At 51.9% G+C, this 142526-nt stretch overlaps 1 protein-coding gene, 1 long non-coding RNA gene and 1 other non-coding gene across 11 annotated transcripts; all 3 read right to left on the bottom strand.

Moving 5' to 3' along the window:
* Positions 1-7649: 7649 nt before the first annotated feature.
* LOC109449453 (uncharacterized) lies at positions 7650-12966 on the bottom strand. 6 transcript variants are annotated; one of them, XR_012492070.1, is made up of 6 exons: positions 12857-12966; positions 10852-11506; positions 10595-10714; positions 10153-10267; positions 9389-9526; positions 7650-8552 (listed from the first exon to the last, which is right to left on the bottom strand). It is a non-coding gene; the product is annotated as an uncharacterized LOC109449453 (long non-coding RNA). The 6 variants fall into 6 exon arrangements; XR_012492071.1 differs by having other exon boundaries at positions 9393-9526; positions 12857-12965; XR_012492072.1 differs by lacking the exon at positions 9389-9526 and having other exon boundaries at positions 10988-11506; positions 12857-12962.
* LOC141569051 (small Cajal body-specific RNA 16) lies at positions 10365-10550 on the bottom strand. Its single transcript, XR_012492445.1, has one exon.
* Positions 12967-67039: 54073 nt separating the features above from the next.
* MGAT5B (alpha-1,6-mannosylglycoprotein 6-beta-N-acetylglucosaminyltransferase B) lies at positions 67040-133092 on the bottom strand. Of its 4 annotated transcripts, none has more exons than XM_074319630.1 (17): positions 132474-133092; positions 128650-128762; positions 121360-121507; positions 106006-106121; positions 105377-105450; positions 104723-104893; positions 103771-103935; positions 102691-102860; positions 89940-90071; positions 88473-88606; positions 84094-84224; positions 76372-76527; positions 75328-75474; positions 75034-75150; positions 70603-70677; positions 69070-69326; positions 67040-68558 (listed from the first exon to the last, which is right to left on the bottom strand). In XM_074319630.1, exons 1-17 carry the CDS (start codon positions 132539-132541, stop codon positions 68360-68362), a joined length of 2373 nt encoding a protein of 790 aa, XP_074175731.1. In that variant the 5' UTR covers positions 132542-133092; the 3' UTR covers positions 67040-68359. The 4 variants fall into 4 exon arrangements, with proteins under 4 accessions (XP_074175731.1, XP_074175732.1, XP_074175730.1 ...); XM_074319631.1 differs by lacking the exon at positions 132474-133092 and adding an exon at positions 130774-131118 and having other exon boundaries at positions 75328-75396; XM_074319629.1 differs by lacking the exon at positions 132474-133092 and adding an exon at positions 130774-131113.
* Positions 133093-142526: the final 9434 nt, after the last annotated feature.

Below are 142526 nucleotides of genomic sequence, written 5' to 3'. Positions count from 1 at the left end.
TCTCGCTCATGAACTTTACAAACGAAATCACACAATATGTACACAATGTCTTCTTTTTTATTGAGGTATAATTTTCATACAGTGACAAGCACACATTTCAGGTGTTTTTACATATGTAGACACCCAATGACCCCCCTGTGGATCAAGGTTAAGGAGCTGCCCCAAAAGCTTCCTTACCCCTGCCCCGCCCATGTCCCAGCCCCCAAACCACCAGTTTTCTGACCTGTCACCACAGAATTACTTTTGCCTGATTTTGGAAATCATACAGTATGCTGACACCTGTTTGTCCCGTCATTCATCAAAATATCATAAGCTCCTTTCCCCTGTCCAGCTGTTACCATAATTTAACTAATTTCCCCTTTTTATCTCTGGTTGCTTCCAGTTTTGAGCTCATTTTGAGAATGAAATATCAAAGACACACGAGGCTTCTTTCACTCGTGGAGGGGGTGGGTCTGCGGAGGTGAGATCCATGCACAGCCTCCTGGTGGGCCCTTCACTCACTGTCATCACCTGGGCTATTCCCAGAGCCACTTCTGTAACTGATGGCTGCAAGACCAAGGCTCTCTGAAGGGAGGCCGAGGACTGTCCCCCATTGAAACAACTGTTTTCTTACAGTCCCACGATACAGGCCACTTCCTCTCCCTGCAATCTGCCAACCAAAGGGCATTTCCTCCCAGGGCTCAGTCAGCCGGTCAGCAGACCAGTCACTGCTCAGAGCTTCATGTTCTAATACAAGAGCTCTTCTCATGTATTCCTTGGAAGACAAAGAATGTTCCTCAATGAAAACCAAGTAAACAAGTCCACTCCTCCGCGATTCTGGGTAACATGACAGAAGTAAAAGCCGAAGCAGTCTGCCTGCAGTCGGTTCCAACTATTGTGCTGTTTGCACAGGAAGTACAGAATTGAGAGCACAGGGTTTTCCAAGAAAAACATTTTCAAGCCGACAAATCACGATGAATTATGACACCGCTTTCCAAAAATGCACATATTTAACTATTAGCATTTTGTACCTTTAGTTAACTTAGTGGCTAACAGGCTGCTGAACTGAGGTGAAATCAGGGACTATGACGCTTGGAAATTAGTGTTAAAAAAAAACCCAGGCCAAAATGGAGTCACTTTTGCTGAGCCAAGTCACCAAACCCAAACTAAATCAACTGCAGTTGCAGCCTCTCCCAGGAGCGGAATTTTAAACAAATCAGTCTGAAATGTCCTGATCAATACCTAGTGAGGTCATCTGCCTGAAGACACCCCGTCATTCCCTTCCCCTCAAAAGATAACCTGGCCTAACAAGAATCTTATCCTTTCTTGTCTTTTGCTAATACCTCCCCTGCCCCCGCCCTTCTGTGTATAAAACCCATTCGCTTTGCACAACCCCTCAGAGCTCCTTCCTTCCAGTTGCCGGCTGGGTCTGATTCATGAAACACTTGAAAAGCCCATCTTCAAATGTTGTTCTTTACGGTAGGTGCTAAGTACTTGTGGATTATTTTGTTCCTTTGAGAGTATGTAGAACTCTATATACTTCCAACGTCAAGTATAAAAAAAATAAATGCTCCAGAAAGTAAACAGCAAATATAACTTTGAATAGTTAGCTTCATCTAATTCTCTTTCAGATGAGGTGTCAAAAAAACCTTATTACACATCCCTGGGGCGGCCGGTTAGCTCAGGTGGTTAGAGTGTGGTGCTGATAACACCAAGGTTGCTGGTTCGATCCCCGCATGGGCCACTGTGAGCTGCGCCCTCCTTAATAAAAAAAAAAAAAATCCTTTACTTGTATGTCATCAGAACTTTCTTTTTGGGATGACCACAGTTTGAACAGAACGGAGATGAAAAATCATTTGAAATATGAAATGACATGGACATACAGTATTATGAAACGGGCCCCATCCCTCTGGCCCTCTGTTTTATTTCATTCACCTGTGTGTGCATGAGTGCACGTGGGCGTGCGTGGGGCAGAGGAGACTGAAAACAGTGACATAAATGTCAACTCCAAATTGTGACATTTAGGGAGCGGGGAATGAAACTGAACAGCACAGGCCCCTTGTCAAAGGGACTTCCCGGGGTCGCAGACTGAGCTGCAATGCTCCAAAGGAAAGCTTGAAAACCAACTCAAACGCTCGTACGTGTAAAACCTTTAGAAACACTGTAAAAGAAGCCTGTGTGTGGTTAGCAAGAAAGTCAAAACAGCACCTTTACGTCACTGAGAATCGCCCAGAGAATCACCCAAAACCCTCAGGACCTGAGGTCAGGATCGTCCACATCCCCTGGGCATGTTGAGGGGAGGGTTTTCCGTCTGGTGGCAGAACTGTTTCTCTTCTCTCTCTGCTCTCTTGAACTTTGTCAGTCTCCCTCTTTCTCTCTGTCTTCTTAACCGGGCATAACAGATAACGGAGTCACATACTTTGCATTTAAAATACTTTACCAAACCCCAGCACTCACTAGCTGCGGGACCCTGGCCTGACTGCCCCTGTGCCCTGGCCCTCTATCTATAAAAAGGGGAGAAAAACAACGTTCTAGGGCCCAGACCCTGTTCTGAGTAAATGAGATAAAAGCCAAGCGCCAGGCAGCAACCACGCTGGCCTTAGGGATGGTGACTTTTTTTGCACTGCTGTTCCTCCCCCGTGTTCACAGTGTGGGTGGGTGAATAGTAAGGTTTCATCCCCAGAATCTGAAGTCATGAAAACTCCACCCAGAGCAGCTGTTTTTCTCCAATACACAAGCGATTGATTCCTTGATGGTAAATTACATGCCTGGGGGATAAACAAACTCTTGCAGGTGACGCACAAACCACTGCTCCTGTGCACACAGTGGAACAGGGCAGGGCGGAAGCTGTATACACAGGGGAAGTCAGCTGGAGGCCAGGTGACCCCGGTGGGGGAAGCTCAGGCCGGAGCTGAGCCTGTTTCTCTCCTGACTCCAGAGGGGATCTGACTCACTTCAATTTCCCCTTCCTTAGGAGGAGGCAGGCAGAGGGTGATTTCCTTGATTCTGAGCAAAATTAGGCTTAAAAACAGGCCGGGGAAGGGTTCCAGAATAAGGTGCTTTTTTCCCCCTGAACTCCCCCTATCTGCCTAGAAGCAGAACCTCCCCCGAGAATTCCACTGTCCTAAGTCCCCTCAAGAGGCTGGGTCCACGATCTGGGAAGACCGACTCCTGTCCCTGAGAAGTCCACACCCGGACAGGACACAGGCCTGCACCTTGAGAAATGTACAAAGCAACTGACAGGCCACCCCCCCACACACACACTCATGAGTGTGGTCCCCAGAGCAGCAGCACCAGGCCAGCTGGGAGCTGGGGAGAAAGGCAGAGACCCAGGCCCCACGCCAGACCTGCTGCCCCAGAACCGGCATTTGACAAACCCAGGGGATTTTGTGCGCACGGTGTTTGGGAAGCAACAAACTAGGCGACACTTTAATCACTTACGTTCTTAGAACCCAAAGCAACTGGATGGGCCTTCTAGACAGAGTCAGTATTTAATCAAGACAGATACGACGCGTAGGTCAAAAAGAGGGACTATGAAATAAAATCTGGTCTCAGCCAGACTTGGAACAGAGTCTATTTTGCCTGATATAATTCCTAACCTCCTTCTGGGACGAAATTGGCATCCCTGATCTAATTCTTAAGTTTTCTGGGGAATCAGTTACTTATCTCCCCACCCACTCTGCTGTCAGGACCCTTAGCCAGCGGTTCTTTTTCTATTTAGCTAAACAACGATAATCCAATCTTTCTACGTATTTTCCTATGAAACACCCCTACCTAACAATGAGCTTCTGAATTGACCTACGGTGCCTCTCCCATTGCATACAAGATTGGAACAGAACTTGAACACATCGCTGTAGGTATTGCCAGAAAAGTCTTCTTTCACTCATCTAAGAAAACATGAGGATGGATGGATGACTCAGTGCGGCTGACCTTGTGTAACGTTACGCTGAGGCCACCAGGACATGTGGGAAGAATTAGCAAGCGGTTCAAAGGAAGCTCAGCCAAAGAAATGGCAAGACAACTAAGGGGAGAACAAAAAGGAAACGCAGAGACGAGCTGCACACTAGGTGTTGGGTAATCCGGGTGTATGCACAACACAAACACCGCATGCTGACTGAGACAAGAGATGACAGGGGATGACTGCCCTGAGAGGACGGGGAAGAGGAAGCAGAGGGGCAAAGATTAGGACGATGAGTCAAAAGGAGCAGCACATACCTGCTATTCGGAAACAGGGAAGTGAGGGCCCTTGGAAGGAAGGGAGCGCTGAGCAAACCGACTGCCTGTGAGAAGGTCTATGTGAAGTGGGGGGGAGGGGGGAAACAGGGAACTGCTTCTGTCAGCCTCTTCATCCATTGAACTTTTCAAACTAGTGCATTATTACTTTAGGGAAAAAATTAAAAACAAATACCAAGTAGTGTTTACACACAGTTAAAATGACCAGAGGAAGTGAAGCCTTGATTTCATTTTGACTTAATTGTCTTTTTATCATCCCCGTTAACTTTCTAAGGGGTGAAGTAGTTGGGAACAAAGATGGCACATCAGAGAAGGGAGCTTTGCCGTAACCCAGAAGGCTGCCGTTAAGAAATGTACTCCCTGAGCACAGGTGGAACGTACTGCCAGAGCCTCTAGTGAAAGGCTGTATTGAAAACCCAAGGCTTGGTTTTGTGAACGAGCAGTTTATTGTTCAAAGAAAGTACGGGTCTTATTTGAAATTCCATACAGTATTCTAAACGTTTTGCTGACGGTGGCTGTGGTTCTAAGGCAGCGTTGCATAACCATTACACAGCTGCACAGCTGACAGGCCTAAGCTACACGTGACCTTCCAACAACTGATCCGGTTCCACTTTCATTAAATTTGCAATAAAAGAACTAGTTTTCTGCTGTAGCTGCATAATTGATCTGAAGAAAAATATCAGAACGAATCATCGTTTTAGACACATTCATTATGTAACCCCGTAACACGAAAACAGGCTTCTACCTTGTAAAGATTGCAGGAGAATGTACTTTTTGTCAGTCCTCCTGACAGTGATTTAAATAATGATTTAAATAAAACATGTGTACAAAAAAGTAAGTACAGTTCCTACGAGGTGAAATCAGGCAGGAATACAAACAGTGCGTGAGTTTATGATGGAGGGGAGGCACGGCTGGGCACGAAGGGGCCAAGTCCTTGCCACTCTGAAGCAGGCAGACATTCGGGCAGGCTCTGGCTTCACCTGTAAGGTGAAGGGCACAGGTCAGTTGTCCCAGGAACTTCACTTGTCACATCCAAACGTGTTTTTCCATATCACTCATCTCGGGACACCACAGTCAGGGTTCAACAGAGCCAGCTTCCGACAGCTGCCAAGGGAAAGAACACACTCCCTGTGCACAGGTCTGGGATCTCTGTTAGCACAGGACAGGAGATACTTCTATGTAAACTACTGTTGGGAGAAAAAATGATCCCTAAGAGATGAGAAGAAAATGTGAGCTACTGACACTTCACACTATAAAAGTCAAACTTTCCTGCAAGGCCATGTGCGACCTGGCCCCCAGTCCCCTCCAACCCTCCTCATAAATCCTCTTGTTCATGCCCCATCGTACTGGCTGGACTGGCTGCCTTTGCAATGGCTGTTCCCTTGGCCTTGGATGCGCTTCCAGGCTGTCACATGATTAACTCCCTTACCTTAGGATTTGGGGCCTTTCCTGATGACCTTATCTAAAATTGCAAGCTCCACCCTCCTCTCCCAGCTAGCCCGTTTCCCAGAGCACTTGCCATGCTATCGCACTGCTCTGATCTCTTTCCGGCCTCCCATGCACTGGGACGGAAGCCCGTCGTGGGCAGCAGTGAGCGCTCCATTCAACATCTGTTTAGTCCATAGGAAAGCTGTCCACCAGGTTCATAAACCAGAGAACATTTAGTACTCTGCGAAAATTACACTTCCAGAGTTGTAATTCTTTTTCCAAGTCAACAGCACTTTTCTATTGGACAATTAGCAATCTAGACCACACTGGCTTTGCACAAGCTTGGTTTGGTCTTGACAGGTACCTTTCAGTTTCTAGTATGAGCAGTTCTGGGCATGAAGGCCTCTCAGCCTGGACGCACTGTCCGGGCTGCAAACACTGGTATGTGTTACACCGGATTCCTGAGCAAAGAAAACCTTTCGCATTGAGGAAAACCACCTGCTGTAACCAGGAGTGAATGTGGACGGAAAGCTGCTTTAGAACGTGCTCCTGTCCCCAAGAGCCGCGTACCCAGCCATGTCCTGTGACCACACATGGTTCAGCTGGTCCCTGACATAATAAACACTTCCCAGGAACTGTATGCCACTGGGGCACCCTGGCCGATCCCTAAGAGCCCAAGCCTGCGGATTAACCTACTGCATAACATTCTAGTGAAATAAGGCCTTGGCAAAATTATTTTTTTTAAAAAATCCAAAAAACAAAAAACTGTACCAAGTGACAAAAGAGAACAGTCTGGTGTAAGACTGCACCCTCTAGTGGACAAAGAGAGAAGTTAAAAATCTCGACTTGCTCTGACCATCCTTTAGTTCAACTTTTCACTTTTCTGCTACAGGCCTTTTGTGTCCCGTAGCAATTTTTAATATTGAAAAATTACTTCTTAAAGACCATACGTTTCATTGTCCATTGTTACCACTGAAAGTAGCACCTCTTTCAAAGACTAGACTCCTGTCTGCCCCAACCCTCTTACACCATCCAGAGGAACAAAAGTCATAAACGATGTCGCAGCCCATTTTAAATCTGGGGTCTTTGGGGAAAACTAGTACGCCATCGCCACACCTGGGCCAGTTGGGGCGATTCCACGAAGGAGCTGGAACTGAATGACAGGGCAGGATACAGCTGAGGAACATTCCGGGAGCCACACTTCGTCTCCTCCCCTGGGTTCTAGGCTTCTCTCCCATCACTCAGGAAGCCGCCTGACACACTGCAGTAACATGCAGCAGAATCAGTGAAGACTGCTGTCTTGGGGTGCGGTCACGGAAATCAGGGGAGGCGGCTGGACGTTAAGAACCCACAGCAGGGCAGCATTTCAGCAGACTGGACCAGGCCAGGAGTGAAAAGACAAGCAGGCAGCGTGGGGGATGGAGGGTTCCCAGGGAAGGTTCCAGGTCTCAGCCAGTCACCCCACCTTAGGATACTCGCTCTTCTCACTTCCCTGTTCCCGGCTCCCGTTTCAGGCTCTTTCGCCTGAGAAAGTCCCAAACCACCCACTGGAGACACTCAGGCACCCTCCTTGGTCGATGTCGGAGCAAATGGGAAAGCAGAGGAAGGCACTTCCTGGGAGGAATACCTCTGTATGACACACGCCCACGCGGTCATTTTCCACACTACGGTAGTGTTTGCCTGAAAATAAGACCTAACCAGAAAACAAGCCCTAGCATGATTTTTCAGGATGACATCCCCTGAACATAAGCTCTAATGTGTCTTTTGGAGCAAAAATTAATATAAGGCGCAGTCTTATTTTCAGGGAAACAAGGTAATAACTGCTGAAGAGCCTGGAATCTAACGCTTCTGATTAACCTACCAAACTGAAGGCTGACCTGACTCCCCCACCAAGTCAGCAGACAGCTGCTCGACCAGACCGACACCAAGGATGGACAGACAGACAAGGCCCTGCCCGGAGCCAGTGAACATCTGCACTCAAGAAAAACACCACAGAAGAACGAGGCAGCAACGGGGCATCCAAATTTATTCCAGAAATACCAATATATACTGTTTTCCACAGGATACGTCACATCTTCACGTTAACCTCGGCGATTATTACACCTTCTCCCTCTGAAGACAAGCACGTGGAAGAACACGACGCTACCTGTACTGAGCTGCGTGCTCTGGGATCCGGGAGTGGCCCAAAGGGGAAAACTACAAGGGTCAAAAGACCAAGAGCCGACAGCAAACCCCACTGAGGCTCTGAGGCTGCTTTGTGGGCCCAGGGTGTTGCCAACAGCACCCTGGGGACTAAGATATGGGTACAGGTGGCCCAAAGGGTATGTGAGTGCCAGGCAGCCCCGTGCTGAGACCCTGAGGCATGGATCGGCTCACCCCTGCAGAAGGCTGGCAGTGCCCTCGGTGAAGTGTGGGCCTGGTTTCAGGCTGAACCAAGAGGCCAGACAGGATGAGCAATGCAGGTGAGGAAGCCGAAATGGGCGGAGATGGGCAGTGCTGGCAGCTCCCGGTGACCACTCCTGAGGTCAGCAGTCGGGTCTGGCAAACTCCACCCAAAGTGAAGCGCTCCTTCTCAACACGGTGGCACCCCACTTCCGGCTGGATTATCGACAACGACCACCTCCCTCCACGTGTCCCCATTCCTTGACAGTCCAGGCTCCTCAAGGCTGAGGCACGCCCCAGGCGCTCCCACTTCCTGAGAGAAGGGCGAGTGGCTCTGGCAGACCGTCCTCCGTTCCCACAGCACGGCAGCAGGCGACATGCTCAGACACACCGTCACTGGGCACAGAAACCACAAAGTGCACGAGAAGTCTCCTCGGGGTCTGACTCCTTTTATTTACACCCGTTCCAAACAGGGTCTTACGCGGGTCCTCATTCAAAAATCACGTGGTTAAGGATTAAACCAAACAAACCTGGAAGGTCCAAAAACAAAACAATTATGTTTCAGGCACAGAAAATCAGGCAGAAATGAGATGAGATGCTCATCCAGCACACACGTCCCAGTAAGCTCACCCGCAAAGAAAGCACACCTTGTCAGTTTTCATTCGACTTCTGCCAAATCAGAACATTTAGAGAATGGGAAACTGCTAGTGTCCTAAATTAGCCTCCAAAATCTCAAGCCTACCTTCCACCCAGAATGCGGTGTGCCCCTACTTCTGTGAGCCCCTCCCTCTCCCAAGTCTATGGGGCAGGCCCCTCCTACTTCAAGGCCATCGCTGGTTTCCTAACCCCGCCGTCTGCCGGCCATCTGCCCATCACCACTGGTGCCTGCCTCAGAAACCAGCCCGTAACAAGCCACAATCAACCGGAACTGACAAAGAGCCCGATGACCCAACACCAACCTATTTATCCCTATACTGTTCTTGCCTTCCTCTAGCTATGTGTTTTCCCCAGTTGGTCCCCAACGCTTGAGGTCCCCACATCCTCTCAAGCACTGTCATGCTTCCTGCCTTTTGTCACACGTGTCATCAGCTGGAAACAGCCTTTATGGGGTCGCATCCTGATGGGTCCCACTGAAAATGCTTCTTCCCGTTGCCCCACAGCACTCCCTGCCAGTCTACCTCTCTCGCTTCTACGCCCCGTAACACCACGGGCCACTCTTCTTCACATCCCTCCAGAGCGCAGGCGTCGTGCTTTGACCACCGTAGGTACTCAAACGTGCCAAAGACATCACTCCTCAGTCTACATGCTGACAACAAAACAGGCAAAGGCAGAAAGAAGAATGCTGCTTCGCGAGGAGCAGGCTAACCTACAGCCACGGAAATACAAATGCCAGGTTCCACAAGCAGCCACTGTACGTGTGGAAGCTCCTCAGGAGACATCAGCACAGGGTTCTCCCAAGAGTGAAGTCCATCCCGGGTTTTTCCGAGAAAGGGAGGGACAGGAGCTATAAAAAGGCACCTGTGTGTCATGATGGCAGGAAAGGTGTCACAGCTCCCTCCATACATTCTAGGCCTGCGCTGCCCAACATGGCAGCCACTACATTGAAATTTAATTTAAAAAGCCAGTTCCTCAGTTGCATCAGCCACACTGCAGGTGCTCAACTGCCACCTGTGGCTTGTGGCTGCTCCACTGGACATTGCAGGTAGAGACCATTTCCATCCCTGCAAAGGGTTCTACTGGACAGCACTGGTCTGGACTTAATGTTCTTTTGAAATTACAAATGTTTGCAGGGCATCATCTTGTGGAAGACCCATACTGACCTCCCATATTCTCAGAAAACACCAAATGCTCCCACGAGCCACAGGCCCTGTGTGATCTGGCCCTTCACCACCTCGTCTGCTTCGTTCCGCACTGCTCTCCACCTTGCTTCCTGGGCCACAGTGGCCTTCTTTCAGTTCCTCCACTAGCCACACTTACTAGGCCACTGTGCCTTTGCATGTGCGGCCCAGCAAACTCCTACTCATCCTGCAGAGTCCAGCTCAAGGATCCCATCTGCCGGAATGCCTTCCGGGTTCCACCAGGCTCCATGTGACACATTCTTATAGAACTGTGCTCCCCCAGGGCACTCACCTCACCCTCTGTAGTGTGATCACTTAATCTGTCTCCCCAGCTGGGCTGTAGCTCCCTGAGAACAAGGGCCATGGCTGTCTGGTTCACCTCTGTATCCCTCACACTTAGTACGGTGCTTGGGGTGAAAACAACAAGAAATACTTATTAAATGAACACTCTTTACAGATTTTTGAAAATGACTTGCTCAGTGGTTCTCGTCTTTCAGTGCTAGGTCTTGTTTGCAGTATCATACATGATCATCAAACTACTGCTAGAATGCTCACACCTGTTACTGCAAATTCAAAACCCAGGAGATCTCCTCCTGGGAAGTTACTGTAGGTCAGGGTAGGGCTGTCTGGTACAAGGCTGCACCCACCACGGGGCAGGTTCAACGACACAGGAGCCTTTCCCCAGACCGTCGGCCTTAGGACACTTATCTCCACGCGTGGAGAGTTGGACCTACCTGGATCCGCCAAACTGAGGTCACTCGGAGAGTCCGCCCCCGCGAGGAGCAGGAGGAAATAACCGTTGGAGGCCTTCACTCACTCGCCGGCGGCTGGAGTTCTCCTTTTCTGAGAAAACCCTGGGGGAGAAAGAGTCGTACAACGCGCTCAGGAAGGCAAGTCTCCTTCCACCTTCACACTCCCGGGAACCCGCGCTGCCACCCGGCCGGGGACCCCAGGCTTCTCTGCGGCGGCAGCGCCTCCTACAACCGCTCACCCAGCTTTGCTGCCCACGTCGGACCAAGCTCCCTGGGCCTCCTCGGGCCTCCAAGCCCCAGCGGCTATGCGGGGAGCGGTTCCCGAAGTCCCAGGCCCCAGGGAGGGGCCTCCCTCCCCCGGCGGAGCTTTGTTACCATCCCGGGGCGGGGACGGAAGCCGCAAGCCAGCGCTGGTGGCAGCAAAGGGCCCGCGTCACCCTCCGGGCCGGGGTCCGGCGACCAGCCAGAGCCGAAGGGGCACCCACTGCCGGACACGACAGAGGTCGCATCTCCACGCACCTCTCACCCCCAGGCCGAAACCGAAGAGCACACGCACTTCCGCCCGGAAGTGACGGCTTCCCATCGAGATGATAGCTAGAGAGTCGCCCTCGGCTTTGCAACTTGGTCCTCCAAGGCCGTCTTAAAGGGGCCGCAGCCGGCGAGTCGTTGATGAGACGATGAAAAAAAAATTATTCGTTGTGGATCTGAAATTCAAACTAAATTGGGCAACCTGTTTTGTTTTGTTTTATTAAATCCAGCAGCCCTGCTTGGAATCCTCTGGAGAGGGGCTCGGCTGGTGTCATGTAGCGTTGAGCACATCCATTCCGGGTTCTGATTCTGGTTCTGCCACCTGCCAGCTCTGTGTCCCTAACTTCTGGGTCTCAGTTATCTCACCTGCAAAAATGGAAATGAGAATAACCATCCCTGCTTAATACGATTGTGGTAGGGATGAAATAAGAGTGCGTATAGAGCACTTGGCACGTTCACCTGCCCCACAGAAAATGTTCCCGCCTGGGGGCTGACTCTGCCTCCTTCCCATGGACGCACATCTCAGGACACACTCAGGTGTGTAATTGCTCAACCGGCCTCAGCTTCTGTTTACATTCTCTCTGGTGAGAATTAAGTGAGGATTAATGTGTAAAGCATCTAGCGGAAGTGCCAGCTCACAGGGAGGTGACTTGGTAAGCCAGTCACTGCTTTTCACAGCTGAGAACAGTTCTCAACACGATGGGCTCATGGGACCCCATCAGCCGTCCCTTCACCCTGCAGGAGCTTGCCTATGGCTTCTGGCCAGAAGCCCTGTCCAGGAGACATATAATCTAGAACAGCCGTGTCCAATAGGGATATAACAATGCAAGCTGCCTATGTAAATTCAGGTGTCCTAGTAACCACATTTAAAAAATGTGAAAAGAAGCAGGTGACATGAATTTTAATAGTATATTTTATTTAATTCAATATATCAAAAATGTTATTTCAATGTATAATCACATACAAATTATAAATGGGAGATTTAACTTTATTTTTTGTAATGCATCTTTGAAATCCAGTGTGTATTTCACATTTAAAGGACAGCCCTATTCAAGTGCTCAGTGGTCACACGGGGCTTGTGGCTGCCACCGTGGAAAAGTGCAGTCTAGGACCCGGAAGCTAGCCAAGCCCAATGCCCTGACTCTTTGGGGGAGGGTGGAAGTGGGGAGATGAACAATGACGCCTGGCCGGCCAGGTGCCTGGCTCTGCGCTGCTTGTTTTCCTGTACGTGTCATTTAACCTTCAAAGCAACCCCAGGAATGAGGTATCATTGTGCTTATTTTTTAGGGGCTCAGACTTACCTAAAGTGACTCAACAACCCTGGTCATCTGCCCTTAACACCCAGACTGCCCCCATGGTCTTAGGGGATCAGTGATGTCCTCAAGGTCATCCAAACTGGCCATTGCAATCCCTCAGCCTTCTGCTCAGCTTGCTCAGGGTTTTGGCTGCCAAGAAAGCTGGCCATTTCCCATTATGGCCAGCCCTGTCCTCCCAGCCCATCTCCTCAGCCTGCTCCCCAAGGTAGGACGTGGCCGGGGGGTTGGGGGGACTGGCGGGACTGGGTGGCTTCGGCTCTCCCCAGGCTGAAAACTGGCTGGAGGCTGAAAGCAGACCCGCTCCATTCGGCTTCCTGTGAAAGGAGCCACATGAGTTGGTCCCCTGCCCCGCCCCAATGTGCCTTTGCAGGAGGATAGAGCAACCCCACAGCCCACCTACCTCATTGTTACAAGCATCCCAGCGGCAGCTGCTGCATTACTATTCATTCAGCCGGCCACTTGAAGGGCCTCTGTGATTACTGTCACTCAGTGGGATGGCCGGGAGCCAATTTCCTGAGGATAATAGATTTTTTCTCATTTGCTGGTCTCTAGCTGTGGGTTTCTTCTGTCCAGAGGTAGCAGAGAGATGGCAGTCAAGAGCGAGCCTGGTCTAAGTTGCCTTCTGAGGCATTACATTAGCTCCCTGGTACTTGCGGGTTGTTGGCAGGTGCGATGGCCAGCTCCAAGGTGGCCCAGGTGATTCTTGCACCTGGTGCTCACAGCCCTGTGTAGTGTCCCAGTGTACTCTAGCCCTTGTGGACATCGCACCACGTGTCAGCCATCCTAGAGGACAGCACACCTATACCACAGGGTGTCACCCCTCATCAGGTACCTTCGATGAGCCTTTGATGAGCCTTTCTACTGTCCGCTTAGTCTAGATGTCTCCAGATGATGGACTACATGGTAAGACCAATGGATCTCAAGGTCATGTGCATGTTATCATAGCTCATTTGCCTCTGGGGGTTGGGATTGATTGGGACAGGAGGGTACTTTCTGGGGTGACAGTAATCCTCTATATAGCGACAGAGGTCTGGGATGCACCATGTATGATTTTGTCGAAACCCAGCAAATGTACACTTAAGATCTGGGAATTCCACTGTGTATAACCTCAAAAGAAAAAAGGTGACTAAATATAGAGCTCTAGCTAATGACAGACATGCTGGATTATTTAGGTGAAGTGTACCGATGACAGCATTTTATTCTGAAATGCATCCAAAATAAGAAGCGTGGATAGACAGATGGATGGAGGGATACGTAGATGGACAGAGGAAAACAGAGTAAATGCTGATGGTAGAATCCAGGTGGTAGAGAGAGGTGTTCACTGTACATTTTTCTCGACTTTGCTGTATATTTGAGAACGTTCATAACAAAATGTTGAGGGCCAGGGAAGAGTGGGAAATAGCTGGGGGGGAGGGGACCAGTGGGTGTGAGCCCTGAGGGCCCAGTCCCATCCAGAAGCCTCATCACAGTAACAAAGGAAGCAGGACAAAGTGAGCTGATTTGGGCTGGTTCTGAGCTCCTCAAGGGTTTGATATGTAGGTGTGTCCGGGCAGCAGGGAACTCATAACTGGGAGGACATTTTAATCTTGCAAAAAACATCTGCAGCCACATAAATTGCCTACATGATGTCCACTTGGAGGTAACCCACTCTTTTGGGGAGGCTGTGTAATGAATGAATAACACTGGTCTGGACTCAGACAAATCCACTTTTCAGCCTCAGCTCTGTGACGTAGGAGCTGGGCTCCTTAAGGCAACTCACAGAACCTTTCTGTTTCAGTCTCAGTTTCCTCATGTGTAGTTTACGGACATGGAATCCTGTCCGTAAAACATTTTGTGCCTGGTACAGATGAGTTCTCGGTAAAATGGTAGTTTTTATTCCTCTACCTCTGTAAGTAAAATACACTTGCCCAGAAGCATTTGATTTTATCTGGAACACCCACTCAAAAGGCCAAGAACCGTAGGGAGTTGAATCCAGAAGACACCTCATCAAAAACAGTACTTCTGGCATGTGCTATTCAAAGACTCCATGTCCACTGTTTTGTAGATTCTCTGATTGTCAGTGGAGCTTGAAAGGAAAATCTACGGCATCTCAGCATGTTCTACAACATATCAGTGTCACTATATGATTTGCTACATTTCTGTTCTTCTCACATCTTCCTTTCAAAACAGAAGTTACAGAATGAGTAGTGTGTACGTTTTATGAATTCTTTCTCCCCCCATGGATTTCTTGGCAAGTGTCCGATTCCATTATGACACAGAGACTCAACCTGGGGCCACGGGAGGCTCATTGAGCCACTGTGATGCCTGAGCGTGTATTCACCACCCTCTCCCACGCGGCTCCTGGCGCAGCAAACACCCAGTGGCCGCACATTTCACCACTGGCAGGCTCTGCACTGGGTCTGCGCCTTCCTGCGCTCATGCAAAACTGGCAGAGAGGTAATCGTGAAGTTTTATTCTCCCATCTCCTTCCTCCTCTTTGTAAGGGCTTCCAGACGCACGTGACTTATTTATATGCTAACTCTGAAAAAAGCTGGCTGCGAGAATGCCTGCTGGGTAATTGAAATGACGGTCTTTGGAATTTTTCAGCATCCAGTCAGCGTGCATTCATTACGGACAATGGCATTCCTGAAGAATGCTGCTCTTAGATGCGCTGGCTGAAGCTTTCCAGGGTCTTCAGGAGCCATTTTGATATTGTTTGCAGTTCGCTGGTGCTTTTGGTTACTAGAGATGGTAATGTACTGAATGGTGCCCAGTGTGCTCAGGAATAGCCCTTGTGAGTAGAGAAGGGTGGAAAAATCTGTCTGCATGTCCCATTTCTTTCTTCTTTATTGTGCCTATGACTGTTTGCCCAGGACAGGTCAGTGCAGCAAACGACCAAGCACACAGAGAGCCCTGACTTCAAATCCTGGACTCCTGACTGTGGTCAAGGAGACCTCGGCTTGCAATTCTTTACTCACTCACTGTATCAGAATTAGAAATTGGTGCCCTTTGGCGTGTGACTCTGCGGGCCCTCCCACGAGAATGGGCAGTTATATGTGAAGTGGGAGGAAGTGACCAGGCTTTCAGAAGTGTCATCTGTTTCTGCCCGCTCTTCCTCCATCTCCCGTAAGAAGGACATGCCCCAGGTGACTGCTGGTCCCTGAGCGATGCAGGTGGAGGCCGCCAGCCCCAGCCTGTGGCCTGAAGATGATGTCTGCAGGCCAGAGACCTGTGAGGGAGAAAAATAATTGTCAGCGTTTGGCAAATCTTTTCTTTAAAGGACCAGATAGTAAATATTTTGGGCTTCGCAGGCTCTGTTGAGACTCCCCGCCTCTGCCTCTGTACTACAAAAGCAGCCATAGATGACCCATCGACAAATGAGCTCGGCTGTGCCAATAAAACTTTCTTTGTGGACACTGAAATTTAAATTGCACATCATTTGCTCATGTCACAAAATCATCACCTTTTGAATGATTTGTTTTTGACCATTTTTTAAAAATTTATTGGGGTGACAATTGTTAGTAAAATTACGCAGTTGTTTTTGATCATTTAAAAATGTGAAAAACGTTCTTAGTTGTAGGCCATAGAAAAGCAGGTGGTGGGTTAGATTTGGCCCTTTGGCTGTCATTTGATTGCCCCTAAATCTCAATTTTGTCATCATAGGATGGAGGTAACAATAGAGTATTTCTCTCAGGGTAGATGAAACGGTGTATAGGAATTGCTTCAAGTATATGTGTTCACCTACTATGATTTTATTCTACAGTAGCATCATTCTGGTAGAGGGAGGGAGGAGGTGCTCTTCCCATCGACCCCAGCCAAGTGAGGGGGTGTTTCCCTCCCAAAAAAATCAAACAAGTGGGGCTCCAAGAGGAGAACTCGCAGAGACTGGGGTGCCTGCAAGGGGAGGTCGCAGGCACGCTCCCAGCTGGGTCCTTGCCCAGTTGCAGTCTGTAGTCTTCTCTGATCCCGCTGTCAGGACAGACTGGGGCACGGAGAATGTGGACCCAGGAGAGCTCAACCCTGTCGTCTGTAGTATGGTGTATGCAACAAAGAAACTGATGTTTGCTGCCCACCTGGAACATTCTGAGGGCAGGAATGTGGCCGGAGCAGCTGTGATGGCTGAGCAAATAGAGATTAGTGCCATTGCCCAGGAAGCAAGAATAGGGGTCCCCCAACTCATACCTTCACAGCACTTAGAAGCCATTGCAGAGGTCTTCATGGATTCCTGCAGTTCCATGTTAATGGCCATGACATCGAAAAGAGGCAGGAGTCATGGACCGTGTAGGCTGCCCTCAAGTGACAGGACCCTCCACAGTGTTAAGGGCTTGGGCCACTGGCAGGGCCTGATGGGAGACAGGGCATACCTTTCAGAGGGGGTGCGCAGCAGTAGAGGTGTCCGGCGTGAGTCTGAACACCAGTGCAGGAAACTTGGGGAGGGAAGTGATGGGCACGCTATCTCCATGGAAACCACCTGGAGAGCAGGAGCTACCCAGGGTGGATGGAACCAGACCAAATCAGAGAGAGATGGCAGCGGGCCCTTCCCACCTATCTCAGAGCAGCAGCTGGGCTGGTTTGGGAGACTGGGACCAGAGAGCTTTGAACCGGACATGAGGCAATGGTTTAAAAGGAAAAGGATTTCTAATAACTAAAAGTGATCAGAACGCAGTGAGATGTCAGTAGGAGACGAAAGCGGAATTTGACAGAGTGCAGCTGAAGGCATCAGTTAGGGAAAATACAAAACCATTTTATGTCTGTACCCCCGAGTCTGAGACTGCTCAATAAACCAGTTAAACGTTTGGTTGCAATCCTCATGTGTTCCCCCCGCGCCATCTGCCTAGCTCCCCTGCCAGTGGGGAAATGTTACAATCTGGTTGCACCTTTTTACTGAAGGAAAAGGAAAGAAGGGAGAGAGAGCAAGGAAGAAAAGCACGGGAATGGCCATTTGCAAGGACACACTTAGGCAAGTGAGTCGGCACCATTTACTCCTGAAACTCCCCTGAGTTAGGACAATCGCGTGACCTTCCTGCTAATAAGGTGATTTTACTCCACGTGGTTATAACACCATGGAAACACAGCTAAAATGAGAGTTTACACTGTTGAGCTCAAATGAACCAAATGTTTGCTTCCTTTCTGAGTCCCTTCCCTGCTTTTCACCTTAAAAATCCCCAGGTATCATTTGAGGCCCTGTTTGAACTTCACCTTCTCCTCCAGCACGTTTAATGAGGCGCCCTCCTAACTAATGGAGTTGAGGCCCTATCAGCCTGCACACGAAGTTACAAAAAATACACATTCTTACATTCCTACATTTGTTGACTTGGATTTCTACCCACCACACTTAGAAAGCTTTCTCAACTTCAAGAACCTAAAAGTATCTATCCATGTTATCATTTTCACATCTCTATGATCCAGCTCGGATTAATTTTGGTGTAAGGAGGGAGGTGGGAGGCATGGTTTTGAAACAAACCTGGTTTCTCTGAATCACATCATACAGCAGTTGTCAGCTTCCCCCTGGCCCCATTTCGCACACGACCGCACCTTCACGTGGTGATATGCCCATGCCAGCCTGTGCAGGGCTGGAGACCCAGGAGACAGCTCGGAACTCAGACCCGAGGGAGGTTGGTCCTCACGCAGCAATGGCGCAGGGGGGAGGGGCAGCATTTCCCAAGGAAGCTGCAGGGAGAAGAGCAAGTGTGAAGCTGGGAAATAGGGGGGAGCGCCCTCAAGATCACAGGCTGGGTGCAGAGCTAAGAGAATCGGAAGAGTGGTGTAGTGGGCATTCTGGCCCAAATACCACACAGGACAGCCCGACAGCTGGAATTGCCTCTGCTGTAGCAGGCTCTCCCCAGTGTTTGGTGAGAAGCAAGGGAGGGAGCTTTGCGGTCCTACCTGCGTCCTGCCTAGTTGAGTAATGTCCCTCCTCAAAGCCTGCATTTCCTCCTTTCTAAACGAGAAACTATTCCTGTTTCCTGGGGTTGTTCTGAGGAAGAGGTGGATCATTCAGGAAGCGCCCAGCACCATGCCCAGTGCCTGGGAGCAGCTAATATGTCAGTTAATTTTTCTTCCTCTTCTTCTCCTTTTGTCTCCACAAGAGGGAAGCCATGGCTGAGGACCCAAGGGCACACACCTCTCGAAAGGTTAAAGGCATTGTGAGTGGGTTGCTTTTGGGGTTGGAGATAGCACGGTGCGATGGGTGGGTGTGTTGCTTTGGGCCATAGAGCAGGAATGTTCTGTAATGCCCACCCCGGAGGGGAACGGAGCCCAACGGTCCAGCGGCATCTCCTTTCCCAGGTACCATGCGTCTTAGCTGGTATGCACTTGTCTGCCGGCATCCAGATGGCCTGTGACCGGAGAAAAGAATGAGGGGGTCTGAAACCCTTCCTGCAAGACCGTGGGGACTTTGGGAACTGACTTGGCACCAGCGGCTTGGAGCAAAATAATTCCCATGTGGACGCATCCCCCGACTGTAAACTAGAAACAGGTGAGCAAAGCCGACTTGTGAAGGGCTGTGAGTGAGCCAGGTTTGCGGGCGCGTTCTCAGCGCGGAGGAATGTCCCTTTGTAGTAAATGCCAACCTGAAGCTCCACTACAGACGTTAGTGTCATAGGTGTCCAAGGCGGGTCTTGAAATCACCCTGGTGCCCAACAAGGCCACGTATCATGACACTAATGTAGAGACAGAGATGGCCAGAAAAAGAAAGAGACTGCCAGATGGGAGAGTGAGAGGGGGGAGAGAGAAAGCGTGCGCACTGAGGAAGGACTCTCAAAATAATAAAATAAAATAATTTGAAGTCCAATTTTGGTCTCTCTGAGGGTCTCACTTTTCAAGGTGCCAGGGGGACGCCAGCGCTCAGGTGCTGGGCCAGGGCCGCATAATCCTGCCACGCCTGTGCCCAGGGCAGCTGAGTGTGGTGACACATCACCCATTTGCTCCTCTGACCAGGTTCCTGCCACACATCATCCATCAATCACAGTTGGAAGGAGCAGAATGTTGAACCCCCACACTCCCGTACATTACGTGCCATCTCTCTCCTATCTGCTGAGGGCAGCGGGACTGAGAGACGGGAACCAGTGAATCCAGACAGGTACTGTCCCTGTGCATCAAGGAGTTGATTAGAGGTACCTTTCAATGTGGGCTACTGCTAGCCCTCCTGGAGACTGTCACATGTCAGCCGCTGTGATACTGATATTCTGGCTCTAACCAAGAGTTCCTAGAGTAACAAGGCAGGATGACCGTGTGACACCAGGTGGAGTGAGGTCCAACCTACCGGACTTTGAGGGAAGGGGAGGGACGTGGTGTGCCATGAGCCCCAGCGTTTCCTTGGCTCGGCAGTGGCCGGCAGGACACACTTCCAGTCCGTTGGCCACACCCTGCTGATGGGTCTCGTGTAATCAGTATAAATGTTTTTGGCTACTGCCTATTCACCCCCGAAGCATTTTGGTTCCATGAGGGTAGGGAAGGCTTCTTTTTTTTTTTTAAGGTTTTATTGGGGAAGGGGAACAGGACTTTATTGGGAAACAGTGTGTATGTACTTCTAGGACTTTTCTCCAGTCAAGTTGTCCTTTCAGTCTTAGTTGTGGAGGGCACAGCTCAGCTCCAGGTCCAGTTGCTGTTGCTAGTTGCAGGGGGCACAGCCCACCATCCCTTGCGGGAGTTGAACCGGCAACTTTGTGGTTGAGAGGACACGCTCCAACCAACTGAGCCATCTGGGAGCTCAGCAGCAGCTCAGCTCAAGGTGCTGTGTTCAATTCAGGGGGCGCTGCCCACCATCCCTTGCGGGACTCGAGGAATTGAACTGGCAACCTTGTGGTTGAGAGCCCACTGGCCCATGTGGGAATCGAACCGGCAGCCTTCGGAGTTAGGAGCACAGAGCTCTAACCGCCTGAGCCACCGGGCCGGCCAGGGAAGGCATTTTTTTTTTTTCTTTTTTTTTTAAAAACATCATTCTATCCTCAGTAGTTAGAACAGCGCCTGGCACAGAGTGGTACCAAAGATATTTTTTCTGAATGAAGAAAGGACTGCGTAAGGATGGCAGTGATGCTAAGAAGACCTTGTTATGCCATCACGTTTACTCCATGTTACTATACAGATGCCAGAGTCTGAGTTCTCCACAGACCGTGGCCCCACTGGGGCCCATTTTCGTCATCTGCCCGACAGCGGGGTGCTCTCTGAGCTCTCAGGGCGCACACCTGAGGCTCACTGCCTCCGAACAACCTCCCTCCGCTGTCCATCCAGTTGTTCAGGAAATCTCCTGTATTCAGGGGAGAGGCCCCAGGGGGAACCAACCCTGCCAACGCCTTGATTTCACACCTCTAACCTCCAGAATGGTGAGAGAATCCATTTCCATCGTTTAAGTCACCTAGTTGGTGGTACTTTGTTACAGCAGCCACAGAAAACTCATACATTGTTGTTGAAAAAGCCCTTGTGTGGTCTAAGAGAGTACAGGAGGCTGCCTCAGTTTCCCCAGCATTTGAGCACAGACTGGGTTAAAGAGTCAGGGCTAGCTTTACGGGGCCCTTGTTCTCAGGCCTCTCCTCACTCGCCCTTACCCACCCGACTCACAGCGGGGCCACCCATCAAGACACCAGGTAGGGGTGAGAGCAGTCTGCTGTCCGCACTGCTCGCTGTGTACCAGCCCGTCCTCCAGACCGCTGGGCCCTGGTCTGACCATCCTAGCGGAACTGGACATCTCAAACATCTTCCGCTGGTCAGCACATTCCCGACGACCAGGCTTTCATCTTCCCCAACGCTCGGGTAAAGCACTTCTTTAACATAGTAAAAGGCTGACTGTTCGATCCCGTAAAGGCTGACTTTCCAAAATACTCCTTGACACTCAGAACGACTGTCTGGACACTTGTCCCTCAGAGGCCTGCCTGGACCCATCAGGCAGTGACAGCATCTTCTGAGCCAACCTCTGACCAGGAGGACCTTCCGCTCAGCTGAGGGGCTGGAGCTCATCTGTGCCGACCCCAAAACACGCTGGCCATGGCCGCCCGCCTGCCTGCCCTGCCACTTGACTCCTCAGACAGCCAGCTTGTGGCAGAGACACCTCCATGCCCCACCGTTCCCGCCAGAACGCAAACCCACTCAAACGTCCCCTCCTCTGTAACACCTCTCTTCCCCGTCAGGCTCACCCTCTCCCTTCCACATCCCTCTCTCCTTGGGCCATACACTAGTGGGCAGAGGGGTGCAGCTGGATGCCGCGGGGACGGCGGAGCCCACCACCCGAGGTTGGCAAACCTTCTCCCGTAGACAGGATGGCAAGTGCCCACGAGTCCAGGTCCTCAGCAGGATGTCCAGTCAGAGCCACTAGCTCCTCGTACAGGTCACCTCAGGGTCACGCCAAGCCTATTGCTGGCCCCTGGGTTTGCCCATTGGAGATTCTGAGGCCTGACCACCCTAAACTCTACAGTCAGGTGGGTAGAATCCTCAAGGTCTCTGTGGTGAGTCAGGGAGCCACTAGATGGCAGTAAAGACTAAGCCTGGATCAGTCTCACCGCCAGGGGATGGGCAGGGGAGCTAGGGGAGACCCAGAAGACCCACGGCGGGAGGTGGGAGGGCACGTGTGTTCACGAGGAGCCCGGGAAGGAGGACCAAAGGGCCAACATGAGGTGAGGATGGACTGGGAGGTCGATGGTTTCATGCACAGGGGCCTCTTGGGAGAAGGTCCCTTAGGGAGTCGGCCTGGGCCCTCCATTTTGAAGTAGATGGCTTTCCAGCGCCCAGGTGGTCCTCATGGGCATTATAGGGTCAGAGGCTGCTTGCCCAGATGGTACCCACCTGCATGTAAAGCCAGGAGACTCAGGGAGCTAGGTGGAGGGTGGGGTGCACAGCATGGGGCGAAGCACATGGGCCTGGGGGAGATGCCTGGTGCCACGACCCACCAGCTGGTGGCTCCAAACCTGTACTAACCTCTCCTCACCTGTGAATCGTTGATAAGGACGGTACCTACCTGGTAGGGTTATGAGACAGTGCGAGGAAAGGGTGCCTGGCGCCCAGTCCAGCCCAGCACACGTGCCATCAGCAGTATCACTACTTCAGCCTCCTCCTCATTCTTCACGGTACAGGGCGATCTCAGAAAGGGGGGTCAGGTGTATTTTAAAGAACAAAATACTTCTTGCCGCTCTTCCTCAGGATCGAAGCATGTGCCTGTGAACGGGCTGGGGTGGGGTGGGGAGGGGGTTGTCCGGCAGAGCCTGAGAGGACAGGGGCTGGCCCCCCAATGCAGGAATGATGCAGTGAGAAAGGCAGCACTTCCTGTCCTGGGAGATTGTCTCAGGAGAGGCTGAGAATTCCCCAGCCCCACTACTGAGATCCCCATCTACTCTAGAAACTCTCCAAAGAGAGCTTCAAAGTGCTCTCAGCAGATTGGTGCTGTGAAAGGTATAAAATAGCATCTGGCTGGAGTCCACGGTGACACCTGAGGACGGCTTTAATCCCAGGGGAGGTATTGTTTCCAGGCACCCAAGGGGCTCTGACCGGTGAAAAGCACCCACATACAGGTTTCTTCCCCAACACCCAGGACTCTTGGGGGAGGAGGGGGGCCAGCAGGGGACAGGTGGGGGTGGAGTTGCTGCTTGTACCCCCTGCGTCCCCCTCCCCTAGCAGGTGTCAGGAAGGCACCTGGAACCTAGGTGTGCAGACGCTGTGCCTGCGAGGCTTTGCCACAAGGGGGAGCTCTGGACACCTCTCGGAGCTCCGATGTGCCTGCCGCCTGTAAAAGAAGGAAAATCATTTTCTTCCAATGGCGAGGGGTGATGTTTTAGTCACAGCATATCATTCCTAACCCGAGTGGTGCAAACGGGGCTGAGAAGCAGGTTTGAAATCATCGCTCTGCCTGGCCTCGGGCAGGGCTTGAGGTTGTAGGCCTGGCTTTCTGCGGAGGGCTCTGAAGCCAGTGCAAGGTGCGAGAGGCTGGGAGGCAGGGGCTTCGATGCCCAAACAGATGCCAGTGAACCCAGAGGTTCAGAGCTGAGCCCTACCGGCCTCGCAGCCGCCTGGGGTCTCCCTGAGGGCAGCAGCTTCTGGGGGCTAACAGGCGGGTTTGGGCCCAAATGTCTGCTCAGTTGAGGCCTGTCTGCTGGGGCTCTTCATAGCCTCCTGCTCACAGCGAGCAGCTGAATACGTGTGTGTATGTGTCGCAATTCGTGTGCGGTGTAAGTTCCAACTATCCACCGAATGCCTGGCCAGTAGCCAGAGTGGAATGTTTCTACCCTGGACTTTCTGAGGTGAAACTTGAGCTCATCCCTGCTATCAGACCCCTGGGCCTACAGCCCAGAACTTGTACACACACACCACACACACCACACACACCACACACACCACACAGCACACACGCACACACACACCACACACACACACCACACTCACACACACACACACCACACACACCACACACCACACTCACACACACCACACTCACACACACACACACCTCTACCAGTTGGAGATAATGTGACAAACACAAATATGCAGAGGCTGCCACAGCCAAACCTCCAGGCTCCTGGTTACCTGTAATCAGCTCCACCGAGTCGTGACTGAAGCAGAAACCTGCTGATTTGCCTGCTGACATTCTGCGGAAGTGCCTCTGATGTCAATTGCTCCTAAATGGGGCTGGCTGCGCTTTTCTGGTGACTGAGCCAAGGTGGAAAGGGGGGTGGTCTCTGGAAGGAAAGGGGGGACCTGGGCTTGGCCAGGCTCAATGTGCTAGAGATTCTGGCACAGCTGGGTGAAATGCAGGCCATCACTCAGGGAGGTGACATTACCCTCCTGCTGGCCAGCAGAGCTGTGACCTCTGCCTGGCTCTGCTGCATGACCTTTTGCCCTTGAAAACAAAGCTGGGAGTGTCCTGTTTCCCCCCTGGGTATCGTGGGGCCACCACCACCACCACCACCTGGGGAAGCTGCTGCATTCCCCAGCTTCGTGGCTGGTGGGTTTTGGAGAACAGCCTCCAGCTTTGGCTGAAGCACTTCCCAACCTGGCTGCCTCCACTGCCCCCTCAGATTCTGCTCTCCAACCCCATAAACATACCCTTCACTGCCCCTCTCTAAGACTTTTCTGCCCCTTTCCATCCCAAAGCCTTCCCCTCGCCCCTCTAATCCCTCAAAGTCTTGCCCCCTCCTTGTACATTTCTTAAAAGAGACCTTCATTATTAGTTTTTTTAATTCTTTCCTTGGAGACCTCTCTTTTTGCTCTGATCTGGGGCCATCCTTTCCATCATCCTCCCCTTCTCCATCATTCTAGGGCTTCCTCTCACTATTTTCCTGTGGTTGGAGCTCCTGTTACTTGGATCCTATGTTTTTGTCTAATTTGGTTTATGCCATCGTTTTGCTGGAGCACATCCTCCAGTAGCTTCCACAGAAGGGGCAAGTGGGAGGTGAAGTCCTGGTGACTCTGAAATCCTTCTCCATAAAGGGTCCTACTCTGTTCAGTCCTCATATTGGCTTCATCCATGATCCAAAGAGACAAAATTATCCAGGACCAAATCCCAGGCCAGGGCCAGGTGCATTCCAGGTGTCACAGGAGTAGGACAAGCTGTGGTTCATCACCCTCCAGAGGAGCCAACCTCCTGCATTTGCTCACTCACCCCAGGTCTGGCCTTGCAGGTAAACCACTGCCTTTCCATCCAGCTCAAGCGCTAAAGCCTGATCTCATGATCTGTAACTTCTGCAGGACCATCTGGAAGGGGCTCCTACCTTGGGTAACAGCCTGTGGGTCCAGCCTTGGGTGAGCCTCACATACTCAGTGGCCCCATGTTTTCCTCAAATCCTGAGGCTCTTTTTCTGCAGAAAAGAACACCACCTTCTGCCCCCATGCAGCATACTTCCCTTCCCAGACCTGTTTCTAGTGTGTGTCATAAGGCAGTTCAGGTGGAAAGGCCCTGAGCTCAGAGTCAGAGATCTGAACCCCAAATCCAGCAACCACAAGCAAGTCTCTGGGCTCCATCAGACAACGAGATAGAAATTCAGAGGTCTATAACTACGTCCCCAGTCAGGTTCAAATGAGAAGCTATACAAATGTGTTCATATGATGTTTAAATACACTACAGAGTTTGGGATTATTATTACTCTTGAAGGAAATAAAGTCATTCCTGGGGGTCCAGTCTATCGGTTAATTTACCGAGTTGCTGAGATTGTCAGGGTCAGTTTTACCTGTGTGCAGATGCCACGCAGAACTGACTTTCTTAAAGCCAGAGAGACCAAGAGTTTCCAGGGGCTTCTTTTAAAGCCACAGGATAAAAGTGTTTAGAGCAATGGCTAAACCTTGGCTGAACATTAGCCACACCAGGGGAGCTTATAAAATCCTGCTGCCCAGGCTGTACCCAGGCCCATTCGATTGGGATCTCTGGAGCGGGGTCCTGGCATCAGTATTTAAAGCTCCCAGGGAATTCCCATGGCAACCAGAGTTGAGACACCCCTGCATCAAACGCTCCCTTAAGAGGGTGATTCTTAACTCTGGCTGGGCATTCAAATCCCCCTTGTGGGGGGTGGTGGTGTTAAAAACACGGATGCTAGAACCTCACCCCAGAGAGTTGACTTGTTTGGGGACAAAAGCAGCCCAGGTGATTCGAAAGCAGGTAGAGGAACTTTGCTCTAAGGCCATCATCACCCTTCTCCGAGGCCCCCAGGAATTAGAGGGCAGAGGTTGAGAGTGGGTATCTTGTGCTCACAAAGCTTTAGGGTGTAAAACCTGCCTTGCCTGGAGGAGCCAAGAGGAGCTGGTGTTGCTTCTCGATGCTGGTTCTGCTTCCACAGCTGCTGCTGGCATTTCTTTCCAAAGCATTTCCTCCGTCGCTGTCCCTGCCAGTGCAGCAGACATTGCAAACCCCGGGTGAGTCCAGCCTGCCAGCTCAGCGGGAAAACTCTCCATTGGCAAAGTAGCAGGGGCTGGGGCTGCAGGGTGCACTTCCCAAATGTGTGCCTGCGAAAGAAACTTGGGGTAGTTATTTTGCCCTCTGTAGTCGAGATATCAGCCTGGAATATGGGGACACTCAGAGATCAAACACACAACATCTCATCCCTATGAATATACCATGATGGGGTGATGGTTACTGAGAGTGTAAGGCCCTTTTTCCCCTAGAGAGAGACTAAGGAATCTGGCTTTGTCCTCTGGGAAAGAACTAGCTCACTGAGATGTGACCTCTATTGCCTCCAGGTCTACGAGCGCCCTCACGGAGGGGTATAAATCCAGTCTGTCTGGTCCACAGAGGACCTAGGCTGGCTGCAAACAGCAGGATTTGGGCTTCACTTCCTGACCATCACGAGGACACTATCGTGGGGTGGATTTGCTCTCCCTGAATTAACCACAGAGTGCCAGGCACTGTGGAGTTGCCTGAATTCCTGGATGAAGACCCCAGGCCCCCAACAGGGCCAGGCTGGCTGGAGCTGGGACCAGGCAGAGCGTGGGGACACGTGGGTTCTGCGTTGGTGTCTTCACTCACTCACTGTTGACCTCAGATTTCGGATGGCGGTTTTCACACCTGTCAAATGGGGTAATCACTGTTTTACTTCACAGGATTCTGTGAGGCCCAAACATGATAATGCAAGTGAATTAGCTTTGAAAAGCATTTCCAAGGCATGCAAACACAAAGGATTACAGGACGAGGTCCCTCTGGCTGGGTGGTGCTGTGAAGCTGTGTGCACCGCCCAAGATCCCACACAGATTGGAGACTGTGGAATTCATTGCATGTGGAGGCTCAATTTGCTGCGTGTGCCCAATGACGAGGAGGCGGGGTGGGGCTGGCCTTTTCCTTTTATGGCAGTCTGGGAACTTGAAACACTCAAACCCATCATTCCCAAAAAGCTTTTTAGAGTCCTTCAGAAGCTTCTGTCTCCGCTGATCTACGCATCACAGGTACACAGCTAGACGGGGCTGATTAAAGCATGAGCTGATGGAGGTCCTAATTAAATGCTTCTGACACTCGTCACCACCTGCTGAGGCTGGAGTGAAGTCTGGAAGTTCTGTGTGCTTTATCAAGGCCCTTCGAGTCCCCACCACCCTGTGGGGTTGAGTTCTCACGGGCTGAGCCCCAGGGAAATACTATCAGAAGATGAATTCGATCTTAACTGATTTCCATTTTAAGACACAAGCTGTGGGGATTATTACAAAATTACTCCAGTTAATTAGAAGAGAGAAAAGCTTTGAAGTAATTTACTAGTGTTTATGCAGTTTGTCCCAGAGTGGTCTCTGCAGATAGGCTAAATTCCAGCACTGCATGGCTTGCCCTTATCACTGCCTGCAACAAGGAGAGTCGGTGAGACTAATTCTTGACATTGATTTTCTTTGTCATCAGATGAATCCCTCAGTAACTCAAGAATCTTGGTGAAGTCCGTCTTGGAAAATTGATCAACTGGTTTCTTCAAAATAGCCCTTCTCCCCCTCCAGTAACATGTGACACGTTCATGTCCAACGTTGAAGGGAATTAGATGACTTGTCAGTATGTTCTTCCTATGTCCTCTCTCTCTCCAGATGCAGTCTAAGCCTTTTCTGTTCACTGATTCTCATGTCTAGATTTGGTTCTAGGAGAAAGGAATCAGAAAACCTTTTATTCAGAAAGAGGTGTGTCACCCTAGCGGGGTGCCTATTTTTTCCTTAATAATTCGTAAGGGCTGTTGATACAGTCTAGATACGACTCCTTTGTCACATATATGTATTGCACATAACTTCTTCTGCTTGGTGGGTTGCCAGTCCCTAACAAGCAATCAGCAGCTGCCAACCTTCCAAAAGAGAGAGAGACCAAACATTACAGACTACTGATAAAAACCACTTACCAACACACCGAACCTCAATCTGACTAAGCTGCGTGATTTGGCTACTAATCCACAGGAAATATGGAGGATGGAGGAACGTGGTAAACTGCACCATGGGTGTAAGATTCAGCTCATGGGAATCTCTACAGCACAGTCTTTCAGCAAGGAAACTCGGTAGATTAAAAGTAACTTAAGAACCATACCAACCAAGGATGATGTTTGAAACTTAGTTAGAGCCTGATTAAAATAAAACTGTAAAAAAAGTGAAGACATTTGGGGATACACACATTGACTAGATACTCAATGTTTTGAAGAAATTAAGGTTAATTTCTTTAAAGTGTCATCATAACGTTGTGGGGTTTTGTTTCTGCGTTTTAAGAGTCCTTCCCTTGCAGAGGTGCCTACTGAAATACCTATGCATGATGGTGAGGATTTGTTTAAATATAATCTGATGGTGGGGGTGGGGCAGCGAGTGGAGGAGAAAATGAAAATTAATTCACCAAGCGTTGGTTTATTATTGACGTTGAGCGATGGGTCCATGGATATTCACTATAGTATCTCTTTGTGTCAATATTTGAAATGTTCTACAGTACAAAATATTTTAAGTGAGTGGTTTGCTTCCAGCTAGGGTGTAGGCTGAAATGTCACTAGTCTTGAAAGCAGCAAGTCCCTCTTTACTCTGATTTGATTCCCTAGCTTTACTACGTGCTGCCTCCGAAGCGGCCCCATGGTGCTGCCCCCTTCACAACCCCCTTCATTGCACAAGGATGGTGTGAAAGCTTCTGGTTGCCTAGCAATGGCTGGCAGCAAATCGATCCCCTGCTCTATAGCACAGTAGTCAAAAATTGATTATCTGGGTGATTTGGAGATTTGACTCTGGATGAACAATTTTTTCCTCTGGGTAATTGATCAGGGCCATGATAGAGGGTGAGCAAGAGATAGTGAAGAGAAGGGCTGGGGTCAGGAGAAGACACTGCCAAGGAAAGAGAAGAGTGATGAGGGCAGGGGGTGAAGAGCAGCCAAGTACTGAACCCTTGAGCTCCGCTGTGCAAGACCTTCCAGAAGGGCTGGCTTTCGATTCAGCACCTCTGCAGCTGGACAGCCCCTTGGGAGGCCAGGTCTCTACAAGTCTGCACATTCCCTGAAGGGGCTGGCGTGGACCGTTGCACGGGCTAGTTCAGTTGGTGACATGAAAGAGGGCAAGACGCCAGCTTGGAGCCTGGCATTGGCCACTTGGCCCAAGCAGCTGAGCTGGCTTTGTTCTATTCATAACCATATCGATAAGTAACAGGGTGGGTCCTGGGGCTGTTTGCTGACAGTCCTGTGCAAGATAATGGGGTCTGACTCCATGTAATGAGACCCTCACTCTTGGCAAAGTGACTTCACGTTTACGCTCTTCTTTGGGGGGTGATCAGCAATGCCAAGTGCTGCCAATTTTATATGCAAAGGAACAGCTAGAGAGAATGTGGGAGGAAAGCAGGCCTGTCCCTTTGCATTAGTCAACTATTCTTGCTTAACAACCAATTGCAAAACTTGATGGCATACAACAATAAGCATTTCTTTCACACTCATTTGTCGGTCAGTGGGGATTTGGCTGATCTTGTTTTTGTTTAGATGGAATTTGGCTCCAAGATGCAAGTGGGGTCCAGACTTGCTTGGTGTGTTCTCATGCTCACGGGACCTGGGGTCACTCAGGGACAGTCTAGTCATAGGGAAAGGCAGGTGGGAAAGAGGGCAAGCCCACTCACACAGTATATTTCAACCCACGGCTCGTATCATGTTGGCTAACATTTCATTGGTCAAAGCAAGTCCCAAGGTCCAGCTCAGTATCAGTGGGGCAAGGAAGTATGCTCTTCCCATAGTAATTTATCTTGCCCCACACCTGAAAGGTGATCTGTATGTATTCTAGCTGGAATCGTTCTGAGAGAGACATTGATGGGAGGGAAAAACTCAACCACACATATTCCAGTTAGCGACTGCATAGGCAGGGTCTGGCTCTGGTCCTCCTGACCTCCATGGGTTCCTGAAGGGGGTAGGAAGCAGGTAACTGACACAGGAACCCAGCAGCTGCTGGCTGCCATCATGATGGCCAAGGAAACCCTGGAGGCTGACAAAACGTGTCTGCAGTTTTTTTGAGGTGAGCAGTTTTGCAGCATTAAAAGTTTTCCTTGGTGTATGTGTATGTGCATCTCTCCCTCTGCTTATAGGCTCCTGAGTGGGGCAGGGATAAGGCCTCCACCACCACCACCAGGCAAAGGGATTGCCACGCCTGCCAAGCATGTAGCAAAGATGTAGTTATGTTTGCACTGAAATCTCTGGCGCATAATAAAGGCTGGGAAGAGCAGAGAGACTGAAATTAAAACACAGGCCACCTAGTTACTAAATACAATGTTTTCTGGGAGGTGTTAGCAGCTGTTTAAATTCCAGAGCATGAACTAACGTGATTCTTTCTTACTTAAGTAGTAACTACACAGAGCTCTGACTGGGAACTGACACAGAGTAACTGGAAAGGCAAACGCATTGGCATCTCACAGATTCCTACGTTGGTGTAAATAGCTAGCCGGCCCAGAGAGCCCCTGGCTGGTTCCCATGGTTGAACTTCAGAGAGTGGGAGATGTTCTCCTTCCTCTTTCCTGGAAGAAAGTGAGGATAAATGACCTCAGCCCTGGCACACAGAGGAATCACGGACCCTTCTCTGCCTTTGACCTGCCATGATGCTTTTTCTCCAAATGCAGGATCAGAGACAAGATGGCATCAATTCTGGAAATGGTGAAGCAGACTCCCTGCAGAATGCAACCATGAACTGAGACTTGAAATATACCTCGGTGCTAAAAACACGTACACACGTGGACACTTTGGTCAGCGTTGCTCAAGCAGTAGTTCGCTGTAATCAGAAGTGTCTGGATGCTGATGGTAACCACTTTGAGCACCTCTTGTAACTGCAAAAGTCAAACGTGACTTGTATTCATCTTTTGTTATCGGTATGTATTGAGTATTACAATTTTAATACAGTTTTCCTTTCTTAAAATGTGTACACATTTATTTGGCACCCTCTATATTTAGGCCAAGAGAAATGTATAATGGCCTTCGAGGCTAAGGACAAAGCAAGAGGAGGCAAGAAGTCAAAAAACAGAAACAACAGTATAGTGTCTGTATCAGTCAACTATTGCCATAATAACGCTGTGTAACAAACACCCTAAAACTTAGTGGCTCATAACAACCCCATTTATTCTTGCTCAGGTCAGCGAGTGGCTGCAGTGACTGTATGCCATGTGTATTCATTGGGTGACCCTGGCAGCTACCAATAGGAAGCCCTTCTTCCAGCAATGGCGCTTCGAAGTGCAAGAGGTAAGTGCAAATGCACATTGCATTTTGCACCTCTGCTTGTGTCACGCCTACTCACATCCCATTGGCCAAAGCAAGTCACATGGCCAAGGCTAAAGTTGAGGGGCAGGGAGGTACACCATACATTTTGGTGGGAAGAACTTCAAATGCACATCACAAAAGACATACAGGGAGGGATGATTAATTGGGACCAATCCCTCCATCTTCCCACCTGAGGGACATCCGCAAGCAACTGCACAATTTTCTGGATGATTACATGCAAGATGGGGTGGTTAGGAGAACAGACAGGCAGTGTGACAACTGGAGCTTCTGTGTGCTGTGCAAGGAGCTTGGGCTTTTCGTATCGGCAATAGGGGACCTGTATTAGTCAGCTTGGGCCGCTATAACAAAATACCATAGACTGGGTGGCTTCAACAACAGACATCTATTTTTCACAGTCTGAAGGCTGGGGAGTCTGAGATAAAGGTGCTGGCTGATTTGGTTCGTGGTGAGAGACCTGTTTCTGGCTTGCAGACAGCCAACTTCTCACTGTGTCCTCAGGTGGTAAAGAGAGAGTGAGAGCTCTCTGATGTCACTTTTTTAAGGGCCTTAATTTCATCATGAGAGCCCCACTTTCATGACCTCACTTAAACCCAGTTACATCTCCAAATCCCATCACATTGGGACTTAGGACTGCAACACACAAATTTGGAGCGGGGAAGGGGGATACAATTCTGTTCACAGAAGAGCCTGTGAAGGATTTTGAGCTGCAGTGTGACATGACCAGGACGGTGTTTTGAAAAGTTGTCCTAATGACTGTGCAGGAGGGACTTGAGGTGGTTACACTCGTTGTGAGTGAGTATGTGTGTGTGTGTGTGTGTGTGTGTGTGTGTGTGTGTACGTGCATCTTCCCCTCTATAGGAACAGGTTTGAACCAGCCTATGGTCATAAGAAAGGATAGGAAGGCAGAAGACACAGTTTTGAGAAATATTTTGGCAGTCAAAGCAGGAAACAGCAAATGGTGGGGCGTGGTGAATCAGGTGACGTAAGCAGCCAGGACAGATCTCCTGGGTTTCCAGCTTGGGGACCACGGGCCCCAAATGCCACCTGATACTTCAGAAGGAGATGCTGATTTTAGGAGAAAGAACAAGAATGTTCATGTTCGTGTGAACAAACCCAAGCATCACAAACATCAGCCCCAGGAGCGAAACAATTGGAAAAGGAGCCCCATTGGGGCAGGACCTTCTCTGATTTTCCACCACTGGACTCTCAGTGCCTTGTACTGTGCCTGGTACCCCACAGGCACTCAGGAAATGAATGATGGGTGGAGAGCTGCCTGGGCATCCGAGTCTGGAATTCAGGGAGAACCCCGGCCTGGAATCACAATGTGGGGGTCATCCACATCCAGGTGAGTACTCAGCATCCAGGGACCAACTCTTCTGTGACATTCCTTCCTCGTGTGGCAGACCATTGCTGTTGGTTGTAAGCCATTTCTTCCCCATGTTGAAGAATTGCCTTTCCTCCAGCAAGGCCCTCCTGGCCCTCTACAATCTGCTCCCTCCCACCTTTCCACCCCCTCTGCATATTTTGTGTGCTCTTCTCACTGTGGGCCCCCCATCCCTCTTTCAAGCCTTGCATTGCCCTGCCTGCTCCACGCCTGCTCGCACGCAGCTCCCACAGCCTTGCACGCCCTTTCTCTCGTTTTTCATGCGCCGAAATGCTGCCCATCCTTCACCGCCAACCTTGAATGCCCTCAGCCCCGTGACGCCTGTAGCGCCTCACCACGCAGAGGAAGCCCTCCCTCCTCACGGTTCCCACCTCACTTGCACCTTCTGTGGTGTGAGGCCTGAAATGAACTTGCATTATTCAACGCTGCCTTGACCTTGGAGCCTCCCAAGACCCCAAAGGCCTACCTGAGCTCAGCTTCTCTCACCAGATGTCCCCTCACCCAGCAGGAAAAGTTCCCCACCTGGCTAGTTTCCCTGTCAGCCAGGCCAGCTGCAGCCTAGCCCCCCCCCCAGTCCCAACCTCATGGGTTTCTCCTCCCTGCTGCCCGCAGAATCATTCAATTACACCCCCCAATGGGAACCAAGGGTCACCTCACCCTCTTGTTACTACAAAGCCACCTCCCACAGATCCTGTTTCTCACTCTGCTCCTGAGTGCAAAGCGGTCTGTGATGTCCTCCTCCCCCAAATAAACTGCCGACGAGCCCATTCGTCCTGTGTCAGGTGTCATGTGCTCGGCCACCTGAGAGTACTCAGTGTGAGGCTCCCTCGCCACCAGTGGGGTGAAAAGGAAAGAACACCTTCCCTCCTGCTCTTGTCAGGTCTCAGGTTGGTTGGGTGCATTCGTGCCCCTGCTCCTCTTTCCCTCAAGGTCATGGACAGTGTGGGCCCGTCTTTGTGGCCCCAGCACCTCGCTTGGCCCATGGAATCGGCGCAGGAAATGCGTGTGGACTAGATGGTTCCTTCACCCTTCCTGCCCTTCCCCCACCCTCACCCCCAGCTCTCCCAACGCCCCTTGTCCAAGTTCCCATCCCTTGGTACCAAATAAACGCTTTTAATTGAGGGCTTTATCTTGCTTTCTAAGGCTTCTTAGTCCGCACCTGTGCCAAGACTGGGAATTCTGGATAAACATTCATAGACCACCGTGAGTCTCTGCAAAGATTTCCTCCAGAATCAAGGCCATTTAAATACTGTCTGAAACCAAGCCATCCCCTGCTCGTCTCCCTGCCCAGTTCCAAAAGATGTTTAATTTTTCTATAAATTAACTTGCACCGTGTCACATCACATTAACGCACCTTGGAACATTCCTGTTCTGATGTGTGAGCAGCTGACACGCCAAACGATGCCACGATTCTCTCCAGGGACATTTTCCGTAATGTAGCTGATTAAAATATAGCTGACTGCAGGAGAAGCAGCGGACTCCAGCCAGCCGTGGGTGAGGCTGCGAAACCCAGGGATAATGAATAATGGTTTGTGGCAAAACTGATAATGCACCTGCTATTATGTTGACTGGGGCTGTGGCTGCAGTTAATTGCTCGGCTGAGCTGTGTTCCGCTGCGGGCTTGGCTGCTACCTTCCTCTTTAGAAAATGTCCATTTGTCGGAAGCTGGGTCCTTGTTTCTTCTTCTTGGAACTCCATTCAAATGAGACGGCTATTTTTGCTGGCGGCCGCCGTGGGAGTGGGAGTTAGGAAGGCATTAGAGCGACGGGCTCCATCTGTTGGCATGTGTGCACACCTTCCCATCGGAGTCTCTACCACACGCACCGGGTGCCGGGCAGAACAAAGAACTGCACTATCCCCCTCCCTGACCCCGAACCGTGTTGTTCCAAACAAGAGGCAGACACCCCACCCACAATTTGGGTGCAGCCTGTGTGTGGAGTCCGTCTAGGAGCTGGTCCGAATCCTGCCTCCTCAACTTCCTAGCCATAAGATGTTGAACCTCAGCCCCTGGTCTAGAAAGTGGTAACACTCCTGCATCCTCTTCAGAGTGTCCTAGCAGTCAATGGGCCACGTAAGTAGACTGTGTAGCACTGTGCTTGGCACAACGTGAGCTCCTGTTGTCCTAACAGGGCGCAGAAAACGGAGTGACCGGCTACCTCGCAGGTAAGGGCAGCCTCGCAGAGGAGGTGAGTGGGGTAGGTTTTGTAGGGGAGAGCAGGCTATGGGGCAAGTCCCCACCCATGGCCAGGGGCCACCCTGACCTGTCTCCTCTATCAGCTCACACTCAGAGCAGCCCCAAAATGCAGAGGCGTCAACACCCCCGGAGACAACCCTTCAAGCCCGGGGCTGGAGTCCCAGCCTCCTGCCCTGCAGTGGGTGAGTTTGGGGCACAGTCCACGGGGCTCTTAGGGCCCCTTCAGCAGGCTCCAGCCCAGCCTCCCAACACGTCCTTCACGGGCTGTCTTTTACTCCTTCTTCCTGGGGTCACCCCAAATAAACAGTCCACACTCACGTCCTTGCCTCGGCTTTTGTTTTTGGGGAACCCGACTGAGGAAGGGGAACACACTCCTAGCCATCCGACCCCCACCAGGTCCACCCTTCCCCCGGCCAAATCTTGAAAAGCAGCAGCACAGACACCAGGCCCTCCCAGGGACACCCATGGTGGGTGGCTTGATGCACAGGAAGCTGTGCCCACCCTCCCACTCCCCCCACCAAGGAGAAGCTGCCTGACGAGTAACTGGGATTTCTCCCCAATACCTAACGCAACCCAGCCTCTATCTCCCCATGGACCTCAGCATCAGGGGGCGTGAGAGGCTGGTGCTGGCCCTTGGGGCCCAGGGCCCTTCCTCAGCTCCACACCCACCCGAAAGTGGCGCTTGTGCCAGAGCCATCCACATGCAGTTACACCCGCTGGCTCGCCAAATATAAATTCTGGTTCAAATCCATATCAGTTATCTATTGCCACATTGACGCTGCATAACAACTCAGCCCTCAGTGGCAGTTAACACACAACAACTACATTTGCTCACAGGGAGTCTACGGGTTGGCAGGACGGCTCTGCTCCCCGGGGCTGGGCCCTCCCACGTGCCTACTGTCAGCTGCCAGCTTGGCGGGGGGCTGCCTGGTCTAGGACAGACTCCACACCACTGACATGAGGTACCTGGAAGGTGAGGTGACTGCAGCACAGGCACTGAGGCTCGCGGACCCGGTTCTAGTCCCACCTCCACCACTTACTAGCTGTGTGGCCTTGGACAAGTCTCTGCCTTCTCTGTGCCTCTTTGTAAAATTAGGGACTAATAATGACGTCTTTCTCACAGGGTGCCGTGAGGACAAAAGAAGCTAACGTCTGAATGTTCAAGACATGATCCTGGAGTCAGGACACAGACGACGCTGGGACACGTGGCACTGAGGCCCCCCGTGGGGTGCTGACTGACCCCTCTGCTGGCACAGGAGGCAGGAGCCCTGTACCGGGTCACCCGACGGCCTCTGCAGCCCGCTCCCCATCAGTCTTTGCCCAGCTCTGCCGCGGGTCATGGCTTGGCGTGAAAGCCCAGCTGCTGAGCTGTGGAGATTTCCCCCGAGTCCTTGGTGATTATTTATCACCTTCACAGCCCGAGTGATTGATTCTTCACATCCAGGCCTGCTTGCCACGTGGCACAGTGCAGTCCCCACCCCAGGGCTGGGGGGCACGCCTGCAGGGAGCTGGCGCCTCCGAACGGCCCTCTCAGAATTCCCCCCCTTCCTGCCCCCCACTCCCCCATCCAGGCCAGAGAGCGACTCCAATGGTCCAGGCTTAATCCTGCTCAGAAAGGCGATTCATGAAATGAACAATCAAGTGCAAATTGGCACGCGCACTTTGGACGAGCCTTTTTATGGAAGTAAATGGCCAAGTCAGGAAGACATTGGTGGGCTCACCATCTGTCTCAATTTGAGTTTGGAAAAATATGGTCGCCCAGCAATGTTCCCATGTCAGACTTGAACAACAAAAAGCTGGGCAGGCAAGGGACCATCACTCATGCTCTGAAAGTAGACTGTCTCACTGAAGACCTGCTCCGGGCCACACAGGCTGGGTGTGGGGCTGCCTGGAGGAGGGGCTGGGCCCTTGTGGGGTGGGGGTGGGGAAGCAGCCACACCTGCCTCTGGGGACTCAATCTGTCCACAGCTGGCTACACGGACTGGGGCTCAGACACTTTCCTCATTTCTCCGTGATTTCATATTGTCCACATCCCTGCGGGCCTCACTGGGGCCAAACAGGGCTGGCCTTTGGGGCACGTGGTGGGCCACCAAGGGGCACCTACCTCCCCACCCTGCCTGGCCCAAGGGATGCAGAGATGGATGCAGCAGCTGGGCAGCCTCTAGAGAAGATGGAGTCCCCTCGGCCCTGGAGGATACTGGGGACCTAGGGGAAGTGGCGTGGGTGGCAAGTGAGTTGACCCAGAGGCACAAGCTGATAGCTGGTCATGGGAGGCGACAGTGAGTAACTGGCTCTGAGCTCCACTCCTGGGAGAGAGCCTGAAAACTAGGTTGACAATGAAATGTCCTAAAATTGCTACTATGAGCTTGGTCTGGGGTAGATTTTCACGGATGCAAATAGATGTTACTTTGCTCATGGAGAGAACTTGGCAGAAAACCATTTGGGGAGCAAACTGGGCTGGGTGTGTGAGGCGAGTTCAAGCTGATCTAACAGAGCCGCCTGTCCCAGGCAGGGTAGCTGTGTGTCCCCTCCTTCAGCAGATTCGGAGGGGCCTTTTCCTTCCATCAGATAAAGCAGCGAAGGTAATAAACCTGCTCGGCTAAGCCTTGTGTTCCTGGTGCCAAAAATAAGGCACAGAAGAATAAATTCTTGGTTTTGGCACTAATCTCCTTCTTTTCTCCTGAAGCTCCAGACCGAGCAGCTGTTTACCAGGAAAGGAAATTCAGAGCAGGGTAATAAAAAACATTGGGGGGTGGGAGCGGTTACTGGTGTGTAACGTATTAACCACGGTTCTGGTTTCTGCAAACTTGATTGTATTAACCTCTGCCCTACATGTGTGACACGCTGGCCACGCCTTGTCACCCTGCCGTGGCCTCCGGCTCCTCTCCAGCTTCCACCCCCTTTCCCTGCCCCACCCCCACTGAGAGGGGAGTCCTCCTCCCAGGGGCTGGCTTTTCAAATACAAACCAACCAATCCAGAGTCCACTCCCTAATGAGGCTCTCACACTCCGGTCCACCCACTATATTACCTGCCCTAATCATCCCAGGCCCAGGTATCAGCTGACTAGGGACAGCCCCTATGCCCCAGAGCCCCCTGCAGTTATTTGAAGTAGCCAATCGCAAGGCTGCTTACCACTTTCAGTGGAAACCATTATAAAGTCACTTGCCCACAGTTCCCTCTTCGCCCTCTGCGTCCTGACCTACCCTGGTGCTTCTCCATGTGCCCCCCTCACCCCCACCCCACAGGAAGGTGTGTACTGCCTGTCTGGGGAACTGTAATTAACTACGTTTTCAATTGCAGTCATTTCCCGATCTGTTGTCCTTACCATGCCTCAGATTTTTTACTAATACATTATATTTTAAAACAGTAACAAACACCAGGCTTTCTGCCCATTGCCAGGATAGGCAGAAGAAGTAAATAAATGCCTCTGTTTTCACCCACTCAGCCTTCTATCATCCATCCAATATTTATTGAGCAATATGGTGGTTCTGAAACATCTCCCAGAGTGAAGCTTGTCTTTTTACTTTATTACATTGTCTTCTTATTTTGGGAGCTTTAAATTTTCCTGTTGCCAGATATACTTATTCTGTATAATTTGTGCTTCTCTTAACATCATAAAGATGTTCTTATATCTCCTAAAGATACAAAGTTTTGCTTTTTCACACTTAGGCCTTTAATTCATCTGGAGCTTATTTTCCTATATCATACAGGTAAATACGAATTTTATGTTTTCCTTTGTGAACAGCCAGGTATCCTGACACCATTTGTTGTCTGGCTTCCTCTTTCGCCCAATTGACCTGTATTGATACCGCTGTCATTTGCCAGGTTTCCACAAACTGACCACCTGCTTCTGGTTTCCCTATTCTATCCCATTGGTTTATCTGTCTTAGATCTAAACCACACTTTTTATTGCTACAAATTCCTCTATAGTCAGGATTTACACCTGGAGGGGCAAAGCTCCCATCTGTCTCCTTCAAACTTGTTAATTCTTTCTTTTTTATGTTTTCTGTTTCACTAATGTTTGTACTTACTATTTCCTTCCTCTCATTCTTTTTCATTTCTCTGGTATTTTATTCTATTTTGTGTGTGTGTGTGTGTTAAATGCTTACTTTATTAATTTGCACTATTACTTATTAACAAGTGGTTTTAATTACTTACCACTGCTTTAGCGATCTCCCGAGTTTAGAAATGCAGTCTTTTCACTGCCATTCAGATCATTTTATTACTTAGTGTCAGGAGGTGATCTGCATGATGTCAATTCTCTGGTATTTGTTGAAATTTCCTTCGTAGCCTAATATCTGATTGAGTTTTGTTAAGTGTCAGATGCGGGTTTGGAAGAACAGTTCCTATGTGTGTCTAGATCAAGCTTGTTAAATATGTGGCCCAAAGCTTCTATAATCTTACTAATTAAGCTATGATTTTCTGACAGATATACCAGGGGTGCCAAAAAAAAATGTACACACACGATTTCTATTCATCTTTTGTTATTGGTATATATTGAAAAAATGAATTTTAATAGTTTTTTCCTTTCTTACAATGTGTATACATTTTTTTGGCACCCTCTGTATTAAAACTTTCCAGTGTGATTGTGAGTTAGTTTTTCCTACAGTTTCACTTTCTATATTGGAGACCAATAGTTAGATGCATAATGGCTCAGGATTGGTATATTTTCTTGAAGCATAATTTCTTTCATTGTTAATAAAAACTTGTTTTGTCTTAATGATTCCTTTGTCTAGTAGTAATATTGCTACACCACCTTGCTTTTGTATACATATTTTGTCAACCTTTATTTATTTTCAGTCTTTCTGTGTTGTTTGGGCTCAGTTGTATCTTAAAACTTTTTGTGTAAGTGGCAAGTATAATATATCTATTATTGTTGTAATTACTGACATATTTAGACTTACATCTATCATCCTACTGTCTTTTCTCTAATTTTTATCTCCCATGTTGCACGTTATTGTTAGCTAGCATTTTAGTTTCATTGTTTTTAACCCCCTTGATTCATCAACATTATCTTATTAATATTACTATTAATTAGATAGTCAATGCTTATTAGGTTGACTATCATTTAAATCCTTCTGGGATTTAACTTCTACTTGAACTGAAGCAAACCTTAGTAGCTCTTTCAGTGAGGACCCACGAGTGGTAAGCTCTCTTTGTCTCTGTCTGAAAGTGTTTCTATTATAACCTTCACTTTTGGATGATAGTTTAGCTGGGCATATAATTCTAGATTAGCAGATACATCCCCTCATTATAGCAAAGTCTTCTGGCGTCCGTTGGTGAATTCTGTCCATCTAACTGTCATTTGTTCTAGGTAGGTAGTCTTATCTCTTTCATTGCTTTTAAGATCTCTGTGTCTTTGATGCTCTCTAGTTTCTCCACAATGTATCTAGATGCGTATTTGTTTTTATTTGCCCTATTTGGATCATGTGATACTTCACTCTGATGACTAATCTCCTCAATTATGGAAAAATCCTGTCACTTTTTTCATTTTGAATTTGCTTCTCTCCCATTGTCTTTATTTCTTTTTCTGGATCATCTATAAAAATATTATTCAAACTACTGCTTTATTCTATCTTCCATATGTCTTAATTGTGCTTTCATACTTTCATATTTTTCATCTCTTTACATATCTGTGTTGCATTTTGGATGATTTCCTTCTATTTATTTAACTCTCTCTTTGGTATTGTCAATTCTGCTATTCATCTCATAAATTTAATTTATAGCTTCAGTGGAGATATTTTTTACTTCTAGGTCTAGTTGATTGTTTTTATGTCTGCTTATTCTTTTCTCAAAATGTCTTATTCTTTCTTTATGGCTCCAATTTCTTCTTATGCTTCCCATATCATTTTAAATACTTTAAAGTCACATTCAGCTGTTCTATTAATTTCAGTTATTGGAGAGCTAATTCTCCTTTTGCTACTTCTAATGTCTCTTTTTTGTAGTGGTTTATGTACATTTTTTGTAATTTTTCTATGGTGGGTTCATATCAAGAGTGTTTGCCCCTGTCCTGTGGGAGTCCGATACCCTCTAGATTGTCAAATTGTCCCTGTGGAGTGTTTTCCTATTTGTTTCTGCCAGAGGGCTCTGGTGTTTAAATGGTTCTGGGCCAATTTTTACGTTGCTCTCATGACTTAGGCTTCCTCCACCTTTTGGGTAGTATAAATTCTCACCCTGCCCCCATTTTTGGCATAGGCCTGGGGTTTTGATTTCTGACAGGTGGATTTTTTTCCTACCCTAAGTCGCTAACCCAACAGGTGGTTTTTCTAGCTCCCTTTGCACCATCTTCAGGGCACCAGTGGGCAGCCCTTGAAGACTCCAGGCTTTAAGCTGAGGTTCCATTCCAACTATATCCCCTCAAGTGAGCTCCAAACGTCACCCCCTGTCCCCACATTAGAAGCTCAGACCCATCCCAAAACCTTGAGCATGTCAGGGTCAGCCTCTGTTTTCCTGCCCCAGCCTTTAGCTATTTCCCATCCTGAGGATGTTACTTTCTTTTGAGTGTGGTATTGTATTCTGTTCTGCTTAACCTTGTCCACTTTCCTGGTCTGCCATGTTCGCTGGAAGCCCTTCTCTCCTTCCAGTCACCTGCCCTTCACCTGGTTTTAACAGATACAATGTTCAAAGGCTCTTAGATAGAGGAGGTAGGAGGGTGGGACAAAGACCAGCAAGGGAGAGCGAGGGTAAATAATGATGGAGGGACGCAAGGCCTGGGTGACCACAGGGGCAGTCTCTGTAGGGATGAATTTGGGGAGCCCTGGTTTGGAGTCAGAGAAGGGCCTAATGAAATAAGCTATTCAGGTGGGGTGATCTGAGAGACCCCTCCAAAGAGTACCTGCCCTGTGTCTGACCGTGTTACCCCTTTTTAACTGTAGCATGACCTCATAGGAATCAACACTGTGGTGCCATAGGTCAGCACCGCGGTCCGGCCAGGTGAGCCACCTCTCTCAGGCAGAGGTCCAGCCTGCAGACCATCGCTGCCCTTGGGGAGCACACTGACACCCACGGCGCTAGAATTCAGGATGGAAGGAGGGCACTGGAAGGAGAACATCAGAGAGAGCCAAGAAAGCATCAATCTCTTGTAAAATGGAAGCCTGCCACTTCCAATCTCCAATCAAGCAGAGGAGACAGAGGAGGTGGCTGTCACCAAGCTGCCACAGCCTCAGAATCACTGCTGAGTAATTGCTCACTACTTCATGTCTGGGATGGGGGCGCTTCATGCAATATTTCATGGGAGAGATAGCGAGCCCTCATCGGGAGGAAGAAATATGATTGTTAAACAGGTAGCTAATGGTGCCCCATCCATCTGGTGGTAAATCAGTGAGGTTCATTAACTGACCAGCCCAGCCTCAGGGGAGGGAGGCAAAATTAGCCAGAGGAGGGAAGAGGTTAGAAAGAAAGTGGAGGAAGTTAGAGTAGAGGGAGCTTGTCTTCCAGGCGGTGATTCTGAAACATGGACAGGAAGGAACTGGAAGTTTGTTTTCTTCCCTGCTCCTGACAAAGAATATTCTGCCTGTGAGGCACAGATTTCCCAATGGAGTCCCCAGTCAGTGACTCTGATCAGCTCCCTACCCCCAAGATCATGAACTTCCATTGCTAAATTCCCACCCTGCACCACCCCCAAAACTCAGAAGGCTGCTCTGCAAAAAACGTGCACCATCAACCCAACCTCTGGGTCATCAGGAAATCAAGAACAAACCCTCCTCAGGAGGAAGCTGGGAAGCCGCCTGCCCTGGGAAACCTGCATGGAAATGCAAACGGATGTGTGGTCTTGCTGGTTCATCTTCTTTGGTCTCCAGCCGGGTCCCAAGCTAAGATCAGTCAGACTGTGGTTCAGAGCAGGAAATGTGTGGGGGTGAGGGTGGGAGTGGGGGAGAGGGGGGTGGTCCAGGTTGTTTCCCAAAGCAACATCAAATGCTCTCTGCTTTGTCCTAGCAAGCCCAACCTACAGCTCACTTTTCGATTCTAATATTGTAATTGACACACTTGAAAACAAAAGCACACCAGTAGAAGAAAATCAGATCACTTCGGAATATTACAAAGCAATGCACTTACAGCCACAGCACACCTCAGAGGCATGCTTTGTTCTCCTGTAGCTGTCCAAGTGGACCTGGTCACTGGCCACGCCTGCCTTACATGCTCCGAGGCACACAGCCCACAGCTCTCTCCTTGCTTCACTTAACATTTAGCATCACTCAGCAAGGCTCTGCCACACATGGCCTTACATCTCAGTGGCTTGCTGGCAACACTGTATTTTCTCATAACAGCCCTGCCCCATGAGAGAAAGACAAAGGTTGCAGGGATGCAGCCACAAGTGAAGGAATACTTGAGGCCCCCAGAAACTGCAGGGACACCTTGATTTCTGACTTCTGGCCTCCAGAACTGGGAGATAATCAATTTCTGTTGTTGTAAGTTCCTGGTACTTTATTACAGCAGCCACAAGAAGCTAATACAAATATTATCTTCACTCCGGGACCCAGGCTGTCTCTACTCACAGCACTGGGGTTTTCCTCAAAGGAAAAGAAAGCAAGGCACAAAGTGTGAGCTGGTTCTCAAAGCTTCCACTTGAAAGGGATCCAATAGCTGCTCACATTTCATACGTCGGAGCAAGTCACCTGGTCGCCCGAGTTCAAAGAGCAGGGAAATCTCATCCTCTACTGCAGAGGTTGGCAACTCCTTCTGTAAAGGGACATAGAGTAAATAGTCTAGACTCTGTGCTGCATGGTCTCGGTCACAGTTACTCAACTCTGCCATCTTCATGAGAAAGCAGCCATAGACAAACCAGGCAGTGGGCCAATTTGGCCCATGGGGTGTATTTTGCTGACCCTTGATCTACAGGAAGGGGCAGTGGATATTGGTGGGTAGAGGGCAGTCTAGCATGCATTCCTTGGTGCTCCTTACCTCCTCTTCTGGTTATCTATCGCTGCATAGCAAGTCACCCCAAAACTTAGCGGCTTAAAACAACTATCTGTAGCATTGTCTCTCACAGTCCTGGGGGTTGACTGGGCCCAGCTAGGCAGCTCTTACTGGGATCTTTCTTACGGTTGCATCTGGGGCTGGAAGCCTCTGAGGGCTCCCTCATCTTGCATGTCTGGAGCCTGGGCTGCCAGCACCCAAAAGCTGGGGGTGGATGCTGGGCTCCTGGCGTCCTCATCTCTGTCTCTCCACCTGGTTTCTACAGCATGACTTCTACTCGGAGGCTCAGGGCTCCAAAGGCCGAGAGGGAGAGAGAAGGAGAGAGACAGAGACAGAGAGAGACCGAGTGGAAGACATAGAGCCTTTTCCGGCCGAGTCTCCGAAGTCACACGGCATCACTTTGGACTCCTTCTGCTCACAAGCCCACCCAAGTTCAAGGGGAGGGGAAATGGACCTCACTCCTAGTGGGGAGCGTGAAGGTTCTGGAAGAGAACGCGGGACTGGAAATACTGCTGCGGCCATTTTTGGATAAAAGCCCATCAGGCAGGACATTGCAAGGGCCTGGGGGCTCCTCCCCGTCGCCGAGGGCAGAGGCCAGGCCTCTTTGGGTGATGTTGACTCTCTACACACCATCTAATTCCCGCGGCGCTGCTCTGCTGTCCCACCTGCCCCTCTGTTGCTGGAAGGGTAGGAGTGGATCTTTCCAACCCTAAGAATCACGGGAAGCCATGGGACCCCTAAGAGAGCCTTGAAAGGTGTCCCCTACCGCTGAGAGAGGCATAGGATGGACTCCTGGCCAAGCCTAAAGAAAGCTTGAGTGAATGGGGGTGGGGGTCTGTCTCCCTCCAGAGACATCATAGAGGGAGACTGGGCTTCGGTTGTTAGGATGGCAGAGCCAGGAGAGGGCTTGGGGGATGGGAGGACGGCCCACAGGTCCTGGTTATGGGTCCAAGCAAGAAGATGGAAGTTCCTTGTGGACCAAAGACAGAACCTGTGAGGGGCCACCCAGGGACCTGTCTAATGGGGCCAGCTGATAGGGGGCAGAGCCCAGCAGGATGCCGGAGGGACTCCTGATGGCTGTCCAGCCTGAAGAAGGAGTCACATGGGACCACTCAGAATTTGAGGAGCACCTCAGGGGTCATGGGAACCCCAGAGTTGGGCAGGGAACCTTTAAGGAACCCATGGAAGCCAGGAGAGGAAGCCATCCAGGTGAGTGAGAACCATCTTGCTGCTTACAACCTCCTTCCTCCCCCTCCTGCGTGGTCTCCCTTCCCATTACAGTCCTCTGGACCGGAGCAGGCTGAACTGGGGGAGGGAGAAGATTTCACCCCAAGTCCAGTCGGGGATGTGATTAATACCACGGGCTTAATACTCTAAGGACTCAATGAAGACTGTGTTTGCGACCTAAAGGGGCCATGGAGCTAAAAGAAGTTGGTAACAAGCAAGATGAGGAAGACAAAACAAGGATCGCTTCCTTAATGTCACAAGGCTGTTATGCAAAACTGAGGAGAGCCTCCCCCTACGGCTAATGGTGGTTATTTGGGTGGAGGTGGGGCTTTATCACTTGTGTTTCTATTTTTATAATTTTTCTACTGGGGATCTGAAATACTTATGTAATTGGAAATTTTTTTTTTTTTTTTAAACAAGACGGGATACACGCAGAATAGGGAACATTTCTTTGCAGCCAGGCTTGGATGTTGTTATGATCCGGTAAAGCTTGTTTACCATCCTGCCTACTTGACCCTTTCAAGGTGGACAACAGTTTGGGGCCCCTGGACTTTCTGTTTTTGAGCTGCCTTTGTTCCGTGCGTGGCATCTGTTGGGAAGCAAAATTTGCCACCTCAAAACATGTCTCTCTGGCATGAGGATTATTTTACTTTTAGGCAACAAAGGACTCAGGAATAACCCCTGACCGTCCCTCAAACCTCAGAAAAGAATTGACGATAGAGGCCTATTAGCAGAACTATTACCACAGATAACCTAGTGTAAGCTGGTTACACTCTGTGTGGCCACGGGGAGGAGGCCAGCAAGGCCTGTTTGATCTAAGTCCTCTCTGTGACCCACTGTCTCTAATGGCCCAGCAAATGTCTGTTCACGAAACACGAACTCTTTTCATCGCCCTGTGAAAGGGAAGCAATTCTCTTTGAAGTTCCAGACCCCTAGTCCTGCTCCTTAGTCCAGAATGACGTAGATACCTCATTTGGCCTTCCTGCCTTTAGAGTTTTCATGCTTATATGAATTCTCCTTGCTTAGGTATTAAAACTTGGTTTTCTCCTGTTCATCTGCCTGTGTCACTTTAATTCTTCCACCAGTTATAAGAATCAGGAGGGGAGGGGGGACTGTCCCCTGCGCCCCACAGCCTTCAGAGAGACAGGAACCGGTAAGGGCAATTTGAGGTGGGAAATATTGAAGTCAAGCCCAGGCTAGTGGGAAAGAAAAATAAAACCTCATCGCCTTTGAAATGGCTGGAGGGTTCGGGTTAACTGCAGAGCCAGGAACTGTGCATGGGGTCCACGAAGTGCAACTTCCGGAACAGGCGTAATTAATAGCCGTCCTTTCCTGCAGTGGTTTCTGGGTCTCTTGTCAGTTGAAGTGTTCTGGAAACAAAGACCCTTTCAGATGCTGAGCTTCCGGTAATTTCTTTCCTCCGTCTGTTTGTCTGGAGAAGAGTTCACGGAATGGCACCTGGGATAAATTCTGTTTCTTAATCACAAGAAGTGCTGGGGAGGAGGGGGGCGGGGGCAGGCAGTTGCCATGGCGACAGCGGATGGGCCACTCTATTAATTTGTAGAGGAATAATGATGAACGTTGCTGACCCTGGGCAGAAAGGCTGAGGTGGAAATCACCATTGCGTGTCACATTCTCCTTCCATCATCTCAGGCGAGGCAGAAACGAACCTGGGTGATCGGGTGCAAGCACAGGGTAAGAAAATTGCCCAAGACCTCTGGGGCCCTCCTTTGGTGATGTTTCTGGCTTCTAGTGCTTTCCAAATGTGTTTGCACGATGCATTCTCTTCCCAACTCTCTTGGGAGGTGCACACATGTCTAGGCTGTGCATTTAAACAAATAAACATTCACCAACCCCAAAGAACAAATTGGGAGGAAACAGCTCCCTAAGGCAGGGCCGGGAGGAGGGTGGGATGGCGAGGCCTCAGAGGGATTTCCTGGTATGGTAGCTGCCTTCACGGACACGCAGAACTCATGGTGGTTTTATATTTGGCTGAGGATGAGGCAAAGCAAAACGGATGGGCCCTTATCTGTAAAGTTTGGCTCAACTCCAGGGGACCCCTGCCCTGGTGGAAGGTGTCCCCAGAGGAGGGCCAGAGTGGGGCCTTCTCAAGTGTGGGGCCCAGAGCAGGGGGTCCTTCTTGTCTGAGTCTTAAAGGATGGTTTATTTGGGGTAACTCACTCTGGGACAGTGTAGGGAACACCTGCTCAAGGTGACAGGTAAGAGTCTGAACAAGAACAGTGAGAAGAGATGAGGGATGCTTAGAGGATTTCCAAGGCTCTACCACACCACCGTACAGGGTAACCTGGGCTCATGGAGCAAAGGTCACCTCCACAGGGTAGCAAGGTGGTGCCTTTCACCTGAGGATGTCGAAGCCCTTGCAGCTTCTGCAAAGAAGTGTAAATGGGGCCATCACCTGTGTCACCTGCGTCACCTGTGTCACCTGTGTCACCTGTGAGCTGCCTGTTACCCAGAGAATTCAGCCGGACCATTGCCTACCGACAAACTCCCTGGAGCAGTTCAGCGCTTTCCCTCAGCCTGGATTACAACACTCTTCCCAGCCCCAGTACAGAGAGAAGTGGAAAACAGATTTACCATTAAAGGACAGAATGGCGGGGGCTGAGTTGCATTATAATCATTTCTTTTCATCACGCCTAAAGTTTTGCTTTTAAATAGCAAACACCCCTGGGACGTTTGAAATAGAATTCAACTCACAAAACCAGGCCTCATTTCCAGGTTTCAGGGACTCCTTACTGCACTGGTGAAGTCGACCTGGACCCCAAAGATGACATGGGGGGGCTGGGGGTGGTATAAGTGGAAGATGTTTGTGTCTTACCCATGAGGCAGAAGTCCCAGGGCAGGGTTCCTAAGACACCATTCTTCCCAGGTTTTTTAAAACCCTTGTAATTTCAACTGCTATATTAACGAATATATATTTTTGCAGAATTTTCTATTTCTGCTCATGAAATTTTATTCTTTTCAATAAAGGAGAGTTGTCAAATGCATAACAGGATGGGACTTAACGTTTATGGCTGTTTTGGCAACGCTCCAGAGCTGCACTGTGGTTACCTTGCGTCACGGGGGAGGCGAGTAGGGGAGTATTAGAAGGAATGGCCTGCAGAGCAAGCAGGAATAGCTGTGACCCCAAACTGGGGAGAGCTGGACTGGTCGGCCCACAGACCTGGCTCTTGCCATCGTGTTTATTTAAATGCATTCTCATTTTGAAGTGGGGAAGCCAGGGCCATAACTTTTGGTTCCGAAAATAGGGAAGTTTAGTAGCGGGCTTATTTTTTCCTGCCTGTTTTCCACCTTCCCTGGAAAACAGGGCCCTCAGCAGACCCCAACCCCACGGGCACCCTGATCTGCTCATAGTTGTCCCCGCAGGGATCAAATGAGTCCTGCACGTCTGGGATCTGAGTTACTACTGCTCCTGAGTGTTCCGGCTCTAATCCCTTAGTCACCAGGTCACCACAGGGGCCATTGTCCCCACCCAGCAGGCCGCCAGTGGACCTCTTTCTCTGCCTCCCCCAGGTCTGGGCTGCTTGCAGAAACCTGCCTGGTGCTTCTTTAACATGAACTGTTCAAGGAAACAACCTTTTCTGACCACTCGGTTGTGAGCACGCATCACAGTTGAGCACGCTCTGAAGGAGGGCGGGTCTCAACGCTCTGAGCATCAAGTGCTGAGAGCAGAGTGTGACCTTCACTCGTGGCTGAGGCTGGGGTCTCCAGAAGATGTGGGTGGGGGTTTGTCTCCCACCGGACACCCCACCCACCCAGCCCGGTGAACGCCTCACACACTTTCTCTGCTCACATGTGGCCCTGTATGTGCCATCAGCTGGGACTCTGCAGAGGATGAAGACGGAGCCCTTCTCCTGAGGCTTCTCCCTTCCATCTGCCTCTGGACATGGCCCCACACTCATTCCTCCGTGCTGACCCAGCTCTTAGTCCCTTCCGGCTGCTTTAACAAATTACCACAGGCTGGGCGGCTTATAAGCAACAGACGTCATTTCTCCCAGTTCTGGAGGCTGGAAGCCCAAGGTCAGGGTGCCAGCGGGGTTAGGTTCTGGTGAGGGCCCTTCCAGGTCGCAAACAGCTCATTTCTTGCTGTGTCCTCACGTGGCAAAAAGGAAGTGAGTTCTTTGGCCTTTTCCTATAAGAGCACTAACCCCCTTCCTGCATGAGGGCTCCACCCCTATGACCTAATCACCTCCAAAGGCCATCGCCTTGGCGAGACCCCAGGAGAACCCCAATCAACCTGTGAGGTTAATCTCTGCCTCAGCGTCTGCCTCCCGGGGAGCACAACCTATGACACTGGGCGCCAGAAGTGGTCCAAAAGTGCTCACATGGGGCTGGGTTTGGAAACTGGATCATCCACCACCTGGCTGGCAATGAGACCCCAGCAGGGGGGGGTGGGGGGGGGCACGGAGAGATCCTGGCAACAGGAGGCAAAACTGGTTAGAATTTTACCCGTGGTGACCAGGCACCGTGGGGGAGCAGAATGTACCTGCTGCTTTGATATATGTCTGGCATTTCGTAAATATGAAGGAAACACCGCTCAGATGAGGATGGGAAAAGAATGTAAAGCTGAGAGTAGTTAATTGGCAATTAAAAGCTACCATGTTTCCCTGAAAATAAGACCGGTCTTGTATTAATTTTTGTTTCAAAAGACACATTAGGGCTTATGTTCAGGGGATGTCATCCTGAAAAATCATACTAGGGCTTATTTTCCGGTGAGGTCTTATTTTCGGGGAAACACGGTAGGTGTGAAAGATGGAGGGCCTTCTGGGTAAAGCAAAAGGAAGCCCTCATTTCTTGGGAGGAGACCTCAGAAAAACAAGCCAAGGCCTAGATTTGACCCTAAGAGTAGAACTCTGTAGATGGTTCAACTCCTAATCCAGAAAGATCTGCCATGCCAAGGTCAGGGCCCTAAAGACAACGCAGAGGCCTCTCCCCTGCAAAGCAACACAGTGCCCTTTCAGAAACTGCCCCCACCCCTCCTCCTGGCCACCAACAAGTGGGTAAAGTTGAGACATTGCCCAGCTGAGGACATGCTGGGCCTGATAAAAGAGGAAATGAACGATATCCCAAAGGACCTGGGCAGCCAGCCAGCCTGTCTTGGCAGGAGCCGCCCGGAGCTGGGGGCTGAAGCTGCCTGATGGAGTGGGAACGCAACACTGGGGAGGGGACCGCTCCTCCAGGACATAGGAACCTACTCCCTGGCAGGGACGCCGGGAGGTGACGCGAACACCCTGTGGGGACAGCTCCTGGAGCACACACCAAGTGAGGTAGAAATGCCAGCCGCAGCGGGATGGAGAGGTCCGAAGGCCGGGGAAGTGGGCGTGTCCGAGCAGATCTACCACGGACAGAGAGAAACACACCTGCGAACATGAATCATGGAAAGGCCCGGGGACACACCATTCTCCAAAGTGTAAGGAAGGTGCTGATGACAGGGTGACAGGGCAGCAGCATCACTGGAATGGTGACTCCACTGTAAGCCAGGGCGGGTGGCAGCAAGTGCCTTTCCCAACTGGCAGAGCTGACACCAATGGGAGGCAAAGGACCCTGTCACTCTGCTCTCTACCTCCTCCCCTCCGTATGGCAGCACTTAACATCAGCACCCCCACAAGTACGGTCGTCGCCATAAGCAGCCACACCCCAGAGGCAGCAGCCTTTCTGGTACAAGTTCCGTGGGGGCTCCGTGGCCACATCTCTGGAAATTACAAATGCACAAACCCTAGGACCCAGCAAGTCTCCTGGGAATGTACCCCACAGCTGTTCTTCGTTAAGAAGAATAACCCCAAACTGGGAAATAGGTAAGATGTCGGCCGCTTGTCCTTTTAGCATCCTGCTGGGACACTGTCCACCGGATCACACAAGGATCTTCTGATTACATAGACAGGGCACCTCGGTTTGACCTACTTTTTACTGGGGATCAGGGTAGTTTACAACTCAGAAGGGCAGATGTCAAATTGTAGAAAACTGTTAGCTATGCAAATGCTTCCTGTCGAATAACAATTGAAATGAATTTTGTCTGGGAGAGATGCAAATGATTTCCGTTCTGTAGAAAAGCTAATCCCAAAGGTTACACTTTTATTTATTGCCCTGGAGTTTAGACGTTAACCAGCTTTGTATCTAACACAGTTGTCTCATTCCTTGTTTCAGTGCCTCTATGTATCCCGTCTCTCGAATTCTCTTTGAATCAACTATACCGTCGCGCTGGTTCTTTCCTCAGTGAGGCCACTGAGTCTTGGATACACAATCACTTTATGTTGGTGTAAGAATCATGCTTTTCACATTTTGAAAATTCAATTTGGGCACTAAGCACATATACATACAAAGGCACTGGTGGCAGTGTGACTTGTAAAGAAAACTATTGGAAACCAATGTCGATCAGTAAGGAACTGGTTAAATTAATTATGGTACAAAGATACCATGACGAATTGTGCACTGTTACAAAGGATGAGGCAACTGTGGGTGTATTTATATGGAGCAGTTGCTGAGATTTAATGTGAAATTAAATGAATAGCAAGGTGCAGCATGACAGGATGAGAATTACAGGGTTCATTTGGGTAAAAGAAATGGACACCCTCCCCTTCTCACTCGCTCACGCTCTCTCCCTCTCTCTCTCTCTCCACACACATACACACACACACACACACACACACACACACACGCGCGCGCGCTCTTTTAGGTGCCTTGGTGAAAGTCTACATTAAGACCCTGGTAACAGTATTTACTTCTGGAGAGGAGAATGGGTCACTGGGAAAGGGGTGGCTGGAAGGTACCCTTTTCACCGCATAACCTTTGTGCTTTTGAATTTTGTATCATATGCATGAATTACTTACTCTAACAAACAAAGTAATAAAATTTAAATAGACAATTAGAGGAAAAGGGTACCCAGAACAGAGCACAATATTCTAGATGTAATAGAACCGTGCGAACAGCTTGAGACCACAGCCCCTGAGATCTGAATTTCTCTAAAAGTGGAGTAGGCCTTTTCCCCTAAGGTTTCCTGAAATTTAATTAAACACAGTTAAATTCACACTTTTTATGTGTACTGTTTTCTAAGTCTTGGCAGGTGTGTGCAGTCGTGTGGCCACTACCATGACCAAGACACAGGGCATAATGCTTTCGAGGTTCACCCGTGTTCAGTCGCCCGTCCTTTTTTACTGCTGAATAGCGCTCCCTTCTATGCAGGCACCTGTTTGTTCATCCACTGGAGTTGTTTCCAGTTTGGGGTGATTATGAACAAAAGCTTCTATAAACATTCTCATACAAGTCCCTGTGTGAATATTGGCTTTCATTTTTCTGGGATAAATACCTAGGAGTGAGATGCTGGGTTTATGTTAAACGCATGCTTTACCTTGTAAGAAACCGCCAGACTGTTTTCCAGAGCAGCGGTACGTGCTGCTTCCCCACCAGCAGTGTGTGGCAGTTACTGCTGCTCTGTGTCCTCGCCAAAGCTCAGTATTGTCAGATGGGCTTTTTAACGCTCGCCGTTCTGATGGGTGTGTAATGGTAGTTTCGATTGCAATTTCTGTGTCGACTTACGGTGTCGAGTATCTTCTCATGTGCTTTTTGGCCACCGGTCTTTCTTCTTTGGTGAAGTGTTCAAATTTTTTGCCCATTTTTTTTTTTAATTGGCCAATTGTTTATTTTCTTCTTGAGTTATGAGAATTCTTCACATACCTCCTGGATACAAGTTCTTTATCAGATGTGTACTTCACAGAAATTTTCTCCAAGTCGATGTCATGACTTTAATAAGCACGCGGGTTTAGTTTATGTCCTTTTCTTCCCCCTTCTATCTCTCAAAGTTTAAAGGTGATTGTCATTGTTATTATTTTGGTTCCATTGAGTCCCTTTTCTCTCTAACATGCACAACGCTGTTTCATGTTCCATCAATGTTTGACAGTATCTCTTGCCTCCTACTTTGTAACAAGGGTACACACTCACACTTTTCTCAACAAGTTTTTCCACTCCTTGTAACAACCACATTTGCATCTTTACATTGTCAACTTCTTACCGTAACATCTATAATCTGTCTCTGAACTACAACCAAGTCTAGTCTACTTTTTCAACAGTTTGACTTGAATCCTATCTCCATCGTACTGTAAATTCTATGGACCCTCGTTCTTAGAATCTCAAAACGGAAGCCTCACCTCAAGATCGAATGGGAGCTTGGCAGGAAGTAGAGAATCTCACAACATGAATGGAATTCGACATGTATTGATGCTTGGAACGGGCCAGGCAAAATGCTTCACACGCTTTATCTCATTTATTTCTTGTAATTATCGCCTTCCCTTTACCGTTTAAAACTAAGATATAGAAAAATTAAGTAACTTGCTTCAATTTATATAGCTAGGAAAAGGGGGCGCCAGAATTCCAACCCTGTTTGACTCGAAGACCCAGAAGCCATAGCTCTGCAGTCTCCCTGGGTCACGGCGGGACCATCATTCATCGGACAAGACAGCCCCAGCCTTCAGAAACCAGCAAGGTCCACGCCAAGCAGCAGGGGACCCACACACCCAGGTCCCTGCATCCTCAACCCCCACCCACGTTTGTGTTCCAGGAAAAGTGCAAACATCAGGCTTCCTCCAGGGGCCTTGCCACCCTCTGAGAGAAGCCCCCTGGGAGCCACCTGACCAACCCCGGGCAGCTTCTTTGTCTCTTCTCTATTAATAGACCTCAATCCAGCCTCGCCTGGGACTACCTCCTGCTCTGATGGCAGCTGTAGGAGGAAGGAGGAGATCTCCCCTGAGGGTGGGTGCCTGGCAGGGTGGAATACCGAGCCTAAGACAGAGCTATTCCTGTCATTCCCACACCTGGTCTGCAGGTAACACCACCTGATGAATTTCAGAGTAATAGCTACTACGCACTAAAGACCTACCACGGTCTCGTGCCGTAACTATATCATCTAGCGTTTTCCAATAACCCTTTGAGGTAAGGACAATCATTCCCATTCTTCTGATGGGGAAGCCGAGACTTGGGTAAGGAACTTGTGTGAGACCGCCAGCTGGTCAGTGGCAGAGCTGGACTGTAACCTGGGTCTGAGCGGTCCCCTATCCACAGTGCCCTATTTCCACCTCCGCCACCATCTGGCCTGGCCCTGAGGGGCAGAGAAGCCCCAAAGCCTGAGCTCAAGGCCCCCAGCCCAGGCATCCCAAGGCCACTGGGTTGTGACCCTCAGGAATTGGGGAGGGTGAACCCTGGGCACGCCCCAAACCCTTGACCCACTGTCAGGGAGAAACAGCTGCGTTGTTGTTGGTCAAGATTCTGGAACAGTCCTCCCTCCCCTTCCTGGCCCTGCGTCCCTGACCCGAGCTGCTGCCCCAGCACGGCCAGGAGTGAGGCCTCCAGCCCTTGCAGTGAGCAGGGTTTAATTCAGCATTTAATCAGAGCAGGAAAGGGGGAAGGCAATGTGACAGGAAGGAATGCCTGGCTTTTAAAGCACCGAGCTCAATGCTCCCAGCCCCCTCTCCCAGCAGAAGTGGGGGACACAGAGCTCAAAGATGTGTGTGTTTGGGGGGGCTCTCCGTTCAGAGTAGGAACAAGGTGGGGCTGCAGGAAGTGGGGGGACAGGAAGGAAGGAAGGGGAGGGGTGGGGGGCAGGAAGGGGCTCTCACAGAGCCCTGGGGGGGGTGGAGGTCCTACTCAGTGCCAGGCCCAGGGCCAGGGACCACATGCTCAGTTCATTAAATTCCCCCCAAGCCCCAGGATGAGGTCTTACGATCTCTACTTCACAGGTGAGGAGGGGAGCCTCGCTTCCAGAAATTTCCACTCTCACGACCAAGGGGTGGCCGTGGGTCTCGGCAACAACCCTGCCCTCTGGGAACCCTCGACCTGACCCCTCTCCTTCCCCACCTGGGAGGAAGAAAAGGAAAGGGTGGGAGAGGGCCTGCTGGCTGATGGCACCCCCTGGCATAGCTCCTCCTGCATAAAACAGGAGGGACCTTCCCTCCGCAGCTAATCAAAACCTCCAGCTGCAAGACTGCAAATGAAAGGCCCCAGTCAAGTCATTTCCCTTGCAAATGAAGCTGCTGCTCCCGTGTTTTTTTTCCCTTTAACACCTCATCAACTCAGCAGTTGACCCAAGAGCCCCCGCCCCCCAGCTATTGGGTACATTTCAATTCTCTTGACGAGTCCCTGGTAAACACAGGCCTGCGGTGGGCACTGCTATCCCACCTCGCCTTGGCCCTGGGGCTCCTGCCGCCAAGGTGATTAGTAGATTTCCAAGGCCCCAAAGCCCAGCCCAGCAGGAGAGCTCAGCTGAGCAGGTCAGGCTGCTCTGGGCAGCGGCCTCTCAGAAGCCGAGGGTCTGCACCTGACTGGTGGTGGGGGAGCCTGGGGGTGGGGGTGTTGGGGAGTCCAGGGGCACACACACCAGGTCTTAAGGAGGACCCCAGTGGGGCCCTGGTGGAAGCACCTCAGCTTGCAGCACTCAGCCCCAAACAAGCCAAGAGGTCAACACTGCGTGTGCTCCCTCTCGGCGACTCCAGTGCCCCTGTCTGTAGGGCCGGCGTGAAGAGTAAAAGAGAGGCTCTGCAGGTAGCTCCTGGCACATTCTCTGACACTTGGAGAGCACTTGATAAATGTGAGCCGCGATCCATATTACAATTCTATCAGTGTGCCCCCAGTGCCCACCTCAGACCTCCAATGCTGTGGACAGCTGTCCTGTTGTAGAATCAGCCACTTCCCGACGGAGGGAGCTGGGATACGTTCCTTCACCTCTCTGTTCTCATCTGTAAATACTGTCCCTATCTTGTGAGGCTGGGGAATAGATAACAGAGTTCAAGTACTCTTAGAGGTGCACACACTCTAGAGCCAGATTCCCGTGTCCACATCCTGACCCCACCTTGCTGTGTGACTTTGACAAACGACTTGACCTCTCTGTGCCTCATGTTCTTCCTCTAGCATGAGGGATTAATATTGTGCTCACCTCAGTGGGAGACATCACTAAAGGATACCATATATATATATATATATATATATATATATATATATATATATGTATGTAAAAGCATGGCTCCATCAAATATAAAAGGAACATGTGCCCTAAGATTTTCTTGAACTCACTAATTCACGAGGGAACCAGTAAGATGATCCCACCGGCTCAAAGGAGAAGCCAAAGGACAGAGGTACGGGGACCTTCGGGAATGCTGAAATGACTGTCAAACAGACGCAGGACTGGCCGCGGGCCAGCAGTCAACTGCATTCCTCCAGTTCAGATGCATTTCTATGGGCAACAATTATTTGCATCACGGTCACTTTTCTACGTCTTACAAGGTTGTAAAAAGACTCAGAGACAACAAAAAGCAGAGATAACTCCAGAGGTGTGCTCGACGCACCGTAATAGGTTTTCGTGGGCTTTTTGCCCATGTCAAGGTCTTCCTCAGCATAAATGAGTTAATCGACGCGGTGCTTGGCATACAGTAAGTGCTACGTCAATTTCTGTAAAAATACCGTGGAACTGAATGAAGACCCACCACGTGAGAACAGCTGGCTGTAGCCCTCACTTGCCTTTTGACAGAGGCTCCTCAAAGGCAGGCAGGGGAGCCGGAAGCTTACAGCAGGACCCGGGAGCCCTCCCCCGCCCCGCAGGCTGGCAGGGAAGCTGGGCATCATCTACTTGATTGCTGAGAGGCACGTAATTGGCTTTCTCTGGTTGGTCCGAAGTTGGAAATGGGGACAAAACTTAGGGAACCTGGCAGTTATTAATCAGGTCCTAGCCGTTTGGAGCTGATTGGCGGCTCCTGGACTGTCTGCTAGAAACAGTGGTCTGACTCTCTCTGCGTCTGACTCCAGCAGGCGGGCTCCTGGGCTGGTTCCTGCAGGTGTGGGTCGGGGTTGTGTTTTGCATACAGTCCGGCCACTGTTTGTTTGTATATTCAGTCTTTCAATGACCACAGTGCCTGCCGCGTTGGAACCTTCCTTCAATCGGTGGTAGTTACACCAGTTGACACTCTTCGATCACACCCAATAGCCAGTCCTGACGGGTTGAAGTAGAATCGGGAACTGACTACTGGGAGCTCGGCACCTGTGGGGAGGTGGGGAGAAGGGCAGGGCCAGAGTGGCTCCAGCCCCAGCCCTGAGCTAAACCCGTTTCTGTCCCGTGTCACTCTTGGAGATAGGGCCCTGGGGAGGGGAGGTGTCCTGTTGACCTGCCTTGGGTCACATACCCCCAAGAAGACCCAGCAAGATAGAGAGGTGAGTTCCCAAGGAAAATTGGGGCGCTGTAATCACAGAAACAAAGCTTAGATACGGGGTCACCAGAAGAACATGTGTCCACTCAACAACCCCAGGACACAGGGTCCATGGAAATGTCCACATTTCCAGCTGGGGACACTGAGACACACAAAAGATAGGTCGTTTGTGGAGGAGCTAGGGTTCAAATTCAGGGTCTGCTCTCTTTGTAGCCCAGGTTCTTCCCCCCACCCCGTGTCCCTTTGCCTTGGCGCATGGTGAACCTGGGTCCCCTAACACATAGGTACAGCTAAAATGCCACCTGCCCTGCCCAGCACAGCCAGTGGGGCACCCTCCCTCCTCTGAGCCCCCAGTTGTCTCTGCTTCCCCCTGGAAGCCTCTCCTTACCCCTCCTGGCAGAGCCACCCTGCTCTGTTGTCTCTGCGGCTGCAGCTCTTGGCCTCCAGTGGTGGAATGGGAGGATTACTGGCCTGTCTCCCCCATGAGCTCCCTGAAGTCAGGGCTGGGTCTTATTCATCTCCACAAAATCTGGCACAGCCCCTGGCACAGATGGAGCACAGCACACTCCTCACCCCCCAGCCCCCAATGAGTAAGGAAACGCCAAGGCTGGGCTGGTACAGGAGGGTCCCTGCCCTTGGGAAACTCATAGTCTGGTCCCATGGGTTGGGGCCCTTGGCCTTTCTGTGCACCCCTTTCATAGACTTTATTTTATGCAACTTTTCTCTGCCCACCCCCACCTTCGCTGGTTAGAGAGGCTCCTGTGAGGTTCCTTCCACATTTTCATTAATTTCTATTGAATAATTGAAAGCAGAAAATTAATACTTTCAACCTAAACCCAAATTGCAATGTGTGTGCTTTTCATAATTGTAATTCCACTGGAGCATTAAACATTCGAGTGAGCCTTCTCCAGAGACAGAGGGGGCAAAGCTATGTCTTGAGGGCTTAAAACACAGTGCTTGGCTCAGGTTGCACCCTCTGGCATTGCTTTTTAATTAAGGGATGGATGGATGGATGGATGGATGGATGGGGGGGGCTTGTATGAGTGGGTGAGGGATGGGGGGATGGATGGATGGAAACAAGGCCCCCAAAGATCAAACCAACCTTTTTGGAAGCTTCCAAAATTAGGAATGGCTCCTCCTGCTTTCTGGGCTAGAACCAACTTTCTTTTATTAAAATGAAATGGAGGACCGGCCCGGTGGCTCAGGTGGTTGGAGCTCTGTGCTCCTAACCCCGAAGGCTGCCGGTTTGATTCCCACATGGGCCAGTGGGCTCTCAACCACAAGGTTGCCAGTTCAATTCCTCGACTCCCGCAAGGGATGGTGGGCAGCGCTCCCTGCAACTAAGATTGAACACGGCACCTTGAGCTGAGCTGCCTCCCAAATGGCTCAGTTGGTTGGAGCGCGGGCTCTCAACCAGAAGGTTGCCGGTTCGACTCCCATAAGGGATGGTGGGCTGTGCCCCCTGCAACTAGAAAACGACAACTGGACCTGGAGCTGAGCTGCGCCCTCCACAACTAAGACTGAAAGGACAACAACTTGACTTGGAAAAAAGTCCTGGAAGTACACACTGTTCCCCAATAAAGTCCTGTTCCCCCTTCCCAATAAAATCTTAAAAAAAACAAAAAACAAAAAACGAAATGGAAATTACAGAACACCAAGAGGCCAAGAACCTGGCCAAAAAGGTCTTGCTCGTCCTTTATTTCCTATACAATGCCAGGCCTCCTCACATCTAGATGGTGCCTGCCCTGCTTCCAGCCTTTTCCCGAAGGTAGGATTCTTAAAACACTGGCACCGTGCCGAGCCCTGCAGCCTGCTTACTGATGGGGGGAAGCAGAGAGGTTTGGTCTGCAGCCGTCAGCGCGACCCCCTTTGGGGACCACTCTAACAGCTATGCATACCCTTCTAAGCCCCTTTACCACTTCTGCTCCTGGCAGGAATTGGGGGTCGTCAGTGTCACCCCAATGCAATTTTCGTTAGCCTTATTTGGGACACAGAGGGAGAAATGTCTCCTGATTTTAGAGAAACATGAAGAGCTAGCAAGCGGGGCAACTGCAGATGGGCCACGTTCTCATGGCTGCTATCTGGAAGAGGCCCTGGCACCCTGATGCATCCTATTAATTCCATCCTTTCCCCCAGGGGAAGGGGGAAGACACAGTCATTATCCAGAGTCTGCAGTGACTGGCAGCCCCATGTTGGGGCTTTTCCCAAGGGGGTCTCAACAGGAAAAGAATAAGGCTGATGCAGCAGGGAGGCAAAGAAAGGACCCAGAGGGAGAGAGATGGAACAGCGAGTGGCAGGCAGTCCCTAGGGAAGCTACCTTTCAGACCCATGGGGGGGGGGGGGGCGGAGAGGTGGGAGATGCTGAGGGAAGGCTTCTCCAGGTTCCACCTGTCTTGTTCAAGCCCAGACTCCTTAGGGCAGCCTCCCACACCTGGCTGATTATCAGCAGCCCTGGCAAGTCAAGGTTCTATTGGTGCATTTCTCCTTGCCATCTGAATGCCTCTCCATTTTGGGGTCAACCACTATACCTCGAGGGTCTAGCCCAGGGCCAGGCGCTGGGCTGGAGTTTAGGACTCTCTGTAGAGAGAATGGAGTCTGATCACCACTCACCCGCTCCCTGTCTTTACTCCACCCATACTAACCTCTTTCCTCCATGTTGCACCTGCCTCAGGGCCTTTGCACAGGCTGTTCCCTCTGTCTGGGTTGCTCTTCCTTTTGGCTCACTTCCTCCAGCTTCCTGCCCAAATGTCATCTCAGCAAGAGTCTTCCTATACCAACAACCACATTCCCCCCTTCCACACTCCCTTACCCTCTTGCTATAATTTTCTCCATAGCAGGTATTAAATTTTTGTTGTGTGTCTTCCACCAGCTGCAATATAAGCTCCATGAAAGCAAGCATCTTCTTTTGTGCAGAGTTGTATCTCCAGAACAGTGCTTGGCACATAGTAGGTTCTCAATAAACACTTGCTGAAGGAATGAATGAATGAATCACTGTCGCTGGCTAGGGAAGGAGCACAGGGCATTGGGTCTAAGAAGGGAAAAACCTCCTTTTGGACTCAACTGGCACACAGGGCCAAGTGGTCTGAGCTTGGCACCAGTGGCTTTGTCCTGCCCTTTCGTGAAGGGTGGGCACCTACTTCTAGGCCTTTTGGTTCCCTCCCTGCTACTGGCACCAGCCCTCCCAGACCTGAAGGCCCACCCTGGCCTTTGGGTACTCACTCCCCAGAGCCCTACCCACTTTCCAGCTGCACCCTAACCCCATGACGAGGCCTTGGCTCCTGCTTTCCCAGGCCCCATCCTTCAACAGAGCCAGCTTTCCACTTCAAAGTTTAAAAGATGCCACTTTTCATTATGTTTGAGTGCAATGTACCCTGAGGCATTTTGTGGTAAATGGCTGTCAATAAACAGTTTATGCATTAATTATTATTAATTATTTCCTTGAGCAGTGGCTAGGGTAGGCAGGGCCCCACTCAGCCCTCAGCAATATGTCAGCTGTCAAACCCTGGATGAGTGGGGCTCTGAGCAGCTGCCCGTGTTGGCTCCTTCTGGGTCACCTGGGCCTGGGTGGGAGAGGGAGCAGCTGGAGCTGAGCCGTGGCCTCCAAACTGCGAGAAGAAAGAAGGCAGAGGGGCAGGGTGAAGTCCGGACTGGCAAAACAGTAATACCCTCCACCTGGGTGAGATGTCACCTGTGGACAGCCCTATATCAGGTGGTGAGGACTTTTGTCTTCAGCAAGGGGGGGAAGGAGAATTACCACTTATGAAGCAGTGGCTGAGGCACCTTACATGTGGGATAAATCCATTCTTCAGAAAACAAAACGCATAAGACAAAAAGCCCTGATTTGTAGCACATGCCAATTTTTGAGGCATAAACACTCCCACCATGGCCAGTTTCAAGATACCAATTGAACACCTGACTTATAAAATTCCTGGAAATCCAACCACCATTTCTGCAAGGTAGTGGGAGCTGGCCGCAGCACCCCAGTGTGTGGGATGAGATTCAAAACTTCCCTGCAGGGAGCTGTGATCGTTAATTTCATGTGTCAGTTTGACTAGGCCTCAGGGTGTTTGGTCAGACATTATTCTGGTGTGTCTGTGAGGGTCTTTTCAGATGAGACGAACAACTGAATTGATAAACTGAGTAAAGCAGATGGCCCTCCCCGATCTGGGTGGGCCTCGTCCAGTCAGTTGAGGACCTGAATAGAACAAAAAGGCTGACGCTTCCACAAGTAAGGGGGCAACACCTCCACCTGCCTGCCTTGAACTGGGACATCGATCTTTTCCTGCCTTGACTTGAACTGAAACACTGGCTTTTCTTGGGTCTTACGCATGCTGGCTTTTGGACTGGATCTTACACAGTAAGTTCACCTCATTCTCAGGTCTTTAGACTCAGACTGCAACTACGCCATCTGTCCTCCTGTGTCTCCAGCTTGCCAACCGTGGATCTTCAAACTTGCCAGCCTCCATAGTCACATGAGCTAAGTCCTTTTAGTAAATTAGATAGATAGATAGATAGATAGATAGATAGAGCCAAATATTATTCAGGATGTTTCTCTGAGGGTGTTTTTGGATGAGATTAACATTTAATCAATGGACTTTCAGTAAAGCAGACTGCCCTCCATAATGTGGGTGGGCCTCATCCAATCAGTCGAAGGCCTGACTAGCATAAAAGCCTGATCTCCCTTGAGAAAGAGTATATTCTGCCAGCAAACCGCCTTTGGACTTGAGTGAACACTTCCTTGGTCTCCAGTCTGACAGCCCACGCTTCAGACTGTAGTAGCCAGTGTTTATCATCACGTGAGCCACGTTCTTAAAAGAAATCTCTTTCTCTATATACACACACATCCTGTAGATGTATGTATATGTCTGTATCTCTCTCTCTCGCTCTCTCTCTCTCCACACACACACACACACACACACACACATCTGTTTCTCTGGAGAACCCTAATACACATGGCAAGAAAGAATTAGGTTGCAGATGAAGTCAAGATTATTAATCAGCTGACCTTAAGATAGGAAGGTCATCCTGAACAATCCACACGGGCACAATGTGATCACAGGGTCCTTAAATGTGGAAGAAGGAGGCAGGAGAGTCCGTGTCAGACAACGAGATGTGAGACTCCACGGCCATTGCTGGCCTCCAGGTGGAATGGCGCCACGAGCCCAGGGGTGTGGTGGCCTCTGGGAGGTGGAAGACGCAAGGACATGGATTCTTTCCCAGAGCCTCCTGAGGGAACCAGCCCCGCCGACACCTTGACTTTAGCTGTGAGACCCATTTTGCACTTTGAAAAATAATAAATAGGGGAGATCCAAGATGGTGAAGTAGGTATCGCTGTTCCTGCTTCCTTCCATGAACAAATTGAAATTACAACTAAATTATAGCACAATCAACCTGGAAAACCATCTGAAGTCTGGCTGGACGGAAGTCTTATAACTAAGATGTAAAGAAGCCACCTCGAGACTGGTAGGAGGGGTGGAGACGCGGAACGGGCTGACCCCAGACCTCCGTGTGGCGGTTGAGAACTAGGAGGGATTTCTCCGCTGTGGAGGTGCCCCCTAGAGGAGTGAGGGACCCCAGCCCCACACTGGCCTCCACAGCCCAGAGTACTAGTGCCAGTAAAAGGAGCCCGCCCAAAATCTGGCTGTAAAACAGAGTGGGGAGTCTGACCATCTGAGTGGGACGGACGGCGGCAGGAAACCCAGGTGTCCTCTTAAACGGCCCAGACTCACTCCCAGGCACTCACCTTGGGCTCCAGCGGAGGGGCAGTAACTCAGAGGGTGTCGGAGTCACACGAGGGCAGACTGATGTGCGTGGCTTCAGATGGAGGCTGGAGCACGGTTGGCATTTTCCCTGTGAGAGGTCCTACTCCTGTGTGGCCCATAGGCTGGCACCATCTTTCCTGTGTGGAGCCCGCCCCCTACACTTATGGCCAAATCTGAATTTGATTGGTCTGGTGAGCTTGGAAACTCTGCCCCCAGCTCACTGGGACTCCACCCCACCCAACTCCCCCATTGCCAGAGGCAGTTTCTCCAAGAGCAGCCAGCCCCAGCTGTATTGCATTCTTTCTGGGAAAACTATCAGAGTCCAACAGATCCCAGGTGGGCAGCGACTGGCCTCAGTGTGCTCTGAGATTGTCAGTAGCTTCAGGCTCAGCACTGACTTCTTTAAGATGGGGGGAAAAAAAGACCAAAATTATGAATAATAAAATGGCACTAGCTACATAGCTATCAACAATTACTTTCATGTAAATAGATTAAACGCTCCATTCAAAAGACATAGGAGAGCTGAATGGATAAGAAAATAAGCTTTTACATATGCTGCCTACAAGAGACTCATTTCAGAGTGAAAGACACACACAGATAGAAAGTAAATGGATGGAAAAAGGTATTTCATGAAAATGGAAATGAAAAAACCAAAAAAAATCTGGGGTAGCAATACTTATACCAGACAAAATAGACTTCAAAATAAAGGCTATAACAAGAGACAAAGAAGGACCCAGTAATCCTCCTTCAGGGTATTTATCTGAAGAAACCCAAGAGTCTACTTCGAGGGGATGTGTGTATCCATATGTTCACTGCAGCATTGTTTACAATGGCCAAGACGTGGAGGCAGCCTGGGTGTCCGTCGATGGATGAATGGATAAAGAAGAGGTGGGTACATATATACAATGGAATATTGCTCGGCCATGGAAGGGAATGGGTTCTTGCCATCTGTGGCAGCATGGATGGACCTGGAGGAAATTGTGCTGAGTGGAGTGTCAGACAGAGAAAGACAAATGCAATGAGATTTTGCTTATATGTGGAATCTAAAGAACAAAATAAACAAACTCATAGATACAGACTCATAGGTACAGGGACCATTTTGACAGTTGCCATATGGGAGGGGGTTTGGGCATGAATGAAAAACGGGAAGGGATTAAGAAGTACAAATTGATTGTTACACAGTAGTCATGGGGATGTAAAGTACAGCATAAGGAATGCAGTCAATAGTACGGTAATAATATGTATGTAGTGCCAGGTGGGTACTAGTCAGGGCGATCACTTCTTATGCAAACGTCTAACCACTATGCTGTACACCTGAAATTAAAATAATATTGAATGTCATCTGTCATTGAAAAATTTAAAAAGGAGGTAAAAGGTGAAGGGGAAGAAGAGGTTCAAATCTCCAAGTATAAAACAAGTAAGTCATGGGGATGTAACATGCAGCATGAGAAATATAGTCAATAATATTGTGATAATGTGGTACAGTGTCAGATGGTTGCTGGACTTATCATGGCGATCACTTCTTTAGGTATATAAATGTTGAATAACTATGATGTATACCTGAAACTACTATAATGTTGTATGTTAGCTATATTTTAATAAAAATCTTTCTAAAAAAGAAAACAATAAAATCATAAATTTGCGCTGTTTTATGCCACTAAGTTGTGGTCATTTGTTATAGCAGCAATAGGAAACTGAAAGTGTCAGATGAGGTTGGGGCCTAGGGGTGAAGGATTCTAACGCCCACATTCTTTCTTCTGTCCCACACAATAGAAGCCACTCTTTAAATATAAACGCCCCTGAAGGTTAGCAACGGAGTCCAATTTCAGCCTGGGTAACTGGAAAACTTTTCTTTACCAAACACCAGAAAATAAAAGAAACCACCACAAACAGCAATGTCAGGTGAAGACAGAGCTGCGCTTGCAGGACAGAGGGTATCCTGCTGCCAGAGACTGAAAACCGATGGTAAGTGAGTGTGGTGTGCAAGCTGAAGGGAGTTGCTAGGCCCTGGGACCAAGGGGTGGGGATGTTGCTCCCTCCATGGAGACGGAGGCGTGGCCTTGGGATTGAGGTGGGGAACCCAGATGCCTGCTGCACAGGGCCAGGCCTCTCACGGAGCACGGCCTTAATAAAAGGGTAAAAAGCAGAAAGTGTTCCAGCAAAGAGCTGAGGAAGCTGGTCTGCCTTTGTGGAAGAGGCGAAATACGAGGAGATACTGGCTGAGCAGTTTCCAGAATTGGTGAAAAGCAAGTGTCATCAGATTCAGGAAGCCCAGCGAGTCTCAGCAGGCCCAGACCCTGGACACTGGTACCCAAGACACGAGCACTAGGTGGGAGGCCGTGTGCCTCTGGGCCAAGCACTGCATCAAGCACTTGTGCTGAGCGAATGTTTGTTGAATGAATGAATGATGGTGAGGACGGAACAAGATGGGAAATGATGCTTAAATCCAGCCTTAGACAGGGCTGGGAATTGGCAATCTCTACGCACTCCTCCTTCCCACCTTCTGAGGATGGCAGAACGGAACAGGCAGAATACATTCTTGAGCCCAATATTCAAACATGTGCAGAAGTCAGGGTTATTTGTATCAGTCAGAGGGAGGTGATCTAAGGCTGAATCCAGCAGGAGGGGTACAGCCCCAGAGTCAACCTGGGGTCAGGCTCACGGGACCATCCTCCCTCTGCTGAGCGCCTGGATGCCGTGAGGGCCCATGTTTGCGTGTTTATTTTGGGGGTTACTGGTGTGATTCACAATGTGTCTGAAGCCCTGGGGGCCAGCGTTCTTTGTCCTCTGGGACTCTTACTGAGCAAGCACCATGCTTCTCTGAGAAAAGACAGACTGGGCCTTGTGCCGGGGCCAGTGTCCTGGCCAGGGGGCCATTACGACTCCTGACTCTGAGGACACTCCGCTCAGCCCTCTGGGTTATCATCTTGAAAGGCAGTGTGGACATCTGACCCCTTCTATGTTAGTTCTTGTGGCTCCCGTAACAAATGATCACAAACTGGATTTAACAGCCCAGTGCCTGTCATTTCCTCTGCTATTCAGTCGGGGAGCGGTGGCTGGAGCAGGGGGCGGACAGCTTCGGTTCAGGGAGGAAGGGCTGGAGAGCCTGCAGCGTGCCCCCCTCTCGCCGGGATCTGGCCTCGAACCCTGACTGCAGTTCTTCTTTTCCAGAGTCAGACTTCTCTCTGTCCTGCTACCAGCCTGCCCCTGCACCTCCCATTCCACTCACCTCCTTAAAAGTTTAAGAGGGGATTCAAAAGTAGGTCCCTCTACAAAGAATTCTTAAAACTCAACAATAAGGGGGCAGCCAGTTAGCTCAGTTGGTTAGAGCGCGGTGCTCTTTACAACAAGGTTGCCAGTTCAATCCCCACGTGGGCCACTGTGAGCTGCACCCTCCACAACTAGATTGAAACAACTACTTGACTTGGAGCTGATGGATTCTGGAAATACACACTTTAAAAAAAAAAATCTCAACAATAAGAAAATGAACAACCCGCTTTAAAAATGGGCAAAGGACCTGTGAACAGACCTGGGCACAGCGCTGCTGGCCAAGCAGGACCCTGGCGTCACAGTGTGGGGGTCTATGGGTCTCCAGCACCTGCAGGGACTTCCTCTGGGCAGCCTGATGCAGAGAGCCTCAGCTTTGCAGACTGTGTGCTCCAAGCAAAAATGTTGGCCGGGGCCGCAGATATCTACCCCACTGCTCGCTGGCTGGGTGTTCACACCCCTTCGCTCCTCCAACCCTGGGCTCCCCAGGAAAAGATGAGAAATAGCACAGCTCCTCCTCTGCACCTCACATCCCAATAAAATATTTATTATTTCAAGAAATAAATCTTTAAAAAAAGAGAGAGAAAAGAGAGTCTCTATTGCTTTCCCCGAAGGTCAGGCCCTTGATGACTATTGAGTTTCTGCAGCCACGCTGGCCGCCCAGGCGGTGAGAGGGCTCTCTGGTGGGGCACATCCCCCTCCTGACTCTCAGGGCCCAGGGGCTGCCTCCCTGGAAGGGTGGAGGGGCAGGCCCAGGTGGGCAGGGTGGGGTGGCCCTGGGAGGGAGTGGGATTATAAAACAGGGTGGGGTGGCAGTGTTTCTGAGGGCCTGACCTGTTTAATCAGGCAGGGCTCTGGGCTCGGGGTGGGGTAGGGGGGCATCCTGGGGCCGGGGCAGGCATGCCACACACAGGTGGACAGGTGGATCCAGAGGTGGTTGGAAGCTGCAAGTAGGGACACGGATGCAGAATTGATGGGGTGGGGGGCTACATGGGGGTTAGCGGGCCCGGGCAGCCAGGAACTGGGCCGGGGGTGCCCAGGGGCAGAAGCCCCATTAGATGCTGGGGGCGGAGTCCCAGAGCCTGTTCTCAGAGGTGGGGAGGGGACTGAAGCGTTGGGAACAAATCCATGGTCTGGAATCGCAGTCATGCCAGGATGGGTTTCAGGAGAAGTCCAAAGTGAAGAGAGTTGGAACAAGCAGGAGAGGGAAACAATTCAACCCAGGGTCTAAGGGGTCCCTGCACCAAATGTGGTCCCCAAGTGCAGCAGGGAGGGGAGTTTGGGAGAGAGGGAGGGGTGGTGCTAAGAGTTCACAGGAACAGGCCCACTAGTCTGGCCTTCCTGCAGTCCCCTGCCCCGTCTGTCCACACCCCCAACAATTCCAGGAGGACAAGGCTGACCCCTCATGCATCACACCCCACTCCCTGGACCCTTCCATGGGCCATCGGGCAGGCCGTGCCCTGTCTCTCTCTTGAACATCATCAAAAGGCCCCATCCTGGGCCCAAGAAGGACTTCTCTCCATCTGGTCCAGATCTGGCCTTGCACAAAGCAAGGGGCCTCCGACACCTGCTCCTGGGCCCATGGAACCCTCTGACCAAGCCCACAGCTTCTTGGTCACAATGTTCCCATGAGCCGCCGGATGAGAACGAGGAGACTGCCTAGGGTGGGCACTGGGCATGGGGGTGAGATGCCATCCCCCTTAACCTGTGCCTGCTCTGCCCACTTCCTAGCCTAGGCAGGAAGCTCCGGCCTGGGGCATCAAGGGGCGGGTGGGTAGCTGGAGCTTGGAATCTGCTGGTGCTTTCTCCTGCGGCAGGAGGGCCAGCCGGGTGGGCGCCCTCACAGACAATCCTGGCACAAGGCCACCTGGCCCTTGCGAAAGTCTCGGCAAGGACAGAGCCGGTGGTACTTGGTGCTGGAGCCAGCACAGCTGAAAAGCAGAGGCTCTTTCTGCAGGAAGCACTCCTGGCCAGGCTGGGCGAAGGCGGGGTACAGGTGGTTCATCTCTGACTCGGTGCTGTCACAGGGCACCTGCAGCCTGGGCGGGCACCACAGGCAGCAGTCACTCAGTGGGCAGGGTGCCGGCTGCCCCAGTCAGGTACTGCCTGTCCCTGGTCCATCCCACCCCAGGCTCAGGAAGATGTTTCTAAGAGGTGCCAGGGCAAACCTGGGGCTGCACCACTTCTCCCACCTGCTGTGAGAGAGGAGGAGAGAGGGTGGCCGGGAGGGCGGGACACAGGCTGACCCATCAAGAGTAACTGAGGGCAGCTTTCATGACCTAGACCCAGAAGATGCCCAGACAGGCTGGGCAGGAGGCTGAGGGAAGGATGGAGGAGGGCAGTGAGCTTTTCGGGTGCTTTGGGGTTGAGGCTTTGCCAAGAGTGTGGCAGCCGGGACATGGATAGCTGACTAGAAGTCCCTTCAGATCCTCCCTGACTCACTAGGACAGATAACCACCCCCCTCCACTGCAGGCAGGGCTGGGGCCTGGGTGGATGTCCTGGTGAGCTGGGCCAACCCAGGAAGGGGGGCCGGGCGGGGGCTCACTCACTTCTGGAAGGCGTCCTGGCTGTTGAGGAAGGGGAAGAAGGAGGGCTCGCAGATCAGCCCGTGGTCCAGGCAGGTGTCCGTGCAGGCCCTCCCAGCGGCGGCCAGCCAGGCCCGGAGGGAGTACACTGGGGGCCAGGCCCTGGGGGCCAAGCCGGAGTCTCGGGCCCACTCGAGATGGGTGGCATTGGGCGCCAGGACGAGGGGGCTCTGTGGGGCTCGGACCCCTGGTGGGGCCGGGCCTGAGGCTGCACAGAAGTCCTGCCAGGAGGAAAGCAGGATGAGAAGGGGAAATGGGACCCGGAAGCCACTGGCTGACACATGGGGGAGTGGCCTTACAATTACAGCAACGCAATCGCATCACCAATGGGAGTTTATTGACTGTCAGGCAGGCTTCCAGGCATCATTTCATTTATTCCTCATAGCAGCCCTACCAAACAGGTACTGATACATCTCCAGCTGTTTTATGGGGGAGCAACAGAGGCTCAGAGAGGTCAGGGAACCTGCCCAGGGCCTCATGGCTGGCTGGCAGAAGCAGGATTGGGACTTGGGTCTGTCTCCATGCTGTCTGCCCTGTGTTGCCTGGCTGTTGGTCACCCTTGGGTTAGGCTCAGGGTTTCTACCCCAGGGCTCAAGTGCCCCACCTACAGTGGGGACAGAGAACAGGGCTGCCCCCAAGGAGCTCTCCCTGCAGGAGTCAGCTCCAGAGGCCAGCAGCACCCAGCATATGCTTTTCTGTGGGCATGATGACGACATCCCTTGGGTGGCTGGGAGCCCGGAGTCTCAGGTTCTGGCCCTGGCCCGGACCTCAACAAGCTCTCCCTTCTGGGGGCCTCAGTATTCCCATCTGTAAAGCAATGGGCTAGAACCACTCTCCAGCCCCTAATGTTTGTGAGGCCGGGCACGAGGCACAGAGAGAGGACACATACTATCTGTCTGAGTACCTAATAGTTATAAGCAAGCTACTCACCCACCTGCTCCTATAGCCCAGCCAGGCCCTGCAGCTTGCTTCCAGGCATCACCCCAGAGACCTGGAGCCTCAAAGAGCAGTGCTCTGCCTGGGCTGCCTGTGGACCCTTGTGGAGGTACGGATCTCTCCGGGGGAGGGCAGGGCTTCTGCTTTCGAGGCAGCAAGCCCTTCCTGGGGTTCTGGGACAGAGGTCTTAATCCCCCTGGCCAGTCTCACCAACTCTTCCATACTTAGCATGTACTCAATTAGTTGCAAAACTTTTAAACAACGTATAATTAGGAAAACTCCTTATGTTTCTGTGTTGTGATATGGGGTTGAAGCTCTAAAGCTGGGGACCCAGGGCAGGGGCCCCTCAGGCCTGGCCTCTGAGCAGAGCAGTCCAAACTGCTTTCCCTGCCCACCTCCACCCCACGGCTGCGGAAAGGAAGGAAATGGAAAGACTGGACGGAGAAAGAGCAGGGAGTTTAATGGATGCAGCGCCCAGGGCAGGGGCAGCCTCCTGGGCATGTGCTGGCTTGGCCCCTCCTCTGATCTGAGGAGGGTCCCAGGGGAGGAGGGCCCACCTACCTGGTGCTGGATGTAGGCTTCGATTCGCTCCAGCATCCCCTCACAGGTGTATTCATAGGGCAGGTAGGGGTCTACCTGTGGGAAAGACAGGCAGACACATGGGGTAAGAGGAGACTGAGCTGTCAGGGGCCCGGCCATGCTTGGCACTGGGGGCAGAGACCTGGTGGGTTCCACAACCTGTGCCCAGGGAGCCAACCACCCCATCCAACAGAGACTGTGCTCAGATTTCCTGATCCCCAGTGTACCCTCCAGGGGCTCTTAGGGGCTCAGGACCCACGAGGCCTAGGCCAGGTGACCCTTCTCCACTCCCTCCCTGCGCTGGTCCCAGCTGCACTGAGCTTCTCCCCTTTGGGAAAACTCAGCACTCCAGCAGGCCCTGGGCTATGATGCCTGCTCTTCCCACAGCCAACCCAGAGGGATTCAGCCTCCCCTCTTAGGCGACACCTCCTCCAGAAAGCAGTCCCTGAGCCCCGCCCCCACCCGGTACAGGACCACTTTCCTTTGTGGCCCCCCAGACTCCACCAGCATAGAATTAGCGTCTGTGTCATCATTTCTCCGAGTCTCTCAGGTTATGAGCCCCTCTAGAGCCGAGACCAGGCCTTGTTCACCACTGATCCCCTGTTGCCTGGCACAGTGCCCGGTATACGTAGTCGCTCGGGAAACAGCACCCCCATCTCTGACTGTATCCTGCTGAAGAAGGAATATTTACACAACGGGGCATCTCCCAGCCAGATGGAATGTGATGACTTTTGTAAAGCTTCCTGCCCAGGCCAGGCTCCTGGGAGCTACATAAGATACACACCCCAAGCGTAAGCCACAGACCGTCAGTCTAAATATCTAAGTTTTAAAGCAGCCTACGCTGGGGCAGATGGGAGTGGGTAGAGTAAGTCGCTGGGGCCAGAGGAGCAAGGGGAACAGAGGGAAGAGGTGATAAAGGGGGTGTCCACTTCCCGTGAGCAGGTACCCCACCGCCTGCCTTTCTTACCTGACCAGCCCCTCCCTGTTCACATCAGCCCTCGCAGGCCCAGCCCACAGCCACCTTGGAGGGTTGGCCAGATGAGGACATGGGATGGACCATCCCCACCTCAGAGGAAGGTATGCGTTAGCCTTCACCCTCCCCACCCCCAACAGGTGTGTGTTAGCACCACAGCCAGCCCAGCCCATCTCTATCTGTGCCATGTTCCTGACAGCAGCTCCAGAAATCCGGAAGTTTGGGCCCAGGTAGTTAAATCTAACAATTCTGCCCAAGTCTGTACGCCCCTCCTGCCTCATCAGAGGTGGGTGGTGTCAGACAGCCACTCGGGCCATGTTGGGTGGGCCCTGCTTCCTGTAGACCCTACCTTGAAAGGCTGGAGGCCCATCCTGGGCCCTCTGGCCACAGGGACGTCCCCGACACTCATTCTGAGGAGGGTCCCAGGGGAAAAGTAGCCACTGCTGCCCTTGAAGCAGGTCCTGGCCCCCAAAACTGATTCTCGGGACGAGACCCCACCCATATGACCTTGTCCCCATTTCTGACTTTACCTGCACTGTGGGTGGCGACAGTTCCAAATTCCCAGAGGATTCCCCAGTCCCACACCCAGCTACCACGTCACAGCCAATGTACCGGGGCTGCCTCTAGCCCTAAGCTCAGTACAGCCTGGTCGCAATCTGCTGTCCTCTGGAGCCGATGGCCCAGGAAGGCCCTAGCGACCAGCTGCTGCCCCCAGGTCTCAGACACCTCTGGGGGACATCTCCTGGGTACAAGGCTTCACGCGCTGGTTATAAATAAAACCCCCTAGAGAAGAGATTTCCTCTCCAAATGTCACTCTGCCTGCTCCACAGCAGCAGCCCCCCCCCCCACCCGCTGTTATTCCCCCCATGTGGTTTAAAGCCGCCGTCAGACAATAATTCAAAGGTCCCTGGGTGAGGGGAGCATTCTCCGCCAGCCACGTCCCACCTGCCATGAATCTCCCGCTGGAGGAGCCAGCCTGCCTGGAAATTATCCCCGTTAGGTCTAATTACAGGTGTGCCCGTAATCAGTCTCAACAGAATGGCAGGTGCTGGTCCTATGGGAACTGAGGCCCGTAATGCTGAGAGTGGGGAGGAAGCGGGAGGCAGGTGCCCACGAGGCCTCTCCTCTCACCTTGAACGGCCTTACCCTGACAGAGATGCCAACGGGCAAACCCACTGAGGCCGAGACGCAACAGGAAGGGCCCCTACACTGGAGTTGGGGGACAGATGGCTGGGTGCCTTAGGCCTCTCCCCCTCCTTGCTTCCCCTCACCCCATAGGCCCCTGAAGGTGGCCCTCATTGGCTCTCTCAGCTGCTGCCAGCTGTCCCTAAGTCACTTTTCTAAAAGGATTACCAGAATTAAGGGTGCACATTTAAAATGCACACTCCGAGGCCACCCCAGGGTGAGCCCAGGAATCTGCCCAGGAGTTGTAAACATCTCTCCAGGTGATTCTCAGGTGGGGGGTGAACTGTCTGAGAGGCAGCTTGGGGCCCATGAAGGGTGGGGTTGAAAGCAGAGGGGCCGTGGGCTGGTTTGGGGCCCAGCTGCATATCTCAGCTCAGTGGATTCACAATACTTTCACCCTTTTATTATAATTTTTTAATTAACTACTTAACAAAATTAAACAGACGTTCATGTAAAAGAAACAAATCCAAAGGGAAAACAATGAAAGAAGTTTCCCTCCCAGCCCAGACACCCAGCCCCCGCCCCAGGACAGCCATATTATCAATTTCTTGGGCGTCCAACTAGCAATAATGCATAGGTGGGTGAGCACGTTCACTTGTTCCCCTCCAACCCCCCAAAAAACCTCCATTTTGTTCTGTGGATGGAAATGGGCTCTCCACAGGGCTGGGTATCCCGAACAATCGAGGAGGTTGGGCCAGACCTGAGCCCTGGGGGTGGGCAAAGCCTTCCTGGCCCCTCCCACCCCTGCCCCTGCCCTGCCCCTGCTCTCTGGCATGGACGCCTTGGAGGATTGCTCGTGCAAAATGTGGACCCTGAGAAAGAAGGCACCTTCTAAGAAGGGCTCCGGGTGGCTAACTGGGTTCAAATTCAAAAACGAAACAAAACAGCCTTCCTTCTTCAGCAGTGAGGCTCCCTGGAGAGCCCCCCCCTGAGGGCTGGCTCTGGCTTGCTCAGCTCAGAAGGGGCAGGTGAGGGTGCTGACGGATGGGGTTGGGGGATAAGTACCCAGTTTCCTGGTGACCTTCTTGTCACTTTCACTAGAAAAACACTCACAAATAGACTGGAGGGAAGGATGTAGGATGGGTTGGGGTAGGTATGGAATTTTGGGGGCCATTTGCTGAGGGGCTGGACTAAGTAAGGCTGGGGTCTCGAGTGGGAGTGACTGATGCACCAAGTGCAGGGGCAGGGGAGGGAGGGTGCTAAAAAATGCAACCCTGCCTCAGAGTCGGGATACAAGGCAGGGCTCTGGGCCCAAAGCTAAGCCCTCACGACCCCATAGGGGATCCATCCCCTTGAGCCCAGCAGTGCCCCAGCTTCCCCTGGGAAAGCAGACACTTTGGCCGGCTCTGTGTCCTCCCTGGGCAGGGCTCTCCCCTGCAGAAGGAACCTATCATGTCACTCGGTTGTGGCGGCCCTTGACCTACCAAGTTTAATGGTTTCCAATTCTGCCCCAGGCCCACCCCAAGCAGTACAGCCTCCCAGGGAAGCCGCACTCAGGGAACATGCTGTTGCACAGGGGCGGGGACGCTGGGCAGCAGTGGTTCTGTTTGCTCAGCCATGCGACTGAGCCACAGCAGAAGTGGGTCCAGAGGGATGGTGGTGAGCAGAGTGCCATTCAAGGGTCTGACCCCTTCCCTAAACGACGGAACCAGGAGAGCACAAGGCATGTGTGGCTTCAGGAGCCTCTCCTCACGTTCAGCCCCACCTACACACATGCACTTACACACAGCGACACACACACACACACACACACACACGCGCGCGCGCGCTAAAGGAAACCCGCCATGCTCTACCCCCTTGCTACTCAAAGGGTGGCGCTGGGCTGGCACCACCCGAGGCCTTGTTAGAAATGCAGGATTTCAGCCCCATCCTGGACTTGCTGAATCTGAACTGGCATTTTAACAAGATCCCCAGTTGGTCCGTGTCACAGTATAGTTTGAGGTGTGCTGCTAAAGGGCCACAGGCCCAAGTGCAACACGAGTTCAAAGAACCTCCATGCACTCGTCCTGGAAACATTCACTTACCACCTGACTTGTGCCAGGAATGCTCTCAATCAATAATTCTGAACCCAGGGCTGCCATGTAAGGTGGTACACTGCACAAACGCATTTCCCCCTCCCCTGTCCCCCACGTTGGTGAGTGGGGATCTATGCCACCCAGGCCTGTAAGTCTGAATTCACAAGAGGGGCATCCTTTTCTGATCATAGCAAAGACGCACCGTGTGGGCTGGGGCGGACCGACCCGGCTGACTCTCACCTGGCTTCTCATGATGGCCTTGATGGCTGCTTCAAACTCCTCCGAGTTGTTATAGTCAACGGTCCACACGTGGGGCTTGCCGATGAAGTTCTCTGCATAGGGATGCTGGGAGAACACCTGGCCGGGGTGGGGCCACAGGCAGCTCCCCCTGGCCTGCCAGGCTGGGCAGGGCTAAGGGGAGGCATCCCCACCCACTTGTCCCTTCACCCCACGCTGCAGTCTCCCCCTTCCAGGAGCTGCAGGCGTCCCCATGTCAGATCCTCCCCCTCTGGGGCCTGGGGCCTTCCCACTCACCTCTCTGGAGGTGGGCTTGCCTCGGAAGAACTCGTGGTTGAGGGAGCTGTGGGGCGGGCTGAAGCGGGGCTGCAGGAAGACACAGCCGTTGGCGATGGCCTCCAGCGGGGCGGGGCCCTCATAGGGGAAGCCGAACCCTACGAAGAGCTGAAGAAGCCAGGTGGCAACGTGCTCAGGGAAAGCTGGGCACCACAGCCCAGGAGCCTCAGGAAGCCAGGGGCAAGGTTGGGGCTGGGACATTCACAGGAGAGAGTGAGCGGGGACAGACGAGCTGGGAGCCATGACAAGCACGTCCCCTCTCTAGGCCCTGCTTTCCCCATTTGTAAAATGAGGAGGTCCGATTAGGTAGTATCAATCGCCTCTTCCTGCTCTAACAGGCTAAGGGAGGAAAAAAGAGTGAGGGACTCACGTTTAGACGGCTTCAGACCCACACCTACAGCTGACCTCAAAGGACCTTTACGCTTTTACCCTAAAAACATTCCTTCAGCACCTAACTCGTGCTGGGGCTGCCCACAGAGCTGGCCTCCAGAGGGCACTCAGTAAATGATTCGGAACCTACGGCTGCCGTGGAAGGTCGTTCAGGGTGTTCACTGCACAAAGGTACCCTCTCCCCACCCCAACACCTATACACACACGTATACATCCAAGAAGCCCAAGAAAAGAAGCCATGGTGAGATCAGAAAAGGACCTGGAAACTGGCTAGAGACTCTCCAGCCTCAGCCCCCAGCTGACACTCAGGGCCAAAAGCAGGGCCTGACCCAGAAGTCCATTGGGCTAGACTGGTACTGACAAGGGGCGGGTGGGGAGCCCAACTCCTCTTCCCCGTCCCTGAGCCTTTCACTGTGGGGCCTCCCCTGCTTGGCATGCACCCCCATTCCTGCCCCCAGCTCTGGCCAGCCCCGGACATGAGGCTGAGGACAGCGGAGCAAGCTTGGGCCAGTCTACACATGGAAGGGGTTGTGAGTGAGGCTGGCGGGATGTAGGGGCGACCCCCTCGGGGTCTGTGGCCGGGCTGGTGTGAGGAGGGTGAAGGGGGTGGCTCACCTTGGCTTTGCGCAGCAGCTGCTGGAACTCAGGCTGTGGCAAAAGGCCGTGGTTCTTCACGAAGGCTGGGACCTCGGGGGGCCGCTGGCTCTCGTAGTACACGGTGCCATGGATCTCCATGTACTTGTTCAGGATGCCCAAGAACTTCTCCTTCCCCTGGAAGACGAGGAGGAGGAGATGGGAGTCTCGCCCCAGCCACAGAAGGAAGAGCAGGCAGGAGAGACACCCCTGGTCTTGAAGTCGGAAGATGTGGGGCCAGTCCTCGTTTGGACACTAACTAGCTGTGTGACCCTGCGTAAAGCCGCTCTCCTCTCCGAGCCTCAGTGTCTTCGTCTGTGAGTTGCAGAGGTTGGACAAGACCAAAGCCTTCAGGACTGTTTTTGCCACGGAATTGTTTTCTTTCCAAAGGAGCTCTACGAGGACTGACATTGAAATGCATCCAGGTAGAGCTGCCTGGCCTCCCCTGAACTCCTGATAACCTCCAAGGACCTCTGAGGAGATGGGGACTCTCTGGAGCCCATCTATTCATCCCTCATCCATCCATTCCTTCATCCTTCCCTCTACCCATGCATCTATCCATCCACCCACCATCCATCCTGTCTATCCATTCTCCCTCCCTCCCTCCATCCATCCATCATCCACCTACCTATACACATATTCATCCATTTAACACGTATTTATTGAGCACCTACTATGCATCGGCACTGAGCTCAGTGCTGGGATCACAGCAGGGTCAAGACAGTACTTGTTTTCATGGGCGACACCTGTGAGTGAAAATCCCACAAACTAGCAAAGGCTCAGCCCCTCCAGATCCAAGAGTCCCAAATCCAGGCTCTGCTTCTCCTCAACCCAAGGGGGCTGGAAACAGACCCAGCCTTCAGGGGAAGGAGATAAAGGGAGGCAGAGCATAGATGAACAGATAACACCTCAGCCTCTGGGCCCCATCTGACCCTACGGCCAGGCCCTGAGCTGGGAGCTGCAGTCAGTATAAGGCCTCGTAAAGGGATATGATAAGCACAGAATCTACTGCTGGCTTCTACTTCTGGGGGGTTTTGAGGCTCACAGAAGAGAGGCAGGGATAAGCTGACAGGAAAGTAGCTTCAGGATCTTGGAGAAGGGCGGCTTACAGGAGGGGGCTCTTTTCAGGGAGGGCTGGTTCCCAGCAGGCCAACAGGTCAGAGAAAAAGAACCCACGGTTCTCCCACTGTCAGTCTGCAAGGAGCTTCAGCCCGGGTTTGGTCTATAAACTACAGCTCTTGAAGAATGTTATTGATACACATCAAAATAATTAATAATTCATGTTTTGAAAAACAAATTATAAATTTTTCATAAGGAGGCCTTCCATTTTGGGTAGTGGCACACTAGGTAATGAAGATTAGCTCTGCCTCTGAGAACAACCAGGAAAGCTGGGAACATGTGAAAACATCTGTGAAGGCCCTGAAAATCTACCAGAGAATGAGGAATTTCAAGGCCAAGATCCAGGAGAAAAAGGAAAGGAGACTGTTGCAGCCAGTGTTGGGGTCAGTTTTCCCTCTGGGGTACCTGCTGATTCTGGGGACAGCATTTAGGTGATGGAGCAGAGTTTCTGGTGGCCTTGCAGAGCGGGGGGACAGAAGGCAGAGTTCTCTGCCAAGGGGAGTGAACCCTGATGGAAACCCCATGCACTGGGTTGGAACTCGAAGGAATTACACCTCGGAAGAAAGGGTGGACCAGGACTAGGGTGGTCGTTTGAGGTACTGAATCTGTTTTAAATCATCTCAATCACTATCATTGACTAAGGTGATCCGGGATTGCTAGAGCCCACAGCCGAAAACCCAGAGTAGAAGTAAAAGTAAATCCTCTCGGGAAGAAAAGAGCATCAAATGATTTCTATAATTTTTCATACTCATTTTCCAGGAATCAAAACACAAAAATAAAAAGGAACCAATGAAATCCCAATCAAAACCCCAGCAGGCTTGTTTTGTAGAAATTGACACACTGATTCTGAAACTCATTTAAAAATGGAAGGGACCTAGAATATACCTATAAAACAATTTGAAAAATAAGAAGAAAGTGAGCTGACTTATATTACCTGATTTCAAGACTTACTATAATGCTACAGCAATTAAGATGGTGTGACACTGGCATCAAGATAGACAGATAAATCAATGGAACAGGAGAGAGAGTCCAGAAATAGACCCACACGTGTAGGATCCATTGATTTTTGGCAAAGGTGCAAAGACGTATCAGTGGAAAATGGATAGTCTTTTTAACAAATGGTCGTGGACACTGGATATCCATATGCAAAAAAAGAAATAGAACTTGAATCCATACTTCATATCATATATAAAAGTTAATTCAAAATGAATCACAGACTTAAATGTAAAACCTAAAACTATAAAATGTATAGATGAAAACATAGGAAAAAAATCTTTGTGACCTTGGGTTAGACAAAGCTATCTTAGGTACGACACCAAAAGCACAGTCCATAAAAGGAAACACTGAACTTCATTAAAATGAAGAACTTTTGCTCTTTGAAAGATGCTGTTAAGAGAGAGGCAAACCACACACTGGGAGAAAATATTTGCAAAGCACATATTTGATAAAGGACTTATATTCCAGAATATATAAAGAACTCTAACAGCTCAACAACAAAATGAATGACCCCATTTTTAAAATGGGCAGAATTTTTAAAAAGACATTTCAGCAAAAAACGATATATGGAAAACGAATAAGCACACAAAAATATCTTCAAAATCAGTCATTAGGGAATTACAAATTAAAACCATAGAAGACACCATTGCATACCTGTTAGAATGGCTAAAACTAAGAAGATTGACCATAATCAGTAGTGATGAATTTCTAAAGGAGCTGGAACTCTCATATACTGCTGGTAGGACTGTAAAATGGTACAACCACTTTTGTTAAAAAGTTAAACAGTTAAATAATTTTACAATATAACCCAGCCATTCCACTTGTAGATATTTCACCAAGAGAAATAAGGGCATATGTCCATTCAAAGATTTGCACGTGAATGTTCACAGCAGTTTTATTTGTAACAGCCAAATGCTGGAAACAACCCAAATGCCCATTAATAGGTGAACGGATAAACAAAGAGCGGTAAATCCATACAATGGAATATTACTTGGCTATGAAAAAGGAAAAACTATTGATACATGCAACAATATGGATGACTCTCAAAATAATTATGCTCAGGGAGAAAATCCACACAAAATGAGTATATGCCATATGATTCCATTTATATAAAATTATAGAAAATGAAAACTAATCTAGTGACAGAAAGCAAATCACTGGTAGCGTGGAGATGAGGAGGAGAGACAGGAGGAAGAGATGCCAAAGGGATGAAGGAAAATTTCAGGGGAGGTGGCTATATCACCATCACGACTGTGGTGATGGTCTCACCAGTATATATGTCAAAACTTATAAAATTACACATTTAAACATGCTTACTGTATTGCATGTCAATTATACCTCAATAAAGCTGTTAAAAATCTATTTTTAAATTAAAAGATTTAAGTACCTTGATTTAAAAAAAAATCAAGTACACGAGGAGACAAGACTGTATGATCAAAATCCAAGAGAAACAGACAATAGAATCAGACCCATAGGAGAGCTAGAAGCTGGAGTCAGTTACCACACACAGACTTTAAGATAAACATGCTGACTATAGTCAAGGAAATAGAAGATAAGATTTGAAACCAAGTGGAAATGCTAGAAATTAAAGGTACAATGACTGACATGAATAACTAAATGACGGATTTAATAGAAGATTAAACACAGTTGAAGAGAGAATTCATTTAGTGAATGAACAAAAGAAAATATCCAGAATGAAGTACAGAGAAACTAAAGGGTGGAAATTACAGAAAGGAATGTAAGACCTAATGGATGTGTAAATGGAGTCTGACAAATGAAGGAGAGAGATTGGGCCAGAGCAATACTTAAAGAGATAATAGCTGAGAATTTTCTAAAACTAGTGAAAGATCAAACCACAGGTTCAAAAAGATCCACAAACTCCAGGTAGGATAAATAAAAAATAAAAAAAACAGAGGCAAATCATAGTAAAATCGCTGAAAACCAAAAGGGTTGTAAAAGCAGGCAGAGGAAAAAAGACAAATTACCTTTAAAGGAACATACATTGACTCCTCAAACAAAATGATAGAAGGCAGAAGACAATAGAATATTTTCATAATGCTGAAAGAAAATAACCACACAGCTAGAATTCCGTACACTGCAAACATATCCTCCAAGAATAAAGGTGAAATAAAGACAGCTTAGAAAAATTTTAGGAAATTAAAATAAAATAAGCATATAAGCTGGAGAGATACAATTAAAGCATGTTAAGGTTCTTTTCTTACCCCATAAAAGGTAAAAGTGTTGATTTATATTAGACTTTGACAAGTCAAGGATGCATGCTATAATTTTTAGGGGAGCCACTAAGGGAGCATAATTACTCAGCTAATGGGGAGTGGATTTAAATATATATATATCAATGGAAAAAAAGATAAGAAATAAGAGGAAAAAGAGCATGGAACAGGCAAGAAAAAGAAATAGAAATCAACTAGTAAGATGGTAGATTCAAAGCCAAATATATCAGTAACTACACTAAATGTAAAAGGACTATTTACTTTAAAACTGAGCATGCTCACAGAAAAAAAAACTCAACAGCAAAGTAAAGTATGAAGAAAATGCTAAATTCCCCACTCAACTTCCTAATCCCATTATCAGAAGCAGCTATGATTAAGCTTTTTGTGTACCTTCCTCAGATTTGTGATGCATTATTAGCATATAGACATTTTCTTTGAAACACATACATGTGCACAAATGGGTTCGTGTTACATATACTATTCAGCAACATTTTTCCATCACACACACACACACACACACATTTGTATGTAAACTTCAAGTTTCACAAAACCATTATTTACTCAATACATATAAGGTCCTCTGATATTCTACAATTCTATTATTTGTCATTCTATTTCATTTTAAAAGGCTAGCTAACACTCTGAATTGACAGAAAAGGACAAATACTGTATGGTCTCACTTACACGTGGAATCTAAAAAAGTTGAACTCACAGAAATAAAGAGTAGCAAGGTGGTGCCAGGGGCTGGGGTCACAGGGACCTGTGAAGACGTTGGTCAAAGGGTACCAACCTCCAATTACAAGATGAGTCAGTTCAGGGATCTGATGTACAGCATGGCAACTGTAGTTAATCATACTTGAAATTTGCTGAGAAATTTGTGGTGTTCTCCACACCAAAAAAAACATAACGATGTGAGGTGATGGATGTGTTAATGAACTTGATTGTGGTCCTTATTTCACAACATGACACGTTTCAAGCCGTTGTGTTGTACACCTTAAGTGCATGTCATTTTTCTTTGTCAATTTTACTTCAATAAAGCTGAGGAACAAAACCCCAGAGCTCTGCGTAAATTTCGTGACTCATCCACGGGTTGCAACCTGCAGTTTGAAAACCCTCCTGGCTCCCGCAGACGGCTCTTCTGAGGTTTGCAATGTGTCCTCCAGCCACAGGGAGGCCTTGCCCTGCGCCTGAGCCGGCTGTCTCTCTCCGGGCCTCACTCCCGCTCCCTGGCACTTCATGCTCTAATAAAAGAGCATTATCTAAGCCTGAGCCTCAAGCTCTGCTTCCTGGGGACCCAGAACCAGACAGGCCTCTGCGGCCCCCAAAACCCTCACCCTGATCCTGGCTGCCACTTCCATAGGATGTGATGACCTGGTGTCACCTCCCTCCTCCACTTCTCTGCCACCAGGGCCCCTGAACTCTGGACAGCATTGGTCCCAGGACGCTGCTTTCATCCTCCTACCATCCAGCCACCTCTGACTTCTGTCACAAAGACCAGAGCAAAGCTGTCTTTTTTTGGAAGCAGCTTCTTTGAGGCCTCCTGATAAACAGCTTTGCTCCCGGCTACCACAGAGGTTCCAGGGCTAGAGATAAAACCTTTGTCCTCCCATATCATAACCGCTCATCCTCTTGGGGGAGTTTCTTAACAGTGTTTTCTGGTAAAAGCAGACACAGTTTGTGCTATCCCCCTTCCCAGAGGCCCCAGGCTTCCCTGGCAGCCAGCTTGTTGGGCTTCCTATGAGAAGGGCCTCTCGTCCCTGTCCCCACAGCCCACAGTGGGTACTGACATCTCAACCCAGGTCTGGGGCCTTCAATCCTGCCTCCAGAGTTTCTCTCTGCCACGATCCACTGCTCCCTAAGGGGGGAGGCTATGCAGAGCTGGAGGTAAGTGTGCTGGCTCTGGAATTAGATGTGGGTTCGAATCCCAGCTCTGCCTGTTACTAGCTTGTCACTCTGACCTGTGCCTGGGTTCCTCATGTGTAAGAGGACATGATAACATGTGGTACCTGCCTCACAGTGTGGCAAATAAATGAGCACCTAGGACACAGTAAGCTCTGAGTGAAGGAATATTAGCTGCTGCCATGACTTCGTAGGGTTGTGACACAGACCATGAGATGTCCCCGTAATCTCTCCTTTCTCCTCCTTCCTCAGTCACAGAATGACAGCACTGAGCTGGGCATATGGCTGCCTGGAGCAGAGCCCCTTCCCATGTCCCCTGAAAGGGGGCAGGGCTGCGTGGCTGGGATCTAGCCAGGGGACAGTGTGGGAAAGAGACAGTGTAATGTCCAGGCAGCATCCATAAACGTGGCCCTTCTTGGCCCCTTCCTCCTCCTTGTTGGCTGGAGTGCACATGGAATGACTGAGATGTTTGTGGCCATCTTAAACCACGACCCAAGACTTGGGGTGGAAACTAAACAGTGCAGGTCCACAGGTGAGAAGACCGAGGAGGTCCACACCGGCCCTGGGCTGACACGAGAGTCTGAACAGGGAAGAAAACATATTTCCATCTTGTTTAAATCACTATTAGCTCTCAACCTTATCCTAAGCAATACAGTCTGAGAATAAGTTTGCCGTGGTCGGCATCTTGATTACCAACCTTTACCTCACTACCTGCCTCAGGTCAATAAGCCGTCCTAGGAGCTGCCCTGTGTCCACCATACTGGACCCTGACCTCCAGGCGCCTGTCTCTCGCTTCACAGAGGGCACAGGAAAGAGACCTGGAACCCTGCTGTCCCCACCACCCTCGTCCCTACCTCGGTCCGTCCCCAGGAGCCACGAGCCCCAGCGAGCCGATTCCGGAGCACCCCCGGGGAGACTGCAGGAGAGGGGAGGGGAGTGGGAGGAGGAAGGAGCGCGCAGCAAAATCACCGTACCTGGAGCTGCCTCGTTGCCAGGGCGCAGAGAAAAGAGGAGAGAGAACAGGTCAGTGACCGGGTAAGTGGGCACCTCCCACACGGGCAGCACTTTTCTGGGGACCCCGCCCTGAAGATGGGGTTCCAATCTCAACTCCTCTCCTGCCTTCTCCAGTGCCTCCCATCCCACAGAGTCTCCAAGTTTAGTGCAAACCCCCTTTGCTGGGCGTAGTGTTTGTGGATCCATCCTAGGGAGGGGTGAGGGTTAGGTCGCACTCCTCCATAAAGGGCATTTGAGCTTGTGGCAGAGAATGGAGGTGACGAGGGGGACAAATTACGAGCCTCCAGGACAGTACTTCCTACGGCAGCTAGGGACCTCTTTTCTGATGGATGGAAGCCGAGTCCTGGAGGCGGGAGTGCCTGGGGGCCCGGGAGGGGCTGACTGGTGCCTGGGGCCCGGGAGGGGCTGACTGGTGCCTGGGCCGGCTCGCAGCAGCCATGCTCACCTTCCAGATACTCGCCTCCTTGCCGTACACAACGGCCATGTTGCTGGCCTTGCCATCTTTGATGAGCTGCTTCTCCGTCTCGTTGAGCTCCTCAGACACGAAGCCCATGAAGGAGTTGTCCGGGGTGTGAGCTGCAGCCAGATCACAGGTCAGGAGGGGGTCACCAGACAGCCAAGGACACACCTGGGCCTATCAGGACAGCTCCCATGGGAGGGGTCCCGCTTGGCAGGGATGCGGAAGGGGGCTGGTGGGGAGGGAGATGACCCATCTGTGCCCTGGCCCTGAGCTTGTCCCTCTCCAGAGACGGTCAGAGTCTTGGAGCAGAAGGAAATCTGAGAGGTCACCTAGTCCCCCTTGCTTGTTTTCAGATGAGGAAACTGAGGCACGGGACGGATGAAGCCAAGGGCCCATGTGACCCAGCCAGGACCCTGCTCTCATCACAGTCCCACTTCCCGTTTGCTTTGGCTCCTCCCTCTGCTCTCACTCCGCGTGCATCCATCAGCAGAGCCTGCTATCCCAGGTGGGGTTTCTCCCATCACTGCCATCACTGTGCCCTGGTCCTGGACCACTGTGACCGCTGCCCCGTTTCTGCAGTCCTCTTGGCATTGTCTTTTCTCCTGAGCGATCCTTTCAAATGTAGGTCTGATCAGGTCCCTTCCCTACACAAAACGCTGCAGTGGCCCCATAAGCCAAAGTCCCCACAAGGATGTCAGGATCTGTCCCCTGTCCTCGCCCCTTCGACAGCATCTCATACCAACCCCGACCCAGACACTGCCAGGCACACTCCCTCTCTCATACAGGTCTCTATTCACGAGGCCCTTAGTCTTTGTCAGGGTGCTCACTGACTACACGTTGTATATTGATTTGTTTGTGTACCATTGTCAGGATATAAGCCCCGTGAATGCAGGAGCTGTCTTGTTCACTTCTGTGTCCCCGGCACCTGGGACAGCTGGCTGCTGGTTCATGAATGTGTGGGCACATCTCCACTCTCACACCTCTGAGCTCTGCCCCTCCCTTTCCTCTGCCTGGCGTGTCCTCCTCCCTTTTATTGGATGAGGAAATCCTATTCAGCCGTCAGCCCCCCCTCACATGCCACGCCCTCTCCTTCCAGAAGCCTTTTCCGGGGTCCATGCACCCTCCCTTTGCAGCCCCATCCACTGTGGTCAGGCCTCCCTTAAAGCTCGTGGCTTCCTCTCATCCCCAGAACCCAGCACTCCAGCCCAGGGGGTGCATTTGGGCTCCTGCTCCAATTCCTCAGACAAGCCCAAGTGTCACCACCGGTCAGTGTCTGCATGGCAGCAACGGAGGTGGAGGCACAAGTGCCATCATTTGCAAGGCACCAGGAGCAATCTCGGAGAGAGTATTGAGCCCCATCAAATCTACTCGACTTTCCCGGGTGGGAGAGGCTGTGGCCAGTAGGGTGGCAGCAGCCACACATTCTGGACTTCCCAGAACAGCCCTGATCCTAATTACCCCGCTTCTTCATTCTAGATGCATGTTTTTCACACTTGAGCAGCATTTCCGAAACTGGGATGTATACTTTAATTAAATGTGTGGATTTCAAGTAGTATTTCTCCCCACCCCTGAACACCCACAAAAAGGCACAATCAATGTCTGGTGCATCTTAGCAGAGGTGATGGTTTCCCCTCCAAGTGTCCAGAAAGCTCACACATTCTTGGGACTCAAAATTTGACCACCGTGGATGGGTCTTTGTTGGTTGCAGACAAAAGAGCTCTTCTTAGAGCTTCAGAGGCATAAGGAGGGGCCCCAGGGGCCTGGAGTTAGTGCTGCCGTGGTCAGGGCACCAGCAGCAGTCGTGTCCCAGGTGGGGAGGGGCCCCAGGAAGGCAGACCAGACCCTCCCTGACCGCCTTTCTCTGCTCGGCCCCCATCCTCTCTCCTGCCCCTCTGGCTCCAGCTCCGGCTGCCAGCCAGGCCTCGTTCCCTGAGTGCCATTTCCTCCCTATTTTCAGAGCTGAAGAATCCTTCATTCCACCAACTGCACCGGAAGGAGCACATTTAGGATACAATTAGCAAAACCAGTGGGTGTGGGACAGGAGTATTGCAACCAATTAAAATGACAGAGACCATTAAGCATACAGCTTCTGGGGCCAGGGCAAGGGTAAGGCCAGGAGAGGCAGCCAGCCTCCCAGGTAGCTCACTGGGGAAATCCACTGGCTAGATGGGAAAGAGGTCTGCTCATGAATTCCTTCCTGCACTGGTACCTCATTAAAACCGGCAAGTTTCTCTGGCTTTTGTTTTCCCTTTCTTTAATTTATTCAATCAATTAACATTTTCTGAGGACCTCGATAGGCTCTAGGGAAATAAAGATAAATCATCAGTCAATGGCTCCTTTTTGAGTGATTCATAATCTATTAGCAGATATAAATGGATAAGCAAATAATACTCATATGCTTCAATATATGCTTTAACAGAATTAGGTTTAAGAGTTATGAAAACAAGCTGCCTGGAATAGGAGATGAGGGGATCAGTGAAAGTGATGACAAAGAGGAGACATTTGATTGGAGTTTTGGAGGATGACTGAGTTTGCCAGGTTTTGACCGCCACGTCCAGTGGGCTCTACCCCGGGACATGTCCCCATTTTCTCACTGGGTTAAGAGATTACTGCGGAAGCCTCTAATCCATCTCCTGCTTCCCCTCCTCTACCACTGCTCCTTTGACCATCTGCAGTCTGCCAGAATCATGTTTCTCAAAAAACCTTTTCTCCACGACATTCCCCAGCTCAAGAACCTACAGTGAACCTCGGATTACAGTGTCCGATGTAAAGTCAGGAACCTTTGCTAAAAGACCCCCACCCTCTGCTCCCAGGCCCTCCCTGTCCTTTCCAGCCTCATAGCTCACTGCTTCCCTTCTGAGTGAGCTAATTTTCCAAGGCTCTTAACTCTATAGTGTTTCCTGTCTGCATCACAGATGCTTTTTCCGCCGCCTGGAGCACCACCACTTCCTCCCACTTCCCTCCCCTCCACAATCTGCTCCTTGGGACCCTCCCCACTCCGTTCACTCCCCAGGAGCACACTGTCATCAGATGACCTGTTAGGACAGTCACTTTTCTCTTGGAGAAGGCTCATGCAACCTTGCAATGCGCCCTGGGGAGGGAGTCCGGTCCCCACAGGGCCTTGTGACCTCACATGGGACACTGCCTCTCCGGGCCTCAGTTTCCTCATCAGGATTCCAAGGAAACTTCCCGCCTTCCCAACATTCTGGGATCCCGTCAAACCATCACTTACATACCCCAAAACTGCCCCTGCCTCTACCATAGCCTAGAACCTGGACAGTAAGTCAACAGAAGACCCTAAGCATCTGAAAGGGATGCATTTACTTGACAGGCTAAGTAAAGATCAGCTACTTTCCTTACAGCGAGTCCCTCAGGACCCTGCTTAGAACTTTAATTTAGAGACAATCCTGCCAAGGGTGTTTATCTGCCTTTCTGACCCAGAGCCTTCAAAGAGCCACAAATTTCGTGCAAGATGCTGCTAGAGGCAGATTCACTGACAACAATTAAAAGTGACAGCTGATAGGCTCCCAACAAGGAGAAAAAGCACGACATCAAACAGTGACAGAAGAGGCCACTTAGCAAGGGGACACAGCTCTGCACACCTCTGCCATCCCCCCAGGGCTGGCCCCTGTGCCAGGGAGATAGAGAATTGACCCTGAGTTGTCAAGTAAAGGTTATTTCCAGTATGCTGCATTTAAGAGGGTAAGTCGGTGTGTGTATATGTTTCAAAGTCGCATTAAAAATAGCTAAAGATCAGCTCTAATTGCATTCCTTGCCTGACGCCCATCATCTGAGGGGGACCACAGGGGACCCAGCCTCTGCCTACAGCCTCACTTCCTATTAAAGCCAACATTGGAGCCTACTGAAGAGCTTGCGGTTCTTTCCACATCCACCTTCACTACATCTGTTCCCTCCTCTTAGTAAAGCCTGTGTGTCCTGCCCCTTCACCACCCAGTCCACTTTCGGCCTCTCTTTCTGGAAGGCCGCAGAATCTCTTTGTCTTGGAACTGTGCTCAGCCACTCTCCGAGAGCCACGTGTGCTCCTAGAGGACAAAGGCCATGTCCTGCTGCTGTTGGAAAGGTCCCCAGGTTCCTCCAAGCCAGGCTGGAAGCCCCCAGGCTGCTCCCTCCATGCTCCCTGCTCCCCAAGCACCGGCAGAGGCATCCTTCCCAGCTCACACGTTGGCTGAAAGGGGAAGGAGGCTTTCCTCGGGGAGACCCATGCCTGGCGTGTCCCACCCCCTGCCCAGGGGGGAGAAGACAGCGAGGGATGAGACCCTGCCTCCTGCGGTGCCACCTCTGAGAACCACGAGAGGCCCCAGCTGCTCTGATCCCCGCCCACGCCACCTGGCCGGGACACTCACGGAACATAGTCATGAACTGCTTGGGGTTGAGGTTCCAGTAGCCCCAGTTGGTCCGGTAGCCGTGCAGCGTGGCATACTCCTCGTGGTTGTACGCAGGTTCTGTCCCAAAGGTGTCGATGACCCGGATTCGGCACCTGCCCCCCCAGGACCAGGAACCAGGGTCAGCAACTTCCCACTGCAAGCAGCCAATGGCTGGTCAGGTCATACAATGTGTGGTCAGAGCTTGGGCTCAGACACTACCTAGCTGTGTGACCACAGGCAGGTGCCTTAAGCTCTCTGGGTCAGCTTCCCCACCTGTCAGGTGGGGACAACAGCCCGGTTATCTCAGGGCCACGTGGATACATCTGAACCATGAACCACTGACCCAGAAGCTGTTAGTTATTACAGCTGCCCCCAGGGAGCCTAGGAGGAGAGGTCCCTCCCCAATGCCGCAGGGGTCACCTGTCCAATTTGCACTTTCCTGGGCAGGAAGCAACAGTCACTTGAGCCTACAGCCCCTCTGCCCAGGAACCTGCCACCCCCAGGATGGGCCTGGCCTATCCTGGCTGAGATGCAGAAGGGTAGGGCCCTGGGGGGACAAGCCACTGCCACAAACCCATCTTTGGGAAGGCAGTGCCTCGAAGTCCCCTCTCCTCTGTGAGTCTGACCATTTCAGGTGGACCTCCCAGCTCTGAACCATCCTGAGGCTGCTCTCAATGGCCACAGCCCCAGGGCCATCCCCTCCATCCATCCACCGCCATGAGTGGGCACCTGAGACTTAGACGCCCCACATGGAGCTCCCTCACCCTGCTCCTTCCCGGTGACCCAGAATCGCCCACAGAGTGCTGACATCGGCACTATTCCCCCAGAGAAGGAGCAGGGAGGGAGGAGGAGGCACCGAGTGCTCAGAGAACATGCATTAATAATAAAAGCAATAACGCCGCCTGTCACTTTTTTTCCCTAATAAAATCATGTGGGATAGTCATCGGGACTGGAGCAAAGGTAATAAATAGCAGGGCTCCCTGTGCTATATTAAACCCGTGTCCTGCTGAGTGCAGAGACCAGAGAAGGCACTGGCCTTCCTCTAGACAGGGAGGGGTGGGGGCTGGGCCCCCACACAGCAGAGGTCACAGCCCCTGTCCACTGGCCCATTCACTCCCACTCCTCCCCGCAATTCCTCTGCCCCCACCCCATCTAGGTAACCTCTGACCCCCACCCCTCAGCCTGCCAGGAAGCAGAGGGCCACTGGAGGACTCCCTGTGGTTTATTAATTGTCCCCGAGTTAGCTGGGAAGCAGAGCTCCTTGGAGGATGATGGTGGTGGGGAGGGGCAGGGCAGAAGGCAGACAGAGCCTTCCTTCCACTGCAGAACCCGGGACCATGCAATTCTCCCACCCTGGGGGCCAGCTGGCAGCCAGAACGCGGGGGCAGGCTGGGCGGGGGGGGGGGGGCTGCTGCATGCTGCCACCACCGCCCGTGGCCCTCTCACCGGTACTTCTTGAAGGACAGTCCCATGTGCTGCTTCATCTGCTGTAGGCCGTGGTAGTCGGTGTAGATGAGGTCGAAAGGCAGCGGCACAGTGAGCGGGCAGTTCCCCCGGCCTGGCGGCACCCCTAAGTTACTGAGAGAAGAGCCCCTCAGAGTCTGAGCCCCCAGGGACCCACAGGCTGCAGAAGCCCACCTTCCCAACCGGCCCTGCGTCTGGGGGTCCTGGTGCCCGCCCTGCTTCCTACAGCCCAGAATAAACATGGGAGGGGGGTGCTACAAAGGAGGGCAAGGTTGTACACAAGTACTGGCCGACTCCTGGAAAGAAAGTGAGCAGGGCAGCCATGTGCAGCTATGTAGGTTCTTCACTGCACAAAAGACTCTAACGAGGGGCAAGTGCGCCTGAGGTCCAGCCCAGGCTAGAGGGCAAGCTTGCTGTGCTGCCACGCACCTGGCTGGCCACTGCCAGGATGAAGAGGTGCCTTTTGTTCATTCCCACAAATGCACTCCCTGCAGGATTGTGTCTGCCCAGAGGGGGTGCTTTTAATGTTCACAAGATGGACCATTTCATGGTCCAGATGCCACTTCAGAGATCCAGGCGGGCACAAGATGCCCCTTCAGGGATCCAGCAGGCACAAGATGCCAAAATGCCCGCTGTGGTCCTGAGCACAGCTGCCGTGTTTGGAGCTGAAGGGTCCCAAGGCCCCTGCCTCAGAACATATGTTGCTCTGCTGACCAGCTCCTGGCCCACGGAGATGCCCCGCCCTGACCCACAGGTACACTCCACCTGCCAGGTCATTCACACAAGTGTTTCCACCTGGGACAGAGCTGCCTCTATGGACCCAGCGCTGGAGCCTTCGGGTCGTCTGACCGGAGCCTGAGGACTTGGCCACAGCTGCCAGTGTAAACCCCTCTGCCCACACGCAGGAGCCCTGCTTGGCCTGCCGACACCTCCCACCCAGTGCAGGGGGTGCGGAGGCATTTGGAGCCCCACTCAGAGCACCTGAGCCAGGCAGGGAGTGGTGTTGGCCTCCCAGAGAAGCCCCCCTTTCTCTGGGGGTCCCACAGCAGCCGCCCACCTCCACTGACTCCCACCGCCCTGGGTTTCATGGTCCAGATGCCCCTTCAGGGATCCAGGTGACAAGCAAACTCAGGCGGGACGTGAGGAGCTCTGACGAGGTCACTGTCTCATCAGTGGCAAAGGCCCACAGTTGCTCAGTTTCCGGGGTCACATCTCTGGGCTCCTTGAGACAATTTAAGTCATGTGGAAAAGTACCAGCCTGGATATCTTTGTACTGTCTCAGATCATGCTCAGCATGTCACCATCAGAAGCTGGGGACGGGAGAGGGGCGCTGTGTACACTGTCCCCTGAGCACACTGCCCAGACAGGCACCTTTTCAATGAGATTTATGGCAACCTCATGACAAAACCGTGATGGAAAGATGTCAGGGGAGCTGTCTGCCACCAGGATTGAGGCATGGGGTGGGCCTGTGCTGGGCAGTGAAGGGCAGAGGAGGGGAGGGACCTTCTCTGTGCTCTCCCCCACCAGCCAATGCCCCCCAGACTCACTGAGCTTCCCCACACTGGCTCCCCTCCCATGTCAGAATCTTGGCTGCTAAGTGCAGAAAGGGGAATGCAAAAATCGAACAACTATTTCCTTCTCATTTCTTATCCATAACCTTAAAAATGGCCAAGGTTCCTCCCCCATCCAACTAATCCTGCAATCATCCCCCTTTCCAGCTGGACGGCCACACAGGCGTCTCAGAACCTGGGCTCCTAAGGCAGGGCCGGCTTCTTAGGCTTTTTTGCTGAAATACCCAGAAAGCAAAGGAAAATGAGCATCGACTCCACGCTGGTGTTCTAGAAAGTATGCCATCACCTTCATCGTCTTCGTGGCTACCTTTCTGAATACGGGAATCATTCCAAGTGCTTTCAATGTATTAATTCATCAGCTCCTTCCAATTGGGCAACTTTCCTACGAGATCAGACCCATTCTTATCCTGCTTCCCCCTTCACAGATTAGGAAACAGAGAGTTTTAGTAATTTACACAGGATTTCACAGCCAGGAGGCAATTGGAACCCACATAGGCAGGCTCCAGAACCCACACTCCCTCCCCGCACACCCCCTCACACACATTGCTACGTTTTCCTGCTTCCCCAGGCCCACTGGGCATCTGACAGTATAATGGTGGATGGTCAGATCACAGTGACATCCCAAAACTCGGGTCCCCAAGCTGCCTGCAGATTCAGCTTCAGTCCCAGTTTTGTTGCTAACCTTAGAGGAGTCATAGGCCTCAAGGAATTTCATTTTTCTCTTCAGCAAAAAACCAGTAAAAGTGCCTGCCTTACAGGGTTCCTGGTAGGATCAAGTGAGGCAAGGTGAGTGAAAGTTCCACTAATTACTATTACTTTTAGTCGTCGGTTCTATCTTCTGAATTTCCGAGTCTGGCAGCACCTTTCTAACCATGCTTCCACCCCCAACTCACACACAGCCCACTTTAAGGCCCTGGTCATTTCTCACCTAGAATCTGGAGATTTCTTACCTCCTGATCCTTCACTCAAACCTCTGCCTCCTCCTCCAGGAAGTCTTCCTTGGACCCCTGGGCAGAGTAAGACACCCCTGTCCCAGGCTCCCTCCACCCTTCCCCCAGCCCTCCCTCTACACTGTTCAGAGTCACCTCCTTAGGACTGAGCCCCTGGAGGCAGGGCCAGTTCATCTTTGAGAGCCCAGAGTCAGGACCCGGTCTGGCCCAATAAGTACCTGTTGTGTTCATGAGTGAATAAACAAACCAATGAACCAGGTGAAGCCCCTTAGTAAGAATGGTTTAAAGGTTGGAAGTTTGGTCAGGAAAAGTCTCTCAAGAGAGAGAGGGTGCGTGAGTGAGAGGAACCCAAGGGTGACAGGTGGCTCCCGGCTCTTCCAGAGGGTGACTAGCCTCCTGGTCTGGTCTGGGCACAAGTGGCCCTCTCGTCCTGAAAGGACATACGTAGGAAGGAGGAAGAGAGATAACTGGCCTGGGGACTGCAGGTCCCCTTCCCGGGAGGAGTTAATGAGAAGCCACACGGTCTCCCCAGCCCAGGAGACAAGGATTTTCAATTTAAGGTGACTTCCCGGGAGATGAGTGTGAGCAGCTGCCTCATTACTCTTGTCACAAAGACTCTGAGCTTGACGAGAGGACAGCGGAGGGTCAGCTACGGGAGAGGGGGCTGTGGTTTTATCGCTCATGATTTAAGTTCACTTTTATGGGCAATTTTACGCTAAGTACTTGGTTGCAGTAGTGACATGAATTGAAAAATATCTCCTGACAACCTTCAGCCAACGGTTCCCAGGGAGGCTTGGCCGTGCAATTCCACCTTCTGCACTGACTCCTCGAAAGGCCCCTGTCCAGACGTTTTTGTATGTCCAATGCCAAGTTCCTCATTTCTCTTTGGACTTTTAGCCCAAAGCTGGGGGTGGGGGGGCTGCGTCTCTCAGCACCTCCCCACCCCCAGTGCACAGGGGAGTTGGGGAGAGGCAGCATCTCAGGGTGATAGGACATAGCGCCCCCGCCTGCCCTCTCACTACCACACCCAGTGCTTGGGAAAGATGGAATTCCCAAATTGGGTGGTTGGAATATATTTCTAAATGTCCCCAGGCCACCTGAGTGGGAACCCAAATACAAGATGAAAGGGGGAAGGGGTAATCTAGGGAAACAGAGCTGTTCTGTGGGTCACCTGCTTATCGTCTGGCCCCCAGGCCCAACCCAAATTAATCCCCATGAAAGCCACCCTGTTGGAGGGAGGGGGAAGAGGAGTCAGTGTTTAATGGGGACAGAGTTTCCATTTGGGAAGATACGAAAGTTCTGGAGATCGACGGTGGTGATGGCTGCACAGTCGTGTGAATGTACTTAATGCCGCTGAACTGTCCACTTAGAAATGGTTAAAATGGTCACTTTATGTTATGTATATTTTACAACAATTTTTTTAAAAAGTGCACCTGTCCATGCCCATGGGACCCGTGGTGGCCCCACGAGGACATGCTCAGCTCTCTGCTTCCCAGAGACGCCCGTGTCCCCATCTTCTCCAGGACAGCCCCTCCCCCTGGACTCCCAGCTGGCCCCAGTGTGGGGACTCAGCAAATATCCAGAGAAGAAACAACTCTACTCTTCGCTAGAAGTTCAAAAGGTAGGATCAGTAGATGGGACCAGGAAGGAGAAAAAAAAATCCACACCCAATAGAAAGAAAAACAACCCTCGGCTGGGAATCAAAGAGCTGAGCTCTGACACAATGAAAAGCACTGTGGGTGTGAGCTCCAGCATGCACTTGCTGATGGCCTTGCACGGACACACAATCACTCTGGTGTCTGCCTCCACTCCCATAATGTGACACTTGGATGGACCTCCACGGTCCCTTCTAGGCTAAAAATCATCTGGTTTTATTTCTCCCCTGTGCCTTTAGTCTGTGGCTGCAAATAACTTCTCTAGGTGGTGCTCAAATTCTAGAACAAACGATTCTCTCCCTCTCTCTCTTCTCTGTGTGGGAAGGACCTAATTAAAAAGAGTTCTTACAAAGTGCTCCAAGATCTTTGGCCCAGGTGCTAAAGTGCACACAGGGAATGTCAGTTTCTCCCAGATCCATCTCATTACCGGAGCACGCTGGCTGGGAGCCAGAACGTTTCTGTCTCCCCAGGGGCCTGCTGTCCCTCTGACCCTGCCCAGTGCCCCATCTCCTGAGCATGATGCCACTGCCCCCCGTCTCTCTCCCATGGCCCATTACTAGAGCAGGCCACTGCTTCTTCCCAACAGCACAAGGGGACATAAAGAAGGCAACCTGGAGAGTTAACTGGGCATCTAATGAGCTGCTTTAGGAAGGGAGGGGAGGATCGCTAACGAGGAAGGAATGATCTCCTGCAGCGTTTTCTTCTCTTGCCCAGGATGGGCTGACCTCCCTGTGCCCAAAAGAAGCAGCCTGATGACGCCATCGTGAGGGGCCCACCCTCAGCTCCCGTCTCTCACAAAAAGGCTCTTGGAGGATCAGGGACCACTGCTAAGAACTGCCAGGTCCCTAGCAGAGTCAGGGCTTGGAGGAAAAGGGAATTCAAAGGGAAAACAGATGGGAGCACATTCCAGCCGTGCCTCAGCCAGAGCCAAGGGGACCAGGGGCTGAAGCTTCTGAAGGGAACCCCCAGGGAGCAGCATCCCCACCTGGGTGGCCTGGTTGTTCAAAGCTGACACTTTCTTCCCCAGTGTTCCTTCTTAGTAAGCAAACTCAGGGCTAAGAATAGGGGCTGCAACTCCCAGGAGAGCTGGATGAAACCACACACTCATCCCTACAGCTCCGGGGGCTGCCGCACTCCTGCTGCGAGAAGAGGAACCAGAGCGGGTCCCTTTGGCTGTTCCCTGCCTCCTTCCTTGCAGACGGGTCCAATTTATATAACAAATGCCTCTAAATGCTGAGCACGAATCGAGGTTTCTCTCCTCCAAGCTCTGCTTTAAGTGCGTGAGGACAGTGGCTCTCAGGCCTGGGTGCAGGTTAGAATCACCGAGATATCGTCACGGCTCCTGATGCCCAGCCGACCCCAGAGGTGCCACCTTATGGCTCTGGGGTGGGGCCTGGACATCGATCGGGATGCTGGTTTTCAGTTCCTCAGGTGATTCTCAGGTGCCAGGGCTCTCGCTCTTCTATCCAGTCCTGCCAACCATTGTTGAGAACCAAGCTGTGCAGGGCCTTGGAGGGCATGGTGATGGGTGGGATTCTGTTCTCGGCCCGATTGGTACAAACCCTGTGGTTCAAAGGAGAGACGCAGCCTGGAGGCTGCATGTGAACGTGAGGGGCTCTGGGCCTACTCCAGAACAGCTTAGAAAAGACCAGTGTGGCTCCCATGAAAAGGCCACCCTTTCGCCCAAGGCCCTTTATGATTTGAGGGCAAGCTGGGAGGCACACGAGGCTTCTGCACCATCCTAGGCTTCTGCAGGCTTCACCAGGAATAAAAAAAGTCCCAGGCCAGTCCCGCCCTTGCTCTGAGGCCTGAGCAGCGGAGTTGTACCTCTTTCTTACTTTTCATGAGCATTTGATATCACTGGTCACACCCTCCTTCTAGAAGCATCTTCTCCTTTGGCATCCATCACTTCAGATCCTCCTGGCCTCCCCTTCTCAGGCCTTGTTTCCTATCACCTGGAATTTTCATTCACACTTGTGTTCAGTTACCGTTGGCTGCCAACACGCTGTCTCCATTCTGAGCCCCGGGCCTGTCACTCAGCTGCCCCCACGTGGGCACGTCTAATTCAACGTGTCTGAACCCAAATTCAAGGTCTTCTTCGGGTGCCCCCAAACACGATGCTTTTCTCTTCATCTCCCCTCGGAAAACGGCCACACCACCCTCCCAGTGGCTGGTGTGAGCTCACCAGTTCAGCCTGGTGAGGGCCTGTTTGAGTCAGTCATGGCCAGATCCGAATGGGTTCAAACTCTGCGGCCTGCCTCCACCGGCTCCTCAGAGGGTTGAGCTTGACAAAGGACGTGGTCCCTGCCTTTGTCATTCCCCGGGGACCTTCCCCGGTATTTCCCTTGAACAAACACTGTACAAACAAAAGGGCCGGGACACCGATTTCCACTGGAGCCACGCGTGCTTGACAGCCAAGAGTTTGTGTTCCTTGTCCCCCGTATTTAAACATTCTCCTCTCCAGCTTCCATCATTTGCCAGTTAAGTCAACTAATTTTCTACTAAACCCAATTTCACTCATGGCTGGAGGAAGAGCTCAGTAATTTTTCCTCATGCCATGTACTATTAATGATGCTTGAAATTATGTAAATAAAATTGATGAGTACAGCCAGTTCTGGGCAGGCGGGAAGGGAAAGGCTGAACTTTAAAATGCCCACTGCGCATTCCTGAGGACGAGTCGGGGTGCGGCCGACAGGGGGCTCTGGCTTCGCCTCTCCTTCCCGCCACAAACTGAGGGGTGGGGCATGGAGGGGACGTCTGACGTCACCTGCAGGCTATCCCCGAGCGCACCGCTCCCGCAGGCCACCTCCCTCACCCCGAAACATGTCGCAGCCGCATAGCCAGATGTGCGTTCCGTGCATTGCCCCCAACACCACGCCAGTGAGCCGGTTAATTAAAACACCGAAACGCGGGGAGCAGAGAAAAGCGGCTCCTCTGCGCAGCTTCGTTGCTTGGTCAGTCGGTGGCCAAGACATCTGCTGGGAGCATCTGCGAATAAACTACAGCCCGTGTACAAGCAGCATCTTTGTCCCGCCTTCCCCACACAGGTCATTTCGCCAGCCCAGGGAGACGTTTCTGTGGCAGAAGACAAGCTGCGACTCTCAGAATTCAGATTACCTTTATATCCTGTTGACCTATTTTCAAATTCACCTGGCGCCGCTAGCATGGAACGGCTCCTCGAGGCTGGGAGGTGAGGCTGCCCATGGTCCCGCCTCCTACAGAACCCAGGGCAACACCATGCGTGGATTCAGCGGTGTCCCTGCCCACGGCCCCTTTCCACGCTGAGACCATCTTGCTACGGGCTGCACTATGTCCCCCCAAAATTCCTATATTGGAACCCTAACCCCCAGTACCTCAGAATGTGACCTTATTTGGAGAGAGGGTCTTTACAGAGATCGAGTTGACATGAGGTCATGAGGGGGCCCCCAGTCTAATATGACTGGCATCCTTGTAAGAAGGGGGAATATGGACACACACACACACACACACACACACACACAAGGACAAGCCCAGGTGAGGACGAAGGCGGGGATCTGGGTGACGCTTCCCCAAGCCCATGAATGCCAAAGATCGCCAGCCAACCACCAGGAGCTGGGGGAGACCTGAGACAGACTCTCCTGTGAGCGTCAGAAGGAACCGACCCTACCAACACCCCGATCTCAGACTTGTGGTCTCCAGACTGTGAGACGATATTTTCTGTTGTTTAAGCCACCCGGTGTGTGCTACTTGGAGACAGCAACGCTAGCAAACCAATACACATCTGTATTTACATCTCCACTGGAAGGAAAGGGCTGCGTTTCTGTAGCATCAGGGTGAGCCCAGCAGAAAACGAGTTTGAGGAGCTTTACATGTGTCACTGGGGAAAAAGGATAGCCAAGAAATGGTGTGGCACAAAGCCCATTCCAGGTCAGCAGGTTCCCACCTGATACCCAGGGAGACGCGCGAGGGTCCCCACTGTCTGGGCCACCTCCAAAGGCTGCCTCCCTGGCCCACCCCCTCTCCTGGGCCCCCACCCCTGCTACCAAGGGTACCATTGAGGCTTCTGGGTGTGCAAATGCAGGCTGGGGAGGAATCTGCACACTCCACAAATCTTCGAGGGCCCTGAGCCCCCACCCAGGCCCTAATCCTGCCCCTCAGGACCTGAACAAGGGACATAGAAGACAGTCTCTTGAATAAGCCATGCAGGCTAGTTCACACATTCTACAATGTCCCAAGCCCACAGCTATCCCCTCCCTCAGACTGTGTACGTGTGTGTGGGAAGGGTGCTTAGAGAAGCCACAGCCTCAGTTTTTCCACTTTTCAAGCCTCACTGCTCATTCAGATCACCTGGGAGCTTTGAAAACGTGACACTTGGGTCCCACCCTTGACCAATTAAATCAGAGACACTGAGAGTGGGACCCAAACATCGATATTTTTCTCAGGAGGCTTTGCTGCAGCCAGGGGTTATAATCCCCACCTAAAACCTGTTCCAACCAACCACAGCTGGTGCTGTCAATTTTGTAGACATACTGTATTGTGTCCTTTGGGTAAGGTGGGTTTCTTTTTTTCCTTTTTATTATTTTAAAATTATATCTGGTAACAGATTTAGAAAGCACCTTCCTGAGGCTGTTCCCTGAGGTAGCTGAGCTGTTTACACAATCCTGCCCTGTCTGAGCAAGAGCGTTTGCTTGTACCTACACCCCACAGGGGACCAAGGGCCGAGCTGTGTGGGCATAGCCCTGACCTGCCCATTTAACAAACTGCAAATTGGAGATGGGGTGAGCTCTTCCTGGAGACCCTGCTTCTGGAGATTTCAGACTCACACAAGACTGGCAGGAAGTAACCTGTGGGTGGGAAGGTACGGATTCTGTGGTGTGTGCACGTGTGCAAGCATGTGCAGTGTGCTGCATGTCGTGCATGGGGTGTGTGCAAAGGTGTGTGTGTGTGCATGTGTGTGCAGTTGTGCACCTGTGTGCAGACATATGCTTGTGTGTGTGCATGTGTGGGGCGTGCACATGGTGTTTGTGCAAATGCATGCACACACATAGGTGTGCATGTGTAGTTGTACACACATGTGCATGCATGTGGGTGCATGTGTCTAGTGGGAGGAATGGCAACAGAGGGTATTTCAGATCTTGGTACTTTGCACCAGGGCCTTGCTTTCAGGGCTCCCCAGTACAGTGACCCCCATCTTCACTGCTCTGGCGCTGTGATGGGCAATGGTAGCCTCGCTGACCATAGGCCCAGTGCCAGGGCCAAGAAGTGGCCAGAGGGAAAGAAAGTACTCTGGGCAGGTAAGGGCTCCAGGTGAAGGTTGAAAGAGGAGACACCCCAGCGTGCACTGAGAGGCAGAACAACTGAGTTAAACTCCTACCTGGTAGGGAGATTTGTCAAATACCTGCTCTCTCACGGAAGGGTGATACTCTAAACATGGGATCAAAATGCCTGGGACAAGCCTTCCTGTACCCTGAGGGAGCAGTAAAGGAAGGACATTCTCAGCTCTCTGGCCCCAGAAGATGCTCGGTCAGAAGGGAGGAATCCAGCTAAACGCCGTTTGGTAAACGTGACCTCATGTCACCTTGAGCAGGAGTGAGGTGTTGGTGATGCTGACAGGAGGGGCTCCACACTCACAGCAGACTTTGTGTGTGTGGGATGAGGGCTCTGGACAGCCTCCACCCCCAGGATTCTCCTCCCTGCATCTCGGGGTCTCTGGAGACCCAGGGGACGGGCCCCCAGACCCTTCCTTGCTGCTCTGCGTGACACAGGTCTGGTCTATGGCTACCCACAGCACTGGCTGTGCCATCCACAAGCTGTCCAAGACTTTTTTGGCTTCCCACACATCATGTCCCTTTCCTCCCCCCTCCTCCTCACCACCACCTCATCTTACTTTGCTATAGGAAGCTTCGAGGCCAGAGAAAGATGTCTGTTCATGATTTGCAAACATTAGCTGCCCCTGCAGCATTCTGCTCCACAGACAGTGTTATGAGCTCGTTCAGAGGGAACTGGGGGTGGGCACAGTGCAGGCGGGCGGCAAGTGGGCACACCCGGCTCTGCACAATGTGAACAGCTTTGTCTGACAACAAAATGCTACAGTGTGAGAGCCAGAGTGAGGGCTGTGCTGGTTCCCTCTCCCAACACTGGGTAGCTAGTCTGCAGTTTCAGCACCAGCACTCTGGGACAGCTCCCAGCCTGGTTATTTGCAGCTCAGGTGACATTCATCCAGATGGGATGGGGGTGCTATTTCAAGGTGGCACCTCCTCTCCCAGAACCTGCTGCCCCACCTGGAACTGTGCTTCCCAATGCTGCCACCGCCGTGCAGCCCCTCATTAGAAACTGTCCCATTCTCCCCTTTCACATCCTCACTTACATGACACTTTGCATCTTTACTAGGCCTACTGGAGACAAATGTATCAGCCTAAAAGAATGACACCAGCGGTGTAAATTTCAAGCCACGAAGATGAAAACCAAGTCACTAGGTCATTTAATGGCCTCACAGCACAACCCAGCCTCAGCCTCCTTCCCCCCCTACTCAGTATGGCTGGTCCTGGCACCTCCCTCTGATCGAGGCCACGAGAAGTTCTCCCCAAGTGATTGACAGACAGTTGACCTAGGATTGTTGATGGCTCTGCCCCCATCAGCACCCTCCTCTCTCCAACACGCCTGTGCTACAGAACACTAGCATTCAAGGCCAGGAGAAAATGCTGACCAGAAAGAGAGACATCTAGACCCAACAGACTATCAAGATGGTGGGCGGGTTCCGAACAGGAATCACAATTTAGCTTGAAAACCACCTGAGTAAGTTACTGGGCTGATGAAGAAAGTCAATTTGCAGGCCAATAACTCTGAGGCTTTCCGTAGTTATGCTCTAGGGCAAAGTAAGAACAATGTCATCCAAATGACAATGAAAAGGAGAAACAGACATCCATTGAGCACAAAAATCCCTAACCCTAAAGAAAAAGATGCAACAGTTTGATTACATTAAAATTAAGGCCTTCTGTTAAAAAAAAAAAAAAGAAAGAAAGAAACACATAAATTCCAAAGACAATCCAATAAGGAGATTTTTAAACACATGTAACTCAGACATGATTTATACCCATAATAGATATAAAGAACTCCTACAACTCCATAAGGACATGATAAACAACCCAGCAGCAAAGTGAGCAAATGACACAAATGGGCATTTCACCAAGAGGAAAGGACAGACAAATATATGACAGGATGCTCAGCCTCATTAGTCGTCAAGGAAACCCTAAGAAGATATGGTGCCACTTCACGCCCTCAGTTGGGAAGCCTGATAACACTGAGTGTGGGTGAGAATGTGGCCCCGGGGAACACACATATGGTGGGGCTGCCTTAGTGCAATCACGTAGGAAAACAGTTGGCATTATCTTGTAAAGTTGAGCTTTCACACACCCCAAAGCCCCAGCCACTGGGCGCCTCAGTTTATACCCAACAAAAACTGACACAGGTACACCAGGTGACATACACAAGTATGTCCACCAATACATTATCTAAAATAACTTGTAAAAGCAGGAAAATACAGCCACAGACAGGAATAGTGGATAAATAGTTATAGTACTTTCACACAATGGAATATTATACAGAAGAGAAAATGAAAGGGAACAACACGGATGAATCCTGGACACAGAATAAAGCAAGTGAAGAAAGCACGTCTCAGACGACATACTGTATATGCCATTTTTACAAAGCTCAAAACCAAACCAAAATACAACTAAACCATATACTGTTTATGGATACATGAATATGTAAAAAAGAAACTTTTTTTTTTTTTCCAAAAAGCAAAGGAATGCTAAACAAAACCCAAGTTACAGGTTTCCTCGGGGGGCAGCAGGGGGACGGGTGAGAGAGGGCGTCCCCAGGCAAAGACAAGTCCTGGTAATACTCTCACTCCGAAGTCAGACGGCGGAATCACAGGACCTCCCTCTATTCTTGGGCCCATAACATGTGTCGCAGATATTTTTGTATGTATCAAATAATAAACATCAATAAAAAAATAAGAAAAGTCATATGCATTTCTTCATCCCACAGATCTAGCAGTTGAAAATGAACCTAATCAGACTCACTCACGCACACACAATCCTACGCCCCTCTCATCACCAGTCCCCTACCTCCAACAGCATCAGAGGCACCTCAGAAAGGCAAGCACTGGGGAAGGGGTGGGCACCACCAGCCCACCTCACCCCCCCTCCAGGTCTTACTGGCCCCCAACCCCCAGAATAGGCCCAGGAAGGAGCCCAGTTCCGGAAGAGAAACACCAAGGCTGTTCCAAGACCACCGGGATGGCATGTAGAGGGGACCCCCCCATCTGCATAACATGGCTCAATTCCACAGCCCTTATTTGTCAGCCCAGAGCACAAACACCAGGGTACCCGCAGACCTGGAGATGGAGAACTCAACCGTGTGAACAGCACAATGCAAATACACTTCCTTGGTGCATCCCAAATGTGACCCGGTGTCACCATGGAGGAGGAGGGGGTGGGTGGCAGACTAAGCAGGTAAAGCGGGAGCGCCTGGGGATGGGGTTCCCCTTCTTCTGCTCCCCTCCCCTGGCACTCACCTCTGCAGCTCCTTCAGGGACACTGTGATCCGCAGGCCGTGGCCCAGGATGTAGAGAGCAGCCAGGATGTCCGCCCACTGCACCATCTCCCCCAGAGGCCCGCCCTTCAGCACCCTTGGGCTGAACACGTCCCCAGACTCCTCTGTCAGGAAGCCGATGTGGATGAGGATCTGAGGGGACACAGAGGGTCAACACAAAGGAGCAACAGCACTCGGCCCTGCCACCCCAGGGAGACCAGCTGGCAGCAAACTGTCCCCAGGCTGTGCCTGCACAGGCGCTTTCTGTTAGCGGGGGAACCAAGAGGCAGAGTAACAGAGCTGGGCACTGGCGATACAGGTGAACAAAAACGGTCACATCCTGCCCTCAAGGTGCTTACGTTCCAGATGGAAGAGGAGACAACAGTGAACACAGACAAGAGAATTTCATGAAATGATAGGGACTCTGAAAGAAATAGACAGGGTGATGTGCGAGTCAGGTATGTACTTATTAGATGGATGGAAGGATGGATGGATGGATGGATGGATGGATGGATGGATGGATGGATGGATGGGTGGGTGGGTGGATGGAGGGAAGGAGGGAAGGAAGGAAGGAGAGAAGGAAAGAAGGAAGGAAGGAAGGGAGAATGCATGGATGGATGGATGGATGGATGGATGGATGGATGGATGGATGGATGGATGGATAGGTGGGTGGGTGGATGGATGGATAGGTGGGTGGGTGGATGGATGGATGGATGGATGGATGGATGGATGGACCAACAGACCTCCCCCAAACAGGCTACCTTATTCCCAACATTGCAGACAAACACCATGACTTTTCTGCCAGACAAGAATAAGATTGTTTGCAGAATGCAGGACCCCTAAGGGAGCAGGTGGGCTTTTCATTCTGCCTCAGACCTGAAAAGAGCTACCACACACATCTATCCTGACTCTGCCTCCCCTCTCCCTTCTGGCTCAAATTCAAATAAATTCTATAAAACTCTTTCGAGGGCAGACCCAGTGTGCCACTTGGAATCCTGAGGCCCTGAGCTCATTTTCTCAGCTCTGAGCTCAGCTCCCTGAACACACAAAGAGGATAAGTTACCTGCTTCTGGTCCCTCTGGGTGCCCCCCAGCTTCTGCGCCAGGCGCTGGGCAGCAAGGGCCCACTGGGCAGTGAGCCGCTTGGTCCGTTTCTTCATGAAGATTAGAGACTCTTTCCCGCTGCCCATCAGCTCCAGCAGGTGGGACAGGTTGCTCCGGAAAACTGCCTGGAGGGAAGTCCAATCCCCGGTTCTCTAACCCCCAGACCTGTGGCTATGCCACCGCCATCGCCTGCAGCCCTGAGGACAGGGGCCGGCACACTCCCAGGGAGTCTGGAGCCTGCTCTAGGTCTTTTCCCCTTAAGAGGCCCACCGGCCCCAACAGCTGGGGCGCCCCGGCCAAGCTGGTCTGTCCCAGCCCAGCTCCGACCAGCCTCCCGAGCCCTCCGGGACGTGGTCAGCTCTGACAGTTCCCAGGGATCCCTGCTGTTACAAGGAGGCAGTGAGGGCAGTGGTCAGAGCAGGGGCTCACATGGCAGGGAGGCTGGGCCGCGTGCCAGTGGAGCCAGAGTTAACTATATGCCTTGAGCAAGTTAGCTCAGCTCTCTGGACCTCATCTAGACCGACCCCATCTAGGTTCATCATCTGATGCATACGCTCACACGAGGACTGCTGGAGGGTTTAAGTACAAATAGTGTCTGGCATGCAGGAAGCCCTCAAGAAGGGCCGGCTATTATTACTATTAGAGTCCATGACGCAGGCGCCTCCAGGGCCCCAGCCTGCCCCTCAAGTAAGCCCAGCTTTGCAGCATCCCCAGAAGGTAGGACGGGCACCGTCAGGCTGGTTTCCTGTCCAGGACGGCCGGCTGGGACCTGCCCACCCACCAGGCAGAGCTGCAGCCTCGTTTTACTGGGGGTAAGAGTTCCTCCCACTGTCCCCCAGGGCTGTCCAGCCAGGGGAGGCCAGCTGGCATGTCCACCAACCCCTCACTGGCCCACCCACCTCCCAGGCCTACCTGGACTTTGGGGAAGGGTTTGGGGGCTGTGTGGGTGGCCGTCTCGTTCCTCCAGGGCAGCGGGGGACAAAACCACTCGACCTCACTGAGGTAGATGAGGAAGGAGCACTCGGTGCCATCCACCCCGAAGAAGGCATAGCAGGGGTCAGAGGTCCAGCGGGCACGCATCCACTGCAGAGAGGCCAGCCTGGGCCAGGGGGCCGGTACCGGCCCACCCGCAACCTTGGCGTCCCCTGCATGCATGTCCCTGGGGATCCTGAGGTTCCCCCAGGATGGAGCCTCTGGGGCCCACCCCAAAGATGCAGCGAGGGACAGAAGCAGGGGAGAGAGACTGAACTAGGGCCCCAAGACCCTGTCCTGGCCAGTGAGAACCTCAGGGAGGGCCAGGCTGGACCACCATCTCCCAGGCCCAGAAAGAGGACGCCCCTGGGGAAATAAAGCCAGGTCAGGACACAGTAGCAGGGGCAGCACCTTGGGACCTGGCGGGATACAGCTGAGGCCAAGGTCAGGAGCAGTCTTGGAGGAGGCAGGGGCTGGGACTAGGGCAGGACCCACCCACAGTGATCCCCACAAGGTCACCGAGCTAGTCTGGGGCATAGCCCCTACAGAGGAGCCCCCTTGCTGGTCACGCCCACCCTCAGCCCCAGGCCTCACCTCCACCTTCCCTGAGCAGTCGGGAAACTTGGGGTCACTAGGTGCCTCACACTGGTCCCGCCGGCCTTCAGACACTATCAGGAGAGAAGGTCATCTTGCTGAGGACCTGGGTCCAAGATGGAGCCCGGTAGACACAGGTGTGAGGAGGGGCTGGGCTGGGTGGGAGGGGTAGGGCAGAGCGGGCACAGCATTCAGCCTGAGTTTACTCACCTGAAAGGCCACCCGCCAAGGCGTCCCTAAGCCTGGGCTGCCCCCTCTGCCACCACGCCCACTCTCCTTAGGAGGTTCAGACCCAGTAAGGAGCTGGCTTAAATGGCTATGGACCAGCTGCTGCCTGGACGGGAAGGCCTCATACACCCCCCCAAAGGCACCCCCACCTGTTTCAGGGGGCAGAGATTGGGCCTGTAGCCCCAGACTGCTGCTCCCCACATCAAGTGGAGGTTGAGAGACCTCTGCTGTCCTCAGCACCTTACACCAGGTCGGGGGGGATGAACCCAAGTCACCCTGCTGAGAGTCTGAAACGGGGTCGAGGAGCCTGGGCAGCTGCTATGGGAGAAGTCAGGGCCCCGCCCCGGACGTCCCCCAGAACACTGGCCTCCTGGGGGTCAAGGGGTGCTCCGGGCGCCCACCCTTGCTGTGCAGGAGCAGGCTGTGGCGCAGCAGCTGGTCCACCTTGACAGCAATGTCCGAGACGTTCTGAGCGATGGCCTGGATCCTTTCCATGAGGCCGGCCCCAGAGGGCAGCCTAAGAGGGAGAAGCCAGGGCTTAGCAGCAGAGCCTGCCTTGGTGGCCTTCCCAGCGAGGCCTCAGCCAGCAAGCAACGCGGGAGGATGCCGGGCTACCAGCACCCACAGGCTGCCACCTACAATGAACGGAAACGCAGAGGCAGTGACGGATGGCGAAAGTCAGGCCAGGCAATGGGGCCATCAGCCCGCGCCCCCCAGCCCGGGCTGGAGGGGATCTCTAAACATCCAGTGCACACACCTTACACCGTGTGGGAAAGCCCACATCTGCATGTGCCAGGCGTGTCTGCAGGAGTTTCGAAGGGCAGTGCCTGGGGCTGAGGCAGGCCCAGAATTCCATTCAGGAGCCTGCACAGGACCAGCGAGGGACCTCAGGTGGCAGAGACCATTTTCCTGGGCACAGCCAGCTGCCTGAGTCTGTTTCTCTCTTTCTTCCCAGAAGGGCTATATCGTGCCAAAATAAATTCCACCCAAAGCAGCCTGGGGACTTGCCAACTATTAAATCTCGAGTAAATTATTGTTGGGTTCTGAGAATGAATTCTTCCCAAGATCTTAAATGTGTTGACTGCCACAAATATCATAGCCCTCCCACCCCACCATCAATACTCATGTTGCCTTTATTTGGGGAGAATTTATTTCCCTGTACTGATTACTCCTCAACTCCCAGAGAAGTTTATTAGACGTCACACGCAGTATTCATCTCATTGCAAACACTTCTACTGAGATACATCTCACTCTGCAGGCATATGGGTCTCAGTGCAAGCGAGACCCTGGGGGCTTCTTCCAGGAAGCTGCTTGCTGGTTTCAGCGCATCCATTCTGTTTCCTTTCATTCTTACCTGGTCCTCTGGCTTTGCAGGCCCAGTTTAAGCTCGGTTTATCCCTTTACAAAGACGGGGTCTTGATTGCCACACGTAATTGGAATTATATGAAGGAGAATTTTTTCCAACCCGGGCTCTTCTCAGGTCTTTAAAACCCACCCCCCCTCCTCTTCTCGGCTGGTGACCTGCCCACCATAGAAGGCACAGTAGTGACCCCCAGTGGCCACCTGCCCTCTCAGGCCACCCTCCGCTCCTACCTCCACTTTCTGTAACGGGAGCAAGGGTGGTTACAGAAAAGGGAGACTAGTATTGGGGACCAGCAGGGGCAAGGCAGACCTGGAGGTGGGGACGGGGGAAAAAGGAAGCATGTGACAGGAGGCGCAATGTACACAATGTACACACAATCAGGTCAATCCACTCAAAAACAAACAACTTGCGTGGAAAACGGCATCGCCTCTATATTTGTTTCCTGGGGCTGCCGTACCAAACTACCATCCATTTGGTGGCTTAAAACAACACACATTGATTCTCTCACAGTTCTAGAGGCCAGACGTCTGAGATAAGGTGTAGGTGGGGCTGGTTCCTCCCGGTGCCTCTGAGAAAGCATCTGTTCCCGGCCTCTCTCCCAGCCTCCGGTGGGGGCGGCAATCCTTGGCAGCGTTCCTTGGCTTGTGGCTGCCTCTCTCCAACCTCTGTCATCACTTGGCTTCTCTGTGTGTCCAAATTTCCTCTTCTTATAAGGACACTGGTCATTGGATCAGGGCTCACCCACATCTTGCATGACCTCATCTTAATTTGATCACATCTGCAAAGACTCTATTTTCACATAAGATCACCGTCATAGGTACTGGGGGCGAGGACTTCAACGTATGTTTTCAGAGGACACAATTCAACCCACAATGGCCTCCTGTGAGACTACAAATACGAATGAGAAGAGCTGTAAAAGACGAATGCTTCTTCTGCTCAAAAGATCCACGGGCAGGAAGAAGTAAGAATATTTCTCGTTGGTCTTCAGATTGTCAAGAATGCTGTTGGGAAGAGAACATCCGCTTGTCTTCAATTTACAGTAATGCACAAGGAAATGAGCTGGAGCTCTGCCTCTTAGGAGCTGTGTGACCCTGGGCAAGTCACTTACCCTCTCTGTGCCTCGGCACACTCCTTTTTTAAAATGGAGAAGAAAATGGCCCAACCTCGTAGAGTTATGGTGACGCCCAACAGAGGAAAGATGTGGAGAACACAGATGAGCAGCACCCACATGGCATAAGCCCTGGGTTAACCAGCATCACCGCTACCGCGGTGGTGTGGTTGGAGCTGCAGCAAAAGAGATCTGGGCTGATCAGGGTTTCTCAACTTTCTTTCATTATGGGCCCCTACGGAGCCTTTGGAGACATTTTGCCCTTCTCAACCCCCACCCCTTGGAATGTCATCACCCCCTCAGATGTTCTGCTTATCTGTTTACACAACATGGCCTAAGATTGTCTTGTCCCTCAAGAACCAGTTTTCACCCAATTCGGGGGGTGGTACCCTCCCATTGAGAATGCCTGGGTCAGACCAGAGAAGGAACGAGATGACCTGGACCTCACTGGGCTCTGAAATGAGTTCCAAATGAGGGTTGGGGCACTGTTTCCCCACCAATCTATGAGAACAGGGTGGACCCTCTTCTGACTGGAAAGAATATTTAGGCGACCAAAGAAGGCGGCCACAGTGCCGACGGCCGGAACCTGACAGACGCTGGATCTGAGTTGGTACCGAACACAGGTGGCCACGGCATGACAAGGGGTGCTCTGGGGTGAGGAAGGACCAGATGCCCTTCTTGACTTCTAACTGGAGACCCCAGAGCACAAATGACCCATCAGGGACCAGCTGGTGGTCCTGCCAGGTCTCCGGAGACAGTGGAAGGGACCCCACCCTACTTCGAGTCTTCCCGAAAGCGTCTCTCCCTCGAGGCTCCACTCCTTCTACCCTATGGGAGCCAGATCACTTCTCTGAGCCCCCTGTACCCCGGGGTGCAGTTGTGAGTAGCAGGCCTGAAACCCCCAAAGGAGCCTGGAATCGTCCAGGACAAGGACGCACTTTCATATGTGGAGCCTGATACTGCCCCGTACAGGCCATGTGATCAGGGGTCCATCACTATTTTGGATTGAAAAGTGTCCCCCAAAATTCCCATCCACCCGGCACCTCAGAACATGACCATACTTGGAAATGGGGTTTCTGCAGACGGACTTAATTGAGGTCAGACTGGATTCGGGCAGCCCTGAGCTCAATGACTGGTGTCTTTGTAAGAGGCCACGTGAGGATGCACAGGGAGAAGACAGCCGTGTGCTGACGGAGGCGGACGGCAGTGCTGCATCTACAAACCAGAAGCTGGAGGAGGCAGGAAGGACCCTCCCCTGGAGCCTTCGGAAAGAACGAGGCCCTGAAGACACCCTGATTTCAGACTTCCAGCCTCCAGAACGGAGAGAGAATACATTTCTGTTGTTTGAAGCCATCTGGTTTGTGGTCATTTTTTTATGGCAGCCCCAGGACACGCATATAATCACCATCTGCAGAACTGAAGAAAAGCGGTTTTTAATCCATCACAAAAGGAGCGCCCAGGTTCTCCTGTCTCCCCTCCCCCACCCCGGCTGTCAGGCACTTCTTCTGTCCAACCTGTGCTCCCTTTGCTGAAACTCAAGCTTAATTCTGCTGCTACTGTCACAGGAGATGAAGAACTAGGGACCCCCATGACTTCTCAAGCCCGGGGTCAGTGACTCTCCCCATTATTCAGAGATTTATTGGAAAGAGTCAGGGCCTCGGAGTCAGAGGTCCTAGATTCCAGTCCAGGCTCCACGGGAGAGCTGTGTGACCTTGGGCGAGTTACTTAACCTCTCTGAACTCAGGGGTTGTCTCCGGTAAAATCTGAATAATCTCAACTACCTCACAGAGTGATTGCAAGGATTAGACACAAGGCTGACTGCAAAAAGCTCAGCATACAGTAGGCACTCAGTAAATGCTTGAGATGCTTTCAACTCCCTACCTACAGCGGTCACCCCAGCCCCGAGAAGAAGTGTCCTGAGTCTAACTATAGAGCAAAGCACTTCACTTTTTCAGGGATTCAGCAATTTTCATATGACAAGCGTTTCTGCATAAAACATATCGCTAGCTCGGGCTTTAAATAGTGCAGATGGCATCTGTCTGATTTAACAAGTTCAACTTGTTCAAAACGGAATTACTTGGCGTCACTATTATTATACTGGACTTAGCATGTGTGCAGCACTTTCTATTTTCAAATCATATGTGATTAGGCTTCTCTCTCTGAGAAGTTTTTTTATTTTTATTTTTTTTATTTTTATTTTTTTTAAATGACAAAGTGGATGGCACGAGACCTCAGACTACAGACACTGGTGACCTGGGAAACACTTAAGTGGAACAGGAAGTGGGGGAGATGGACTGGGGAGAAGGCGGACAGCTGCCTCCAGCCCATCGATGGTGCCCAAGGGAACCCAGAGTCATGGGATTGTCACCGTGGTGTCAGGGTGCAGCAGGCCTGACTCTCCATCAAGCCCAGGAGGCACAGTGCCAGGGTTCACAATGCTTTTAGGGGTCCACGAACATGTTTTAATTTTTTAAAAATCAGGGAAAACATTGTAGGTCAAAGAAAATGTTTTCTATGGAAGATGAAAATATTTGTCTCTCTACCAATGCGGCCATAAAATATAATTTTCCTATTGGTTAAACTGTGATCCCTACAATTTGTATGTTACAGTCCTAACTCCCAGTATCTCAAAACGTGAACTTATTTGAAAGGAAGGAATTATTTCCGGAATTACATTTGGGTGCAATTAGTGGAGTGAATATGAGGTCATACTGGAGAAGGGTAGGCCTGAGTCCAACGTGACTGGTCTCCTAACAAAAAGGGGAATTTGGACGCAGACACACACATGGGAAGACTGGGATTATGCTGCCATAACCCAGAAACTACCCGAAGCCAGGAGAAGGACCTGGAACACATCCTCCTAAGCGCCTTCAAAGAGAGTGTGGCCCTGCTAACACTCTGCCACACCTGGATCTTGAACTTCTGGCCTCTAGAACTGTGAGACAACACATTCCTGCTGTTTAAGCTCCTCAGTGTGCGGGACCTTATCCCGGAAGCCCTAGGAAACTAATACAACTTTTCATATTTTTTCTGGAGGAAGGACCCCTGTAGTCCTGACACAGCCCAGAAAGGCAGGACTCTCCCCAGACATTAGCATGTGAGGAGAACAGGAGAAAACATTCTGGGAATGACAATAATAAAGTATCCACCGGGGAGCACTCACTTGCCAAGCTTTTTATGTACATGGTCTCATTTCATTCTCCTGATATCATGATTCCTTTTTAATGGCCCCACTGTACGGATGAGGCAACCAAGGCACAGCAAGGTTGAGCTACTTGCTCAGGGTCACACAGCTATTGAGTGGGAAATCGGGTTCCAGCCCAGCAGCTTGGTTCCTGCTGAAAAGGCTGCTGTGCCACAGAAGGGCACAGGGGACAAGATACTTCTGGGGGGCGGGGGGGTGCTGAGCAACGAGGGCTGTGGGAGGACAGCGATTCAGCCCTTCCAGACAAACGCCTGGACACTCATGCTGAGATTATACAAGGGCCCCAGTCCTGTGTCCTCAGTATGGGAAGCAGCCTGGAGTCACAGATGCAACACTGGACCCAATCAATCAGAAAAGGCAGGCTGCCCTGGGACGTGGCTGGATTGCACAGAGAAAACCCATTGCCCAGCCCCTCCCTCCTGGGCAGTAGTGCCCATAAGGGAGCTGTGAGGCAGGCACCAATTCACCTGGAAGGGGTCTGTGCCTCCAGGTGGGCACAGGGGCAGGACATCAGGCCAAGGCCATGACCGAGCAAAAAACCATAGGCCCTTTCGGGTCTCGGGTGTGACAATCACAGGAATGGGACACTGAGCACCATTTCTATGGGGCTAACAGTGAACACCTTCCTGGCAGGTGGCAAAGGCAGAAAGAGTTCTGGCCGAAGGGGTTTCCCTAGCAACACCCATCCTAACCCTGTAGGGCCTGTTACCAGCGGACAAGCCCAGGCAGGCGGACCATGGAGACGATCCCCTCGGCCTTTCTCCCCCCATCTAATGCACCCCTAACCTTCCTTCCACTCGCACCATTGACTGAGAGCCCTTTAACCCTCCTCCCACTTACGGCATATTTTTATTTCTTTCCTTTTTTATCTTTGGTACATGCATTTTAAAAGCAGAGAGTGGGTAAGCCAGATGAGCCTGAACTGGTGGGCTTCTGGCAGAGTGGCAGGACTGTAGCAGTGAAGACGTGGAGAGGCGGGGAGGGGGCAGGCTGGGGTCTCAGACGGGTGCCCAGGGGGAGGGCCCGCCGACATGTGCCTTCCACACAGATTTCCTACACGCCGGCTCGCTGCCAGGCTCTGCTCTGGGCGCGGAGATACACAGGAGAACCACACAGAGGCCCAGCACGGGAGGTGACTCCCATGCGGCGGCTTTGAGGCCTAAATGGTATCACATACTTGGCCTTGGTTTTAATTGTCACTTGTAGGGCACCTGTTACTGTTATTACTTGTGGTGGGCACTCCAAGCTAGGTCCCTCCCCTTCTGGATAGCATGAAGCTCCCCAATTAAATGCTCTACACGGAATGGCCCACATTTGAAAAAGGTGAGTCTCCCACATTGAAACCGCTGACCCAGGGACTTAAATGGATCTGAGGCCGAGATGATTCCAGCCCCTGCAGGAAGGTTGACCGGGAGACCAGCCTCACAATGTCCCCCTTCCAGACCCAGGACTGGGCTCCTGGCTGAGGCGAGTCTGGCCCAGGCCTTCACACTTAACCCTGTAGTAGGAGGTTATTCCTGAGCCAGGCTGGGGCCTCCCCACAGACAGTGAGGTTCTCTGGCCTCAGCCTATAAACTCTGGGTGCCAGGCAGGGGCAGAAAGGTTGGGGGGCCTTTTGCGTTATCAGGAAGCTCTTAGGGCCAGCAGGGCTGACACACCAACCCAAAGAGTCCCACCATCCCTCCCAGTTGGGCAGAGACCCACAAGGAATCATGGGACCTTTTAACCCCCCATAAATGTGGCAGTCCTGAGATTGCCCCAGCTCTCAGCACCACTGGGCTGTACAGACAACAGAGGCCGGGCTCAGTCCCCACTGGCTCTATGGCCTGGGCCAGTCCTTTCCCTGCCTGCGCCCAGCTCCTTCATCTGGGAATTGTACACCTGGATAGGACCTTCTCCTTGGTCAAGGTCAAAGTTCATAAAAAGCACTCAGTAGAGGGTGGCTGCTATTCTTCCTTATTATCATCACTCATTATTATTACTGCTAGTTCAGCCCACTGTGCAACAAAGTCCTGGGAACCCAGAACGCACCTCCCAGGGCCGAGGGCCACCCCAGGTGTGGTACTGGCTGGAAGGGTTCCCTGAGCTCTCTCAGCCATAAAGGTGCCCACAGTGGCCCGAGCCAGCCTGAAACATAAGAGTCTGCAAACAACCATGGACAGGGACGAGAGAGGCAAAACGATGGCCTGGGATCTGCTGGCACCTTCTGAGGAAGCTAATGCTGCCCCTGTCCCAAGGGAAGGGGGCTAACAGGTGGCCCGGGAGCTCTAACTGCCCCGCCTGGTGGAGCTACCCCCGCGGTGTGCCCAAACCATTCACCCTGCCTTCGTTGGAGACACCACGACCTTGAGAACCCGTGCGGGACCCACATCCCAGGACCTCTGAGCGCCATGGGACCTCAGACACCTTCTGGTCCCGCCCCTTACCGTACTATGTGAAGGGGAAACTGCCCAGGAGAAGATAAAATGAAGTCATGCTGTGGGCTGGGAAGAGGGCAGGGACTCGCACCCAGCCCTGGCCCCTTCCCACTGCATCGATGAAATCGTTAAATGCACTCGGCGTGCGAGACCTGGGCCTGCCCTGCATGCTTTCTGCACATCTACTAAGCACCAGAAATTCCACCACCACGATCACTTCTTACTTGGAAAGTAAAAGAACCCCAAGCCAGGCTCTGGTCATCCCTCTCCCCACCCCCAGGGGCCACCCTGGAAGTACCCTAAGAATCCATGGTATTCGAAGTCCTGCCCAGGAGTCCCTCCCCTCACACCCACAAAGAGACGCCAGCCCCTTGCTGTGGCCTCCTGGAGCCAGCTGCCCCTGAGGCTGAGCCTGGTGTACTCAGTCTCCAGGCAGCAAAGGGGCAGCTAACACCACAGGACCCCGCCAGCCACTGAATGCTCTGCTCCATGTACCACCCAGGGCCAGGGAACCCTGGCTCCTGTCAGTGGCCTGTGGCCACTTCTCCTCCCAACACCGGCTACAAGAGCCCCCCACCCCCCAGGCTCCGGCCCCTCCTCCCAGCCCCTCGAGGCAATCACTAATTCCAGCCCTCATTCCCCTGGCCCCTTGAAGAGCTCTCCAGGACGCCTGGGGAAGGAGGTTTAATTTCACGGGTTCCTCCCATGATTTATGAGGGTTGCATCCAATTAACAGGGTATTGATTTCCGCACAGCTGGCCAGCGTGCTTGCTGGGAGTTGTTATTTCATCATGAAACTGACCGCCTTCCCTTTAAAAACACGGAGACTCCTGCACACAGGTGCTCACAGATATACCTACCAAGAGACACAAGCATGTACAGCCAGGACGGGAGACGTGTTCTCTCTGTTTGTCTGTCAGTCTTTCTGTCTCTCTCTCTCACACACACACCACATGGAAACCCTCACCCTGGTGTCCAGCCTTCCCTGCATTTCTACTGCTCCCTCCTCAGCTTCAGCCCCTCTTCACCCTCATCCAGAGTCCCTGATGCTGCAGGAGATTCCAAAAAGATGATCATGGATCTGCCAGGCCCTCCCCAAGCAAGAGCAGAGAGGATTCCTCTCTCCTGCACCAAGAAATATACGTATGAGGTCGGACAATTAAGTTTGCGAATTCATCCTGGAAAAAGTGCTACATGCCTCATTGCTGAATATCACTACGGTCACCTTCGAAGTCCCCCCCTTGGGAAGCTATGCACCAACGCCAGTGCCTAGTCCACCCTCAAAGCAATTTTGGAACTCTTTTTCTGGAATGGCCATTAGAGCTGTCGTCGTATTTACCTTTGATGTCCTGAATGTCATAAAAATGTCTTCCTTTCAATATTTCCTTTCTCTTTGGGTAAAGAAAGAAGTCATTGGGGGCCAGATCAGGTGAGTAGGGCGGGTGTTCCAATACAGTTATTTGTTTACTGGCTAAAAACTCCCTCACAGGCAGTGCCGTGTGAGCTGGTGCATTGTCATGATGCAAGAGCCATGAATTGTTGGTGAAAAGTTCAGGTCATCTAACTTTTTCACGCAGCCTTTTCAGCACTTCCAAATAGTAAACTTGGTTAACTGTTTGTCCAGTTGGTACAAATTCATAATGAATAATCCCTCTGATATCAAAAACGATTAGCAACATAGTTGCAACAAGTTTGCAAATTGTCAGACCTCATACATACATATATTCATACATATATATTAGATGATTGATATATGATAGATGACAGATAGATAATACAGAGCTATTTCCCCACTTAATCTTAATAGGAACAGAGCTGGAGTTGGGCTGGGGAAGGGGTCAGTGTCCGTGAATGGGGCAAAGCCGGGGTGTTAGGGCCAGGCTGGGGGAAGCAGAGCCCCCAAGTCCACCCCAGGGCCCAGGCTTCTTCTGGTGAAATTTTTTTTTAATATCTCCTACGTGTGTTTTATTTAAGACATTGCGATCCTACTGTATATGCTTTGTATCTTACCTCATTTACTGAGACTGTGTAAGTACACTGCCATTCATTAAACATTTTTTTAAATATGATTTTTAATGGTCACATTTCATCCTATCATGGGTGGCTATACTGTACTGATCCTTTTCCTGTTGTACCATCAATAATGAAAGTGTTATAACTAAAACATATTTGCCAGCTTGATAAGTTACAGTTTCTTCAAAGTGGAGTTTTTATTATTAGTGAGGTTGAAGTTGTTCCCATAGTCTTTGTCCTGCTAAATGTGCTTTTTTCTCAAATTCCACTTTGTTTGGCATAAATATTGCCATCCAAGCTTCCTTCTTGTTTGTGGTTTCTACATACATTTTCCTTTCCTTTTATTTTCAGTTTCCGAGTCATTTGGTTTTAGGCCCCTCTCACAAACAGCTTATAATCGGATGTTGAGAATGTAGGTCTTTGTTAGGGATGTTTAACTTGCTCAGTTATTGTCATATTTGCTAGGGTTCTGGCCTGGAGGACTGCCTGGCCTTCTCACCCAGCGGCCCTCCCCCCACAATGGCCTGGCCTCTCTCCAGCCCTGGGGCCAAACAAGCTCCCAGCTCCACTGTCCTATCAGAAAAGGGCAAACCCCAGAGCTGGGCCCAGCACAGGCTCTGAGAGAAAGGAGGCCTGTCCTTTAAAATTGAGCCCAAAGTTATCTTACCAGGTAAAGTGTCCCCTGCCCACCCTTCAGCACCCCCCCACAGACCCCCAGAGAAGCCGCTCTCCAGGCCACCCAACCTGGCTGAAAATGTCTAGAACCATTTTTTGAGTTTTTAAATAAAGCTTCTTTTAAAAAAAAAATTGGGGGGGGGAACGCCCTCATCTCATTACCCACAGACAAAAATTTTGATGCATCGCCTGTGCCGTCTTTCCTGCAGTATATCACATTTACGGAGTTTTACACTCTGTGTAATCCAATTCTATTTATAATCACATAACTGTTTTCACATTTTCCCTTGCCATTAAAATCCCCGCATTTCCCATCAACATACTTTTCAACAGCTGCATAAACCCACCCAGTGGAGGTGTCGGGATGTATCTACCCACGTCTTCACCGGCAGGCACTGAAATTGTTGCTCAAACTTTCTAACGCTATTGAAGAGAGAAAGAAAAGGCCACAGTGGCCATGAGGTCACAGAACTGTTTGTAACGTTAAGATTCTTTTCCTAAGGCGGATTCCCAGAATGAAACGACCAGATCACGGGTGTGACCACATTCACGATTCTGCGCCCACAGCAGCCGGCGCCCCTGAGTTGAGCGCTCTGTTCAGGGTCCAATGTCCTCAGTGCACAGAACAAGAACTGAGGCCCAGTCGGCCAGGGTGGGGTTGGCCAGAACCACAAACGCTTCCATCTCCCAGTCACACGGGCACTGTGGCACTTTCACAGCTCCTCAACCTAACACAGCACCCAGGGCACCCACACGGCCCTTCTTTCCCTCCCCCCTCTCTCCCTTCCTTTCTTCCTTCAACAACTTACTAAGCACAAGAACGTGCAAACTGTTGTTCTTGAGGCTAGGGATACAGAAGAGAAACAGGCAAAATCTCTGCCCTCACAAAGGGGACATTTCAGCGTGGGGACAGGCAAAGAAGAAGGAAGTAATGAAAACACACAGGGTGTGTTGGGCCCCCAGGGGCTTAATCACTGTGAGCTACGGAGCCAGACCAGCCGGGGCGGGTTTGCGCTGACTCCTAATGCAATTTATTTGCAGTGACTCTCACTGTGACAGGGATGGGTGCTGGCTTCCTGTCCCCAGGAGAGCAGTACACGCTTTGAGGACAGGGCTCCAGCTTCTGTCTCCTGTGTCCTCTGCACCCATTCCCGAAACTCCAGCCCAGACTCTGCACATGGTAGGATTCAACACCATACAGACTGACTCGGAGGCAGACAGCCTCAAATTCCAGTTGTCTTTGCTGTTGCTGAATTTTATTATGGAAAATTCAGACATCATTACTATTTGGCTCTAGGATACATAATATGATGCCATTTGCAGCAAATCTGCAAATAATTCCTAATTATGCTTTCCTAGACTGAAAAAGCACATTTGCTTTCCTAGAGGACACACCAGCCATGAAGCTTCTGGAAGGGTAGGAAGAGGGCAGTGGGTGTGGTTCTTTTTAAGCCACAGAGGATTTCAGAGTGAGGAATCCAAGTGCAGGTAACTGAGTGCTGAAAGCACAGCAGCCTGTGTGTCTGCAGGATTCTTGCCTGTCTAGCTCCAGGTTAAGGGTGGGGAGAGGCTGGCGTGTCAGTGCACAGGGTGGGTGTGAGCACGCAACCTCCTGCTAGCCCTGGACACACCCATGGTTTCTCTCCCTGAAACCAGGAGCAACTGTGTCCCTGAAATTTATGACTCTGCCTGTGGGGCTTGATGGGTTCTGTTCGTTATGATGAATCGTTGCTATTTCCTGGGATGGAGCTGGGAGGTGGTATGTGCTCCCCCACCGCCACCCCAGGAGATGAAGGGCAAGGCAGGGGTGGGAGGGACAGGCCGGGACTGGAAGAAATCCAGAGATACCCTGAACATGCTGGCAGTAGCACCCCCAGCCCCAGAAGGCAGACCTGGAGCCCAGCTTCACCGGGCCCTCCGCTCTGCTGCCCACAGCTGGGTTTCCAGCAGACAGACATCTGGGCCCACTGCCCTCGCTCTGATGGACAGACTGTGGCCAGAGGCTAGGTCAGCAGCCCAGGGAGGTCGCAGCACAGCTGGGGGCAGACACGAAGGTGGGAAGGATGAGAGAGGTGTGCGGGAGGGGCTGGACCAGAGGGGACAGGGACAGCGCTGGAGAAAATTGACATAGAGAAGAAATCATCTCAGGCCTCAGAGGAAACTCCAGGGGAGCCCAACACCTTTGCCTCCATCGCCCCGTCTCTGCCCCCGGCCCCTTGGCTTCCCTTCTTGCCACCCCACCCCCTGAGCCACTCTTCACAAAGCCGTCAGAGTGATCTTTATAAAAAACAAGTCAGATCCCATCAGCCCCTGTTGAAAGCTCCCCAGCAACCTCCCACAGCTGTTAGAATAGTGTCCCAAGGCTCCTTACCATCGCTGACAAGGCCCTACACCACCTGCCCTGTTGACCTCTCCCACCCTTCACCACACTTTGCCATGTTGGCTTTCACACTGGTCCTTTTTCTCCAAAATACCAAGCTTTTTCCTACCTCAGGGTCTTTGCACTTGCTGCTCTCTCTACCTCAAATTCTTTACTCCTAGTTCCTCATGTGGCTGCCTCCTTCCCATCCTTCAGAATTAAGTTCAAATATCACCGGTGCGGAAGGGCCTTCCCAGACCACCATGTCTGAACAGCCCCTTTCGTGGTCACCCACCCCCATCCTTCAGAGCACAGATCAGCATCAGACATTATCTCACCTATTTCTTGTACTCAGTCACTGCCTGTCTGCCCACTGGACTGAGGACAATGAACATCACTGAGTGCCCAGCACCTGTAGCAGTGCCTGGCGCCGAGCAGGTCCCGTATGTGTTTCAGGAGTCTATTTTGGTCAGACACTCAGCCCCTGGATGGTGAGATAGCCTCTAACCGGGAACCCAGCAGGGCCGCACCGCAGCCCACCCAGGAGGCCCCATTTCCTGTGGGGAAAGAGCTCCCACCAGGAGCCAAGCACTCTGCTGGGCTCTTCACATCCAGTAACACATTGAATCCCAGGCTCCACAACTGCAATTTGAGTGGCTACATTTTCCAAGCCAAAAAAAAAATCAGAGCAAAGGTCTAACAAAAACATTTTGTTTCCTGAATTGTGAATTAATTGATACGAAAAGTCTTGCTAATGGATTAAAACTAACCCACACAAGCTGCACATTTAATGAATGGCCATCAAGAGCACGGTTGTTAGAAAGATGGGATCTGGAGCCAGCTGACCTGGGTCCAGAGCCAGGCCCAGCCCCTTCACAGCTACGCAGCTTTGAGCAAGTTCCTCAACTTCTCTGTGCCTCCGTTTCCTCCTGATTGAGGAGGTAAGCGAGAGAACATGACCACAGTTTGACATGAGAGCTGGACCCCGGTCATCGGAGGCTCCTCACCCATCCCCTGCCCTTGGAATGTACACTCTGCCCACCGTTCCCCCAGCGGGAGCTGTTTCAAGGGCGCAGCCTTGAGAGAGTAAGGTGTGGAGACCATCTGGATGGTGTACGTGACTGACCCCAATTAAGGCCTCTATATAAACTTCTAAGATTCTGGCAGGCGGGTGAGCTCCAGTCGTCTCGTGGCACCCGCGACAAGCCTTGTACGTAAGCCCCTTGCTTCCCTAACCTCCACCTACAAATCCAAGTGGCTGCCTCATTCTTTGGAAATGATTGGAGTTTTGCCTTCCACATAGCATACACATTGGCTGAGATATAGCTTTTCCACAAACTGTCTCAAAGTGTGGATTTCAAACCTATTTTTTAGCAGAACACTTTTGGAAAGTCACACTAGCTGAGGTATAGCTTTTCCCAAACTGTGTCAAAGGGTGGGTTTCCAACTAATTTTTCAGCAGTTAGATAGGACACGTTGAGCAAACCCATCTCACAAAGAACCAAACTATCTAAAAAGTCAGGTGTAGCTCGTGTCCCTGGGAGGGTGGGGTCCAGGCTCCCTCCTCCCACATCCGAGTCTGGAGGCCAGAACTCTCAATCGGGATGCCCTGACTTCACTCTCTAGGGCAGGGGTGTCCAAACTGCGGCCCACGGGCCAACTGTGGCCCATGATCCATTGTTAATTGGCCCGCAGCAAATTCCAAAAATATATTTAGTTTACTTACATAAACCAGGTGAGGCAATACGTACTTCACCTCGAGTGAGTGGCCCCGACTGTTTGTGTATTTTACCGCATATGGCCCTTGGTGAAAACCGTTGAAAAAAGTTTGGACACCCCTGCTCTAGGGTCTGGAGACCACTTACATACCAATGGCTCTGATCTGGTCGCACACCACTGGGGCTCATAGGGGTGCTGAGGAGGCATGTGGGACTATAGCACAAACTCTTGGGGACCTTTGTGCATTCTGACCTCAGTCGGGGAATATTTCGAATGAATAAACCAGAAAATTCTTTTTGGCAAAGATGGCCCAGGTCCATCAGTGGAGAACAGATGCCCACTACGGCCATCACAGTCCACGTGGACACCCACCCATGGCCCTCAACAGAGACAGAGCTCAGAATCATCACATTGAGTGAAACAAGCCGGCACTGACTAGGAACTGTGGGAAGCCACCAGCGTCAGGTCTGCAACACCGCACACTATGTATTTATAGCGTGTCTGTGTATAAAACGCAGGTGTCAGAGTACTTAGAAGTACTGGAAGGACCTACACCCAAGTCAGGAAAGCACTTGTCTGCAGGGGGAAGCAGTTAAAGGGCCCTTCAGCCTCATCTGCGACGTTTTATTAAAAGGGAACAAAGACCATCAATGCGACGAAATGTTAACGGTTGTTGAATCTGGGTGGTAGAAAGGTGCTCGGGGTTGTATTACTGTGTGGTTGTCTGTATTCTTAAAGTTTTCTCCAGATTAACAAAACAAGGGGGTGACGGACAGCACCCCGCACCCCGCTGAGCTGTGGGAGTGCACTTTGAGACTGCACGCCCACCCTCAGCACACCTGAGGTACAGGCCCTCCCCATGCCATGTGCCCCTCTCCCTCCAGTGTCCCGCTCACCTGTCCAGGGCAAAATGCCCTTCACCTGCAGCCCGGTGCAGTTCGCTGCTGTTCTCCAGTCTGGCCAGTGTGTCCATTCGTTTCATCATCAGCTCCAACAGGTCACTCATCTTGCGGAGGACGCCACGGGACTCCGGACCACCCATCACTGCACGCAGAGCATGGCCACAGTCAGCCTGGAGGCCACCTGGTCTCCAGGCCGGGGTGGCTCAGATCCCAGCCCCATTCCCATCTTCCCAGAAAGAGGAGGGATCAGGAGAGGGAGCCTGCCGCCCCTCACCCCTGTAGGGCAGGAATCCAGACAGCCCTGGGCCAACCCTGCTTCCTACCAGTTTCTAACACTGCGATCCTTCATTCACCCTGCACCTGAATCTCCTGGCCAGACTATTGAAATCCAGATTCCCAGGCCCTAGTCTAGATCTGCTGATTTAAATCTCTAGGGCATGGGGCCAAGGACCCTGCACTTTGCTTGCTCCCCACGTGGCCCAGGTGCACAGGAGAGACTGTGAGCCCATGTTCGAGAGGTTCAGGGCCCTGTTGCTCTCCTGCCAGCCTTGGGGCCCCGACCACATCCCTTCTCCTCTCCCCCACATTCTACTGTAGAAAATCATCGTGGATTTGCCCTCACTCTTGAGCTGGTCTTCGGGTTCATAAAGAGCAACCCCAGGGCTGAGGGGCAGGGGAGACCTTGCGAAGAATAAAATTAAATGAAAACGAGGTGTTTCAGCCAAGATCCCATTAACCAGCCGTCGATTCCCAGTGATTTCCTTTCTAATTATTCCCATCATTAGTGCTGCACGTGCCAGTGTAGGAACGCAAGTCCTTACCTTCCTTTTCAATGACATTTTGAGGTTTTAAACAGTCCCTCCCATAGGTGCTCAGTTCCAGCCACTGCAGTCCCCAACTCAGCTCCCTGCAGACCCCAAGAGCCAGGCTCTGAATCACTCATAACAAATGAGCCAAGTCAGTGGAGACTCCAATGCTTCTGGGGGTGTCCCAGGCTGCTGGGGAGGGGCAGCGGACACCCTAGGTTGGGTTCCCCAGAAGCAGATCCTGAAACAAGGGTCTGAGATCAAGTCGTTCATTTGGGAGGTGAAGGACACCCCAGCTGAGGATTGGGGAGGTGATATAGGGAGGGGTGGCAGCCCAGAGAGGATGTGTCACCAAGCTGGGGAACCCAGCAAGTGTAGAACCTGCCTCAGAGTTCTCCCCCTGGGGCTGAGGGAGTTGGGCTGTGTGCACACCATCTCCCACGAGTCACTGCGTGAGGGTTGCTCCCAGGACCGCCACGTTCTGGTACTTTCTGCCTGCTGAGGGGTGGCAGAGCCAGCTCCAGTGGTTCCAGGAAGCCCCCTAAGCAAAGAGCTGCAGGGTATAGCCCACATGCTTGGGGCTCCTGAGGGTCGCAGGCGGGGCAGCTCCATGTGCCTGCCTCTCAGGAAAGAAAGGGGAGGGTCTGGCAGGCTCAGTGGGGCTGGGAGGTGGACACTGGGCTCTTCCCTGCCTCTGCCCACCCCTGACCCGCATGGCCAAGGGAGAGTCATTGTAACACGTCCATCTCAGCGTCCCCAACTCAAGGAACAATAGCAGGCCCATTTGCCGCCAAGGTCACAGTGCCAGGTGGGGACAGGAGAGAGCATAGAAGGCCACTGGGAACGACAGCAAGAGAAGGGGGAAGGGAGGGGGGTGCAGGAGGGGACAAGTCGCTTCAGCTGGAAGCTTGGGACTGAGCTGAGGAGGAAGAGCCAAGAGAGGCTCCGTGTCACGGGGCTGCTTGTGATGTTTCGCTTTGCTTGTCCCCCACATCCCCTGGCTCCAGGCCCAAGCCAGTGGCTACACTGCATCTCACACTAAGTTACTTCCGGGCTGGGTTCCCCTGCCAGCTGAGCCCAACTGTGGTCAGAAGGGAGGCCACCGGGACCCAGGGGGGCGCATTCACATCCCATGGCAGTGCCAGCTGGGCACCAAATCCAGAGCAAGGAGGCGCCGTGGGTTCCTTGAACAGCCAGGGTCCTGGCTCTGAAGAAAAGAATGGGGAGGGAGGGATGCACACACACAGAGGTGCCGACTGGATGGGCAGGCCTGTCACTTTGCTTCTCTGGGCCTCAGTTTCCCCTCCTGCAGAACTTACCGAGTCCTAAGGTTCTATAGGCTAGCGTCTTCCTGTAATTGCCTCTAGAGATTAATTGGGGTGATGGAAAAGGAAAGAATTGTTCCTAGAAAACCCCTTAGGATCCCCTTAGGGGGAGAGCTGTTTTGTTTTGCTAAACCCCTGGGTGGGCCAGAGCAGAGTCTAGATGCCCAGAGCAGGGAGACAGAGAGAGAGCTGAATGGCTCTGCATGTTCAGGGAAGACGGGAGTCCCCTGCTCAGCCTGGGAGGTCAGGCGACAGAACATGGCACAGAGACAGGTGTGGGGTGGCCAGAGGGCTGAGCAGGGTGGGGAAGCTCCTGCTGCAGCGACTGGGGGGGGGGAGTCCCGAAAGGCAAGGATGCAAGAGGGAATAGTCATCTGCTCGCCCCCAGCCCATCACCCCACCTCTGTGCTATGCAGGGGCCTTAGGGGGAACAGGGTGCCCTCCAAACTAGGTCAATGTGGGGGCACAGGTGGCAGGGGGGATGCCGAGTAGGATAATTCAGCCAAAGCAGGAGATCAGAGCAAGAGGTGACCAGGGAAACGTAAGCTCTGGAGAGTCCTTGAAGACATTTGGGGGTTCTAGAGTGTCCTTCACAGGAGAGATTAAGCCAATTCTTAAAAACATCACCAGAAAGAGGGACCCCAGAAGATAGAGGGCTAATGGATGTAGCTAAGGAGACAGAGCCCCCCTCGGGTGGGTCTGCAAGGCCACCTCCATCAGGCTGGACTAAGACCACAGGACACGTCCCCAGCAGCTGGGGCCCAGGGGTCATGCTCATCGTCATCAGATGGCCCAGGGCTCCGGAAGCTCCTGCGACCTCAGGAGACAGCCCCCTCCCCCACCACTTCCCAGAGAACTCCTGGGCACCAAGCATATTTTCTGCCCAGGGGATGGGTCCCTGGGAGGGAAGCAAGCCTTGCACAGCCAGTCCGGGGGCCCTCCCCATGTGACACGCTCCCTGAATGTCACCACCAGCCCCAGAACTGTCAGCAGAGCAAGCTCCTGACACAGCTTGCCCTGAGTCACCTCACGGCTCTCGGCACTGGCTGGATTGAAATGTACTTAATGTGAGGCCCCAGTGACACGTCTCGGAACTCACACATGTTCCCTCCATATTTCCATATAAATAAGGAAAGCTGGGATGCGAGAGACAAATGGCTCTCCACATTTACAGACAGGGGTGTCTGATTACCCAGAGGTCCCCTCCTCTCCATGTACAGCTTCTCCGTTTCTCTCTGTGTCTCCCGTCCTCGCTTGCCCTCCCTTTCTTGTCCCCAACCCCACCCTTTACCATTGGTTCCTGGAAATTGAAGGAGGCCACCACCTCGGTAGAGAAGAGAGACCTCCCTGCACTTGACGCAGGGGCTGTGACTTGGTGTTTGTGCAGCTGGAAATACGAGTGCATTTGTCTGTCCACACGCGGCCACGTTAGAAAGCAGCAGAGGCCATGGAGCTCTGGGCTCTGGGCAGCGGAGGGGACAAGGGCACGCGCTCCAGCCTCTGAGAGGATGCACCCCAGAGCCCTATAGCCCCGAGGTCCAGGGCCAGAGACAGCCTTGGAGCAAGGAAATATTTCTCCGGTATTCCCCAAGTTCAAATCCTGGCGGGGGGAGGGGACACAGGAGGTCTGGCAGGGCCAGGCCACAAGGGAAACTCAGGGCAGATACACAGCTGAACCAACGACCTCTAGTCTACAGACCTGTCCCTCTGGGGACAGCCTCCGACTTGTACTTCGTCAAGACAAGACAGAGAGCGGTAACATCAGGAAGGAGGCCTCAGACACAACTTCACATCCCCCGTCATTAGAAGGAAGCTGGTTCCTTCTTAGGACAAGAGAAGGGCAGCGGAGGCAGGAGGCAGGGAGGAGGGACAGCTGGGGCGGGAGGAGAGCTGCCTGGTGAGGGAGCACGCCAAAAAAATCCTGCCCTGGGCCCAAGCCAGGACCAACCGCAGCAAGAGAGAATTAGGTTAGATCTCCTCCGAGTTTGCTGCTCCCTTCAGCCTCCTTCTCCCCTCAATCTTCAGACGAGTGTGCAGAATATAGGATGAGATGTCTGTCACAATTTTACCCCTCAACTAGACAACTTTATCACAAAATAGAAACTGGCCCCAGGGGAACCTGGAGCCTCTCCACGGAGGCCACGGTCCATACAGGCTGTCGTGACCTCTCCTTCCCCCCTTTTGGAGAAAACCTCCCCCTCCCTGCCCCTCCCCAGCCAGGGCCACGTGGGACCCCACTTCCCTCAGGCTTATCAGGTGGGGAGAGAGTGTTTTCCCATCTGTGCTTGGATGGTTTTGTTGGCCAATGCAAGATTGTTTTCCCCTAAATGTGGGTTTCTTTCTCCTGATTCTGCCCTCAGGCTGTGCAGACCCTGGGAATAAATGCTACCCAACAACCCAGCCCAGCCCATGACCTCCAGTGTCCTTCCCAGGACCGCTTCTAACCCCCATCCTTCCCTCAGGTGGTTCCTAGGCAGAAACACTGACACCTCCTAGGCTGGTGGCAGGGTTGCCCCAGGCACACTGTGGAGTGTCATTTACAGGGGCATCTCTTGCAGGATTAGGATGTTAAGCCCACAAGGTAAACTTGGGGCTCCTCCAAGCACCTGCTTAGGGTCTCTCCAAGCAAATCAACTTAATCCAAAGGCATGAAAGAAACCAGGGGTCAAGGAGTGGGATACGAAGTGAAGCAGGGTCAGCTCTCCGGGGTTCTCAGAGGCCCGCTCCCTGCCCATCTCCTCTTCCTCCCAGACATTTCTTCCATCTTCTAAGTCTTCCAACAGCAGGCCTGGCAACTCCACTCCCAGGGATGCCCAACAGAAACGCCTGCATGTCTCCACCAGGCACGTAGAAGAATGTTCACAGCCGCACTAGCCACAAAAGCCACAAACTGGGAACAACCGAACGTCCACCAACAGTGGAACAGATACACCGCGGTGTCCGCACACCATGGGACGCGGCCCAGCAGCAAAAACAAATGCCAACCCCAAGATGGATGAGTCTCACAGATGTGATACTGAGCGAGAAAAAGCCACACACACAGAACACCCATTATGAGATTCCGTTCTCATAAAGTCCCAAACCAGGGAAAACGTCTCTGTGCTATTAGAGTCAGGGTCCTGACGTCCCTGGGGAAGGGGTGAGTGGGAGGAGGCAAGAGGGCACTTCTGGGGGTCACCACATTCTGGGTTGCTGGTTGCATGGATGTGTTCAGTTTGTTCATATTATATCCTCCAGTGGAAAGTTCACACACACACAAACACACACACACACACACACACACACACACACACACTCACACGCCTTTAGCCTAATGCATGACCTTGGGTAAATCCTCTCCCCTCTATGGTTCTGCTTACCCCTAAGACACAAGACCTGGGCTGCAGTGGGGCCCTGCCCCATCTACCAGGCAAAGCTGCACAGCAGGGCACCCTCAAGTCCCTTGTACTCTGGGCTACTGGGCCCACCCCTGCCAAGATGGGGCCCCGACCCCTCGAGGGGACAAGCAGAAGAACCCATACATCCAGTCAGGCACCCGTCTGCCCCAGCCCCCGATTGGCAGCTCTTGCATCGCTGACCTTTCTGGAGAGCCAGCTTCCTCAAGCCCTTACAGGAGCCCCCCCGACAGACACGCCCCCTCTCCAGGGCTGGCACCCAGGGAGCGTGAGCGTCTCTCATCCCCCCACCACCCCTCCCCCCATGCCCTCCCGGATCCCGCCCCAAGCTTGCCCTCCAGTGCACCTTCACAACTACCCACCCGCTCTTTCAACCGCAATCGTCAGGTGTCTCCCATGGAGACACCCTGGCACCTCCTCCATCCTTTTCTCTAAACAGTCGTTTCTGCAGTGTCCCCATCACACATTCAATGTACCCAGTAAACATTTATGGCACTTGTACTATTTGCCAGATGCTGTTCGAGACCCTTCATGTATGTTCTCTGAACACCAACTCATGACAGTCCTGGGGAAGGAGATGCGATCGTGCGCGTTTATCAGAGGCAAACACGAAGGCTCAGAGAGACTGCAGAATCTCCACGAGGCAGAAATGGAATAAATTAACGTACGCTCAGGCTTGAGTGACTAATAAATGTGAAATTACTGCCGGGAGCCTTTGCGAGTTTAAAGAAGTGTACGTGAAACCAAAGGGCTGAGCCTAATGATGAGACACAGGTGCCCTAAGTGTCCCTCAGAGCCCCACCCCCAGGTGACAACCATTCCACTAGAGGGTATATTCGTCGTCTGGAACAGGGGAGCCAGTCAGCTGAGCCCTTGGCGCTCAAAAGGGTGGATTTCAGAGAGAGACTTCCCGGAGGGGCAGGGGGAGCCCACAGAGCCAGCCCCTGGACAGCTCCAGAAACCCCATTTGCCTCAGTTGCCCAAGTTCCCTGTGTTCCTCTTACCCACTGTTGACCAGACGAGCCTCCGTAACACACGAAGCGGGACTCTGCACCCCTCCCTGAGCAGGACGAGGGGAGCAGGACCCACCTTCAGCAGGAGGGTACCCAGGTCACCCTCCTGAAGACAGGCATTACTTCCCTTCTGTAGCTGACTTAGTGACCTGGCCAACAGCACACAGCTGGTAGGTGAGGAGTCAGGGAACAGACCAGGTCCATCTCGTCCCCAAAGCCCACATGGGCTCGGAACCTCCGTTCCACTGCCTTGAAAGTATCATGTGGGCAAGAACCAACGAAGATCCACACTGTGTTCCGAGAGCTCAGAGCCAAGGCACGGGAGCTCACAGACAGTCTGCCCTCTGCCCCCCGCTGTGGCCACAGCCTGGACCAAAGGCACAGAATATGTGTGTCTCAAAGAGACAGGTGTCATATTCAGAACCACCCCTCACCCCACTAAAGAGGCAACACAGGCAGCCTCTTCTGCTGCCTGCGAGACCCTGACTCAAAGACCCTTCCCTAGCTTGAGAGTCAAGGCAAGAGGAACCCTGATGACCATAGTCAGGATCAAGGCCAAAGCAGCACGCAAGGTCACGTGGCCCAAGCCCCAGCCCCTCTCAACTCACATGTCCACTCAGGAGGTGGACAGAATGCCCAGGACAGGGCCCCAGAAAGCCCCCTGTGATGCTAGGCACAAAGGCCTCCCTCTCCTCACCCACAAACACCTGCACCCACGTCTGCCTCCCCTTTTCCCATCACGTACCTTCTGTGCGGATGGTGAAGGGGGAGTCCCCCGGGCGCCGGGCTGAGAGCTGGCCTCCCAGAGACGTCATCAGGAAGCAGAGTGAGAAGAAGCCGATGCCCAGGACAAAAAGCCTGCGGAGAGCAACAGGGCAGGTCAGCGCCATGCACCCCTACCCAGTAGGCGCTCGTACGAATGAATGAGCGAGGAAGGGATGGGTGGATGGAAGAATGAAACATCCGGGGGCTGGGCTCCTGGGCCAGGTAGTCTCCCATCACCGCAGGATAAAGAGACTTCCAGTACAAGGAACTGGCCATGAGTCACACACAAGACCACAAGGGACAACAACAATGCTCCTTAGGTGTGAGGTTAGGCAGGTTCTAGCCTCAGATAGAGCCTGGCTTGTTAGCCAAGGTCCTCCAAGTGTGGTCCCAGACCAGCAGCAGCAAATCGCCTTGGAAATACTGGACATGTAAATTCTTGAGCCCCAACCCGGGGTTTACTGCATCAGACACTGTGGGGTGGGGCAAGCAGTGCTTTTCCCAAGCTCTCCAGGCAATCCAGATACATGCTCAAGTTTGAGAACCATTGGTATAGATGGAAACAGCTGGTCCCGGTGCCAGCCAGAGGGCAAGCAACTGGTCCAGACGAAACCCACCTGGATCCCATCAATCACCGGGCCCCACTCAGCACTTGTGTACACAGGCCTTGCCACAGCCGTCAATCATGAGCTTGCTTGAACAGCTCCTCACCATGTTTAAGGGGGGATGGCATGTGCCCTCCATCACTACCAGATGGTAATAGCTAGAAGGGCAGGGCCATGTGGCTGCCTTCTGTGCCTAGACTCTCCCTAACCCACATTTCACCAGGCAAACACACGGTAGGTTGTCAGCCTGCACCATGGACTGGTCAGAGTGAGCTGACACCTGTGCGTGGGGTGTCACATGCGTGTGCCCTGTCACAGTGTAACTGGTCTTCATTGTTTCAACACACAGCCCCAGGGACACAGTAGGAAACCCACCCTCAAGTCCAGCCCCAGGTTCCTGCTGCCTCCGTGCTACCCCAAACAGGAGACCTGAGCTCCCCAGAACAGCCTTGGAGTGGCCAGAGGTGGCAGCTGTTCTGAGACTTGGAATCAATCAGAAAACTTGATGAGCTAACAGAGCTGAAAGGGGAGCCCTCCCCGCCAAGGTCAAGGTGAAAATCCCCATCTTGCATGGGGTCAGGCTCAGCATGGGGGCGGGGGGCCCACAAGTCATGCCAGAGATCTCCAGCCCTCCTGCCTGCACCCCACCCTCAAAACCCACATTTGTTTGTATCTCTAGGCGAGACTTCCTTTATGCATTTTAATCTTCATTATTTGAAACTGGCAGAGCCGTATTTAATTAAAATTTGGTCCACTAAAATAAACACATAATTGCAGAAGAAAAGAAAAGCACAACCAAATTCCCAGCCCATATTTAAAGGAAGCTGTTAGAGATTAAATCAGAGAGGAGTAGAACCCAAAAGCAGAGAGGGCACTGGGCACTTCCTTCAGGAGGTGACAGAAAGGACAGGAGGAAAACAAAAACAACAAAAAAAGGAAAGAACAGACAAAATGGCACAAGAGGCACTGCTCCCTCACCTCCCAGAGACCCCTCACCAAATTCTATCAACCCCAGGGGTGGGGCTCAGGGCCTGGGATCCCCAAGATTAAAACAGGCTGGTCTCAGGACAGCAGCCAGAGGGACAGTGTAAAAGGAGGTGGTCGCACTCCCAAGAAGGTCCTAAGGAAATCAGCTGTTTGTCTTCCCAGTCTGGGAACAAGCAGAGACCCCTCAAGTTTCTCATCCCTCACTTCCTCCATCCACTTCCCCAGCTATGGGGTTGAACTTAGAGAAGGCATCTAAGACTCTAGCCCAGAACCCGAAGCCCCCAACACATCCCTTCTGCATCTGTCTCTGTCAGACCTCAATCCTGGGATCATTCTAGCCTGCCCTTGAGGATTGCAAGTACAGGTGATGTGGTTGGAGGCCTGTCCCCTCCCCACCCCCGTCTGAAGGGGACACAAAGACTCCACTGGAAGCTGTGGGTCTATGGGACGCCTAGGGAGTCCCTGAGGCAAAGTTACACAACTTGGAAGGAGGGGAATCTATGCAATCCCACCTCTGAATCCTGCCTTCAGGCAAGAGCCTGAAGGAACCAGGACAGAACCCCAGAGGGAAGCTGCGCTTGGGAGCAGGCGCTGTCCATGGTGCTTGCGTCCGCCAGCTGCTTCTAATTACACCAGGAAACATCCGGCTAAAGCTTGAGTGCGGCTGGCCTTCCCGCGGCCTAGTCGACGGGTTGGACACAGGGTGGGTGAGACGGGGCAAGGATCCTTTCACCAGTACCAGTCAGCTAGAGATTAGAGGATTTCCTGGAGGAGAGAGGCCCTTTCCAGAGACGCCTGCTTCCCATGGGAACCTTGAGTCGGGGGCTCTTGACACCCTCCCAATCACCAGCCCAAGGCCCTACCCTAGGAGACCCCCCCAGCCCGATGGTCCTCCCGCGTCCTCCAGACAGCGGTGGTCCAGTATAACCCCTGTCGTCCCTGAAGACTGTCTCTTCAGCCCCGCACAACTGGCCTGACGGATAGAGGGGGCTGGAGGTGTTGTGGAGTCGGTCTCCTAGTCAAGAGACTGAAGGGAGAACAGCGGGAGCCCTGGGAGGGCCGGGGGCTCTAGCCCGAGGCCTGGAGGGGAGGGGCTCAAATTCGGCCCCTCCCACTGCCCAGGCTTCGAGCGCCTCCGCCTGCCCAGTCCCTGCTCTCGCGGGCTCCTGCCCGTGCCCTGGACCCTCACCTGTGGCCGCATCGGAGTGAGGCCCGCGTCCGGAGTGAGGCCCCCAGGCCCCCGCCCGGAGTGCGGCCCCCGCCCTGGCCCCGCCCCCCCCGCGTCCTCCAGCCCCCACTCCCCGGGCGAGGTAGCACTCTGAACCCGCTGGACACCCATCACTTAGCGCCCTCTGCCCAACCCCGACTGTAGGCCGGGCTCCACCGGCTCTTAGGAGAGGAGGGAGCTGCTCGGGGACCGGCGGGCTCTCTGGCCCCATGGGTTGGGATCAGCAGAGCCTGTCCTGCACCGCGCGGCCCTAGCCCTTCCTGGCCTTGGCCACCAGAGGTTGGCGGGGTAGAGGAATCGCTCCTGGCCTCCATCCTGCTTCCACGCTCCCGCCGCGGTCCGGGCTCCCTTAGCCCTTCTGCCCCGCAGCGCCGCTCCTGGCCCCGCCTCTCCACCGCCCGCGAACGGGTGTCGAATCCCCAGCAGTGGGGTTCCTTGCCCCAACCTCGGGGACCCTCTCGTTGGAGGAAGGCCCGCACACCGCCGCGAGAAGGGCAGCGCACGACGAAGGCGCAGGGGGCGGTGGCACAGGCGGAGGGGGTGGGCGGGCCGACCCGGGTTCGACGCGCCGGCGGGGTGGGGGTGCAGCCCGACACTGCGCGCTAACTTTGCCGCCGGGGTGGGGCAGTCGGCGAGTTGGGGAAGGACCCCGAGGGGCAGGGAAGGGGCGCCCTGGCTAGGAGACTTCCCGAGCCCAGGACCACACCTGGGCGCTTCCTGCCCGCATTTCCACCTTCGCACCGGGAGTCCTCTCCAACCTAGACCAACTCTGGACACGTCCCAGAATTACACACCCTTCCCCACATGAACCTGAACCCCAGCTCCATTCCTGCCCCAGCCCCACCGGCCTCACCACGGGTGGAAACACAAACTGCCCTTTCTGCCACCGGGCATGCACCCTCGCGGGGACCGACCTCGCGCACCTCCACCCCGCGCCCCCTCGGGGAAAAAGACCTCCCCGCGCCAACCCGGAGAGAACTTTACCGAAAGGGTCTTAGGGTGACCAGGCATCTTCTGACCATTATCTTCCCATCGGGGTTGACTGTGATCATTGTTCAAACTTGTCTGGGCGAAGAGCCACGGACGAGGCCGGACGCACTGTCCCGGGCGCTTCTCGCGCCGCGTCCGGGCCACGAACCCGCTGCGGGTGGAAACCCGGTGGGAGCGAGGCGGGAGGCACGGAGGCTCGGCGGCTTCACTACTCTGGCGGAGGCCCGCGCGGTCGACGCGGCCTCGGGGGGCAGGGGAAGGGGAGCAGCGCGGCTGCCGGAGGGCGGCGAGGGCGCCCGGCCGGGCCGTCTCTGCGTCTCCGCCCTCACCGCTTCACATTTTTGGGGCCGGGAGGCGGCGCGCCCCCAGACCGCCGGCCGCGCGTCTGCCTGCTCGGGCTCGCTCGTTGGGCGGGACGGCGCCGCGGCGCGCAGACGGGCTCCCCGCCGCGGCGGCCCTCATCCCCGGGCCCGCGCCCTCGGTGCCGGCTAGAGGCGGCCCCGGGCCCGCGCCCCAGCCCCCCGAGCCTCTGGGCCGCGCACCTCCTCGGCCCGGCGCCGCGCAGCGCCCATGGCTCTCCGCGAGGGCGCCCCGCGCCCGCCTCGCCGCTCGCTTGGCTGCCCGCGCTCGGGTGTCCGGCGTCCTGCCCGCGCCGCGCTACGCGGGGAGGCGCCGCATTGTTTCCTCGGAGGAGGCGGCGGAGCCGCGGCTGGGGCGGCCCGGGAGCGGCTGTCGCGCTTCCTCGGCGCACCGGCGCCATCTCGTGGCCGAGGGCCAGCAGTGCACCCTCCCGGCCCGGGGTGGGGCGCTGGGGACCGGAGGGCGGGAGTCCCGACGCCTCCCCCCAGCGGTGCAACTTCCCGGGTCCCCGCTTTCGGAAATATCCCGGGCGCCACCAGCCCCGAGGACCGAGGGCTGCTTGGGGTCCTGCCGAGCACAGAGGTCAGCGCTAGGAAGAGACACCCCTTCTTCCCGACCAGTGCCAGGGCCCTCCCTCCAGCTGCTGCCTCTGCCGACTTGGGGGGCTTCTGCACCCTCCCCTCACACCCACTCTGATTTCGCTTTGCAATCCTCACCCATCCTTTTCCCCTCTTTGATCAGAACTGCTGCGGCTCCCCTCTGCTTGCAGGTCTGAATTCAAACTCAACCTGTGGGGCTCAGTTTCTTCCACTGAGCCCAGAAGAGGGGGCACACTGTGTGGGCCTGAGTTCTAGCCTCAGAGCCTCCAATAACCAGTGGGTGACTGGTGCAAGTCACGAGGACTCCCTGGCCTCGGTTTCTCCACTATGAAATGAGAGTGACCAGAAGTTCGCTAAGGCTCCTTCCAGTTCTATAAAGCATTTACATGCCCTCCTCCCACCCCCTCCCTATACTTCTTGACTTCGGAGACAGACGGGTTTGCTTTGCGATTGCAGAGATGGGTGGGCGGTGCCTGTGAGCACAGAGAGATGGCGGCCAGGCCTGGATTTGAGGAAGTCCCCAGGCAACAACACTTGCCAGACCTGACCATCGGCCAGGTGTAGACATGGAGCCCCACGCTGGGAAAAACCCAAGGACTTGGGCCATGTGTAAAATGACATGGATGACCCTGAGGGTCTCTCCATCCCAGGCTGATTCCGCAGCCTGGCTTAGGAGAGCAGAAATACCTTTATTCCGCTCCAATTGGCCCTGGTCCTGTCCAACCATTCCCCCGGCCCCCAGCCCTTTTGCTGCCCTCCTAGCCCACCTGCCAACCCCCCTTCTGAGCCATTTCTCACCAGCAGTGACTCCTGCTCTTGCTTTTCCTGCTCCTTCATCAAAATTCACCTGTCCCGTGTTCCATTATCTCATTGCCTTACTCTTTGCTAATGTGAACACTGGTGATGAATTGGTGTTGGCGGATTAATATGTTACTCGAGCTGGATAACAAATTTGCATTGAACAAGGACACGCTGACCGTATCTTCGTGCGGAAGAGCGAGGAATGGTGGCCGGAAATGGGAGCATCGCGGCAGGCTGACCAAGGAGATACCGGGAGGGCAGGGGTCTCTGCCAATCATTCCTCCTGCCTGGGGGCCTACATCTGTCACACACTCCAGCGATAATTTAATCCCGGGATGTCAAAGCAAAGGGATGAAACGACCCGTCCAATTGTGTGTGTCTCTCATGTAAGCTCAGGAGGTTGCATTTTCACCTGGTTGGCATTTTAGGTCAAAAGGGGGGGTGGTATGGAAGATGGGTCTCCCCCCAAAGGCATGGCCATGTGCAGTGTGGCTCATCTGGGGATGTGGCCTTCCGTCAGCCAGAAGCCAGAATTCAGAAGGTGGGAGAGAGTACTCCCACTCCCTCTGGGCCTTGCAATCTTGGGTGTGGGCTTTGAGGAGGGCAGGGGGAGAAAGACTGCTGCTACGCGCCGGTAAGCTCAGGCCAGGCAGGGAGGCGTAGGAGGACAGTGAAAGCTACTTTCCGAGCTAGGTCACCCAGCTGCCTCTTGCTTTCAGAGGCAGCCTCCTGTCTGCTGTAAGTGCAGTGTAAATGCCCTTGCTTGCTTTCCCTTGTGCTAAAGCTATCAGGAGAAAAATTGTGATCCTGCAACCTTGGGTAGAACCTCTCCATGCCTCAGTTTCCTCAGCTGTAAATCAGGCTATTTATAACCTGCCTCGTGAGGCTGTGGTGGGAACTGAGCCTGTTAATGTGCATAAATTGCCCATTGCCTGCACCTACGAGCCCTCAGCACGGTGCTGGTGATTTGTCTTGTTTTTGTCTACCTGTAGCAGATGCTGTTGGTGCCTGCCCTGTTCCCTGGGTCTTCACCTCTACGTGCCAAAAGGCAGATGACAGAGAATACATGTGATGGTGCCTGAGGCTTTTTCTGGTTGTGGGAATATGCTGGAACACACAGGGGTAAGACAGAAGTGCCAGAGAATTAATGCACTTGGAAGCAGCCCTCGTGGATAGCTCCCATCTCCCTCTTCTTCAGGTGAGATGCTCTCACATGTTCCACACTGGCTCCCAGAGTCCCCCAGCAAGACTGAGCTCCAGCTGCCCATGGTGGGGACCGGCTCTGTAAGGCTCCCCATGTTGGCTTCCTTCCTTCCCTGCCTCATTCCCCTCCCCTGTTCATGTACCTGGGGTCACCTCCAAAATAAACTACTGGCATGTGCATCCTTGACTCAGAATCTACTTCCGATGAAGGTAAACCAAGACCCTCCCCTACAGCCTAGTGGTTCTCAGCCCAGACTCACGGCCGAATCACCTGCAGTAGGTAACAAAACAGAGTCTTTATATCTTGATTCGGTACCTAAGGTGAGGCCTGGGCACATTTGTGTTTTGCTGCCACAGGCTATGCCAACAACACTGGCCAGGGTGGAAACCCGTTCTTCCAGATGAATCCCCACTGCCTTCTGATAAGAAAGCAGAGTCTCCCTAAACAAGTTAGAAGAGAATGGGGGAGCAGGAGTCGGGGCGCACTCCTGTTTCAGGGCACATCCAAGAACTGATGCTGTCAGGTCATACTGGATCCCCAAGCCGTCCCCTTTCCATTTTTTTTCTCTTTGGGGGCCATAAGCAGAACCACAGGCTAGCCCAATGTAGGGGGCTGGGGTACAGACTGCATCAGCCTGAGCGCTTTGAATACGGTACTTACTGGCTCTCTCTGCTGCCCTCTGGATGGAGCTGCTGGCCTGGCTGTGTGTGTGTGTGTGTGTGTGTGTGTGTGTGTGTGTGTGTGTATGGGGGTGGGGGGGTCAGCAGATGCCTGGAGCCAGGAGGAGGCCCTGGCTGGGCAGTGCAAGTCCTCTGTGCAGAAAGGGGGAGCAGGATTCCGAGGAAGGGTTTTGGAGGGAGGGAGTGATGTGCTGCTATTCAGGGGTATCACACTCAAAATGCCTCAATAGTGGGCCAGGCAAAGAAGGGAAGGGACGATGGGGTGTACTGGAGCTGTGGTAAGAAATTGCAACAGGCTGAGGGGCTTCAAACAACAAAAACTGATTCTCCCCCAGGTCTGGAGGCCAGAAGTCTGAAATCAAGGTGTCGGCAAAGTTGATTCCTTCTGGAGTTTCTGAGGGAGACTCCATGCCATCCTCCCTCCTGGCTTCTGGTGGGGGCCCGTGATCCTTGGCGTTGCTTGGCTTGTGACACATGGCCTTCTCCCCTGTGTGTCTTTCTGTGTCGTCTCCTTTTCTTATAAGGACACCAGTCACTGGATTAGGCCCACCCTAATCTAGAATGACTTCATCCTAACTAATGACATCTGCAAAGACCCTATTTCCAAACAAGGTCACAGCCTGAGGTTTCAGGTGGACATGAATTTGGAGAGGGGACACGGTTCAACTTACTACAGGGACCTAATCGAAAGCGGCCAGAGTGGTTAGAGAGGGGACATGCCTCCACTGCTTTGTGTGACTATGAGCCCAATTATTTCAAGAGAGTCAGAAATCTAGGCTTCTCATGTGAAGTCACATAATTTTAAAATGTAGACTCAATTTTTTAAAACATTGTACAAGACCAATAAAATCCATTGGCAGGTCTGCCATCTGGGTCCCCTTTGAGACCCAGCAAGTCCAGCTTTCCTGCAGCCAGTCCCCCACCCTTCCACTGTAAAGACGCCTCCCTGCGCCTGTGGGGAAGGTCAATACTAGGTGCGTTCCGGGGTGCTCCTGGGAGCCCCCAGCCTCCCTGGGCATTGGAGCCTTGGCTGCAGCCTTTACCTTGTCAAGGCGTCAAGGTTACTTCTGGAGCTCACAGACAGGGCCTGGGCAGGGAGGAGGAAAGAAAGAAACAAGCAGTTTATGGTGTTTGAAATCCCCATTTAATGGGCTCCGACTGCAGCCGCAGACAGCACATTAAGAGGCGATAGGCCATTGTCCTTTGCCGGAGTGCGAAGCATTAATAATGTCATAACAGCATTTACTGACACTGTGCACAAATCATCAACAGCCCTGCCGGGTGGGAATAAGCAGCCCCACACGGACGCCAGCCGCCGCGAGCTGTGCAGGGAGGCCGGGAAGTGGGGAGAGCTGTTTCTCCAATGCATATTTCATGCTTTCTGTTTCACAACATTTAGGCTAATCCTCCGATTGAAAAGCAGCGTCTGGGGTTTATTTTTATTTATGCCAGAAGGCCATTCTGTTGCACAGCTTGTGGGAGCCGGGAGCACAGCTATTGTACTTCCCATGTTCTGTAGGGAAGTTAGCTGCTCTGTCTGTGTCTGTGTTTGGGCATGCATGTACGTATGCGTGTGCATGTGTGTGTTTATGGGGGAGGAAACCTAGGAAAGCCAGGAACACAACAGACAGGGGGCCCTCCCAAGCAGACCCCATCCCAGCACTGGAGACACAGGTGAGCTCTTCCTTTAATGTGATCGTGACGTTCCATTTACTGAGCACCTACTACATGCCAGGAAATGATCCAGGGACTCTAATATGTTACCATGTTTACTTCACTATTTTATTTCAATTTGCTTTAGCAGGGCAACTTTTTTTTTAATGACCCTTTTTCTTTTTGGACAGTTTCCCTGTTTGCATCACAGGTCACACTGCGGGAACATGCGAGCAGCCATCTGGGAGTGGCAGAATCATGGACTCCCAAAGATGACCACCTCCTGATCCTCAGAATCTGGGAATACGTTATATCACGTGGCAAATGAGATTAAGCCTGCAGATGGAAATAAATTGTTAACCAGCCGACCTTAAAAAAGGAGCTCGTCCTGGATAATCTGTGTGGGCCTAATATAATCGCCAGGTCCTTAACTATAGAGGAGGGAGGCGGAAGAAGAGGAAGCGGCAGACTGATGCAGCATGAAAAAGACTCAGCCAGCCATTACTGGCTTTGAAGATGGGGAAAGGGGCCCACGAGCCAAGGAATGCAGGCAGCTTCTTGAAGCTAGAAAGGCAAGGAAATAGATTCTCCCCCAGAGCCTCCAGAAGGAACACAGCCCCGCCGACACCCTAATTGCAGTTCCAGGAAACACATTTTGGACTTCTGACCTCCAGAACTATGAAATGATAAATCTGTGTTGTTTTAAGCCACTAAGTGTGTGATTATTTGTTACAGCAGCAACAGAAAACTGACGTACCATCTGTTTAGAGCTACCACGGCCAGACACTGTGTAACTTGATGCTCCTCGTGAATGGGCCCATATCTCCCCTTCACAGATGAGGAGACCGAGGCTCAGAGAGGTGAAGTACCGTTCACAGGGGCTTGTGGCAGATCCAGGCTCCAAAGGCAGGGTCTCAAGAGACATGTGTACACATGCGTTCATAGCAGCATTATTCGCAACAACCAAAAGGTGGCAGCAAACTAAATGTCCATCAACAGATAAACGGGTAAACAAAATGTGGTCTGTCCATACACTGGATTATTATTCAGCTTTCGAAAGGAAGAAACTTCTGACAGGTGCTACAACATGGATGAAACTTGAAGAATTGCGAAGTGACATAAGCCAGACACAAAAGACAAATACTATATGATTCTACTCATATGAAGTACCCAGAGGGCTCAAATCCATAGTGACAGAAATTATTATAGAACAGTGGTTACCAGGGTCTGGGGGAGAAGGGAGAACGGGAGTTGTTTGTTGGGTAGAGAGTTTCCATTTTGCAAGATGAAGCGTTCTGAAGTTGGATGGTGGTGACGGTTGCACAACAATGTAAATGTACTTAACACAACTGAACTGTTTGCTGAAAAATGGTTAAAATGGTAAAGTTGATGTTATGTATATTTTACCACAATTAAAAACAATTTTTTTTAAAGAAATGGACTACTGCTACATGCCACAACATGGATGAACCTTAAAATTTTTATGCTAAGTGAAAGAAGCCGTCACAAAAGACTATGTAGTGTATGATCCCATTTATAAGAAACGTCCAGAATAGGCAGTTCCATACAGACAGCAAGTGGGTTGGTGGTTGCCAGGGGCTGGGGGGCAGTGGAATGGGAGTGGCTTCTAATGGGTATGGGATCCTTTCTGGGTTGATGTAAATGTCTAGGGCTGGATAATGGTGATGCTTGTACAACTGTATGAATATACTAAAAGCCACTGAATTGTACGTTCTAAAGGGATGAATTTTATCTCACTTTTTTGAAAGGAAGATACTTACCCACGAGTACACAATTAGTAAAGAGGAGAGCCGGGACTTGAAGCCACAGTCTGTTTCCCAGCTCAGCCTCCCTGGTTGCTCTGTTCTCTTACGTATTTGCAGACACAGCGCTAAGTGTGTCCTGTGGACCAGGCACTGGATAAGTGTTGCTTCCCTGTCTGGCAACTGCTTAAAGGAGAGAAAACGTGTAAGGAGCACAGGATGTGGGCCCAGCCCCAGGATTCTCAGCCTGAAGCCAGCACTTATTCAGGGCCTGTGACCCTCCAAGCCCCCGAGAAAGCCGCTAGCATGTCATTTTGGGAACTTAAAACTTTCCTCCTAAAATATGGTCATAAGTCCCTTCTCTCTCCATCTTCTCTCCTCCAACTGATGAGAAAGAATTTTAATTAAGTGCTCCTTGGCGGCTGGTTTCATTTGATAAATATAAAATTGAAGCATGCTAATAAAGCCATCAGTCATCCCAGATCTCAGCAGTTCTTTGAACTGACCGCTCTTTTTTAAAAAAAAAATCAGTTTTTAGAATGACAATACTTGGGTCTTGTCTGGGACTATCAGCAAATGAGGCAGCTCAGTGAGGTGATACTGAGGGAAGAGAGACACCTCCGGGGATGAGTCACCTCTGCACAAACTCTCTCTTACAGGACCCCAGAGCTCCCACCGTCCCTGCACACCTCACTCATGAGGCCCGGCCCCCACCCCTCCACCTGGCCCCATCCCCTCTGCCTGTTTCCCTCCCACTTTCTGGGGGGCTCTGGAATTGCACCCCCTTTTGATTCTCTTTTCACGATTTTGTCCTTCAAGGCTGCTCTGGACCTGAAGAAAGAGTGGAGTTCACACAGGTGGGGACCACCCAGACACAGAGGAGCTGACCCCAAACTCCTCATCCTGAGTCATCCAAGCTTCTATCAGCTTCAGGGCTGTTAGACCCTTGATGGCTCGGAACCATTCTCTTCCTAAAGGCCTTGGTTGGCTTTTTTTGTGTGAGATGATTGAAATATGTAGAAATACCCCTTGTACATGTTGAGGGAGGTGTCATTGCTCACACTGAGCGAACCCTAAAACTCCCCAGTATCATGTCACGTGTGAAACACAGACTCAGGGTCTAACAGCCCTGGGTCCAAATCTTGGCTCCCGACGAGAGCCTTCCTGAGAATATAGCCGAAAGAAACAAAATCACTGTCTCCAAAAGACACCTGTGCGCCCGTCTGCATTGCAACATTAATCACAATAGCTAAGTGTCACAACAATCTAAGTGTCCACAAATGGATGAATTTATAAAGAAAATATTGTGTATGTATGTATACAGTGGGATATCATTCACCTTTAGAAAAGAAGGAAATCCTGCCATGTGCAACAACATGGATGAAACTGGAAGACATTATGCCAAGTGAAATAAGTCAGATAGAGACAAATAGTACATGGTATCACTTAGGTATAGAATCTTTAAAAAAAGAAAAAAGTGAGATTCATAGAAACAGAGAGTAGGAAGGTTGCTGCCATGGGCTGGGGGGTAGGGAAAACAGAGAGACGTTGGTAAAAGGGTACCAACGTCCAGTTATACGATGAATAAGGTTACCCGTGGTGACTGTAGTTGATAACACTCTATTATATAGTTGAAATTTGCTGAGCGTACAAGTTAAGTGTTCTCACAGATAAAGGTAAATATGTGAGGTGATGAATGTATTAATTATGATGGTGGGAACCTTTCACAATGTGTACGTATGTCAAATCACCACGACGTACACTTTTCGAGTATTACAATTGTATTTGTCAATTATATCTCAATTAGGCTGGAAAAAATACTCTATGTCTAGATTATGGCATTGATCACAACGTGAATACATTAGCTGATACACTTAAAACATGTGCATTCTATTCTGAAAGCTATACTTCGATAAAGTCGATTTTTTTTAAAGAAAGAAAGAAAAGGCATGCTACATGCTCTGTGGGGTGGGGTAGAGAGGGGGATGCAGCTGTGGTGCTAAGCCTGATGGGTCTTTCCCATTTGCACACACACTAAAGAGAGACACACAAAGGACCAGACACGCTGTACGTGCTCTCGTGCACACCTCACACCGGCAAGCTCAGACCAGCCGAGCTGCATAGCTCAACCCCTCCCCCAGGATGTCACCTGATGTTTCCACACTTTGAGGCCAGGCCAGAGGAGAAGGCCCAGCTCCACTTGACCGACTGACCACTGACCTCAGGCGGGCCCTAGAGATTGATCCCTCCCAGGTGACCTTCCTCAGAGGGAAGCAATGGCCAAAGGCAGCCAAGGGTGCTGCCATAACCACATACTAGACTGGGTGGCTTAAATAACAGAAATCTGTCTTCTCACAGTTCTGGAAACTGGGAGTCTGAGATCAAGGTGTGGGCAGGGTTTGGTTTCTCCTGAGGCCTCTCTCCCTGGCTTGTAGGACCTTCCTTCTGTGTCTGCCTGTGTCATAATCGTCTCTTCTTATAAGGACATGGGTCATATTGGATTAGGGCCCACCCTGATACCTCATTCTAATCTAATCACTTCTTTAAAGCCCTAGCTCTAAATATAATCACATCCTGAGGTACTGGGGGTTAGGGCTTCAACATGTGAACCCGGGGAGGGGGCACAATTCAGCCCAAGACAGGCGCCACTCAGAAAACTGACCCTCCAGCAGCAAAGGAATTAAAGCTAGAAGCCAGGGGTGAGGGCAGGGAGTTGTGTCTGCCTTAAGCAGATTAAGAGGGGATACTGCTGGGAGCCTCAGCTATAATTAGAGCAATTAAAGGCAGGACTGCGGGAGCAGCCGTCTCCTGCCTTATAATTAAGGTGGGATTGTTCTCACACTGGGAGGGAAGTTTGGGCTTGCTGCTCTGTGAGAGGGAGGGGGCAGCAGGAGTAGGCAGACTCCAGCCAAGGTCTTCACATGTGGCTCAGGACAGACCTGGGTCCAAGTCCTGAAGCCCCTGGATGCCCCAGGAAGAGGAGGTGT

Source organism: Rhinolophus sinicus, linkage group LG15 (assembly GCF_036562045.2).
Source record: "Rhinolophus sinicus isolate RSC01 linkage group LG15, ASM3656204v1, whole genome shotgun sequence".
Taxonomy (NCBI): Eukaryota; Metazoa; Chordata; class Mammalia; order Chiroptera; family Rhinolophidae; genus Rhinolophus; species Rhinolophus sinicus.
This window is presented reverse-complemented; position numbering and strand designations above follow the sequence as displayed.

Bases quoted from the DNA above. Each gene is read 5' to 3' on its own strand.
- MGAT5B (XM_074319629.1), bottom strand. From the start codon at position 130,904: ATGTTTCCTGGTGTAATTAGAAGCAGCTGGCGGACGCAAGCACCATGG. The intron at 106,122-121,359 runs GTGAGCGGGACA...TCTCCCTCTTAG, and splicing joins GGGCATTTTGCCCTGGACAG to GCTGCCCTCTGGGGCCGGCC. The intron at 102,861-103,770 runs GTAACTTATCCT...GTGTCCCCTCAG, and splicing joins CCCAGAGGGACCAGAAGCAG to ATCCTCATCCACATCGGCTT.